Genomic DNA, 139,585 nt, shown 5'->3' on the forward strand with positions numbered 1-139,585 from the left:
ATTGTCAGAGCCTCAAAGTTTGCCCCACTGGTGACAGGGCTCTGTTCCACCCCACCCCAAGGCTTGGCCCAGAACAGGTGCTTAGACAGGCAGTTTGGGAGTTCTCCATGTGATCACGTGTTCCCAGGCAGACAACGTCCTCAAATGTTTAAGTGGAGTGGAGTCTTTTTTTTTTTTTTTTTGTCTTTTTAGTGCCACACCCTTGGCATATGTAAGTTCCCAAGCTAAGGGTCAAATCAAAGCTGTAGCTGCCGGCACACACCACAGCCACAGCAAAGTGGGATCCGGGCTGTGTCTTCGGCGTATACACAGCTCACAGCAATGCCAAATCGTTAACCCACTGAGCGAGGCCAGGGATCGAACCTACATCCCCATGGATCCTAGTTGAGTTCATTACTGCTGAGTCACGACGGGAACTCTTAAGTGGAGTCTTTTTAAGCGTACCAGGCAGCTTTTGCTCGAAGAGCTGGTAAACCCCTGGGGGATCTGAACAATGGAATTTACTCTTTTAAAGTGCACTTAAATTGAGGGATGCCTTCCTTCTTTTCATGCTAGGAGTCCAAAATGGAGATATTTGAGAAAATGTGATGCTTTGAAGATAATCCAGGTCCTTCCCTTCAATCCATGTGGGGAGTGTAGCCCTGACGACCTATTAAGTCTATTTTTCTTGTTTCTTTTCCAGGTGGTCACTTCTTTCATCGGAACTCTCTGTCCCCTCGGAGCCTGGTGTATGAAAGTGAATTCTCCACAATTGAACCTTCTTTGGACATGTATGATGAGAACAAAACCTGATTTTTTTTAAAGTGGGCTGTTGGGGGTCACCTCTTTTGTGATTTGATTTATGATCACCTTTCTTGTTTTGTATTCTTCTGTCAGCATCCATTTTGGAAGAATGGCAGTGCTTTCCAAGCACAGGTTGGGGCTCAGGGTTAAATTGCAAAGTTCCCCCAAGGTGAGGCTTTGAGGACAGCATTATTGCCCAGGTGGCACTGAAAACTACCCACAGCTGGCCACTGTGCCCCAACCAGCCTGGCTGTTTCCAGAGAAGAGGCAGGGCCCAGGGGTTAATGTTGCATCACAAACGTGTCTTTGAATAATCACGTGCTATTCCGTGTCAGGGTGACGTTGGAGTTTTTAAAATACCTTTTGTGCTCCCCACTTATAATGCATACTAAAGCCTGCCGGCACCGCTTCTTACTGTTGTGGGGCCCCTGTTGCTGCTCCAAGGCCTGCTCTATATCTTCCTGTCTCTTATTCTACTTCCTGTTAAATGGCTTCTTTCTAAAGATCCCTAAGAGAAAGCCTTGCCTGTTGTCCCTCCTCGGAGACTGACCCAAGAGCATGGCAACGGAGCTGTGGGCTGTGCAGGACGGGCAGTTGTCTGCATTGTCGTTCCCAGCCTCTCCCCCATAGAGCATGACATAGGTGACGAGTGCTTCATGACCGCTGAAACGCAGACGGCCCTGTCCCTGAGGCCGGTGGCTTTGTCTTCCTGGCCACTGCTGGGATGTGGGGGGGGGGGTGCCAGCAAGGCCAGTCTTCCCCAGGGCACAGTGATCCAGGGTGACAGCCAGAGGGTGTCAAAATCATAATGTTTGAGGGCTTTCTTGAGAAAATCAAGCCACCTCCTTATTGTTAGACACCAGATAAGCACCCCATCCAACCCAGGCCCCCCCTCCAGCCTGGGCATCAGCATGAAGCAGGTGTGGGAGCTTACAGAGAGACTTGGTGGCCAGTGTGGTGGACATCAGGGACACACACGCTCTTCCCACATGCCTGGGATGACATCAGTTAACATCACAAGAAATGTGGTCCAACACAGGACCACGACGAGCAAGTATACGGAACAAGTTACACATCCTTTTTGCTCAAGGACACACCGTCGCTCAGCGTGTTTCTCCCATTCGTGGGAGCTACGTAGATATGGAAATGTCAATCCTCAGACCCTTGTATGAGAGTGGAAACTTCAGTTCCATGTGCCTGAAGTTAGATCCAGCAGCAAACCACGCAGACCTGCCCTGCTGTTCTTATTGACTCTGTAGGACAGACGTGTGAGGTGAACACCTGCCAGTGGTCATGTGTGGCTGGCTTCTAACAGTGTCTCCTCTCGTCATGTGTGCTGAGATGCCTCAGACGCAGTTGTGCCTGGAACAAAACCCCTCAGAGAACCAGAGTGTGATGTCACCTCGGAGTGACCTGCAGAATTTTATTGATAATCGTTTGAGGCTGGAACAGTGAAGATTTTTAAGGTCTTAGCAGCTTTTCCTTTTTTACTTTTAACCAAGGGCTTTTGTTGGTTGGCTTATTTTCCTTTATATAGTCTTTGTACTATAAAAATATTTTTGATAAACAGTTCCTAAAGAGCACTGTTCAGAAAGACAGGTTTGCACCGCGAGCTTTACAGGGAGAGAATGTCTCCGGGAGATGAGAACTTGGTCTGCCTGAGGGTCCAGACACCCACCTGCCTCTGTGCTTGGTTTGGCTCATCCGACAGAGAAGATGGCTCAGTTCCGACCTTGTTGTTGCTACCACGACCTCGTTTTCCCAAACCAGCACTCAGATCCCAGTGGAGGGTTTTCTTCTGATTTATACCGTCTCACAAAAGCATATACATTAAACTGCACTCCAGATAGTCCTTTATGGAAAAGTAATGAAATTACTTAAAAATGAAAAATTCAGGCACCATTAATATAATATTTGAACTTCTGGTAAATCTAGGGCACACATTCACTGTCAAATAACCAAGGAGGCTCTTTCTTACAGGGGAATTCTCTCAGAATAGTGCTTCAGATCCCAGCCGGACACCTTTCTCCTAAAAATCCAGGCCACCTTCCTGCTCCACTCCAGAATGTCCTGCCTTTGTGAAGGTCCTATACTCCAGGAAGAGTGGGTAGCAGTATTTATCCCAAACAACAAAGCTGCCTCTCTGCTGGCAGCTGTACCCGGGGGAAATCCTCTGCCAAGCCACCCTGGGGCCTTGGCAGGCCTAGTGGGGGAACAGCAGGGCTGCTTGCCCTGTGAGGTTTGCAAGAACACACTTCTCACCTTGGGCAGCCCTGCCTGTGAGAAGCTGGAGGCTCAGGAGGCAGGGTTTATGGGCCATGCAGCATGGATGCGGTGCGGAGAGGTGCCTCTGCCCCATACAGGTAGAAGTACCTCAGCTGTTGCAATTCCTACAGCTGCAGTGTATTAGGCAGGAAATGTAGGCTAACCTCAGATTGCTTTTGGTGGGGTTTTATTTCTCCAGGGAGAATGGGGAGTACTGTTGGAAGAGTGGAAGAGGCACAGGAGCAAGCTACGTGTACCACAGACCCTTGGTCCCTCCAGTAGACTCCTCTGAGCTGGGCCTGGCTCCAGCCTCTTCTTCCTGGGACGGCCTTTACCCTGTGCCCAGGCTGAGCTGTGTGCAGAACCAGCATGCACCCAGGATGCGTGTGCAGTGGGGTCTGGAGCAGCCAGGACCATCAGCTGATCAGCGCGGAATTGGGCTATGACAGTTAAAATGCAAACACTTATAATTTGGCGGGTTTTTTTTACTTCCAAAAGAGAAGAACTGCCCTTAGCCCTCCTTTCCTGTTGTTTCAGGAAGAGAGGGGAGGCGGCTGGCCAGAAACAGCCAAGCTGTCCACCGTAGGCGGGCTGGGCTTGGCGGTGTGAGTGGACAGCCTCTCTGTCCAGAGCTGCCTGCCTCTCCCCCTCAGGGGAAGGCAGGCTCCACCACCAGGTAGTTAAAACCACTAGCAAAAGTCTGGAGAGTCCTGCTTTTGAAGATAGGTCCCACCTCAGGCCTGGCTCTGAGGATCATCACGAGGCACTTTCCTGAACAGCAGTTCGAGCGGATGCACACAGCAGCCCAGCTTCCCAAGGACATGGTCGCAGAGGGTTTAAGCAAAATTAAGATTACTCAATCTAGCTACCTTGCTATTTCCTGTGGGCTTTATAAGCTCTTCTCCTGTTTTCATTACCCCTCACATCCAGTTCTTTCCTCATCTACATGTAAAATGAAATTGGTTTCAGTTGAAGAAAAATCAAAATGTCATCTTGCTTGCTGTGCCCCTTTATTATCCAGATAGCAACTCTGCTGTGGGAAAACAAGGAGGTGGTGTTAACGTCAGGTCACCTTGACAAGTAGCCGCTGCTCATAAATGTCATGAAACAAAAACACTTATTTCCCGGAAGTAGCATTTAGCAGGGGAAACATAAATTTATGAGGTTGATTTGGTCAACAGACCCTTGGTAGGTTCTCACTGTGTGCCAAACACGTATGCAGGGAGTTCGGGTGAATCCTGTGATCATTAGGATTTGGGCTGTTATGGAAAACTGGTACATTAACAACCATCGGGGGTGTGAGCCCAAATGAAATGATGATGAACAGCAAAGAGGCAGTTTCCCGGGGTGCCGATGGGCAGGACCTGTTGCTGAGGATGTGACACACCTCTGGTGAAGACAGGTTGGGAGGAGCTGAGTCCAGCAGTGCCCACCCCCGCCGCTGGGCAGGGAGGGCTTTGCAGTGGGGAAGGCCCAACTCTCTGCTTGAAAAAGAGGGAGTTGGGGTGGGATGGGCTGGTTGGGCCCTGCAATGTCTCAGAGCAGAGCAGACTTCAGTCACCCCAAGCCCAGGATCAGGCTGCCAGTGGGAAGGGAGGAGCCACAGGATTGAGGCAGAAGCCTGGCTCTGGTCTCAGGACCTAGTGAGTGTTGGGGAGACACAGAGAGAGAGTCCTTGAAGGGACACTTCAGATTTTAGGGCTGGCAGGGGGGCGTAGAGACACAGCTCTGGATCTCAGGCTTGGTGAGGCAAGGACGGTCAGTGTGGGGCCCCTCTGTGCATCAGAATCCTGGCAAGCTGTGTTTTCAATGTACGTGTCACCCAGAATTCCTGGGAAGCTGTGTTTTCAATGTACGTGTCAAAGTAGCCCCCATGTAACTATAGTCCCTCAGTGCCCTAGGCTCTCCCTCTCCCCACTCCCACACACACTCGCTGGAGTTAGAATCTCCCAGAGGGGGTATCCAGCCAGATCTGAGGTTCCTAAGCTGAATTCAGATGATGATGGTGGAAGCCAGAATGGGGCTAAAATTGTCCAGTGATTTGCGAACCGGGCTTGGAATCACTGACACTTAAGGTATGGACAGAAGGAGCTACAGACAGCAACTGATTTAGAAAAATCACTGAGCATAACTTCCCTGTTCAAGAAGAGTGGTGCTTAGCTCACGGCCAGGCCAGAGCAGGCTCGCTCACACCGAGACAGGGGTGGGAGGAATTCAGCTCAGCATTCGCTCCCAGCTCACACGGTAAAGTTTGGTTTTCACGGGGTGACCATTATGACACCCACAACTTAAAATAAGTATCTTCCCTGTTGAAGGCAGTTGTTACAAGTGAGATGCATCTAGTTTTGCCTTTTGGCTTTGTTGGTAAATCATTCCAGAGCTCATTGGGAAAAGGATGAAATGAATGTTGAGTATACATGTTCGCTTTAAAACCGCGGATGTGGTTAAGATCCTTTCAGCAGGACTGGGAAACATCTTTAAATTGTTTAAGTTTCATAACATTAGGGAAAATACAGAGAAGGATACAGAGGTAAAGTGCCTGGGTTTCCTTCATGGAATTGTGCTTTCCTTACTGTCCTCATAACAGCAGGAAAAGCAAAGCATGCTGGATCCCACAACTAGGGGGAAGGATTTCTTCCCAGAGGCCGTGTCCCCGACTAGCCAGAGCCTGTCCCTCCTCTGGAGTCTCGGTTGAGTCAGGAGGTTTGCCCTCTTTCTTAGGGGAGTGCCCTGAAAGATCCCCACAAACCAAGCCTTGAAGACAAGAGTGCAGTGGGTCCCCAGCAGACACGGGGTGAGACAGTCACCTGTGTTCTCCAGAGCTGCGTCCCACCAGCCTTCAGTGACTGAAGAGGGGACATGATGCTGTCTGTCTCGACTGCTCAAAGAACTGCATGTCCGCCCAAGACTTGCTCTCATTGTCCCACAAGGCCCTGGCGGACCCTCCGTCCATGACCTGGGACCTGTCTGGGGTTTTGCCTCTTGCAGTTCACCATAACTCAAGCCATTTTTTTCTTCACTCTGACTTGAGGAAGAGGGAAGATACTTTATGACAAACAAAAAACAAAGAAACTTTGAACTTCATGCAAACTTGAGTATTAAATTCAGAAGGAGTCAGTGCTGTTGGAGTCTCTCAATCCTCTATCCCAGGCTTTCCTACATCTTCCCGCTGAATCATCCCCATGCATATGCACAGAAGGCAGAGGTTTGGCAGCCTGAAAGGAGTGACTTTTTCAGAAACAGCAGACTTGGGGAAGTTTTGCTGGTGGCCCAGAGGCAGTTGCCAGAGTGTGCGTGCTCAAGCCAAGGGTGGCGTCCAGCTCATCAGTAAGCGCCTTTACAAACCACACACATTCTTCTCTGGAAAAGCCGAGAGCTGGAGGATGTCATTAGCACCCTTCTCAGCTGCAGTGGAGCCTTGATCCCCTGGAATACAGCTTCCAGGATCCCCCACTCCTTTAATGCTAGGCTGACACAGCTCATTTCTCACCTGTCCACTCTGGTCCACTGGGGCAGGCGGCTGGGCAGGGAAGGGGCGTCAGTCATCTGCAAGCCTGATGGGCCTTCATCAGCTCCTTACCCCTCCGCTGATTTTCACCCTCTCTCCAGCGCTCTTTAAAACTACGGGCAGCTGTTGAGAGAGGTGAATGTTCTGAGCAACTTTTTACAAATTTAACCCAACACACAGCGAACTCTCATTTGCTTTCAGAATTATCCTTCACCCATCATTAAGTCCAAGTATATTTATACTATGTCTTATTGAAGGACTTTTCTAGTGTCTGGGTGGTCCTGAGCCAAGATGTTTGTGAAAACAGAAGGGGGAAAGGGCTTGGTAGAATATCACATCCCAAGCCATCCCTCTCCCTTCAGGTGAGTAAGGTGTTCCTAAGCAGAAAGGCTAACTGCCTACTGCCGGCCAGAATGCTGTGTGGACCAGGTCACTAGGGGTGGCCAGTGCCAGGGTCCCAGCCCCTTTGCTGAGTGCCCAGCTCGGGGTAACACATGCCATCCTGGAGAGAAATGGAGAAGGCACTATGTCCACTCATCCCCTGGCAGCCCAGGCCTGTCTTGTTGCCCCAAGTGAAGGAGGGGTGCCTTTGACCCGTGCTTGGGGCCAGAATCTGGGATCTTAAGCTGAGAATGGAAGGCAGGGTCTACTCCTGAGTGGCAGTGGCTCTGGTGAAGGAAACTTGACCAGTGTGACTATAGAAACAGGAAAAGACTCCAAGCTAGAAATGCTGTTGGGACTACGGGGAATACTATCACTTAATGGAACAGCCCTGCTCCTGTACAAGGGGAGTTGGTCCAAGTCCTAGGCCACATATGTCACAATTGTTTTTGACCCTCAGTAGCTTTTATACTCATGTAAAATATTAAAGTTACCCCTTTCATATTTGGGTCCTTCAGAGCGCTCCACTTACTCTGGGCTCCTGCTAACTATGCACAACATCTCAGAAGATGGCATACAAAACTATTTTTCTAACTGTAGCACAGGTAATTTGGGGTGGGAGGCTTGGGATGTACCTAAATGTGGCAAATGATGTACTGTCCACCTTGAGGGATGAAAGGGAAACTGTGCACTTGAGTTTAATTCACCATTGGATAGCTTGTGCCAGACAGAACACACATCAAATATCCAAGAAGCAAAATTGATCATTAGCTTAATTTGGGGGCTTACTCTAGAGGGGTTACCTTGTCTAGAACACAGGCACCTGCAAGTAGAATGTGAGCTGATTTCTTGGCAGTCAGATCTTAGCCCTTTGAACTGTTCTGGGCAGCACAACTCCTAGGTCCACATGGTTGATGTAAGTATCATTAAGTAGTGAAATTGTCTGGTATATATCCTATATGCCAATAGTGTATACCTGTATGTGTGGGATTTGCTAATATAACCATTTCAATAAAAACCTATTGAAAAAGATGCTTTGGCCACATGGAGTACTCTTGGTAGTAACCTGTATCAGTGAGGACTCTTTTGGTTGCACATGACGGAAAGCTGAACCCAAACTGGCTCAAGCCAAAGGTAAACGTAGTGGCTCCCCAAAGGCTAAGATGCCATGGGTACGCTCACATCAGTTATAGCCTGGTTTGGCCCTCAAACACTGAGGCCAGGACACCTTTGCTAGCTTTGCTTCTTCCAGGTAAACTCCATTCTAAGGCTCAGGGAGGTAGTAGCCCCATCAGGACTACTTCCCCAGGAGGTAACCCAGACCAGAATGGCATCTCCTTGACCCCTGTTGGCTTGACTGGAGGCATGGGGCCATCGCTGAACCAGCCACTGTGGACACAGAGGTAGAATGTGCCATTAGCCAAGGCCAGCATGGGCTCCACTTCTGCAGCTCAGGAGTGCATTCAGCTTCATCTGACAGACAGGAGCTGGGAGTTGTAAGCTGTGGTTGCCACAGCAAAATCATGATGCTGTATGGGGAGAAATGGACGTTGCGGCAAAAGCACAGAGGTTCAATACATGTAGAAAAGAACTGGAACCAAAAAGGTCTGGATGTTACTACTACTTCTGCCACAATTAGCATGAAACTGGCAAATCATTTCACCTGTCTGGATTTCAGTTTTATCTCTTTAATGCGAATCTTAAAATACCTACCTCAGGAGTTCCCGTTGTGGCACAGTGGTTAACGAATCCAACTAGGAACTATGAGGTTGCAGGTTCAATCCCTGGCCTTGCTCAGTGGTGGATTAAGGATCCAGCGTTGCCGTGAGCTGTGGTGTAGGTTGCAGACGCGGCTCGGATCCTGTGTTGCTGTGGCTGTGGCGTAGGCCAGCGGCTACAGCTCCAATTCAACCCCTGGCCTGGGAACCTCTATATGCCGTAGGAAGCGGCCCTAGAAAAGGCAAAAAGACAAAAACAAACAAATAAACACACAAACAAAAAAAAAACCTACCTCATAGGGTAAACATATGGAGATTAGATTTAAAATAATGAAAGAAGTAGGTTTATAGTTCCCTGGTGGCCTAGTGTTTAAGGATTTTTCACTGCTATGGCTCAGGTTCAATCACTGGCCGGGGAACTCCCCAGGTGCCATGGGCAGGGCCAAAAAAAAAGTTGACTTAATATCACATATCCAATAACAGTCTAGTATCTGGATTATATAAATAGCTCTTACAACTCGACAATTAAAGAAAAAAAAAAAAAAAACAGGTTCAGCAAGTTAAGAATCTAACTAGTATCCATAAAGATTCGGGTTTGATCCCTGGCCTCACTCAGTGGGTTAAGGATCTGGTGTTGCCGCAAGCCGCAGGATAGGTCACAGAGCAGCTCAGATCTGGTGTTGCTGTGGCTATGGTAGAGGCCGGCAGCTGCAGCTCCAATTCAACCCCTAGCCTGGGGAACTTCCATATGCTGCAGGTGCAGCCCTAAAAAGAAAAAAAAAAAAATTTTTTTTTGACTTACACCATAGCCTCGGCAGCACCGGATCTACTGAGCAAGGCCAGGGATCAAACTTGGATCCTCACAGAGATAATGTTGGGTCCTTAACACACTGAGCTGCAATGGGAATTCCCAAGATAACCCAATTTTTAAATGGGCAAAAGATATGAATAAACATTTCTCCAAAGAAGATGTACAAATGACCATCAAATGAACATCAGGTATGTGAAAAGATGCTCAACATCATAAGTCATTAGGGAAATGCAAATCCAAACCACATGAGATACCACGTCATACTTACTAGGGTGGCTGTAATAAAAAAGATAGTAACAGGAGTTCCCGTCTTGGCGCAGTGGTTAACGAATCCGACTAGGAACCATGAGGTTGCGGGTTCAGTCCCTGCCCTTGCTCAGTGGGTTAAGGATCCGGCGTTGCCGTGAGCTGTGGTGTAGGTTGCAGACACGGCTCGGATCCCGCGTTGCTGTGGGTCTGGCGTAGGCCGGTGGCTACAGCTCCGATTCAACCCCTAGCCTGGGAACCTCCATATGCCGTGGGAGCGGCCCAAGAAATAGCAACAACAACAACAACAACAAAAAAGACACACACACACACAAAAAAGATAGTAACAAGTGTTGACTAGATACAGAGAAACTATAAGCCTCATACATTGCTGGTGGGAAAGTGAAATGGTCAGCTGCTTTAGAGAATAGTTTGCAGTTCCTCAAAAAGTTAAACATAGCTTTACCATAGGCCCAACAATTACACTCTTCGGAATCTACCCAAGAGAACTGAAAACATGTTCACACAAAAACCTGTACCCAGATGTTCATAGCAGTGTTATTTATAATAGCCCAAAAGGGGAAATGACCAAATGACTCTCACCTGATGGATGGATAAATAAAATGTGATACATCCATGGTGTTGGAAAACTGGATAGTTACATGCAAAAGATTGAAGTTAGTCACCATTTTAGGCTGCTCACAAAAATTAACTGAACATGGATTAAAGACTTAAATGTAGGACTTGAAGCCATAATGTTCCTAGAGGAAAATATAGGGAAAAGGCTCCTTGACATTGGTCTTGGCAAGAAAAAATAAATAAATAAATAAATAAATAGGGCTACATCAAACCAAAAAATTCTACACAGCAACAGAATCAACCTATGGAATGGGAAAAATATTTGCAAACCATATGTCAGATGAAGGTTAGTATTAAAAATATATAAGGAAGGGAGTTCCCATTGTGGTGCAGCAGAAAAGAATCCAACTAGTATCCATGAGGATTCGGGTTTGATCCCTGGCCTTGGTTAGTGGGTTGGGGATTCAGCGTTGCCGCGAACTGTGGTGTAGGTCACAGATGAGGCTCGGATCCTGCGTTGTTGTGGCTGTGGCTGTGGCCAGCAGCTGTAGCTCTGAACTCTAGCCTGGGAACCTCCCTATGCTGAAGGAGCAGCCTTAAAATATATATGTGTGTGTGTGTGTGTGTGTGTGTGTGTGTGTGTTCTATACATATGGAACACATAAAACTCAATAGCAAAATAATAATCTGATGTGAAAAATGTGCCCATTTGAACCTGATAAGACATTTTTCCAAAGAAGACATATAGATGGACAATAGGTACGTAAATGTGCTCAACATCACTAATCAGAGAAATGCAAATTAGAGCCACCGTGAGACATCACCTCATACCTGTCAGAATGGCTATTATCAAAAAGAGAAAGGGAATCACCTGGTGGTGCAGCAGGTTAAGGATCTAGCATTGTCACTACTGTGGCTTGAGTTGCTGCTGTGGGACAGGTTCAATCCCTGGCTTCTGCATGCCACATGTCACAGACGTGGCCAAAAAGAAAAAAAATAAAGCAAAAAGAGATAAAAGGATATGGAGAAAAGAGAACCTTTGTGCATTGCTGGTAGGAATGTAAATTGCTACAAACCTTATGGAAAACAGCATAAAATTTCCTCAAAAACAAAAACAAAACAAAACAGAGCTACCTTACAATCCATCAATCCCACTTCTGGGTATATAGCTTAAGGAAATAAAATCACTGTCTTGGGAGTTCCCACTGTGGCTCAATGGAAACATGTCTGACTAGCATCCACGAGGATGCAGTTTCCATCCCTCGCCTCGCTCAGTGGGCTAAGGATCTGGCGTTGCCATGAGCTGTGGCATAGGCCACCAGCTACAGCTCCAATTCGACCCCTAGCCTGGGAACCTCCATATGCCACGGGTGCAGCCCTAAAAAGACAAAATAAAATATAAAATCACTATCTTGAAAATATTTTAAAAATAGATAAATAATAAAATGCAGTCTATCCATATAATGGAACATTATCCAGCCATAAAAATGAATGAAGTACTGACACATGCTACAACATGGTGAACTTTGAACACATTAAGCTCTGTGAAAGAAGCCAGACACAACAAGCCACATGCTGTATGATTTCATTTATGTGAAAGGTCCAGAATGGGCAAACCAATAGGGATAGAGATAGAATTGGTGGTTGCCGGTGGTGGAGAGGGAGATGGGAATGGGGAGTGACTGCTAAAAGCTAAGAGGTTTATTTTTGAAGTAATGAAAATATTCTGGAATTCCACTGCTACCTCTCAGCCTAGAGTGCTGTGTTCTCTCAGCCTGGTCCCATCAGGGCTTTGCCTTCCTCCAGAAGCCAGACTCCCTCCTTCACAGATTGTATAATGGTTTCACAACCTTACCAATCACTGAACGGTGCATTTTAAAAGAGTGAATTTTATGGAATGTGAATTCTATCTTAGAAAATAAAGGGGGGTGAAGTAAGCTTAGCACATCCTAAGTGTTCTTTTCTTCTGATAAAGAATCATTCTCAGGAGTTCCCATCGTGGCGCAGAGGAAACGAATCCAATTAGTAACCATGAGATTGCAGGTTCAATCCTTGGCCTTGCTCAGTGGATTAAGGATCCAGCATTTCCGTGAGCTGTGGTGTAGGTCAAAGAGGAGGCTCGGATGCCTCATTGCTGTTGCTGTGGCTGTGGTGTAGGTCTGAAGCTGTAGCTCTGATTCAACCCCTAGCCTGGGAACCTTCATATGCCATGGGTGCAGCCCTAAAAAAGACAAAAGACAAAAAAAAAAATAGTTCTCAAAAGGTGGTCTCCAGGTTCATGGCATCAGTATTACCTAGGAACTCGTTAGACATGCAAATACTCTGAGGTAGGGCCCAGCAATCTATCTTTTAACAAGCCCTGCCGCTTATTGAAGTTTGAGAGCCAGTGGAATCCAGGAACAAAATAGCCCTTTACCTCACCTCAGGGTGTTAACAAGCACAGTTGACCTGTGAACAACTTGGGTTAGAGGCACCTATTCTCTTCCAAGTCAAAAATTGAGTATAACTTAGTTGTCTTTCCCAATCCAAGTTACCTCTATATGTGCAGTTCTGCATCTGAGGATTCAACCAACAACTGATCACACAGTACTGTAGTATTTACTACTGAAAAAAGTGGGAATATAAATGGTCCAGAGCAATTCAAACCCAGATTATTCAAGGGTAAACTGTACTTTCAAATTCTTGAGGGTAGATTACTCCCTAGAGACCCCAGTGCCACATTATCAGTTTAAACTTCTAAGGTCTTAAAACCAGCCTCTGCATCTTGGAAGTTGATTCAAAGTCTCAAGCAATATCTCAAAAGACTTTTAAATCATTCTGGCTGTCAATCATGAAACCACTTATTTATACCTACATCTATCATATTAGATTCCTGAATGCCAGTGACAGAAACCCAATTCAAAAACCAGATTAAGCCTCTGGGATGATTCTAAAGAGCCCCCTTTCGGATTCTGGAGGCCTCAGGCCAGCAGGGTGATCCTGCATCCAAATTCTGGACTTTGTGGATTCACGCCTATTGCCCCAGAAGGAGTTAACAGCGTGCACTCAAAAGGGTCAAGGTTTGGCCTGGGAGGGGTCGACCCCTACAGGCCAGCACTGGGAGAGCAGGAATCCACATCTCCGGCCAGCTCTGTGGTCTCACTACATGCCAGTGCAGAAACCTCCGCCGGTTCCAGGCCAGGCCAGTCCCTGCCTCCTACTCCAGCCTCATTGACCCCATCCAACAAGTGAGGGGACTGCACTGGTTTCTGAGGACCCTTTCAGCCTCAGGGCTTCCCCAGGTTCAATTCGTTGCAGGCCCAAGTGTCAACATTCTGAGTTACCACAGTCAACTAACCCTTTTCCAGCCGTTTTTTCCAATGTTAACACACACTGGGTTGCCCTGCACAATCACCCAAAAATGTATTTCTAAATGTTATTTCCTTACATTTTCCTCTTAAACACTGTATGGGTTTTTACAGAACGCCGGGAGCCCTGCTGTCTGCGCACTGTGAACTCAGACAATCTGACCAAAGTCCCAAGGCCCGGGGAGTGAACTGCTCCTCCTAAAAGAGGTTGCAGCACCGGGGCCTGTGGGGAGAAAGAGTGGTAGGCGGACACGGCGGGTTAAGTAACCCTGTGGCCGGAGGCCGGGGCGAGTGGGCGGGACCGGCCGGAAAGGGAGAGCTGAGCGCCCAGAGAGCGCGGAGGTCCTGTTGGTTCCCGCGGCCGCCAGGGGGCGCCGCCCGCTCGCCCCGCCCCGCCCCGCCCCGCCCGGCCCGCAAAGCTCTGCGCGGCGTTGGTGGCGGCTCTTCCGCCTGGCCGGCCTCGGCCCTGTGCGAGCGGCCGCACGATGTGGCTGGGCCCGGAGGAGGTGCTGGTGGCCAACGCGCTGTGGGTGACGGAGCGGGCCAACCCCTTCTTTGTGCTGCAGCGGCGCCGGGGCCACGGCAAGGGCGGCGGGCTCACGGGTGAGAGGCGCGCCGCGGCCGGGCCTGTGGGCGCCGCCGCGATCCGGGCGAGGAGGGCGCGCCGGGCGGCGGGGAACGGGGCAACACCCCCGGGACAGGCCGGGCCTCGGCGCGTCGCTGCGGACGCGCAGGTCAGCGCGCGCGGCGGGGCCTGGGGACGCGAGGCCCGGCCCCAGTGGGGGCGGGAGGTGGGAATGCGCACCGGGGGTGGGACGCAGGGACCGGGCGCGGTGGCGCGAGGTGAGGACCGGGTCGGAGGTTCAGCGAGACAGATGCACTTGATTTAGGAGGCTAGTGGGGAGACCTCCGTCAGCCAGGGCTGCCGGGAGAAGGCTGGCGGCGGCCTCTGCCCATCGGCTGCCTGTGAGCTTCCCGGAGCTTAGCGGAGGCGTGTGCAGCTTCCTGGAATGGGATTTCCCAGCTGGAAGTCCGCGAGATCTTCCTGTCCTCTGCCTCAGTTTCCCTAAGTGCCTCGGAGGAGGCAAGTGACACAAGCATTCGCTTTCTTTGGCCTCCTTCATTCCCAGTTCGTCAAAGAATTACCTTTTTAGCAAAATCAGAGTTCCTCCGAGCTGCTCCTGGCTTTGGGCCCCCATCCCTCCAGCTTCTCACCCACCTTTCCTGCTTCTTGGTGTGATGGGGCTGCAGACCGAGGCTTAGCCACATTACCAGTCTTTGTGTTCTGGAGAACTAGCCAAGGTGCCTCTGCCCGTCTGGACACCACCCAGGACTGGACCAGACAGGCACCTCCTGGAGTGTGTGGCAGAGGATGTCCACGTGTGGGTTCCCTCTACAGGTGTTGTCCCAAGTCCCTCACGCTCCAGGACCTGCCCCGACGCACTGCTCGGGCAGAACTGGGTCAGTCTTAGGGCCAGACCAGTGCCTGCAGTCCTCCAGTGGCCTACTGTTGCCATTCAGGACCTCAGGCCCAGTGTTGCAAGGTCTTCCAATTATCAAGAGAATTTTCTTTGAAATGTCCTAATTTTAAACGTTAACAACTAATACAGTCCTGCCACATGCAGACAGAGGCCTCCCACGGGAGACCTCTTCCCCTGCCTCCCCAGTCACATCTCCTGATGTGGAAGAGACTGTACCATTCTCAAGAAAACTGTTCCCTTCAGTGTTTTGAGCTCCCTGCCCACAGCCTCTAGAATCACAGGAGCTGATGCTGGATCTGCCTCCTAGACTATGCTGTTCAGAGGAGGTTAGACAGCAGCGCCTCTAGAAAGACTGACCAATGGTCAACCTCAAGCTATTCCAAGCCCATGCAGGAAAGCAAGGCTTGGGTGGCTAGCAGCTTTGGTTGCATCAGCGTACTGGTGTGTCAGATTCCAGTGCCTGCTCTGAGTTTTCACAGGTCATCTCAGCAGGTGGGTGGGTCCCTCTGTGCTCTCCCTTCCTGTGCAAGGAAGGCCCTTTCCACTACACTCACCTCTCCTTGGCCCCAAGGCAGAGCTCCCCAGGTCTCCCCAGGGAACTGTTCCTTGAACTCTCTGTTCAGCTAGGTTTGGTGAGTCCTGCTGTGGCCTCTGCCATGGCCTTCCCTGTGCCTTTAGAGACATCATGGCTTCCTGAACGCTGTGTGCTTGGGGGAGGAACAGTTAGTCATGTGGTTTTATTCAAGCTGTCTTTTAAAAACATTGGAGAGTCTGAATGTGACAAGCTTAAGAAGTTTTAAGTGCAATATGGATATGCCAGCAATATAGGAATTAAAATTTCTTGAACTAGAAGAGAAACCTCAACAGGAAGAGTAAAAATTAAAAAGAAAAAAAATTGTGTGTGTGTGTTTTTAGGGCCATGCCCGCAGCATATGGAGGTTCCCAGGCTAGAGATCGAATTGGAGCTGTTGCCACCGGCCTATGCCAGAGCCACAGCAATGCAGGCTCCGAGCCGTGTCTGCAACCTACACTACAGCTCACAGTGAGGCCAGGGATCGAATCCATGTCCTCATGGATACCAGTCAGTAGTTGCCATGAGCTGTGATGTAGGTTGCAGACGCGGCTTGGATCTGGCGTTACTGTGGCTCTGGCATAGGCCAGTGACTACAGCTCCGATTAGACCCCTAGCCTGGGAACTTCCATATGCTGTGGGTGCGGCCCTAAAAAGACAAAAAAAAAAAAAAGTTTTAAAAAACTTTTCTCCAGACACTAATGCTTGAATATGCCACTTTAACTGCAATTTAGAGAGACATTTTATAACCTTGCAGTTAGGAGTTCCCATGTGGCGCATCAGAAATTAATCCAACTAGGAACCAGGAGGTTGCAGTTTTGATCCCTGGCCTTGGTCAGTGGGTTAAGGATCCAGCATTGCCGTGAGCTATGGTGTGGGTCACAGACGCAACTCGGATCCTGCGTTGCTGTGGCTGCGGCGTAGGCCAGCGGCTGCAGCTCCGATTCAGCCCCTAGCTTGGGAACCTCCTTATGTGAGAGAACAGCCCTAAAAAGAAAAAAGACAGAAAAAAAATGGAATATGAACAGGAGTGTTCAAGTTAAGCAATAAAATCAATAGAAACTATTCTGATATCAACAGGAAAATGGTAACAAAATATTTTCAGATCATACCAAAAGTAGCATTTCATTAAAAGGAAAAAATAAGTTTCAACTAGGAACAATGAACAGGCTTTTCTGTAGCCTGATAATTCAGTTAATGAAGAGGAGTGAATCAAACAGTGGTAAAGGTAGATATTTCCTCTAATTCGTTGGGGAAATAGGGACATTGTCAAAGGGTGTGCCTGATGAGAAGGAAGACTTGAAATACTCTAAAACGCTTCAGTTCAGAGATGGGGGGAAAAAATGGATCAATGTTTTCCTAAATTGGACAGTTCTTAAAATTTACATATTCAGTCGTGAGTTTTGAGGCTCCATTATCTTACTGTTGTTGATGCGGAAAATGATGTTACAAAATCATTGTCTTATGAAAAAGACATAAGGATACAAGGCCAAAAATGTGAGAGAAAACATCTTAAGAGATGTGTCTGGCAGTTAATAAGACACATTGTATTATTTTTCTGGATTTGGTGATGTTTGTGGTTTGGTTTGGTTTTTCATTGTAACTGTTGTGCTTTCTTAAGAAATACTTGTTTTCCAGGAGTTCCCAATGTGGCCCAGTGGAAACAAACCCAGCTAGGATCCATGAGGACGTGGGTTTGATCCCTGGCCTCACTCGGTGGGTTAAGGATCCGGTGTTTCCATGAGCTGTGGTGTGGATCGCAGATTCAGCTGGATCCCGTGTAGCTGTGGCTGTGGTGTAGGCCGGTGGCAACAGCTCCAATTCAACCCCTAGCCTGGGAACCTCCATGTGCTGAGGGTGCGGCCCTAAAAAAAGAAAAGAAATACTTGTTTTCCAAACCTTGTTTGCATTTTACTTGAAGAAGACTCCCCCCAGAGTGTATAAGCTTTGGGCCCATAAAACCTGCATCTGCCCCTGCCTGCAAGTGTTAGGAGGATAAGCAGAAGCTTCCAGGAAGAAGTAGGAGGGAGTTTTTTTGATAAGTATCAGATACCAGCTGAAGGCCTTTGAGGAAAAAGAAGTAATTGAACAGACCAGGGTGATACAAGGTGGTCCCCCCTCTGAGATGGGACTTCAGGAGCCATGCTGCTGACCTGGCTGCTTGCACCAGGCTCGGCTCTCAGCAACAGTCCTCCCTCAACCTCCTCTCTCTCTCTGCCCTGTTGCCAGGTCTTCTCGTGGGCACCTTGGACGTGGTGCTGGACTCTAGCGCCCGAGTGGCCCCTTACCGTATCCTGCACCAGACCCAGGACTCTCAGGTCTACTGGACAGTGGCATGCGGTAGGTGCCCTGAATCACAAGGGGTGCTGGGCTGGACCTGCCCCAGAGAGGGAGGGGACACAGCCTACATTCCTGGGTTGGACATGACCTACTGAGAATCCAATGCTGTCCCCTCATTGCCACAGCACAGCCCAGGCCAGCACCCAGCTTAGGAAGACCACTCCGCTGTGCTCGGATGGGCCCCACAAAGCCCTGTGCCTCTCCGAGAGCTCAGCCTTGGGCAGTGTCTCCATTCTGCTAACCTTTTCTCAAGGTGGAGACAGTCATTATTCGTGGACTACATATTTTTGAATCTGCCTACTCCCTAAATGTTATCTGAGGAGTTCCCTGGTGGTCTAGTGGTTAGGACTCAGTACTTTCACCACTGCGACTGGGGTTCGGTACCTGGTCTGGGAACTCAGATCCCACATCGAACCATTTCAGGGGGTCATTTGTGGAAATTTGTGGGAATGTCCATGTACAGAGCCGTGAAAAATTTGAGTCACCAGACAGGTTCCCAGCTGAGGTAGAACAAGGCTTCCTTCTGCCTTCTTTTTTTTTTGTCTTTTTAGGGCCACATCCGCAGCATATGGAGGTTCTCAGGCTAGGAGTCGAATCGGAGCTGTAGCTGGTGGCCACGGCAACAGCCACAGCAGTGCTTGATCCAAGCCGCATCTGTGGCCTACACTGCAGCTCAGGACAACGCCAGATCTTTAACACTGAGCAAGGCCAGGGATCGAACCTGTGTCCTCATGGATACTCGTCAGATTTGTTTCTGCTGAGCCACGACAGGAACTCCTCTTCTGCCTTTTTGTTTCAGCTCCCAAACCATAAACAACTCTCCTTTCAGAAGTCTAAGTTCCATACTTTTTGCATTTTTGTGGTTTTTATTGGTGACTTTGCTGTTTACAATGGTCCAAAACAGGCGTTCCCATTGTGGCTTAGCAGGTTAAGAACCCTACATGGTGTGCATGAGGATGCAGGTTCAGTCCCTGGCTTTGCTCAGTGGGTTAAGGATCCGACATTGTCATAAGCTGTGGCACAGGTCACAGTTGCAGCTTGTATCCTGCATGCCTGTGGCTGTGGTGTAGGCCAGCAGCTGCAGCTCCAATTCACCTCCTAGCCTGGGAACTTCCATATGCTGCAGGTGCCACCCTGAAAAAAAAAGAAAAAAAATTTTTTTTAATTAAAAAAAATAAATTAAATGGCCCCAAACAGTGCTGAGGTGCTGTGTGATGTTTTTAAGTGTGAAAAACCGTGACGGGCCTTAAGGAGAAAATGCAAGTCAGATGGACTTCCTTCAGGCATGAGTTACAGCGCTGCTGGCGGTGAGTTCAATGCTAGGGTATTAAAAACATATATTAAAGAGACTTCCCTTGTAGTGCAGCAGGTTAAGGATTTGACATTGTCACAGCAACAGCTCAGGTCGTTGCTGTGACACAGGTTCATTCCCCAGCCTGGGAACTTCCACATGTCATGGGTGTAGCAAAATATATATATATATATATATATATAATAGGGTGCCTTTAAACAGAAAGACATATAAGACAAAGTAGCGTATTGATCGGTTGATGGAAATGCTGGGGCCAGAGGCTCACAGGAACTTAGCCCTGCCCTAGGAACAGCATTGGCAAATCCAGCCTGTAGAACATAACCTGTGAGGAAGGAGAACCAGCCATAGTTGTCCTCTGAAGAGGACACGTCCTGCCTCCCGGGAGTCCAGGAGGAAGTCCCCTTCCAGCGGGCACCACACACAGACAGCGCTTCCTGCATGCCCCGCACAGAAAGCTCCCAGCATTTCTGGAAGGTAGAACTTTGGTTTTCCCTCTTTTGAAGATGAGGTAACTATGGCCCAGAGGTGTGAGTGACCTGCCCAGGGTCACACAGAACTGCAGATCAGACCAGAGCACCTGTTCCTTTCTATTGTGCTGAGTACCTCTCTGTGCTAGAAGCCAGTGTCACTGTCCCCCGGGATAATGATTTTCCTCAGAGACCTGAGAAGAAGTGACGAGAATGTTCACAGCTGGACCCCAGCCCAGGGCAGTGCGGGTCAGGCCTGAAGACACCAGGCCAGGCACAGCCTCTGCTTACAGATGGGCACTGGGCTAGGAGGCCGTCGTCTTCCTCACCGAGCCCCAGACACAGGTTTCTTCCATCTTTGTGTGAATGAATAAATAAAGGCTTAGAAAGCTGAGTTTGCACAAAGCCGAGCGGAAAACTTTATAGGATCCCTGCTCTCCCGGTTGTAGAGTCTGAGTGGGGTGCCTGCAGGAGCGAGAGGCTTTCCTGTGGTGTGTGCCTGGGCTTTGCCCTAAAATGGACCCTTGAGGGAGTTTCCATAGTGGCACAGAGGAAAGGAATCCAACTAGGAACCATGAGGTTGCAAGTTCGATCCCTGGCCTTGCTCAGTGGGTTAAGGATCTGGTGTTGCCATGAGCTGTGGTGTAAGTCGAAGATGAGGCTCGGATCCGGTGTTGCTGTGGCTGTGGTGTAGGCTGGCAGCTGTAGCGCCAATTCAACCCCTAGCCTGGGAACCTCTGTATGCTGCTGGTGCAGCCCTAAAAAGCAAAAAAATAAAAAATTAATAAGTAAAATGGTCCCTGGGGATATTCATCTTTGTCTCAGGGTGTTCCTTCTCGGGGAGCAGTGGGGTGGCGGCAGTGGCAGTGAGAGCAGCCTCTCTGTGGGGAGAGGGGGGGGCCAGCTGGGAACCCCACTGGTGGCATCAGGGCCTGGGGAGGGACCCTGGTGAAAGGTGGAGCCCCTGCCCTGGTCAGGCCCTGGGCTCACCTGTGCTGGCCTCTGCCCGAGCCTCCCTCCTTTGCCCACCCCATCTCTTCAGCTCTCCAAGCCGGATACCATCCCACTGACACCTGCCAGGGAACCCTGACTCCTTAGCTGGCCGTTGAAGGGCTTTCAGGGTCTGCCTGCCCCCGTTTCTGTCCTCCTCCCCCCACCCCCAGCTCACACCTGGCCTTCAGCCAGACAGGGCACTAGCGGGGCCTAAGTTCTTAACTGCTCCTGTCCTGGCTGGTGGACCTGCAGCGTCCCCCCCACATCCACATCACCTCCTCCTGCTCTGTTGAGTCCCTGCCCAGATGTCCCATCCTAGGGAAAACCTTCCCAGGTGCCCCAGCCCCACATACCCGCCCGCTTACCCCCTGGACTTTCCTTGTCTCCACCGATACTTTGGCACTGAAGACGCGCCGGCTCACCCACTGGACCAGCGACTCCCTGAGGGTGTGGGCCGGCTCTGCACCAGGCAGCCTGGATTAGCATTAGGGTTTAGTCTCTTCCCAGCTAGGTGACCCGGGCAACTTACTCAACCTCTCTGTGCCTCAGCTTCATCCTATAAAATGAAAATAATGAAGTACCTGTCTCTGAGGTACTCTAAGAATCAAGAGAATCCACGAAGAGTTCTGGAAGGCAGAAATAGCACTTAAGAATTTAATCAGCTATGATATTTTTTATTCCCAGTGCCTGACTTAGAGATGGCATGATTTGTACTTACTTAGTACTAAATGAAGATCGAATTGCTTTTAACTAATAATTCTTTTAAGTGAGTATGTATGAATGTTTATAATTAAAGTGCAGACAGAGGCACACAGGCTTCATCGGAGACAAGATTCCTCTGTTGTGGGCTGCGTGTGAGAGGGAGTAACACAGTAGAGTTGTATCACAGGCAAATTCAACTTCCAAATTCAAATAGAGGTTCTTGGCAAAAAGAGCGAGCGAGAGTGAGATCCCTTTCCCTAACAGCTAGACCTTGGCCTCTGTGTCCCTGGGAAAAGATGCCTTAATAGATATGCAGAGAAAAGTGAAAGAAATTATGGATGGTTTAGGAACTTCCAGGAGGAATTTCTGTTTATGATTAATTGTTGTCATGATTATCGCTCTTAGTTGTATGAGTCCGGGTTTAATCATCTCTACAGGCTCCCACAGGCTCATGGGGGAGGGTCTTTCTGAGGAATTGCTTGTTAGGATAGTGAGCTGCTGGTAAATGTAAAGAAGCAAACAAGTCAACCTTAACCATACAGGCTGGACTCATGTGCGACAGAGCAGTGAGCAGGTGCATGGGCTGGAGGAGACGACAGGGACTAGCTTGGCCTGGCCAGGTTGGGGTCAAGGCTGAGTCTTCTGCTGGTGGGAGAGCTGTAGCCAAGAAGGAAAGAATGGGGTGACCCAGGTCAGGTGCCCAGCAAAACATGTCTGTGGTCCACAGCCCTGCTGGGCTCGTGTCTTCACTAAGTCTCCCTCTGTGCTGAGCGTATGGGCCTTTCCATGGTCTGGGAATCAGCTGGGCCTTCTGGGTGCTTGCAGCCTACAGACTGCCCCACCCCAGGGCGCTAAGAAGGAAGCAGAACCTTCACTCCTTTTCTTATTCTTGCGTTAATTCATTCAAGAAGGAGTTCTTGGAGTTCTCTGGTAGCCTAGTGGTTAAGGACCCATAGCTTGGGTCAGTGCTGTGGCCAGGAACTTCCACATGCTGCAGGCACAGCCAAAAAAAAGAAAGAAAGAAAGAGTTAAATGCAAACCTCATGCCAGGCACATGAAAAGCCCCCAAAAATGGGGCGTCAGGGCGGGGAGAAGATAGGCCAGGCAGGGACTTTGCTCATCCCCTCACTCCTCCTCCTGGAGCCCCTTTTCCCAATTCCTTGACAAAGGCAGAGAAAACTGCTGCCTCACTCTTTGGGAGTGGCATTGGGCTGCCTCTCTGGGGTTTCCATTTCCATGGGTTTTCAGTGCCCTCGGGGGCCCCTCCCCAAGGAGGACTGGGACCCCCTTCTAGCTGGGGGGGACACTGGGGGCCAGCCTGAATCCAAAAAGGCCAGACAGGGGATCCTGGAGGAGACAGGATCCCGGCTGGGATGTGTACTGGGTTGAGGAGGAGGAGCATTGCAGGCAAAGGCCCGGTGGGGCACTTGGCTTGAGAGAGAGGGACGGGAGTCTCTGGTCTGCCCAGTAGAGACCAGCCAGCCAGCTGCCTAGAGCTGCAGGAAGCTCCAGCTGCTCTCCCTGGATGCGTGGCTTCTCAGGGGAGCTGCAGTCCCTTATGCCGAGTCTGACGGTGTTTGGCTAATCGCCTTTATGTGGAAGACTTTATCAAGTTCTTTTATCGAAGAAAAATAAGTAAGCAAACCTGCAGGTGTGTAGACTTCTATCTGGGAGGACCCAGAGGAAACTAGTGGTCACTCTCACTCTTGGTATTAGAGGAAAGTTGAGGCTATTTTCCTCGTGACTTTGTAAGTCTATCTGAATTTTTGTTGTTTTCGTTTTTATTGGGACCATTTATGACTTTTGCTATAAAATTTAAGAAGGAAAGAGTAAGCAGCTCTAAGACTGTAGTCCCTTGGGTATATAGCAAATTAGGTCATACATTTTAATCTCTCCTTGAGTTTTTTGTTTTGTTTTGTTTTTTGTTTTCTTCTTAGGGCCACACCCATGGTATATGGAAGTTCCCAGGCTAGAGGTTGTATTGGAGCTGCAGCTTCCGGCCTACACCACAGCCACAGCAACCCAAGATTCGAGCTGTATCTGCGACCTACACCACAGCTCACAGCCATGCTGTATCCTTAGCTCACTGAGCGAGGCCAGGGATCGAACCTGTGTCCTCATGGATACTAGTCAGGTTCATTACTGCTGAGCCACAATGGGAACTCCCTGAGTTTATGTTTAAGGCCTGATAATTTTATGATTTTCCTTTTCTTCCCCCTTTTCTTCTCCCCTAGGTTCTTCCCGCAAAGAAATCACAAAACACTGGGAATGGCTGGAAAACAACTTACTTCAGACTCTGTCCATCTTTGACAATGAGGAGGATATTACCACGTTCGTCAAGGGCAAGATACATGTAAGATTCACTTTCCACTCCTGGTTCTTACTCTCTTCTCTGGGCTAGCAGTGTTCTCCTAGGTTATCTTCCATGACATTCAGGCAGCATGGTGTAGGTCTTTTAAACAGAGATGGAAACGAAGTGGATCCAGTTCCCTTGATGTTGAAAGGGGTACTTGAACTTGTGTGCAGGCCCCATGTTCTGGCCAGCCCCTGGTGTCTGACTAAGCTTAGCTGGGGGTTTCCATTCCCTGCAAAGGGCCTTAGAGCAAATATGCAGATACACAACTCTGATGGCCAGTTCCTTGGCCAAACGAGGAAGAAGTTGGAAATGATAGGATAGTTTGAAGTGTGTTTTTGTTATAAAACTCACATTACTTCAAAATGCACAGACACTTTGACCCAGCAAGTCCATTTTTGGAATTTACCCTACAGTGTATTCATATATGCAGAATGACGTGTGTCTCAGGATGTTCTCTGCAACACTGTCAGCAAAAAAAAAAAAAAAAAACTGGAAACATTTCCTCCCAGTCCCATGGTAAGAGGGGAAGTAGCTGTTCTTGCCTCTGCAAAATGAGAGTGCTAATACTGCTAGCATAGCATTCGTCGAGTACTTTCTATGTGAACACTGCGCTGAGCATTCTCTATTCTGAGGCCTTAGTCAGTCATGTGTGGTATTCTTAGTGGAAAATTTTACAGCTTTCAAAATAATTTTGAAGATTTTAGCAATATGTAAAAGTTTTTATCACGATGATATTTAGGTTGCTTCCTCCTTAGGGAATAGTTAACATTATAATCTGAGTGTACGTGTGTCTTTTTCTTTCTGTTAGATTATAGCCTTAGGGTAGATTCTTCAGAGGACTCTTACTGAGCCAAAGGTTGATGATGCAGACTTACTTTGGGCAACATCCCCTGTGACTCTATTACACCAGAACCTCCTAGCCCTGGGCGGGTGGCCTAAGAGTTCCTCAGCAGTTCTCCATGCACTTGGGGTTCAGGGAGGGCCGATTTCTAGCTCCAGGAAAACAGGCAAAGGGAGCAGAGGGAAGCTTTCACTCTCCTAATGAGCTAGCTGGGCAGTAGTAATAATAACAGCAACTTATTAAATGTTTCTCTTATGGTAGGCCCCAACAAACTAATCAACAAATCAGAACGAAGTTCTAGATGGGGCAAAGCAAAAATGGAAATTATAAGTACTGGAGGAGCTCCCGTCATGGCTCAGCGGTTAGTGCACCTGACTAGGATCCATGAGGATGTGGGTTTGATCCCTGGCCTCCCTCAGTGGGTTAAGGATCCAGCATTGCCATGAGCTGTGGTGTAGGTCGCAGACGTGGCTTGGATCCCACGTTCCTGTGGCTGTGGCATAGGCCAGCCACTAGAGTTCCAATTGGACCCTTAGCCTGGGAACCTCCATATGTCACGGGTGTAGCCCTAAAAAGACAAAAAGCCCCCAAAAAAGGAAGATACTAAGAACTGAACAATTCTGGAAATACTACTGTACATCAGAATTTGTGTGATGCGGCAAAAGCAGCACACAGAAGGAAATTTAAAGCCTTAAATCTTATTTTTATAATATGACAAAAAGAAGAAAGGGTGAGAATTAATGAGTCAGATGTCCAACTCAGTAAGTTAGAAGAACACCAGAGAAGCTGGGGAATTAGAAAGAAGGAATGCAGTTATCACAGAAAGATAACTACTCACTGAAGGTGCAGATGATAGTAGGTATTTCTTAGCAATAAAGTATTTTTTAATTAAGATGGGTACCTTATTTTTTTAAGATGTAATGCTGTGACATATTTAATAAGCCACAGGATAGTGTAAACATAACTTTTGTATGCCCTGGGGAACCAAAAAATTCATGTGACTCGCTTTAATTTGATACTCACTTTATTGCCGTGGTTCAGAACTGAACCCACAGTATCTCCAGGGTATGCCTGTAACAAAAGGCAGAAGTTAATTCCATAGAAAATGAAGGAATGACAAGGAGGAGCAACAGATCCAAAAGCAGCACTCAAATGTAAATAAACCTGTGGCAAAAGTGATCCAGGACAAAAGAGAGAAACCTCAAATGAGCAATGCTGGGAATGAAACATGAGAGTGCTTTTAACAAAGCAGGGTTAAAAAAGAGAGAGAATGCCATAAGCAGCTTTAAACCCATAAATTTAAGACTTGAGACAAGATAGCCACTTTTTTAAAATAATGTTTTAATCAGAGCTTCCTTGCCTGCCCACTTGCATCTCTCACAAGCGTCCTATCTTAATAAATCTATTTCTTGCCTAAAAACAAATAAAATAATGTGATTTAGTGTCCAGTTTCTACTATAACAGATTGCCATAAACTTAGTGGCTTAAAACAACACAGACTCCTTATCTGAGTTCTGGAGGTTAGAAGTCAGAAATGGGTCTCATAGGCTAAAATCAAGGTGTTGGCAGGGCAGTGTTCCCTCTGTAGGCTCTGAGGGGAGAATCCATTTCCTTGACTTTTCCAGCTTTTAGGAACCTTGTATTCCATGGTTCTTGGCCCCTTCCTCTTTTTTTAAATTAAAGCAAATTAATGGCCACACCCTCAGCATATGGAAGTTCCCAGGCCAGGGATTGAATTGGAGCCACAGCTGCCACCCATACTGTAGCTGCAGCAACACCGGATCCTTTAACCCACTGCGCCAGGCTAGGAATTAAACCCACACATCAGCAGTGACCCGAGCCGCTCCAGTCAGTTTCTTAAACCACTGTCCACAGTGGGAACTCCTCCTTCCTTCCTCTTTAATACCAGCAGCATGGCATCTTCAGTCAGTCAATTAGTCTCCTCCCTTCTGGGGATTATGATTTCAGCATCTTTGGGAGACTATTATTTGGTCTACTACATAACTTGAATTGAGACTGAGGAAGAAATAGGAAACCTGAACAGGCCTGAAACTATTGTAAAAATTGAATCAGTAATTTCAGATCTGTCCTTTGATATTTTTTTTTTTTTTTGTCTTTTTGCTATTTCTTTGGGCCGCTCCCGCAGCATATGGAGGTTCCCAGGCTAGGGGTCAAATCGGAGCTGTAGCCACCGGCCTACGCCAGAGCCACAGCAACGCGGGATCCGAGCCGCGTCTGTGACCTACACCACAGCTCACGGCAACACCAGATCGTTAACCCACTGAGCAAGGGCAGGGACTGAACCCGCAACCTCATGGTTCCTAGTCAGATTCGTTAACCACTGCGCCACGACGGGAACTCCTGCCCTTTGATTTTTATAGTTCACTTCTATCAGCCAACAAACAAAATCCCAATCCTGTGAGGCAGACCGTTCATTTCCATTGGTGGGGACCATTACTCCTGAGTAGAGTCCAATGGAGAAAGCAGAGGGACATTCAAAGCAGAGGTCAGGGGTCTCCCAGGTGTAGCCGAGGGGAGTGAGGTGCTGCCAGCTGAGACCCAGGAAGGTGGCCTGAAGGGACAGGGCACCAGTGATGGTCCACAGGCTCTCTGGGGCCCCCCTTGTGCTTTCCACTGGTGGGTCCAGTTGAGGACAGCAGAAGACAGAGGCAGGGCCTTAATAATGAGGAGAGTGCTTTGTCAGAACATCGTTCCCAGGCATAGAGCTAATTCCTGCAGTGGTTTCCTGGGGAGACACCACAGGCAGCTTGAGAGAGAGGAGATGTCAGAGTTGCAACATAGTCGTGCTGGCTGTACTGAGATGGGGGGACACCTCACCTCTGGATCCTCGCCTCAAATCCTGGCTCTTCTGCCTGCCCATGGATGGAGGAGCTCGAGGCTGCCAGGAGGCTCAACAGAAACAGCCGCCAGGGCCACACCCCTTGCCTTGAGTTCCCTTAGTTTATCAAGTGATCATCCTCCTGGAAAACGTGCATGTACATATAGAGCTGAGTGCGCTGAGAACTTGTTTTACCCCAGGAGGTCTGGGGCTGGCTCTTGGCCCAGGTGCATGTCTCTGGGTACCCTGAGCCCAGTGAAGATGCTAGCAGGACCCAGCATAGAGACGCTCTGAGCCGGCTGGGTCCTGAAGCTGCTCTGTGAGCTCCAGCAAGAGGCAGGAGCCCCTGGTGGTATGGGGGGTGGGGCAGGGTCAAATACAGATTGTCCCCCAGGACCGTGAAGCAATGCACTTCACAGAACAGTGCCACAGCGAGGCTGCATTCGGGTAAAGAAAGAGCAGACAGTGTGTATTTGCCTAGAGGTGCACCAGTGCCTACATGTCTGGGAGGAAGGCAGCTAAGTGGCTACAACAGGGGGGAAATGAATGGAGCCTCCTTTCTCACTGAACATGCTTGTCTACTATTTGTGTGTGTGTGTTTACCATATTGATATATTTTTCAGATATTTACATTAAAATAACTAAAATGTTAATTTAAAAATCCTTGCTCTGAGTGATAATAGCTCAGAGAGGTAGGGGAACTTGCCCAGCATGTGTCTGACCCTGTGTGTGCCTTGACCATGGACCTCAACCATGGGCCTTGACCGCGTGCCTCGATCGTGTACCACCCAGAGTAGCTGACAGGGCCTACCTGCCTGTGGCCCTTGGGCCAACATCCAAGAGTCCTGGGTCCCACCGCCTGAGTTCCCTGGGGCCGTGGGAACCCGTGGGCCTGCCAGGAACCAGTCCCCCTGTCCTGTAGGGCATCATCGCGGAAGAGAACAAGAACCTGCAGCCCCAGGGAGACGAGGACCCTGGGAAGTTTAAGGAGGCCGAGCTGAAGATGCGGAAGCAGTTCGGGATGCCCGAGGGGGAGAAGTTGGTCAACTACTACTCCTGCAGCTACTGGAAGGGCCATGTGCCCCGGCAGGGCTGGCTCTACCTGACTGTCAACCACCTGTGCTTCTACTCCTTCCTGCTGGGCAAGGAGGGTGAGTGCGGGTGACAGGAGCATCCCCTGCACTCCCCCAGCTGGTTCCATCATCCTCAGCTCCTCTGCTGTCACCTCCCTCCTGACCTGACCTCACCTCCAGAAGCTGCCCCACCTCCCCAGACCACCAGAGTTCCCGAGGCTCCCGGCCCCTGGATAATCTGTCCCCCTCCCTGTCTGGAGGGCCTCCCCACAACCCAGTGGCCTATGACCAGATCGCCCAGACTTGAACCAGGCATCACGTGGCTCTTGGGGGCTCCTGTCCCTTTTGCATCAGCCAGCACGGTTCTTCACAGAGTGACTCCGCCCAGAGCAGCCCCTCTTTCAAGTCAGGTATGCGAGGGCGCACGTCATCGCTGCAGGTTACACGGTGCCTTGGATGTGGAGGGCACAGGCCTCCCCACTGGAAGCCCTGGCCTCAGGATGCCAGGCAGATGCCCAGCCAGCCCCCTCTGCTGCTGTGTCACCCCAGAAAGAGCCCCCAGGGTGTCAGCTATTCATGGATCCCAGTCAGGTTCGTTTCCACTGCGCCCCAACGGGAACTCCTTTGGTGTTGCCTTTTGTGGGCCCAGCGAGGCTGCCTTTCTCCCACCCTTGTGTCTCCTGGGCAGTGGCCAGTGTCCTCTCTGTGCGGGTCACACCATGTAGTGACTTGTTCCCACATCAGTGCACCCCTGCCAGGTGGGGCTTCTCATGTCCAGAGTCTCAGCTAGCTCACCTCTTCTCGCTCATGATGTCATCCTTCAGCCATTCAGCGGGCAAACCTTCATAGACGAGATTCTTTTTTTTTTTTTTTTTTGCATTTTAGGTCTACATCTGTGGCGTAAGGAAGTTCCCAGGCTAGGGGTCAAATCGGAACTGCAGCTGCTGACCTATACCACAGCCACTGCAATGCAAGATCCGAGCTATGTCTGCAACCCACACCACAGCTCACTGCAACCCCGGATCCCCAACCCACTGAGCGAGGCCAGAGATCGAACCCGTATCCTCATGGATACTAGTCAGATTCATTTCCATTGCGCCACGACAGGAATGCCAACCAAGGAGATTCTTGGGACTGACCATTGGGTTGGCCCAAGATGGCCAGGTCTCTCCTGGCAAAGCTCATGTCCCAGCATAATCAGGCTCAGGCACCGTTGGTGGGGCTGGGCAGGTAAATGCTGCCCGGCTTCTCCAGGTGGGTTCTGGGCACAGGTGGGAATCAGGAGCCTGTCTACACAGCCCTCCAGCTGGTGTGACTGGTGGTCTGTCTGTCCCCTCTGGCATCCAGTGAGCCTGGTGGTGCGGTGGGTGGACGTCACACGGCTGGAGAAGAACGCCACACTGCTGTTCCCTGAGAGCATCCGGGTGGACACCCGGGACCAGGAGCTCTTCTTCTCCATGTTCCTCAACATCACTGAGACCTTCAAGCTCATGGAGCAGCTGGCTAACCTGGCCATGCGGCAGCTGCTGGACAGCGAGGGCTTCCTGGAGGACAAGGCGCTGCCCAGACCCCCCCAGCCGCACAAGAAAATTTCGGCTCTGAAACGGTACGTGGTGCCTGCCCCCCTGCAGTAGGAACCTACCCTCCTCACCCTACCCAAGCTTCCTGTGTGGGAAGGGGGCTGGGTAAAGGGGTGGTTTCCACAGTTGGGGTGGGGGGGCATCAGGAGATTCACAGAGGTGTTGGTCTAAAAAACCTACTGCCGATATGGAGGGGGTTCTGCATGCATCGCCTCTCCCAGCCCCGTGATGGGGAGGTGCTCGCAGGCTCCTAGGTGTGAGACAGGGAGCTGGGACACAGAGAGGTAGAGTGACTTGCCCCAGGCTCCAGTCCCTTAGCCACAGGCGGGTGGCTGGTGAGCCCTAGGACAGTCACCCCAACGCCTAGAGCCAGGGGCCGCATCCAGAAGTCTTGAGGGAATCCCAGCTCAGGGGGCACTGCCTGAGCTCTCTTCAGGACCCAATGGCCCCAGCCCCAGAGCCCAGGAGACGGCCTTGTGCAGGTCTGTGGTCTATGCCACCCTGCCTGCGGGAATCAGCAGACGGACGAACAAATCACTGCAGCCGGCCCCTCCGAGGACTTCTGTTCTCACTCCTCCATTATGGTAGCTTCCTGGGAAGCCTGTAGGGAGGCCAGGAGCTCAGAGATGCCCTGAGCCCCAGGGTCCCATAGCCAGATTCACACCCATGTGCTCGGAGACTGTGACCTAGGCCCAGACTCTTGGGTGCGCCTTCAGGACCAGAACGCTGTCCAAGGATGTCACTCTCCTGATGTGAGTGTCAGGGTGGCTTTCAGAACCTTCCAGAAGGAAAATGACCAGGGCCGGACTGGATAGTGTCTGGTACTGTTCAGCAAGCCGTGGCTGCCAGGCCCATCTCGGGCTGCCAGCAGACCCCCTGGAGCTGAGGGAGAGAGATGTTTACAAGGACAGGGCCACCTCAGGGGTGGGAACAGGTTACCAGGCCCCTGCCTCACAGCAACCAGACTGGCAAGTGTGCGTTTCTGTTAAGCAACAGACTCTGTGTTTAAGTCCTAACGCCACACCTGTCAGGAGGCCCTTGTCTGGGTTTCTAGGTGGGGCTGGCTCTTCCTAGTGAGAAGCAACAGGGCAGGTGCAGGGACCCTCTGGGCACCGCCCACCCCCAGTGCCATGTGAGCAACACGTCACACCCCGTCAACCTCCCGAAGCCATCAAATCTCAAGAGCATGCTGGTCACACGGATGTCCACATTTTACTACTTGACCATTCAGGGTGCGTGTTTCGGTGAACTCTGAGATCCCTGGGCACGACTTGTCCCAGGAGGTACCCCACAAGCCCAAGTCCCAGGGTGTGAGGCCCCCTCATGGGTGTGCTAACCCCACCTCTTGTACCCTTTCCTCCCACCCCACCTCGGTTTCCCCAGAGACCTGGATGCTCGAGCCAAGAACGAGTGCTACCAGGCCACGTTCCGGCTGCCCAGGGATGAGCGCCTGGATGGCCATACGGGCTGCACCCTATGGACCCCATTCAACAAGGTGCACATCCCCGGCCAGATGTTTATCTCCAGCAACTACATCTGCTTCGCCAGCAAGGAGGAGGATGCTTGCCACCTTATCATACCCCTGCGGGAGGTGAGCCCTAGGTCCGCACCAGTTCTGCCCTGACCTGCCAGGGCACCTGGCTGGGTCTCCAGCCCGGGCAGCCCCTCAGGATTCGGTGATGGGCATAGGGAGGGTACATGGTGGTTCAGTGCTTCCCCAAGCATCTGTCCTGCGCCAGTCCCCGTCAGGAGCATGCTGCACAGATGCCCCCTCATGGGTCACCTTGCCCAGTTGGGAGACAGGGTGGGCGTTGGTCTGGCAGCAGAGCTCACAGTGGGACATAAGGAAGCTTCAGGGAGGAGCCACACCTCCCTGATCAGAGCCCAGTGGGTGTCCTTAGTCCTGCCTTCCTGGGCCCTACAGTTGGACTTTGGCAGAGCCCTGTCCTGACTGGACCTGGAGGACTCTGACCCCACGCCAGCCCCACCACGTCCCTCTCAGAGGCCACCTCATTGTTCCTCTCGCAGCACCTGCCTTGGCTGTGGCTCAGGCTCTAGCAGAGTCATCAGAACTCAGCCCTTACTTTTCAAGAGTGGGGTCAGTTCTCACCTACACAGGTTGGAGTCAACTCTCACCTGTCAACTCTCACCTGTGAAGGGTGGGGTCAGCTTTCTCCTGTCAGATGGGAGGGACAGTTCTCACCTGTCAGAGGTGTTTTTTTCTCAGGTTTCTTGGGCTTCCATGGTGACTCTGGTAGAAACAAGGCCATTTGTCCTGTGCTACAGTGAAGGGTATGGACAGTGACGGATGTGGCCCTCCCCTCCTCCCCAGACATAAGACACTGATGGCGTCAAGGCAGATCCCAAGGCCTTCTTTTCTTCATGGCCCAGCCAGGCAAACTGGCTGTTTAATTGTTGAAGCAGGAGTTCCTGGTGTGGCACAATGGGATAGGCGGCGTCTTGGGAGCCCTGGGACGCAGGTTCGATCCCCAGCCCCTCACAGTGGGTTAAGTATCCAGCATTGCCAGCTTGGCTCTGATTCCTGGCCTGGGAGCTCCATATGCCTTGGGGCAGCCATAGAAGGAAAAAAAAAATTATTGAAGCACAGTGAGGTTCTTAAGTTATAACAAATCACAGTATTTTGATTCTATTTAAAATCTAGAGCATTGAGATATCCCTGACATTTATACAAAGCCCTCAAGTTGTAGATGTAGCTACAAATAGGTGTGGGGCAGGGTGCTGCCTCCGTTTTCCCAAGGGAAGTCAGAAGCAAGGGACTTAAAGGAGCCACAGCTCAGGCTGAGGGCTCAGAGGGCCCTGACCCCATGCTCCCTCCTGCCAGTAGGTGTGTGGGTTTGTCCTGGGTGCTGTGCTGGCCTGGTCAGCTCAAGCCCAGCTCCATTTCTCCTGCTGAATCCTGACATTCCTGATGGCAGAGAGCTCTGGCTGAGCTGGGAAGCAGGACCATCTTGTGCCTTTGGGTCAGGGTCCTGCAGCTGGTCACGATGGAGGTCCAGTGTCCCAGCCTGGGGGCTTCACAAGGGCTCCTCACTCAGAGCCAGCCTCACCCTCAGGTGTCCAGTGGGCTCTTGAGTTTGTGCTCCCAAATGTTCTCTTCTCATTCTCGCCTCTGAAAGTGGCACCCCTTCCACCTGTCCACTCAGGTCAAAAGCGGGAGCCGCCCTTGATTCTGACCTGGCCTCATTCCCGCACCTTGACGATAGATGTCTTGCCAGTTCGCTCTGTGGAACGTGTCCCTTCCTCTCCACAGCCACCACCTAGAGCACCACGGTCTGCTTGGGCCACCTCGGGAGCACCCAGTCTGCACCCAAGGCTGTGGTCCCTGCAGAGGGACCCCTGAAAGACCATCTTGTGCCCCGCACACCTGTGCCGCTGCATTTACACACTTGCGGCCAGAGCCAGGCCCAGGACACGTGTCAGCAAGTGTTGAGGGACCAAGTGCTCGGGAGGGCAAGCAGGCCAGGCACTCACCATGATTTAGGGCAGGGACATGACTGACCATCCTGCAGGGCCAACGTGCTCACACCCGTCAGCAGCTGAGAAAACAAGGCCCAGGCATGCGTGCAGCTCACGCAGCAGCAAGCGGCAGAGTCAGAATATGAATCAGCCAGGCCCAGGAAGCACCTCCTCCGCTCCCTGCACCAGGCCTGGGAGAGAATGGCCTGAGCCCACCGCGCTCCCACCTTCGCAGGACTGTCAGGCTTTACTCCCCAAAATGCAGACCCCTAAACAGTGTTTCTGTCTTCTCAGGTGACCATTGTCGAAAAAGCTGACAGCTCTGGTGTCCTGCCCAGCCCTCTGTCCATTAGCACCAAGAGCAAAATGACCTTCCTGTTCGCCAACCTGAAAGACCGAGATTTCTTGGTTCAGAGGATCTCCGACTTCCTCCAGAAAATGCCGTCCAAGCAGCCGGGCAGCAGCAGAGCAGTGAGGAAAACCAGCATTGCAGACCCAGCCCCAGAGGTGAGAGGGCCCCTCGGAGCAGTGGGCTGGGGGTCCGGGCCAGAAGAAGAGCTCAGGCGGCCCCAAGGTGCCTGCCTTAGTCCTGGGATGGGGTGGGTCCCCGCTAGGTGCAGCGTAGGAAACGCACAATGCCCAGGGTCCCAGGCCTCCATGCACCCTGTGACACCCCCAGTCCTCCTGAGTGTCACCCACCTGCCTCAGGTCCCATTCCACATAAGCCCCCCTCGTCTCTGTCCCTTGTGAACTTCTGCTGTGCTGAGAGCCGCACTGTTTAGGCTTGTCCAGCTTGGGTTTATTTACCTGGCATTCCTCTCCTCAATCTTTCTTAAGGGAAAGACTCTCTTTTAAAAATTTACCTGCAGTCTCTTTGCTGCACCAACAACATTAACAATAACTTTTTAACATCCAGTACTTGTATTTACATTCCCCAGATGTGCTTTTTGCAGTTTAATCATTTGAACTGAGGTACACAAAGGTCATAAATACATTATAATTGGTTAATATAATCCCTTTTTATCTGTAGGTTTCTGCTCCCATTTTGCTCTCTTTCTCTGTTTTTCCTTGCAGTATTTTGTTGAAAGAATTGAGTCATTTATGGTATAGAGTTTCTCATAGCCTGGTGTTTGTTGATTGCATCCCCTGGAGGCATTAACACGTTTTTTGGTCCCCTCTTGTAAGTCGGTGGTTGAGTAGTGAGATTCAGATCAGATGCGGGTTCAGTTGCTTGTGTTTAGTGGCGAGAGGTCCACTCGCAGGCAGGATTGAGGTGCTGTGTACTTTCACCAAGACATACCCAACACCTGGTCATCTCGCCGCCGCCGTGCACTGGCACCAGTCACTGACAGGTATCACTTAGATAATTCGGTGACTCATTAGGGATTGCACATGGGATCACTTTCATTTTATCATTCCTCCTGTTTATTAGCTGGAATACTTCCATATAGAGAAACGTACCCTCATCAAGTATTGCTTACCCTGAGGCCCAGATCCTATAGAAAAGACAGAATAAATTTTTCATTCTTTCTTTTTAGTCACCACTTGTTATGATGACGAGTTGGTTTTCTAGTATCCTCCCAATGTGACTAGTTCAGTTTTTGTTTACTTTTTTTTTGTCTTTTGTTGTTGCTATTGTTGTTGTTGTTGTTGTTGCTATTTCTTGGACCGATCCCGAGGCATATGGAGGTTCCCAGGCTAGGGGTTGAATCGGAGCTGTAGCCACCGGCCTACGCCAGAGCCACAGCAACGCGGGATCCGAGCCGCGTCTGCGACCTACACCACAGCTCACGGCAACGCCGGATCGTTAACCCACTGAGCAAGGGCAGGGACCGAACCCGCAACCTCATGGTTCCTAGTCGGATTAGTTAACCACTGCGCCACGACAGGAACTCCAGTTTTTGTTTACTTTTTAGTGCAATTATGAATGTACAGATTTAAGCAACTCGATGTGTTTCAGTCTATGACAGTTATCATCCTCCTGCCATCTGTGACCAGAGGGAATTCGGGTTGGCATCTGAGACCTTTTGACATGACCCCAGCCGTGTTTGATCACTTCCTTGCTTTCCTGGTGTGACAAGATGTGCATACTGTTATCATTCTGGATTTGTGAAAACACTTTATGATTAGAAGCGTCCATATAAAAATTCACATATGGAGAGTTCCTTTTGTGGAGCAGCAGAAATGAATCCAACTAGTATGCATGAGAATATGGGTTCAGTCCCTAGCCTCGCAGATTTTTCACCTGAACCCATGATAGTCAGAAGTGGGTGATATAATATTTTTCAAGGGCTGAAATAAAAGAATAGTCAATTTCAAAATCCAGTGAAAAGATCCTTCAGGAATACAGGAGAAATAAAGATAGTTCCAGATGAAGAAAAACTAAGAGAATCTGTTGTTACCAAACCTATCCTATCTTTAAAGAATGGCTAAAGTGGGAGTTCCTGTCGTGATGCAGCAGAAACAAATCTGACTTGTATTTGTGAAAAGGCAGGTTCAATCCCTGGCCTTGCTCAGTGGGTTAAGGATCCATCGTTGCCGTGAGCTTTCGTGTAGGTCACAGACGCAGCTCAGATCCTACATTGCTATGGCTGTGATGCAGGCTGACAGCTGTAGCTCCAATTTGACCCCTAGCTTGGGAACTTCCACATGCCATGGGTGTGGCTCTAAAAAGGAAAAAAAAAAAAATCACATATCAGAGTTCCCACTGTAGGTTTACGACCCATCTTGTCTCTGTGGCATTCCCAATTAGAGCACCAGCCCAGTGCAGTGGGTTAAGGATCCAGCATTGCTGCAGCTGTGGCATAGGTCTTGGGTGCGGCTTGGATTCAGTCCCTGGCCCGGAAACTTATATAAGTGTGACAAAAAAAGAAAAAAAGTAAAAAACCCCACATATCTGTCTGCTCTAGAAAAATCAGGAGCCCTGGCATTACAGGGCCCACATTCCCACTGGGTAGCATTGGAGCCAAGCGGTGGCACATATCCATCAGCTCCCCAGAACCCCACCTGGTCTGGCCCAGAAAAGCCTTTAAATTTCCACCCCTGTAATTGATGCTCAGTAACTATTAAGTAGATAAGGAATGGATGGAAAGGGAGCGGGCAGAATCAGTGTGCACTGGAGACATTAAGAAGAGTTCCTAGAGCTCCTGTATGGCTCAGCAAGTTAAGAACCTGCCATAGTGTCCATGAGGATGTGAGTTCGATCCCTGGCCTCATTCAGTGGGTTAAGGATCCGGTGTTGCCACAAGCTGCAGCATAGGTTGAAGATGCGGCTCGAATTCAGTGTTGCTGTGGCTGTGATGTGGGCTGGCAGTTGCAGCTCCAGTTCGACCCCTAGCCCAGGAATTTCCATATGCTGCGGGTGCAGCTGTAAAAATAAAAATAAAAAAAAAGAAAAGTTCCTTAGAGGAGGTTGAGCTTGATCTGGGATTTCAAGAAAGTGTGCAGTTGGATTTGGTGGAAAGGATGTGAGCAGGAGTGTTGAGCTGCCTTCTTGAGGTCCAGCGCCACAGATGACAGGGCCTGACCAGCCAGAGCAAGCACAGCCCCATGGCCCCTTCAGAGCACCTGCCATTAGTTCACCCGGCACATTTTACTGCATTCCTGATAGGTGCCAAGTGCTCTTCTAGGCACTAGGAATAGAGCGACTAGACAAAATTCCAGCCCTCTTAGAGCTTTATTCTAGTGAGAGAGGCAGACAGTAAGCAAGTAAACATCCAGAATGTCAGGGGGCCATAAGGGCCTTGAATAAAAATAAAGCAGGATAAAAGGATCAGGATTGCCAGGGGAAGGGGGGCTCTGATCAAGTGGTATTTGATCAGGAACTTGAGTGTTTGTTTTTGTCTTTTTAGGGCCGCACCCACAGCATATGGAGTTTCCCAGCTACGGTTCTAATCAGAGCTGTTGCTGCCAGCCTATACCACAGCCACAGCAATGCCAGATCCGAGCCGCGTCTGCAACCTACACCACAATTCATGGCGACTCTGGATCCTTAACTCACTGAGCGAGGCCAGGAATCAAACCCACAACCTCATGGTTCCTAGTTGGATTTGTTTCCACTGCAGCACAACAGGAACTCCTGATCAGGAACTTAAAAGAAGGGACAAAGCCAACCTGTATGTGGGGACAGGTTGTTCAAGGCAGAGGGACTAACAGGTGCTAAGGCCTGGAGGCAGGATCACAGGCTGCTGAGATGAGTGGAGACAGGCCCCAGGGGGCTGAGATTAGAAAGGAAGCAGGAGGCCAGATCATGTACAGCCCATAGGTACTTATAAGCACTTTAGCTTTGACTCTGAGTGAGATGGGAGCCTGTGGAGAGTTTTGACTAGAGGTGGGACGTGATCTGTTTATGTTTGGTAGAATTACTCCAGCAGCCATGATGAGAGTGAAATAGGGTGCAGCTGTCCAAAACAGGAGCCACACATGGCTGTGGAGCCCTTGAAAGGCAGCCAGTCTAGACTGAGATGTGCTATAAACATAAACTACACACCAGAGGTGGAAGATTCGGCATGAAAAGAGAATGTAAAATATCTCAATAATGTTTTATATGGAGTCCATGTTGAAATGATATTTTTTACTGTGTTAGATTAAATAGAATATATTATTAAAATTAATCTCAGTTTCTTTTGTGCTTTTTAATGTGGGGTACCAAAAAAATGTAAAATTACGTATGTGGCTCTCATTACGTTTCTCTAGAACAGAGCTGGACTAGAGAGTGACAAGAATAGTGGAGACAAGTTAGAAGAAATTGGGACACAAGCCTTGGTCAAGGGTGGTAGCAGTGGCATTGGTGAGAAGTGGTCAAATTTGGGATACAAATATGTATATATTTTTTGAAGAAATATACATATAACATAAAGTTTACCTTATTAACCATTTTTAGGTGGACAGTTCGGTGATATCAAGTATATTCACACTGTTGTGCAGCTATAAGCACCATCTATCTCCAGAGTTTTTTCATCTTGGAAAACCGAAACTCTGTTTTCATTACATGCTGACTCCTTATTCCCCACCCCTAGCCTCTGGTAGCCACCATCCCATGCTCTGTCTCAATGAACTTGACTACTCGAGGTACCTCATATAAGAGGAGTCACACAGTATTTGTCCTTTTGTGATTGGCTTATTTCACTCAGCATAGGGTTCTCAGGGGTCATCTTCATTGTAGAATGTGTCAGAATTTCCTTCCTCAGTGAGTGTGCGTGTGTGTGTGTGTGTGTGTGTGTGTGTGTGTGTGTACACGTTTTGTTTATCCATTGATCTTCGTATGGCACTTTGGTTACTATCACTTTTTGGCTGTTGTGAATAATTCTGCTATCAACTTGGGTGTACAAATAGCTTTTCAAGACCCTACTATCAGTTATGTGGGGGATGTACACAGAAGTGGAATTTCTGGGTTAAACGGTAAATCAGGATGCAATATTTTGAGAAATTGCCATACCGTCTTCCATAGTGGATAGACCATTGTACATTTCTACCAGCAATACAAAAGTTTCACTTTCTCCTCATCTGTACCAACACTTTTTATTCTCTGTTATTTTTTTTTTACAATAACTATTCTAATGGTTATGAAGTGGTATCTCATTGTGGGGTTTTTTTGTTGCTGGTTTGTTTTGTTTTATTTTGCTTGTCTTTTTAGGTCCCATACCCATGGCAGATGGAAGTTCCTGGGCCAGGGGTCAAATCAGAGCTATAGCTGCCAGCCTACACCACAGCCACAGCCACAGCCACAGCAACATGGGATCTGACCTGTGTCTATAACTTACATCATAGCTCATGGCAACGCCAAATCCTTAACCCACTGAGCGAGGCCAGGAACCAAACCTAAATCCTCATTGATCCTAGTCAGGTTTGTTACCACTGAGCCATGATGGGAACTCCTTGTTATAGTTTTGATTTGCATTTTCCCAGTGATTAGTGACATTGGGCAGCATTTCATGTCTTATTGGCCATTTGCATATCTTTTTCAAAGAAATGACTATTCAGATCCTTTGTCTATTTTTTAATTGGATTGTTTTTATTTTCGAATTATAGATGTTCTAGATATTAACCCTTTGTCAGATACATGATTTGTAAATATTTTCTCCCATTCCGTGGACTGCCTTCTCTTTCAGATGTTTGTATCCTTTGATGTACATAAGCTTTTAATTTTTATATAGTTCAATTTATTTTTCTTCTGTTGTGCTTTTGATGTCATATTCAAGGAATCATTGCCAATACAATGTCATAAGCTTTTTCTCAGTGTTTTATACTAAGGGTTTTGTAGTTTTAGCTCTTACATTTAGGTCTTTTGCTCCATTTTGAGTTAATTTTGTATGTGATATGAGATAGGTATCCAACCTCCTCATTTTACATGTGGGTATCCAGTTTTTCCAACACCATTTGTTGTAAAAACTATCTATTCCCCATTGAATGGTCTTGGCACCCTTGTCAGAAGTCAGTTGAGGAGTTCCCGTTGTGGCTCAGTGGTTAACGAATCCTACTAGGAACCATGAGGTTGAGGGCCTTGCTCAGTGGATTAAGGATCTGGCGCTGCCATGAGCTGTGGTGTAGGTCACAGACACGGCTCAGATCCCATGTTGCTGTGGCTCTGGCGTAGGCCGGCGGCTACAGCTCCGATTTGACCTCCATATGCCGCAGGAGCGGCCCAAGAAAAGGCAAAAAGACCAAAAAAAAAAAAGTCACTTGCACATATATATATTGCAAGGGTTCAATTCTGGGCTTTTAATTCTATTCTATTGGTCTGTATCATTTTGCCAGGACTCCACTGTTTTAAATACTGTAGCTTTATAGTAAATATTTATATTGGGAAATTTGAGACCTCCGACTTTGTTCTTTTTCCAAGCTTATTTTGGCTATTTGGGTTCCCTTGAGACTCCATATGAATTTTAGTATAGGGTTTTGTTTTGTTTTTTTTCACTGCAAAAAAGTCATTGGCATTTTGATAGCAATTGCACCAAATCTGTAGATCACTCTGGATAATGTTGACATCTTAACAATATTAAGTTTTCCAATCCATGAACACAAATTGTCTTTCCACTTATTTCATCTTTAATTTCTTTCATCATTTTCTAGTTTCCAGCATATAAGTCTTTAGCTTATTACTTGGTTAAGTTTATCCCTAAGTATTTTATTCTTTTTAATACTATTGTAAATAAAATCATTTAAAAGAAAAAATTTTTATTATAATTGATTTACAATGTTCCTTCAATTCCTGCATCATTTTTTTTTTTAAGGCCACACCCATGGTATATGGAGGTTCCCAGGCTAGGGGTCTAATGGGAGCTACAGCTGCCAGCCTACACCACAGCCACAGCAACGCCGGATCCTTAACCCACTGAGCAAGGCCAGGGATTGAACCCACAACCTCATGGTTCCTAGTTGGAGTCGTTTCCACTGCACCACAACGAGAACTCCATTTCTGCATCATTTTCTAAATTCCTTTTTTAGATTCTTCAGTGTTAGCATTCAGGATATAATGTGAAGGTAGATCTGATGAATTAGGTAGGGGTATGGGAAAGGAGAAGATGACCCTATAATTTTGGGGCCTGAGTAGCTTAGAGAATAGAATCACTGTATAATGACATGAGGAAGAGCAAGTTTAGAAGGAGAAATCAAGAGTTCAGCTTGAATTCGAGGTCAAGTATTGTCAGAACCAAGAATTGACTAGTGGAGGGGGCAAGGAGAGGTCATGGTGGCCTTGACAAGAGATGTTTAGTGAAAGAACAGGAGGAAAAGCCTGATGGAGTGGCCTTCAGCTGGGACAAGGTGGTGGTTATTGGGGGAGCTTTTTACATTTTATTTTATTTTATATTTTGCCATGCCTGTGGCATGTGGAAGATCCTGGGCCAGGGATTGAATCTCCACCACAGCAGCACCCAGGTCATTGAAGTGACAGTATCAGATCCTTAACCTGCTGAGCCACAAGGGAACTCCTGGGGTAGCTTTTTAAATCTTATCACATTTTCCATAAAAACACACAGAGAAACTTTAAGAGTAAAAATAACAACCCACAGACAACATCTTTAACAAAGCCAGGTGGAAGGGTACCTCACAAACCCCAGACTACAAGTAGGTGGGGCCAAACCACCAGCTGCAGCATTATTCTACAGATATAGAATCAGCAGCTGTGTTGAAGTAGTAAGGGGAAGAGAAAAAGGTTCTGACAGTCCCAAGAGCCAAGGAATTCAGAAATCACCAAAAACACCCCCCTCCTACAGATGCCGTCCTCAAAAGAGATGACTCACTGAACAGAAACCTCAGCAAGTGACTGCAAGGACCCACTAGTAATACTAGAGGCACATTTCTCAGGCTCAATTTTATAGATGAGTTAACAAATAGCACAAAATACAGGGGAATCCAGGGAGTTCCCGTCGTGGCTCAGTGGTTAACGAATCCGACTAGGAACCATGAGGTTGAGGGTTCGATCCCTGGCCTCACTCAGTGGGTTAAGGATCCAGCGTTGCCACGAGCTGTGGGAGAGGTTGCAGACGAGGCTCGGATCCCATGTTGCTGTGGCTGTAGTGTAGGCCGGTGGCTACAGCTCCAATTCAACCCCTAGCCTGGGAACCTCCATATGCCGCAGGAGCGGCCCAAGAAATGGCAAAAAGACCAAAAACAAAACAAAACAAAAAAAAACCAGGGGAATCCACAAAGGGGAATCCACAAGCAGAGGGAAGATCAGAGAATGCTAGGATGGATCTGAAACACCCAACAAAAACTGCCTTTCCAAAGGAGAGAGCCTCCCCTGGGGAAAAAAAGAGCTGGGACTGAGCAGGGCAGGAACAGTGGTCGGAGGGGCAGGTAAAGAGAGAGAAGCTTCCGACACTAGAGGAGGCAGATCAGGAAGTCCTGGAGGGGAGCGCAATAGAGAGACCGTAGCAGAGGACAGCCCCAGCTGTGTGGTGCAAACAGCTACCTCATACATATAGAAAAGGTACAGAAAAACCAAGCCATTCAAATGTGAGCAATAGAAGATTATGACCATACCCTCTGCAGAGAAGGAAACAACCAAAAAAACCCTCCACAAAGCAAGCACACCAGAACAACATCCCCCAAAGCAGATGAAATATTTCAAAATGACCTAATATTTTTAAATGATCTCAAAAAGAATTACAAAAGTGTTAGAAACTACTAAAGAATATAAATTTAAAAATTTTAGAAAGCTTAGAGACAAAGTGACAAATCAACAGAAAAATGTGAAAAGACAGTTGACAGGAGTCAGGAAAGTATTAGAAAAAAAATATGAGTTCCCATAGTGGCTCAGTGGTTAACGAATCTGACTAGGAACTATGAGGTTGCGGGTTCAATCCCTGGCCTCTCTCAGTGGTTAAGGATCCGGCATTGCCATGAGCTGGGGATAAGAGGAGAGAGAGAAGTAGTCAAGAGGAATGATAAAGAAGTTAGACAAAGAACTTTCGTGTAATGTAACGCCCCCCCCCCAAAAAAAGAAAAAAACATAGAATAACAACTGATAGAATTGATAATTCAAGACAGGTTTTCTCAGGAGTTCCCATTGTGCCTCAGTGAGTTAAGAACCCAACATTGTGTCCATTAGGATGCAGGTTTGATCCCTGGCCTCACTCAGTGGGTTAAGGATCCAGCATTGCCGTGAGCTGTGGTATAGGCCAGTGGCCTACAGCTCCAATTGGACCCCTAGCCTGGAAACCTCCATATGCCATGGGTGCAACCCTAAAAAGACAAAAAAAAAAAAGAAGACTTAAACCTACCTGGCTATATGTCTGGAAAATCAACACAGAATAGTATATAGTATATATATATATATATATATATATATATATATATATATATAATCTAGTAAAACTTTTGAACTTTAAAGATTAAAAAAATTATTTTGGGCAACCAGTCGAGAAAGACCATGTCATTTATGAAGGAATGAAAATCAGAGAGGCAGTCTTTTTTTTTTTTCTTTTTTTCTTTTGTGGCTGCACCCATGGCATATGGAAGTTCCCGGGCCAGGGATCAAATCCAAGCCAGAGCTGCCTGCCAGCTGTAGCAATGCCGGATCCTTAACCCACTATGCCAGGCTGGGGATTGAGCCAGTGCCTCCACAGAGACAAGCCAGATCATTAACCCACTGCCCCACCACACCACAGCAGGGATTGCACATCAGACTTTCTGATAGCAGTGTTTCATACAAGTAGAGTAACATTTTTTTAAATATACAGTAAAAAGCCCATGACCTCAGGATTTTCTGTGCAGCAAACTGACAGGTTGAGGTACAAAGACCACAGGCCATTGGGAACATACAGGAATTCAGAGAAGCTTTTGAGGAATCTAATAGTGAACAACCTCAGACAACAAAGAAGTGACGGGAGAGGGTTTGCCAGAAGGTCTGGTGGGAGCATTGAATGTATTTAAATGTTGGAATAAGACTAGATAACAAGGATGAAGATGACAACCTGTATGTAATTTTATATGCTCTGACTCGGGAGATAAATGAAAACACAAGATGAGGCATGGGAAGTAGAATAAGCTGACTGCCTTATTAACTAAGAGTAAAAGGGTATCACTTTAAATTACATGTTGGCCAGGAAAGCGCAGAGGGGGCCAAAGAGCTACTCGCTAATTTCACTCTTGCCCATAGGAGGGAATCTGGTGTCTAGAAAGAGGACCCAGGGTCCTAGATAAAGACAGTAGCATAAAGGTAACTGTTGGAACATAAACATATACTTTCTGACACTTTCTCAAGGAAAAACCTGAGAGAGGGGGAATGGATACAGTGGGTTTAGGCAACTCTTTCAAGAAACCTTATAAATGGAGTTCCCACTGGGATGCAATAGGATCAGCTGTGTCTTGGGAGCAAGATGCAGTTTCAACCCCCTGCCCAGCACAGTGGGTTAAGGATCCCATGTTCCTGAAGCTGTGGCTTGGGTCGAGACCAGCTCAGATCTGATCCCTGGCCTAGGAACTCTGTATGCTGCAGGGAGGCCAAAAAAGAAAGAAAATAAAAAAAACTGTAAAAATGTCAGCTGAGACTCACAGGGGTCCCTTTGGAGGTGACTCTGTAATCAGAGTGTGATGTGTGTACTCTAAAGTGTGTGGATCCCAAGTGGACACACTGTGCGAGCACCCTCCATTGAAAAACGGAAGGGCATGTAGGGATTCTGTGCTAATGGTAACAAGGCCAGTGGAGAGGAGGCAGCTGCCAGAAGATCCTCAGGGTGAGAGGGGTGGGCTCTTGCACGAGAGTGGAGGGAAGGTTGGGCCCAGCGGGGCCTGACAGGGCATGCAGCAGGCGGGCCGGCCCTCAGAGCGCTCCTGCCTGCTTGCTCAGTTAAATAATTGGCAGTAGGAAGTGAGGAAGGCAGGTGGTTGGGAAGGGTTGTGCTGGAAGGTTGTGTGAGAGGGTTACCTAGGGGAAGAGGCGAGGGACTGAACTAGAAAACGAAGGATTCCCGGCAGGCCTGGACCCCCTGAGCTCACCATCACTCTGGGAGCACCTGTCACCCAAGGCAGTTCCTACTGAGATCACATCCTTGAGTCAGTTTCCTTTCCAGCACTCAGATTTTTTTTTTTTGTCTTTTTGTCTTTTTGTCCTTTTAGGGCCACACCCGCGGCATATGGAGGTACCCAGGCTAGGGGTCTAATCAGAGCTGTAGCTGCCAGCCCATGCCAGAGCCACAGCAACTCCAGATCCGAGCCACGTTTGCAACCTACACCACAGCTCACGGCAACGCTGGATCCTTAACCCACTGAGTGGGGCCAGAGATCAAACCTGCAACCTCATAGTTCCTATCAGATTCATTCACCACTGAGCCACGATGGGAACTCCATCCAGCACTCAGATTTTTGATTCTCTGCAATGCTCTGTGGCCTGCAAGTCCATCTGTGCCCTGGTCCCTGTGCAGAACCTCGGGCCAGAAGCACAATCTCTGCATCAGGGTGCTGTCGGTGTGGATTGGGGTCACGGCCCCGGATTCCGGCAGTCTGTCATAAGAATGTGGTTTAGTTGATCTAAAATCTATTTCAGAAACCAGCCAGGGGCAGAGGGGCAGACTATGGATGTGAACCTAGCAGAGTTCTTTTTTTTTCCCTTTTTTATTAAAAACAGTTCTACCAAGATAAAATTAACATATAATATGCTGTACTACATTGAAAGAGTAGTTTGATGAATTTAGCTTGTATACCCTGTGAAGCTGTGGTGCAGGTTCTTATGTAAGGAACACAGGGTGAAGTGCTGGGGGGTGGCATCCAGCACCCCTGCCCTTACCAGACAGGACCACAGCTAGCAGGATCAGAACTCCCAGCCCAGACTGGAGCACTCAGGGGGATAGTTCACTGGCCCATGAAGCCATGAAGTCCACGCAGTCAGCCGCCAGTCATCAGAGCTGGGCCCTCTCCACTGGATCTGGCTTTCAGCCAGGACAGTGTCTTCCCCAGGGTGTGCATGGCACCAGGATGGTGGCAGCAGCCCCCACATCCTCATTGGCTCATCCCAAAGTTCCCTGCAGAGTGGCCAACACAGTACCCCCGAGCCCAGGGATCGGAAATACTAATTAGCTTGTGGCCACGACTCCAGGCCTCAGCAGCATGGGGCCGAGAGTGGAGAGGGCTGTGGTGTTCCCTCAGATGAAAATGGAGAGCTGCAGCAGAAGGAGAAGTGACTCCCAGGGACCCAAGAGCAGGGTTGGTCCTGCCTAGGCACTTGGAGAGGGAGCTGGCTCTGTTTCACTTGACCCCTGGGCCAGGGAACAAGCTCCTTGCAGAGGCCAGTGCCCCTGGCAGTGAGCTCACCTGGAAGTCAGGCATCTGCAGGCAGAACACAGTCCATAAACAGGGACCAGATGTCTGGTGTAATGTAACTTATACCTGAAGGTTACAGATGCCTGACTAGGACCTGACTTGGTCGCCCTGCTGGGTGAGGGCCGGGGGCAGGGGTTCCAAAAAGCCAGGGGAAGAAGCTTGAATGTGAGGGCTTCCTTGTGGACCTTTGTCCCCGATGTCCCCGTTTTCTTCTGCCAGCCCCTTGATATATTCCCAGAACCACCCAGGGTCTATCTCTCTTGCCTTCTGGCCGTCCATGCAATGGGAAAGCAGATTCCAGGTTCCTACACTGGGGAGAGGCTTAGATCCCTATGGGGCCCTCCTCTAACCAGGGCCCTATTTGTGGTTAGGCCCCATAGGGAAGGGAGCCCACGGCATAGGTGGCCCACAGGCAGGGACCCCTCTCCACATACTAAGTTCTATTTTTTATGTTTTTGTTTTTTACTTTTTTTTTTAATTAAAGTGTAGTTGATTTACAGCCCACATAGTAAGTTCTAGGTCTGCATCTTCATCTTTGCCTCCCAAAGCCCTGACAGCCTTGTGGACTATTGAGCAGAACCCGGTGTTGAGCTGCAGTGAGTCCAGAGCAAAGAGGTGGTGTGGCTGCTGTAGGCCACACCACACACCAGGAATGTGGACCAGAGAGAGGAAGGCAGGAACTCGGGGAGACCCTTCTTCTTTGAGGGGGCCTTGAGGGCTCAGCAGATAAGTAGCCTGAGAGAGAGAGGACCCCTTTCCCCCTCTCAGCAGGCGTGGAGGGCACCTGCAGGATGGATGGCCTCAGCTGGGACTCTGGGTCTGAAAAGGACAGTGCAGCCCTGATGTCACCTGCCTCTGTGCCACCTTCTCCACATGGCTCCGTGCTGGGGCTCCAGAGGGTTCCCCAGTGCTCTTCCCCAGCAGTCCCAGCCTGAGCCCATCACGGTGGCCAGGGGCCCCATGGAGGCAGCGCTGCAATGGCTTGGGGCCCAGGGACCATTAGGGAATACCCACCAGCAGCTGTCCCTCCAGGGGTCGGCAGGGGCTGTACCCAGAGGCTGGAGCAGGGCACGTGCCCCAGGGAGCACCGCCTGGGCCACCAATCAAGCCCTTGTAGGGCACACAGAGTTCAGGAGGGGTCGTCCCCACAGGGCTTCTTCTCTCCTGGCCCTGACCTTCCAGAGAGAGGGCCTGACAGGATGGGCCCTGGAACCTGTCCCTGTGAGAGGCCAGCCAAAGAGGAGGTAGGGCTGGGCTGCGATCCAGTGCAGAGACCCAGGAGCGCAACAGACGCCCTCGCTCTGAGCATCTCACAGTGCTTTCCCTCCCATGTCGTGTTTTCCAGTCTTCCCCAGCAACTCAGCCCAGCAGCCCCACCTCACCCCTCGGTGACCACCAGGGCGCCTGTGCACAGGAGGCGCCCACCGCTTCCCAGGGCCTGCTCAAGCTCTTCCAGAGAAGCACGCCCATGGAGGACCTGGGAGCCAAGGGGGTAAGCCCTTGCAGGCCAGGCCCGGGGGGAGGTTGGGGCCAGTCTACAGCCTTGAGCTGGTGAAGGGCAGCGCCCAGGGACACCCCGCCTGACCTGCTCAGCCCAGCTGGGGCCCTTGCGGGAGAGGCGCAGAGCCCCAGCACCCCGGGACTTACCCACGGGTGCCTGTGTGCTGTTCCCCCAGGCCAAGGAGAAGATGAAGGAGGAGTCGTGGAACATCCACTTCTTTGAGTTCGGGCGCGGCATGTGCATGTACCGCACGGCCAGAACGCGGGAGCTGGTGCTGAAGGGCATCCCCGAGAGCCTGCGGGGGGAGCTGTGGCTCCTCTTCTCTGGTGAGCTGCCCCGGCCTCCATGTGGGAGCTCAGCTGACCCCAGTTGGGCCTCTTGAGTCGCCAGGCAGGCCCTGGCAGCCTGTACAGGGCAGAGATGGGGCTCTCAGCTGCGAAGGGGCTAGTGTGGGCCCATGCCAGCAGGGGCGTTGCAGGGAACAGATGCCAAGGGATGGTGCTCTCCCCCCGCAGTGGGAGGCAGACAGGCCCCCAGAGGCCTCTTTTCCTTGGGACAGACTCCAACAACATTCCTACCCTTGGCCACTCGGATGGTTTGAGGAGAAGGGCAAGCCAGCCATTCAGACTTGGGTGGGGTGTCTCCTCCCAGGACAGTGATAGGGGAAGCTTTGCCTGGCACCTTGTAACTGGCCCCAAAGTGCCACTTCCCTTCTCCGTTGCCATGACAATGTCTCCACCCTGCCCTGTCGTTGTCCTCAAAGTCCTGGAAGGGGATGGGGAGGGTGGCAGCTTCCAGCTGTGTCTGCACAGGGGCCTGGAATGAGATGGTAACTCATCCCGGCTACTACGCTGAGCTGGTGGAGAAGTCCACTGGGAAGTACAGCCTGGCCACAGAGGAGATCGAGCGAGACCTCCACCGCTCCATGCCTGAGCACCCCGCCTTCCAGAACGAGCTGGGGATCGCTGCGCTCCGCCGGGTGCTGACCGCCTACGCTTTCCGAAACCCCACCATCGGCTACTGCCAGGTACAGGGGCTCGGCAGGGGCCAGAGGCAGCCCCTCCCACCAGAGGCTCACAAGAGCAGCTTGCCACGGCCCTGGGCCTGAGTGATGACCTCACACACCTTTGGTTGTGCCCTCTTCCCCAAGGACAGTCCTGACCACAGAAAAAGATGAAAAGCAGTGTTCATTGCTCACCTCACCCCCATGCCATATATCAAGTTGTCTTCTATGTGCTTCTGGTCTGGGCCCCGAAGGCATCTGCTTGTTTTATGTGTGTGTTAAAATACACATAACAGGGAGTTCCCATCGTGGCTCAGTGGTTAACGAATCCAACTAGAAACCACGAGGTTGCGGGTTCGATCCCTGGCCTGGCTCAGTGGGTTAAGGATCCGGCGTTGCCGTGAACTGTGGTGTAGGTCACAGACGTGGCTCGTATCTGGCCTTGCTGTGGCTGTGACATAGGCCGGCAGCTACAGCTCCAATTAGACCCCTAGCCTAGGAACCTCCATATGCCGCAGGAGCGGCCCTAGGAAAGGCAAAAAGACAAAAAGAAAAAAGAAAAATACACGTAGCAAAACTTACCATCTTAATCCTTTTATGTGTATAGATCAGCAGCATTAAGTAGACCATTGTACAACCATCACCACCATCCATCTCTAGAACTCAGCTTGCAGAACAGAAATTGTACCCATGAACCAGCTCCCGTAGTTCCCCCTGGCAACCACCATTATCTTTTCTGCCTCTGTGATTTTGACTTCTCCCAGTACCTCATATTAGCATCATACAGCATTTGTCTTTTTGTGACTGGCTTATTTCATTGGCAAAATGACCTCAAGGTTCATCCATGGTGTAGCATGTGTCCGAATGTCCTTCCTTCTTAAGGATTCCATTGTATGTATACTCCATGTTTTGTGTATCAGTTCATCATCAGTGGCCGCTTGGGTTGCTTCCGCCTTTTGGCTCTTGTGAGTAATGCTGCTATGAGCATGCATGTGCAGCATCTGCTCCACGCCCTGCTTTCAGGTCTTTGGGGCCTATACCCAGAAGTAGAATTGCTGGATCATATAGTGATGGGATATTTAATTCTTTGAGGAATGGTCATAGCATTTTCCACAGGAGCTGCACCGTTTTACATTCCCACCCAGAGTGCACACGGCGGTTCTAGTTTCTCCCCACCCTCGCCCACATCAATTGTTTTCTCTCTTTTTTTTTTTCTTTTTTCTTTTTGTCTTTTTAGGGCTGCACCCATGGCACATGGAGGTTCCCAGGCTAGGGGTCCAATTGGAGCTGTAGCTCTTCACCTATACCAGAGCCACAGCAACACCAGATCCCAGCCACGTCTGTAACCTACACCACAGCTCACAGCAACACTGGATCCTTAACCCAATGAGCGAGGCCAGGGATCGAACCCGCAACCTCATGGTTCCTAGTCGGTTCGTTAACCACTGAGCCACGACGGTAACTCCTATTTTCTCATTTTTTTGATAATAGCCATCATAGTGGTGTGAGGTGATATTGCAGTCTCGATTTGTGTTTCTGGAGGCATTTGATTTTAAGTCTAGTGGGCATTTTCTTGGCCAGGTCATATGGCTTTCTCTTTCCCTTTGACTGCTTCAGACTGGATTTCAGAGAAACCACCTTCCGTAGGACATAGTACCAGAGCATGGAAAACCAGTGTACTGGCTCTAAATCATTTTTAGGATAATTTGCCACCATGGAAGCTTTTTCCTGCAAGCTCTGCTTTGCCATGGCCACCCTAAAGCCGTGTGGCTGGCACACACAGCTCACTCACAGCCTCTTGGCCCTGTTCTGTACCCGCGACCCCAGACACCCTGAAGAAGGGCCTTGCCTTCTTGAGTGTCCAGATGCCCTCTGGTCCAGTTTGAGGAACTTGGCTGACTGTTTTTGCCAAATCAAATTTCCTGCAAATTGCTTTTTAGCAGATTGCCTGGAGTGGGGCGGGCCGATTTGTTGTTGCCAGGCTTGCTTGTAGAGCGAGGCCGAGCAGGCCTCTTGGGAGAGGACGGCTCGGGGAGCACCCCTCACCGTCTCTGCGCCCACAGGCCATGAACATCGTCACCTCAGTGCTCCTGCTCTATGGCAGCGAGGAGGAGGCCTTCTGGCTGCTGGTGGCCCTCTGTGAGCGCATGCTGCCCGACTACTACAACACCAGGGTGGTGGGTGAGTGCCCGGGGCTGGCGGCTTGCTGGGGTGGCGGGCCTCCCTGGGCCAGGCCTGTGCTCAGCATGTCCCACGGGTGAGCCCTTGGAGGCCCCAGGCTGCAGGCAGTCACAGCTCCCTCTCCGAGCTTAGGAAGCTGTGAAACCTGCGCACAACTAGAGCAGGCGTCTCTCCCAGACTTAATGCGGATTCTCTAGGAGTTGCTGACAGAGAAGCTAGCTTAGGGCCTGACCTCACATTGACCCAACTCTTCTTAAATGTTTTTATTTCCAACATCACAGCTAAAGAGTACATCCCCCCATCAACTGTTGTGAACTCACAGCTAGTAGAATCCATGTTATTAAGTGGAAATGCGCTTGCAAATATGTTTAATTACATTTATAATTAAGTAAATTATTCTAAAATGTCCTTCCCCTACTCTTTGTCTTGGGGGTTTCCACTTTGGGGGTCCTATAGAATTGCATCTGCTCACAAGCTTCAGGTCAGGACACACACAAGCTATTGGGGCCACTGTTTACCTCCGATGCGCTAAACAGAAACTAGTATTTCCCAGAAAGAAAACCCAAGCATGGTGGAAGAAATCATTCTTTGCACACAATGGTTTGGAAGCTGTAGAAAGGAAACTTAGAGGATTTCTTCCCCTTTCTAGTTTTCTCCACCCCACCTGCCCCCTCCAGCCCTCAGTCGTAAGCAGAGCTGCCAAGGACCAGGCAGGCTTCCTGCACCTCAGACCCCGGGGTCCCAGTGCCACACAGGGCCTGCCTGAGCCAGGGGTGTGAGCTCAGCATTCACACTCCTTCGTCCCCTCTCTAGGAGCCCTGGTGGACCAAGGCATCTTCGAAGAGCTCACGAGAGACTTCCTGCCGCAGCTCTCTGAGAAGATGCAGGACCTGGGCGTGATTTCCAGCATCTCACTCTCCTGGTTCCTGACCCTCTTCCTCAGCGTCATGCCCTTTGAGAGCGCTGTGGTCATTGTTGACTGCTTCTTCTATGAGGGCATCAAGGTGATCCTGCAGGTGGCCTTGGCCATTCTGGATGCCAACATGGAGCAGCTGCTAGGCTGCAGTGACGAGGGCGAGGCCATGACCGTCCTGGGCAGGTGACCGAGCCGGCCTCCCTTCTCCTGCTGGGGAGCTGGCCAGCACTCCCGTGGGTGGCAGGGCCTGAGCCCCTCCCCAGCCCTGTGTTCTCCTCAGTCAGCATCCTGGGACTGAGTGCCCACCAAGTGCCCAGGCAGGGCCAGACCAAGGGCCGTCCATGAAGCAGAGGCTAGCCTCCTTCCTAGGAGACAGGATGGCACTGAAGTAGTAACAGGTGCTGGGAGAAGATGACACAGGTAGTGAGTGACAGCACAGTGGGCTGGAGGGCCCGGTGGGCTGGAGGCACTGGAAGAGCAGGGCCTCCTGCTCGGTAGCATCACTGCTTCCCCATCACCTAGAGGGGCAGTAATGGCTGACTGAGCTGACACCCCGTCCAGCACGCCTAAGGCCCCGGGTCATCCTAGCCGCCGCCTCCTCCCTCAGTCCCCACATCCCATTCTCATAGACTCTCTCTGGGATCCAGCCCCTTCCCTCAACCCCCCACGGCCTCAGAGCAGGCCCATGACACCCCCACCCAGGGCCCTGTGCCTGCTTCATCACGGTTTTCCCTGCTCCACTCTCACCCACAGGGCTCTTTCTGATCAGCATCTGGCCCTGCTCCTCCCTTGAGACCTGGAGAGTCCCTGTGCCACTGATGGTTCCCTGGACAAAGGTCCTGAGTCCCCCAGCCTGGCCTTCAAGCTCCTTACATCCACGGCCCTCACTCTGGCCCAGGCCCTGAGCTCTGCACACTCCTACAATCCATGTGCATGTATTTGCCCCACCTGAAAGGCTCCCAGGACAGCCGCTGACGCTGCCCCCAGCCTGCCAAGCCAGCCCAGGTGCTGACGGGGAGCCTGCAGGAGTCCCAGGCTGGCAGAGTTGTTGCTGCCCTGCCATGGGCCTTGCCAGCTCTTTGTCCTCAGTGATGACAAGACATTTGGCCCAAGGCCAGAGTCTGTGAATGGTTTTTATCCCCCCTCCCAAACCAGACAGATGGGACTGCTCCTCAGGAGATGGGGCTGGGGCCAGTGGATATAGGGGCCCAACCACTGTCCTCCATCTGAGTGTCGGGCCCTGTCCCGAGGCTACATTCCCTTGGACACCCCCTCAGCAGGACTTTTCCTTTGCCTTCCTCCTGGAACACTCCTCTGGTCCTGATTCTTCCCAGCCAGGGCAGGGAGTCCTCATGTCCCCAGTGACCTGCCAGTTGGAGGAAGCATGTCATCCCTCCAGCTGGGACAAGCCTTCTTCCTGGGGTGGTAGGGGCTGGGCCTAGAAAGGGTGCCCACCCACAGGTGACCAGAGGGCAGGCTTTCTCAGAGTGAGTGCTCAGACCTCTGAGGGGTACGGCCCTCTCTCCACTGCCTCCAGGGGGCATCCCTGATTTGCCAGGGTATGCATCTCCCTTCTTTGCCCTGCAGTCTCAGTGGCTCATGGCCCACCCTCCTGAGGACACACAGCCCTCAGGACGCTTGTTAGTTGGGAGTCTGGGCAAATGAGGTCCCTCCACATCCTTGAGCTGCAGGTAAGATGTGCCTGTTGCCTGCGGGCAATCTAGATGTCTGTCCTATAATCCTTGCAGATACCTGGATAATGTGGTCAATAAGCAGAGCGTCTCTCCTCCCATCCCCCACCTCCACGCCCTGCTGACCAGCGGGGACAAGCCTCCTGAAGAGGTGGACATCTTCGACCTCCTAAAGGTGTCGTATGAGGTCAGTGCACTCTGGTGCTGTTTGGCCAGATGGCTCCATGGGGCCACGTGGGTGTGGGTGGCCGAGGTGGATGGCTATCTCTCCTTTATGGTTCTACTTTATCTCACTGAGTCACTCTGGCTGGTAGAAATTCAGCAGCCTGAGGGCCGAGGACATTGAACAGATGCGGTTTAAACAGCGGCTGAAAGTCATCCAGTCCTTGGAGGATACGGCCAAGAGGAGTGTGGTATGAATGGGCCTGGGCTCCCATGGCCCCAGAGTGTGGGCTGGGGCCGGGGTGGGGGCGGCGACCCAAGTGGGCTGCTCCTGCCGCGCAGCTTTCCAGTTTCCCCACGGGGTGGGGTGCAGAGCCCCCTGGCATAGTCGCATGGGAGTGAAGATGCAAGTTTGGGGCACTGGGGAGAGGCCTAGGCACTATTTTCTGCTCGTGGATTGATCACCAGGAAGCTTCTCTGATGCCCCAGCGCCTAAAGGCCAAGCCGAACCTGCTCTGGGTTCAGCTTTCTGGCCTGGCTTCGCCTCCGCCCCTGGGTAGCAACACTCAGCCAGCCAGCCCTCCATCCGCTCAGCCTGCTGACCTCTGCTGCGAGGTTTTGTCCTCCCATCTCTGTAGGGAGAAGTTACTGGGAAGTTCTAGGCCACTTTCCACAGAGCCGGTGCCAGGGCCTTTCCAGGGATCCCAAGTGCATTCTCTAGGTCACTGCCCCTCACCCCATGTCCCTGACTGAGTACCCAGAACACAAAGCCCCAGCACTGGGTCCCCCAGGAAGGAGCTCAGGGAGTGTGAATTGAGTGGCAGGATGGGTGACGAGGAGTAAGCATGTAGACCACATCTTCTCTCCTGAATGGGTCACCCTGCCACCAGCTAGTGACACCAAGAGGGTGGTTCGTGTCTTGCCCTCGTCCACACGGGGGTTCTCTCAGAGCAGGAACTTGAGATTCCACTAGTTCATCCTCTTTCTCTTTCCTTCTAGGTCCGAGCTATACCTGGGGACATCGGTTTCTCAATTGAAGAGCTGGAGGACCTTTACATGGTGTTTAAGGTGACAGCCAAGAGCAAAGGCAGGACCAGTACCCTGACCTGGTCCCCTAAGTGCATCCGCAGTGCAGCATTCTCCTGTCAGGAGAGAAATAGACTTGAAGGCATTCTCAGATGCAGTCACCACAGGCCTCACATGGTAGAATTTAATCCTTTTTGAAGTTTAGGCAGAATACCTTTAAGTGGCAGAAAATCCACTCCGGTCAACTTATATAAGACAGACTGCATTGGCCCGTGTAACTGAAAAGTTAAGGCTGGATCCAGGTGTGCCAGCATCCTGTCAGGCTACCCCATCTCAGATATCACCTAGACTGCTCTTCCTACAAAGTGACAGGACTGTCATCAGCAGCTCTGGGATCATCCTGTCCTCTCAGTAACCCCAGTGATAAGAGAATTTTTCTTTCCAAGTGGTTTTAGCAAAAAACCTAGGGTTGATTGTTGGACTGACTCAAGTTTGGTGCAATGGTGGTAGGAGGGTATTTGCTCCTGGACCCGAAACTGGGCCACGTGCCTACCCCATGGCCATGGCTTGAGGGGCTCTCCACGAAAAGTTCAGGTGCTGTTAACAGAAGAAGGGGAAAGGGTGTGGAGAGCAGGCAGGAACAATCACGTTTACGTTGCTTTTCTGTTCTCGTGGTTGGGTCCCATGCACCCCTGCAGCAGCCTCTGTTTTGGCCCCCAAGGTCACCACCTTGCTGTGGCCTTAGGGTCAGAGCAGCCCAGCCAGTGCTGCCTCTCACCCACTGTGGCTGGCAGTCCTGGGGCTCTGTCTTGACTCTCACATCTGTAAACAAGGGGCTGATAGGACCAGAGCGGGAGGTTCTGTGAGACTCTGTGTCTGGCCCAGTGCTCACTATCTGGGATGCTGCAGACCTGGACAGAGGAGGAACAGGAGCACCCCGACCAGCCTGGGGATCCTGAACACCCAGGGGCCAGGCCATCTCACCAGGCTGTGCCCCCTGCAGGCCAAGCACCTGGCGAGTCAATACTGGGGGAGCAGCCGCCCTGCAGCTGTGCGTCGGGACCCCAGCCTGCCCTACCTGGAGCAGTACCGCATCGACGCGAACCAGTTCCAGGAACTCTTTGCCAGTCTGACGCCCTGGGCTTGTGGCTCCCACACACCCGTGCTAGCGGGACGCATGTTTCGGCTCCTGGATGAAAATAAGGACTCGCTGATCAACTTCAAGGAGTTCGTGACAGGGATGAGTGAGTGGCTCCAGGGCCTGCAGGGCCTGTCCATGCCCACTCCTTTGCTGAGAAAGCCTCCAGATGCCAGCCCTGGCCAGTCTTCCCACTGCAGCGAGCCCAGGGTAGCCTAGAGCCCTTGACCCTTGAGAAAGGGAGGACAGTTTTCCCACTGGAGACACACGGAGGTCCAGTGGCCGCCCTTCCTCTCATCCCCTCCCTTAGTCTGGGCTGCTTAAGGCCAGGTATGCGGGTGCCAGAGGCAAAGGGGAAAGTGGGAGGCCTGGTGCTGGTCCCCAGGGGCCTTTCCAGGAGGGAGTCAGGTGGTGTGGAAGGCAGGTCCCACTGGAACCCACTGGAAGGGCACATATTTGAATGTGGCCTGGCCGTGGGACTCCTGTCCCCTCTGGCCAGCATGCCTCCCTGCTGGCCTTCCTCCACAGGTGGGATGTACCACGGAGACCTGACAGAGAAGCTCAAGGTGCTCTACAAGCTGCACTTGCCTCCAGGTGAGGGCCTCCCCGCCGCCCCCAGCAAGGGCTTCTTACGCGTCCAGAGCTGGGGCTGGAGGGTCCCAAGGCACAGGCCTCTGTGGGGTGCCGGGCTTCCTAGAAGCTGGGGTCCCAGTATAGCCCTGATGGAGGGCAAGGGGCAGGAGCTGGAGTGCCGGGGCTGAGGTCCAGCTCCACTGTGGTCTGAGAGCAGGGCCATGACCTACGTGACCTGGGAGGTGATGTGCGGGGATCTCGGGGGTGGTGGGGGGGACTCCACCCAAGGACCCAGACGGAGCACTAGAAATCCAGGAGGAGGGTCGCAGGAGTGGAGATTCAGGTTTGAAGCTAAGATCCCTTTTGTTGGTTAGCTTGTCCTTAAGTCTCTCAAGGGTTCATGTTTATTACCAGGGGGGCCTAGAGGCACTGCCAAGGCCCGAGGGGTGGCCGGGGAGCCCTGCTGGGACACTGACAGGTCAGCAGCAGCTGGCCCCAAAGCAGACCAGGTCTCGTGCCTGGGCCGAGCTCGCCTTGGTCAGCAGGGGCAGGGGCTCAGAGTTCTCCGTGCTGGGAGCAGGGCCTCATTTTCACTAGAGGGAGTTGACTGAGGCAGGTGAAAGTTTGGGCCCCAGGGGTTCTACTCTCAGGTAGAGCTACCCTAGGGCCCTGCTGTTGTGTGTGACATGCCGCCAGGGAGTCTGCGGCTGCCTCAGAGTTGGCCTCAGTGATTTTTCCTCCCAGGGGCTCTCACTTGATTGGCCTGGGGCAGGGCCCAGAGTGTAGTTTTAAAGCTCCCCACCGGACTGTTCTCTGCATCCAGAGCTGAAGAGCCCTGCTTCTGACACAGGTGTTGTCACTTGTGGCCACTTTTGCCTTATAACATGATGAGGAACAGTGGCCTCAAGGACACTTCCAAAAGAAAATTGGTACCAGCCACCTCTGATCCTGTTGAGAGAGAGGCCTGGGCTGGGCAGATCCCACTGGGCTGAGAGCCTGTGGACGAGGGCACATGGGGCCAGCTCTGCCACTCCCCAGCCACCTCTGCTGCCCTGCTTCAACTAGGGCTCCAGTGGCGGCCCCAGCCTGGCCACCTCCTCACCTCACCCACTTCTTCCTCCTCCATACACCGGGGAGAATAAGCTCCCTGCACAGACGCATATGGATCCGAGACCCCAAAGACTACTTCATCACACAAAATGAGGCAGGCAGTATGTATAGAAACACCCAAAATGTATAAAGTGAGAACACCCTGCGCCTGGCCGGTCCCTGCTCATGTGCCTGTGGGAATATAAAACATCCCGAAAGGGTCCTCTGGCCACGTCATCATCGGGGCGGGAGAAAGGATGGCTGTTCAACCCCCTTCCAGCTGCCCTGACTGGATTTTATTTGGAATATGGATTATGTTTTCACTTGATCTTAGCCAAAAGGCCGAGAAGTGACTGTATTACGTTTTCAAACACAATGTACAAGTCAACCACAATCAGTCGTTGCTGTTACCACTGTGACCCACGCCACATCAGCCAGGCTGGAGCGGCGGGGCACGTGGTGGGGGGTCACGGAGAGACCTTTGTCCAGGACGCTTGAGGTTGGCTTTGGTGAGTCACATTCCCTCCTGCCCTCCCTCCCCTTTCTCTCTGAGCACAGCCCTGAGCCCAGAGGAGGCCGAGTCAGCCCTGGAAGCGACCCATTATTTCACCGAGGACAGCTCCTCAGAAGGTGAGCACCTTGTGTGCCATTGGTCTCAGGCCCTGTGCCGAGCAGCCCCTCTGTGGGACCCATGCAGGTCGCCTGCGGCCCTCCCCTCCATGGGCTCGGGGAGTGTGCTGCGCCGGGGAGCTGCAGAGCGGGGGCAGCTGCCTCCCTCAGGCCAGGCCCCCTGAGGGTCTTCTCACTCCTGTTTCTCTTGTCTCTGCCTTCCTGGACCCTGGCTTCTCCCTCCCTCTGCCTCCGCTGTCCCTTCCAGCATCTCCTCTGACCTCCGATCTGGATCTTTTCCTGCCCTGGGAGGCTCAAGGTCAGTGCCTCGGAGGCAGGGGCGCCCCCTTTGCCCTTGGCTTCCCCAGGGCCTTGGGCTGCATCCCCCAAACACTCAGGAAGCCTGGTGCCAGAGATGCCTCCTAGGTGGCTAAGTCCTGAGGAGGACCAGAGCCAGCCACGGACCAGGGAGGAGAGGGGTGGCTGCTGTGCTTGTCGTGGGGCAGTAAATGAGGACACAGCACAGTGGCTGTTGCACAGGTACCAGGGTGTCACCTCCCCAGCCACATGCAAAAAATACTGTCATCATGATCATAGGAAAAACAAAATATTATCATCACCATGCTGTCATGTAGAGGAGAGAGTGGTGGCTGCTTTCCTTGGAAACATTTTCATGTTCCACTCAACTTTTTCATTGACTGCCTATTAGAAGTCATCCCTGTGCTACATATAAAGCCGGTTGGGAGGACTGGGTCCCGAGCAATGGGACGTCCTGGGCCTGGGATTTGGCAGTCAGGCTGGTGGTGTGCAATGCACCTAGAAAACTGTCCAAAACTCCACCCTGTAATTTTTCATGGGGGATGGATAATAACACACCAGAGATAACACACACCCAAAAGGGAAATTAAAAGCAGTGTGTATCAAGATGCCCAAAACAATCCTGTTGACAGTGTCAGAGGCTTACTTGACTATGAAGCTTGAGGACCTTGGTTTCAACTATGCAAACTAAAGAGGCAGGTGTATCTTCTGTTAAACCTGGTACCTGGGAGTTCCCATCGTGGCGCAGTGGTTAACGAATCCGGCTAGGAACCATGAGGTTGCGGGTTCGGTCCCTGCCCTTGCTCAGTGGGTTAACAATCCGGCGTTGCCGTGACCTGTGGTGTAGGTTGCAGATGCGGCTCGGATCCCACGTTGCTGTGGCTCTGGCGTAGGCCAGCGGCTACAGCTCCGATTCGACCCCTAGCCTGGGAACCTCCATATGCCAAGGGAGCGGCCCAAAGAAATAGCAAAAAAAAGACAAAAAAAAAACCTGGTACTTGGGCAGGTCAGGGATGCTTTAGGCTTGTCCCAGCTGCTTCCAGGAGAGCCCTGTCCCCAGACCTCACATAGCCTCCAGGCAGCAGTCTGTTCCCTGGGAGAAGCCTGAGCCCAGGGCACTGCGCCCTCCCCAACAGCACATAGCCAGGGAGGACCGTTTAGAGCTGGGACACTGCCATCCCATCCCAGGACACTGCCTGCCTGAGATTTCCCTGCCAGCCGCACTCCCTTAGAGAGCAGGTCTGGGAGAGCTGAGCAGCCTGCTCCCTTCAAGTTCATGGTCACCGTAGGGAGCACAGTAAAGTGCAGACTCCAGCAAATATGTCACTTTAAGAAATAGTACTGGTGTTCCCTGGTGGCCTAGAAGCTAAGGAAGGATGTGGTGTCACTGCTGTGGCATGAGTTCAGTCCCTGGCCTGGGAACTTCCGCATGCCACAGGCATAGCCCCCCAAAAAGAGAGAAATATGAAAAAAAGAAGAAATACAATTCAGAGCGCATGATTCACGTACATGAAAATTTGCATTGGCTGTGGCAGTTGCAGGCTGAATGGGTAATTAGGACTCCCCTGAGTTTGACCTTTATCTGCAGAAACTAGAAATCATTGGGCTTGGACTTTTTGCCATGACCTGCTTCATTGCTTACTTAAGAACTGTGTGGTATGAGTTGTATTCTTTTGAAAGAGAGGATGTGAGGTTCGGTGGCTCTCCGCTGCGGGGCCGAGAAGAAGCAGAGCGCGGGACCCACTGGCGCAGGGTGGGGTCCACTCCCGCAGGAGAGCACTGACTAGACCGCTGCTCACAAACCTCCGTGGTCTGGGGTCGGAAAGAATATTCTTGTTCTTTTTATTTATCCCATTGTTCAGAAGCACTACAGCAGGACGAGCGAGAGGGAGCTAGAAATGAGGACGTCCAAGAAAAAAGAGGTATGTTGAGGCCACTCTCTGCCCATGCTGGTGGAGGCCCAGGGTGGGTGGCGTCTAGTCGCCCTGTCCCTGTGGAAGAGCCCCATTCCCCAGGGAGTTGGCAAGCTCACGCCTGAACCACGGCTCTCCCTGAGGTGAATGCCAGGCCCGTCAGCCGCCCAGCTCTCATTGGCCCCAGGCCTGAATCTCTGGCAGCTGCAAACACCCCCAGCCATCACCCCCTCCCTGTGGGCACCTGCTTCCTGCCAGGACTCCTCTAGGTGCCCAGCCAGCCTCTCCTCATGCCACCCTGTCTCCAGCCTCCACCTGGTTCTGTCACCATCTTGAGGAAGACAGATCAGACCATCCGCACCAGCTTAGCTCAAACCTGCTTCAGCAGAACTTGGGAGACCTGTGAATGTCCTGAGCTGTTTTCCTGTCACCACCTTGCAAATGCCAGGGTGTCTTGTTATAGGGCCCAGCTAACTCCATGCCAGACAATACTTAAAGCCACCTGTCCCCGCTACCAGCCCCCAGCCCTCTTTCTCTCATTTGACAGACAGAGATTAATCTTTTTCTCTCAACTCACAGAGGAGAAGGGGACCAGCCCTCCCGACTATCGACACTACCTTCGAATTTGGGCCAAGGAGAAAGAGGTCCAGAAGGAGACGATTAAGGATCTTCCCAAGATGAACCAGGTAGGCCCAACAAGAACATGTTTCTGGAACATTCTCACCAACGCTGGGCCCTCCCACCCAGCGCCCTCTGGCACATAGGAATTCCCCTGCCTATCTCTAGAACCACTAGTCACATGGCAGTCAGGGACTGTTCTGGAACGGCAGGGGGGTTGCTTCACTCCTCCGGTGATAACTTGCTTCGATTTAATCAGTATTCATGAACCAGAGAAGCACAGGGGAAAGTTAGCCTCCATCTCGGAGACTCATGCTACCATTTATGAGGCAGCGTCCAGCACCTGCTCCCTCCCAGGCCCAGCTCAGAGCTGTGCACACACAGGCCCACTCAGCCCACCACCCACCCTTCATTTGCTGGTCTGCGGGTCGGGAGTGTGGCATCTTGCTGAGAGTCTTACAGCCGGGACCACAGACATCTAGCCAGAGGCAGGTGTTGCGCTGCAGCCTGACCGCGGCTTGCTCTGCCCAGAGAGGGGCCTGCAGGCTGGGTGCTCTCTCACCCTCAGGCCTGAAAAACGGGGTGCCCTGTGGAGGGAGGTTCCAGCCCATTCTCAGGCCAGGAGATGGGCAGTTTCAGAACCTGACCTCAACCAACACAGGCTCCTCACCTTGTCATCAGTCTCTAAAGAGCTTCCTAAATGGCAGAGTTGAAGATATAAAAAACTCACAGTGATTCTAAACCAGTCAAGACGTCCTTGTCGTCACTGGGCTTGGGAAGTTACGATAGAAGTAGGTCTTTTTTCTGCTAACAGAATGGACCTAGACACAGAGAGACTCAAAATCTTTCTGTACTGAAAGGCAGCTGGAAAAGAAAGCCCTTTTCCTCTCTGCGCCGCAGTGTCCTGATCTGTGAAATGGGCCTGTGAAGACACAGGTGTGTGGGGACAGCTAGCAAGATGACACCCGCACCCCAGCCAGAATGGCCAGTGTTGTGAGTCTGGCTGTCTTGGGGCAGCCGGACCCCATCTTTTACTACCTCCCTGCCCTTTTTCTGTTTTTCCCCTAAAAAAGGAGCAGTTCATTGAGCTGTGCAAGACACTTTACAACATGTTCAGTGAAGACCCCATGGAGCAGGACTTGTACCACGCCATCGCCACGGTGGCCAGCCTGCTGCTCCGCATCGGGGAGGTGGGGAAGAGGTTTTCCGCACGGCCAGGCAGGAAGCCCAGGGACATCGCCCCTGAGGAGGACGAGCCGCCAGCCCCAGACCTCCCTCAGAACCCGGCCCGGGAGCTTCAGCCGCCTGCTGCAGGGGACCCCCAGGCCAAAGCGGGTGGAGACACCCACCCTGGGAAAGCCCCGCAGGAGAGCCAGGTGGTGGGCGAAGGGGGCGGCGGTGAGGGCCAGGGCTCCCCCTCCCAGCCTCTGTCGGACGATGAAACCAAAGATGACCTGTCCATGTCCTCCTACTCGGTGGTCAGCACGGGCTCCCTGCAGTGTGAGGACCTGGCTGACGACACAGTGCTGGTAGGCGGGGAGGCCCGCAGCCCCGTGACCACCCCCCACTGTGGGGGCACCGTGGACACAGACTGGAGCATCTCCTTCGAGCAGATCCTGGCCTCCATCCTGACGGAGTCCGTGCTGGTGAACTTCCTTGAGAAGAAGGTAGACATTGGACTCAAGATCAAGGACCAAAAGAAAGTGGAGAGACAGTTTAGCACCTCCAGTGACCATGAGCAGTCTGCAGCTTTGGGCTGAGGGCTCCAGGGCCTGGGGGCGGGCCTCTCCGCCTCCCTTTCCATTTGCTCCTTAAGGACACATCCCTCCAGCTCTCCCCAGAAGCCGTGAGTTGTAAATGGAAAAAAGGCTGAACAACCGCACTCGGGGTCCGGGCAGAGACTCCCCAGCCCCTCGTCCTGCCTTGGGCCTGCTGGACCCTGTGTAGTGTCAGGGGCTGTCTGATCTGCCCTCGCTTGCCCTGCGCTGTGGCCAGGCCACACCCTGTCCTCCACCTCTTTTCCTGCAGCTGTGTGCTCTGGAGGCCCTCCTGCCACTTGGCACCAGGTGGGTGGGGAGGTGGGTGAACACATGTCCATTGGGCACCAAAGTGGTGGGCACTTGGAGATGCCCTCCTGGAGCCCCTGAGCCGGAGCTCCTGGCTGGGAGACACAGGCAGAAAGCATCTGCTGCACCAGGGTGGGTGCCTCCTGCGCAGGCATTAGTCTAAATTCTCTTTCAGCTCATCATCCTCACCGTTAACCTTAAAAGCATATCCCTCAGGTCCTGATGTATTTCCTTGTATTCATTTGAGTCACTAAAAATCACACCGTGCTTAATGCCTTAATAAATCCCTGAAAAAACTAAAAACCACATCGTGTAGAGAGAATTAATGTGGCCCTTGACCACTGCCTCCTGGCTTTTCCCCAGGCTGGTATGGGGTCCAGGCCATGTTCCAGACGTTCCAGACACTTAGTCCCCACAGGGAGTTTAAGACCCCCAGGGAAGATGGGCACGTGGAAGCCGCTGATGCAGGCTGGGCAGAGTCTGCACAGACCTCTGCCAGCAGAGGAGGCCCCGAGCTCTGCAGGTGTGAACAGCCTGAGTCCACCCGAAAGAGGTGTGTGCTCGGGCCCTTGGGTTCAGGAAGCAGACTGCGGGGACACGGGCACCACCTGAGCCCCCAGCTTTGCAGCAGGAGCTGATCATCTGTATCCAGTATTTGCCCCCAACACAGTGTTGTTCTTATTTCTCCTGAAAGATATAGCTCTGTGGCTATTGTTTGCTTTTTTTAAATTTAATGGCTTTATTGAGACAAAACTTACATTGCATTACCATAAAATTTGCTTGTTTTAGGTTACAGTTCAATGATTTTTAGTAAACCTACAGAGTTGTGCAACCATCACCGCAGTTCAACTTTAGAATATTTCCATACCCCAGAAAGACCCCTCCTGCCCATTTGCTGCCAATCTGTGTACCCTCCCCCAGCTCCAGGCAACCACTAATCTATTTTCTCTTTAGTTTTTATGGATGGTTCTTAAAATAACAATCTCCATGGAGTTTTCTGTGGCACAGCAGGTTAAGGATGTGGCGTTGTCACTGCAGAAGCTCGGGTCACTGCTGTGGTGCGGGTTCAATCCCTAGCCTGGGAAGTTACACATGCTGCAGGTGCAGCCAAAAAAAATAAAAAAATAAAAATAAAAATCTCCATGATTTTACCTGGTTCACAGCTGCTGAGTCATTTCTCAGTAAATGAAGCAAAACAATGTCAGGGAAACCGAACAACTGTTTTCTTAACAACAGAAAGTCAGTCATGTAATTTCCTCTCTAATGTTTACACAAACTGACTACATGCTTTGTCATAAATTAATTTCAAAGGATTTATTGCCAGAAAGACTATGTTCTCGGCCATAATGAAATTAAGTAAAGATATATAAGAATTCCACACATTTGGCAATTCAAAGTCAAATCGATTGTAGTCAATTAGAAAGATTTAAATAACTTGGAATTTGGATGTTTTACATACCCTGTCAAAGTATAAATTTGAGAATACGCCAAAGAAATTAAATAGAACATGAAAAAGGACCCTGGCCTTTTTATGTGATAAAAAGAATGTACAGATGTGTACAGTAGTACTTTTATCTGTTAATCCTCTAACCTGGCATGTAGTCTAAATGTTTAACAAGAACAGTAATGCTACATAATATATGGATAGCATAAAGGTTTTTTTTGTTTTTGTTTTGTTTTTTGTCTTTTCTAGGGTCGCTCCCTCGGCATATGGAGGTTCCCAGTCTAGGGGTCTCATCAGAGCTGTAGCTGCCAGCCTACACCAGAGCCACAGCAACACCAGATCCGAGCTGCATCTTACACCACAGCTCACAGCAACACCAGATCCTGAACCCACTGAGCGAGTCCAGAGATCGAACCCTCAACCTCATGGTTCCTAGCCAGATTCGTTAACCACTGAGCCATGATGGGCACTCCAAATTTTTTTTTTATATATGTTTTATTCTGTAAGCAAACATAATTGTTTATTTTAGAACTACCTACCAAGCACTATCTTGTACCAAACCATTCATCAAGACATTCTTGTAATTTCCAAGGAAAAAATATGTATATGAATTTTTAAAGGATTACATGTTTATGGCAGAAAGGAAGAAAAACAGAAAAGTAGAAAAACTTTTCCTAGCATTTAAGGCAACTACTAATTATTTTGGTGTCTTTCCCCTCTATTTATCTTTTTCAAAATTAAACTCATACTGTATATGAAATTTCTATTCTGCTCTTTTCATTAACCACAGAACATTCTTTGTAGCTTCTGCTTTCAGCCACAATGACTCGGGTCATGTTGAAATAAACCAAGAGCACCCAGATGAGAACCGGGCCCCCTTATTCAGAGCTTGCTATAGCAAAGGAGTCAGGAGTTCCCATCGTGGCTCAGCAGTTAATGAACCCAACTAGTATCCATGAGGATGCAGGTTCGATCTTGGGCCTTGCTCAGTGGGTTAAGGATCCGGTGTTGCAGTGAGCTGTGGTGTAGGTCCCAGACACGGCTCAGATCTGGCGTGTCTGTGGCTGTGGTGCAGGACAACAGCTACAGCTCCAATTCAACCACTAGCCTGGGAACCTCCATATGCCGCGAGGGTGGCCCTACAAAGACCAAAAAGCAAAAAAATGGAGTCAGCCACTGTTACTTGCATTTGGCAGTGACTCAAAGGCAGGCTGAGGATGGGAAGGCCATGTAAGGGGAAAATGAGGGAAGGCTTCGGGTGTGCCCTGGTTAGAGGCTGCAGTGGGGGAAACGGGCTGGCTGACTAGAAGCAGGACATCTCCCATGATTGGCTTGGGAAGCACAATTGGCTTTTTCCAGTTGGTCCTGAGATGAAGTGGGAATGTGCGAAAAAGAGGGCAACTGGCCACGACTGACCAAGTCCCGACCCTGCAGAAGTTGAGGTTGGGTCTGGGGGTTGAGGGAGTTTGGTTATTGCAGAGGTTGTCCTAGGTGGACTGGTCACTATCTGTATAGTCAGTCTCAACCATAATTTTTAAAATTAATTTTTTTCTAATATATATCATTGTGCAACAATGGGAAAATATTAAAAATTTTAAATCACCTATAACCCTTGCCTCCCACACCCGGAAATAAATAATGCCTGGTTTTACGTAATTGAAATTATGCATATTTTGTTGCTGCCTTGCTTCCCAACAGAACACATACTAGCATTTTCACTCCAAACTCAAACTTTTCGTAATGGATCTGCATTACGGTCTATTAGCATTCTTATTTCCATTCTTATTTCCATTTTTTTCCTGTTATACTTCATGTATCACTAGTGCATAAACAGTAAGTCTGGGTGATTCAGATTATTCAGATAGAGGTAATAGCCAGATTGTTTTTCCCTTTTACCATTCTTCCAGCATCCTTTAAGAAATGTTCCTCTTTTACCACATCCTTGTCAAGATTGGGCTTTTTTTTTTGTCTTTTGTCTTTTATAGGGTCACACCCACGGCATATGAAGGTTCCCAGGCTAGTGGTCGAATCGGAGCTACAGCTGCTGGCCTACGCCAGAGCCACAGCAACGCCAGATCCAAGCCGTGTCTGCGACTTACACCATAGCTCACAGCAACGCTGGATCCTGAACCCACTGAGCAAGGCCAGGGATCAAACCCGCAAGCTCATGGTTCCTAATCAGATTTGTTTCCGCTGCACCAGGACGGGAACTCCAGAATTGGGCATTTTTAATTTTAACAAGATGAGTTATGTTGTCAGGCATGTGTGAATGTCTAGGCAGGCTGGCATTGGGGTCCCATTGAAGTTGGGACATGAGGGGTGAGCTGTTCCTCCCTGCCCAAAGCAGGACTTGGCCTCCACCTTTCAGAGCAGAGCTTTCTCAGGGCTGCAGGAAGTGAGACAGCCTGGGACCTGGGCCTCTTTGGGGTAGTACTTGCACCTGGACAAACCTCTCCTCCAGCAACAAAATACAAAGAAACTCTAAGGGACTGAAAATAGCTGTGTGCATTCACAGTTGGGGCAAATTATGAACAAGACACAAGAAAAAGACCAAAAACTCAGCTTTCACTCCTGAGGGGTGGGGAGCAAAAGCAGAGTATTGTACATAATCCCTGCCCACTGCACCACTAGGGGGGTGGACAGACCACCCAAGCCACCCTGCCAGCTTGACCCCTGGACCTGTCCTTACCCTCACCTCACTTAGGCAATCAGATCCCACGCTGAGCACCAATACTCCAGAAGTAAGCAAAGGAATCCGTTATTGTTTTCACTCCCCCTTGCCGCAGCATGAGTCCCAATAAAGCCTTGTCTGAATTTCTTATCTGGCCTCTTTATCAATTTCTACTGAGTAAGGAATCCAAGAACCCTGGACGGTAACGGGGGACTGATTTCATTTTCAACCGCCAGGTGTCAGAAGACTGATTTCATTTTCAACCGACAGGCGTCTCCGGTTCCCTCTCTGAGAAGCATAGGTCTGGTGAACTGTTTATTTTCCCAGGATTCTTGGTGCTGCAGCTCAAAGTTTAACTGGACCACCTCTGACCAGCGGTCCTGCATATCCCAACTTTGGCCCCAAGAAGTGAGCTGGAGTAGGGCGGCACCCTCCAGCTCCCTCTCTCAGGCTAAGAGAAGCAGAAGAAACGGTGCCAACAAAGGGCCGACCTGGAGCAGCAGCTGGAGACCCCAACGTTGCAACTTTTTTTTTCCCGTTTTCTTAGGGGACATATGAAAGTTCCCAGGCTAGGGGTCTAATCTGAGCTACACCTACTGGAGTACTAGCGAGCTGCTGTACCCGAACTGCTGGCCTACACCACAGCCACAGCAATGCCGGATGCCCAACCTCCTGGACGAGGCCAGGGATCGAACCCCAACCTACGAACTAGTCGGATTCGTTTCCGCTGCGTCTCAACAGGAACTCCCCCAACCTTGCAACTTTAAAACGCTCCTTTAAATAAAGCTGGGAACTGGCTCACGAGAACCGGTGGACCTGACTGACGCAAACTCCAAACAACGCCTGACTGGGTAGCAGAGAGAAGACCCCAATATCCTGAAGTCGACTGCGGACCAACCCGACCGTGGAGAAACACCTGGGGCTAGAGAAGCCCAAGGCCGCAGAACCGGGCAGAGCACTGTGGGCGGGAAATGCAGGGCACGAGCGCATGAAGGGGCGGAGCCTGAGGCTGGAGGGGCCCGGGCGCAAGAAGTGGGTGGAGCCAGGGCGGACAGAGCGCGCGCGCCGGCCGGCAGTCGCCATGGCGCCTCCCCAGCAGGCTCGGGTTTTGCGATGCTGCCACTGCCTGCTTTTCCAGGCGCACCAGGTAGGATGGGCTCCAGCCTCCCGCTCCTCCGAGGTCGGGGACAGCGGGCAGTATGAGGTGGGGCCGCGGGAGGCTGGACGTCTTCCCCGCGCCCTGCCCCCAGGCATGGGCATCGTCTCGGGCGCTTGCGGGTTGTGCCTGGGGTCTTGACCTGCGACGATGTCTGTCCTGAGAACTAGATTTTAGGGATGTCCCTTCTCCATAATGTTCTGGGGTTTTTTTCGGATTTTGCTGGCTTGTAAAAACTGGCAGAAACCAGTCGTAAAGTTTTCTGCGGAGGCAGCCTCATGAGCTTTAGCAGGGCAAACCTGGTTGCAGGTAGAAGCTAGCCTCCTTTATGCAGAGCCTAGCACCCAAAGTGGCCCTTTCCTAATTTAAATAAAGGGGAATTTTATTGTATTTACCCCTGCTGGCACTCTTTCCCTTTGCCCTCGTCTCTATGTGGTGAGGGATAATCGAAGTTTGTAAAACGCATTGCTTCCCTGATTGAAAACCTAAGATAGGGGATGTCACTGGTTCTTTCTTGGATCGTGTTCTGTCTGTCTCTCCCTGCTTGATGCTGTCACGCTTGTCAGTGTATCGGCTGTGGTAGTCCCCTTCTCCTCCTAGTTATCTGCTGCTCTGTGCCCTGAAAAAGGATAGCATCAGACTACGTACAAAATATTTGTTTAAAAGTCAGTAATGCGTGGGGGTTCCCCGTCGTGGCTCAGTGGTAACCCAACTAGTATCCACGAGGACGTGGGTTCGATCCCAGGCCTCCATCAGTGGGTTAAGGATCCAACATTTCGATCAGCTGCGGTGTAGTTCGCAGACACAGCTGGGATCTGGCATTGCTGTGGCCAGTGGCATAGGCTGGAAGCTGATACTCCCATTCGACCCCTAGCCTGGGAACCTCCATATACCACAGGTTCGGCCCTAAAAAGACCAAGAAATAAATAAATAAAGTCAGTAAAGCGCTGAGTATGTACCTATTAAGTTTGCTGTGACTTTGTAAGGGCCATTTTAGGGACTCAGAGACTTTTTACTTATTTCATTTTTCAGTTCTAGAAGTTGAGAATAAATGGGAATCATTTTCACTTTTAAATTATTACACATATATAATACAGTGTGTGTTCTCATGGTGATTTTCAACTCTGAAGTGATTTGAAACCAAGTGGGAAAAGGGGGGGTCGACAGTTTAATTACAAGTTGGCTGTGTACCAGGCAGTTTCACACATCTGATTTAATTTCAACACCTTTTTTTAATTTATTATTTTTTATCTGCTTCGCACCTCGATTCTTTTCCCACCGTTTTTCTTTTTTCTTTTTCTCTTTTTACAGGCACACCTGCAGCATATGGAAGTTCGCAGGCTAGGGTCCATCAGATCTGCAGACACAGGGCTGTGCCACAGCAACGCCGGACTCAAGATGAATCTGTGACCTTCCGCCACAGCTTGTGGCAATGCTGGATCTTTAACCCACTGAACGAGGCCAGGGGTCTTACCCACTTCCTCATGGATACTAGTTGGGTTTTTAACCTGCTGAGCCACAGCAGGAACTCCCTCAACAGCTTCTGAATTCTGTATCCTCATTGTACAGAGGTGAGAATATTGAAATCCAGATAAAATCAAGTGTTCTCTTCATCTAATAAATGGCAGAGCCAGCCCTGTCCAATTGCAAAAGTCCTGTTATTACCATATTCTCTCCTCCTAGACCCCCAGAGCTAGCTGATTACTGTGTGTCCTTCCAGACCTTTTATTATTTTTAATGCATTTATTCCTTGCATATTTACTTGTAGAAGATACATGGTATTTTTATGGCGTTTGAAAGGAGATGCTGAGAAGTAGAATCTTAGGATATGCCCACTTAAATTTGTAATAGATGCTGTTGTCCTCCTTAGAATCCTTTTGAGTACTTCTCCAAAAGCCCTAATGGTTTTTGTCTTAGGATCATATTAATCTTATTAATTTTTATGAATCAACCTAGACATCTTTGTGATGTTGAGCATGTTATTTCATTCCATCTCTTAAAGCAACTTGGGTGCCCCTTAATAACATTTTCTTTGTTGCCATTATAAATGGACTCTTTTTTTTTTAAATCTCCTGGGATTATTTATTTATTTTTTGTCTTTTTGCCATTTCTTGGGCCACTCCCGCGGCATATGGAGGTTCCCAGGCTAGGGGTCGAATTGAAGCTGTAGCCGATGGTGTACGCCAGAGCCACAGCAACGCAGGATCCGAGCCGTGTCTACAACCTACACCACAGCTCATGGCAACGCTGGATCTTTAACCCACTGAGCAAGGCCAGGGATCAAACCCACAACCTCATCGTTCCTAGTTGGATTCGTTAACCACTGAGCCACTATAGGAACTCCATAAATGGGCTCTTTTTTTTCATTATCTCTTCTAACTAGGTGTTTGTTTATATAAACTATATTTTTGAAGATATATTAATTTTCTACCCAGCCCCTAAGTTAGATTGTCTTACTGGTTTTAGCAGTTTTTCATTTGATTATCCTGGGTTTTAAAAAATCAGGGCATTCCCTTGTGGCACAATGGGTTAAGCATCCGGTGTAGTCACTGCTGTGGCTCAGGTTGCTGCTGTGGCACATGTTTGATTCCTAGCCTGGAAACTTCTACATGCCAAGTGTAGGGAGAAAAGGAGGCAGCCAGAAAGAAAGAAATCATCTATAAATAAGGACAGATTTTTTTCTTTCCATTTTCATACCTCTCATTACTTTCCCTTTTTCAATTTCATTGGCTAGTACATCTGAAAAAAATGGTAAATAATAATGGGGGTCCTTGGCTTGATCTTGACTTTCATGGGCATGCTACTGATGATTCTGCAGCTTTGGGGCTGAATGTGAGGCATTTAATATATTAAGAGAGGAGTTCCCGTAGTGGCTCAGTAGTTAACGAATCCGACTGGGAACCATGAGGTTGCGGGTTCGATCCCTGGCCTTGCTCAGTGGGCTAAGGATCTGGCGTTGCCGTGAGCTGTGGTGTAGGTCACAGACGAGGCTGGGATCCCGAGTTGCTGTGGCTGTGGCGTAGGCTGGCAGCTGTAGCTCTGATTAGACCCCTAGCTTGGGAACCTCCATATGCCTCGGGTACGGCCCTAGAAAAAGGCAAAAAGACAAAAAATATATAGATATTAAGAGAGATCCATCTAGTCAGATTTATCAAGAACTGAAATGTTTGAGGACCACAAGTAGTAGAGATCTAATTTGATTTTGTTTCATATGGATAGCCAGTTTCCCAGAACCACTTATTAAATAGACTCTTCTTTCATCACAGTTATAATATACTAAATTTGCATACATATATGGGTTTGTTTCTAGACTTTTATTCTTTTCCATTGATCTTTTAAAATTATTTCTGATCCTGGAGTTCCTGTCATGGCGCAGCAGAAACGAATCTGACTAGGAACCATAAGGTTGCTGGTTCGATTCCTGGCCTCGATCAGTGAGTTAAGGATCCGGCGTTGCTGTGAGCTATGGTATAGGTCGCAAATGCCTCTCACATCTGGCATTGCTGTGGCTGTGGTGTAGGCCGGCAGCTGCAGCTCTGATTCAACCCTTAGCCTGGGAACTTCCATATGTGGGTGCAGCCCTTAAAAGCAAAGAAGAAAAAAATAATAATAATAAAATTATTTCTGATCCAGAAGTACTATTTCTGATCCACCTCTTTAAAATATTTATCTTAGCTACATTTCTCAAATTTCATTGCAGGTAAAAAAGAGTCTCAAATGGACATGCAAAGCATGTGGAGAGAAGCAGTCATTTTTCCGGGTGAGTCCTGAGAAACAGGGCATCTAATACGCTTACCAGAAAGCAGGTGGGACCCAGCCCTGCAGAAGCATGTTTCTCTTGGAACACAGCCTTCCACTATTGGCTCAAGTTCATTAGATACAGAGCTCCTGCTCCCTAAAATCATCTTCCTTCCGGAAGTGAAATGGATCCAGGGGTTCCTGGGCAGTCATCGTCCTCTGTTCCGTCAGCAAATATTTACTGAGGATCCTCTGTGGGCAGGCCTGGGAACAATGGAAGGTAACACTGTGTCATTATTGCCTTCACAGATCTGCTCCTGTGGAAGGGGAAGAGAAACTAAAACACACACACATCCATAATTTAAAACTGGAGGGAGCACGGCCAGATGAAAGTACTGTGGTCTGTGAGCAGATAACCCGGGACTCAGACCTAAGCAGGGGTGGGCAGACAGCTCTTGGTAGATGCAGGGCTATGAGAGAAGCTGGCAGGGTGTTAGTCAAGAGATGAAAGAGCATGTGAACTGAAGAGAGCATGTTGTAAATGCTCTTACTAGCCTCCTTTTTCACCCAGCATCACAGTTCTTGCCAAGTCCATCCCCACAGGCCCCCTGGATCTCTTTAGTACCACAGACTCCTCACTGAGCCCCTTGTGCACCTGCTCCAGCCCTTGATGCCGCCTCTCCCACCTCATGTCACCATTCTCCTCCTTCAGCCATAGGGGCTTTTCCTTCTGACTTTGAAACAATCCAGATCTGCACCCCTCTTAGGGCCTTTGTGCTCATTGTTAGAACTTCCTGTAGCTCATCTCCTTATCCTGATCAGAAATGTACTCCAGTGTGTTTATGTGAGTATCGTTCATCTCAGAGTGTAAGGTGCGTGAGAAAAAAAAGAACAAAAAAAAAAGGAGCTCCCGTCATGGCTCAGCAGAAATGAATCTGACTAGTAAACATGAGGATGCAGGTTCAGTGCCTGGCCTTGCTCAGTGGGTTAAGGATCCAGTGTTGCCGTGAGCTGTAGTGTAGGTGGTAGACGCCGCTCAGATCCTGCATTGCTGTGGCCGGGACATAGGCCAGCGGCTGCAGCTCTGATTCAACCCCTAGCCTGGGAACCTCCATATGCCATGGGTGTGGCCCTAAAAAGCAAAAAAAAAAGGAAGGAAAGAAAGTAAGTTCCACGAAGAGTGGCAGCTTTGCCTGTTTTACTTAAATACAATTTTTTAAAAATTGAAGTGTAGCTGATTTACAATATTATGTTAGCTTCCGGGGTATAGCAAAGTGATTCAGTGACACATTTGTTCCAATTCTTTTCCATTATAGGTTATTACAAGAAATTGAATATAGTTTCCTGTGCTATACAGGAAATCCTTGTTTCTCTATTTTATATATAGAGATGTATATCTGTTAATCCCATACTCCTAATTTACCCTCCCCTACTCTTTGCTCTCTGGTAACCATAAGTTTGTTTTCCATGTCTGTGAGTCTGTTTTGTAAATAAGTTCGTTTCTGTTATTTTTTAGATTCCACATAAAAGTATCATGTAATATTTGTCTCTAACTTCACTCAATATGTTACTCTCTAGGTCCATCCATGTTGCTGCAAATGGCATTATTTCATTCTTTTTGTAGCTAAATTATATTCCATTTTAATATATATATGTCATCTTCTTTATCCATTCATCTGTTGATGGACACATATGCTCTTTTTTTATGTTTTACTAATATTCTCTTGGCACCTTGCACAGTGCCTGTCATGTAGTAGGTGCTTACTCAGTTAATATCTGTTAAATGAATAAATGACCAATCCCACATTGGTGGGCATTTAGGTTAATCTTAGTTCTCTTTGTTTTGTTTTCTTTTCTTTTTCTAGGGCCGCACCCGCGGCATATGGAGGTTCCCAGGCTAGGGGTCTAATCAGAGCTGAAGCCGCCGGCCTACGCCAGAGCCACAGTAACGCCAGATACGAGCCATGTCTGTGACCTACACCACAGCTCATAGCAACACCAGATCCTTAACCCACTGAGCAAGGCCAGAGATGGAACCTGCATCCTCATGTTTACTAGTCGGATTCATTTCTGCTGAGCCACGACAAGAACTCCTAGTTCTCATTGTTATGAACAACTCTGCAGTGAAGCTTCCTACAAATAGCTCTTTCTTCTCTTGACCAATTATTTCTTCAGTTCAGGTTCCTAGAAATTAAATCAGAAGAGTTATTTCAACCAAGTTTCTTTCAGTTGCAAATAATAGGGGGAAAAACACTTCAGAATGGCTTCAGCAAAATTTTAAAATGTACTGGCAAGGGAGTGGAGTATCTCGGGGACTCCAAGACAAGAATTTTGTCCTTGACCCCTTGAAAAACCAACCCCAAGAACTGAAAAGCCGCCAACAACACAGGCATCATCTCGTTCTCCCCTTCTCCTCCCTTCACCCAATTTCTTCCTAGGCCCTCCTCCTCCTCTCCTTCCTTCCTTCTCTCTTCCCAGTTCACAGTAACATACTTCTCTCATGAACCACCGAAGCTCATTGAAAGGAGTTATCAGGAGTGCCCGTCGTGGTGCAGTGGTTAACGAATCCGACTAGGAACCATGAGGTTTCGGGTTGGGGATCCCTGGCCTTGTTCAGTGGGTTAAGGATCTGGGGTTGCCGTGAGCTGTGGTGTAGGTTGCAGATGTGGCTCGGATCCTGAGTTGCTGTGGCTCTGGCATAGGCCGGTGACTACAGCTCCGATTGGACCCCAGCCTGGGAAGCTCCATATGCCACGGGAGCGGCCCTAGAAATAAAAGACCAAAAGAAAAAGAAAAAGAAATAAGGTTATCAGTCTTAACTCAGCCCCAGTTATAAACTCCTGGGAGAAGCAGTCTGACTGGCTTAGTCGACTCAGAGGTCCACCTCTGGTCCAGTTAGTTGGGATGGGTGGGAGTGTGGAGAGTTGGATCATCTGTCAGTCAGTACTGCTGCTGAAGCCCACCCTGAGATTGGTCTCCGAGAGCAGGGACCCGGCTCAAGAGCTGGTGCCTGCTGCTTGGTTTAGATGTCAGCATGTATTTCTGAATTCTTGAGGAAGATTTGCCCTCCTCTCAGCATGTGCTTGTGCAATGGGCTATGGCTAATGATTGATGAAGCCACAGTAACAAAGAGCACCAAAATTGTGGTGGCTTAACACAATAGAAGTTGTTTTCCTTGCTGTTGTAACAGTCCTGGGAGATTGAGATCAGCAGGGCAGCTGTCCTGGGTATGGTCATCCGGGAACCCAGTGCCTGTTGTCCTGAGGTTCTTTTATTCCCTGGGGCTTGGCTCCTGCTGCCTCTGGCCCCTGAAAAGGGCAAGATCACGGAGGAGCTACCCAGAAGAGATCTGGAAGTACCTTACGTTCGGCTGGAAATAGATGTCTCATGGCCACACCTGACCACAAGGAAGCCTAGAAAACATAGTCTAGTCTGTACCCAGAGGAGAAGAGAATGCATTTTAGCATCAGGCGACATCCCTGCCGTGCAGGAGAGCATACACCCTGCTGGTCATGCCGGACATAGGTTATCAGTCTTTTTTAAACTTTGCCGTCCCCTCTGCAGTTCCTCTCCTCCCATTCTCACTTTCTCTTGCCCCAAACAGGATTTCACTCCCCACCAGTCCACTCAAATTTCTTGTGTCAAAGTCAGCATTGGTCTCTACGTGGCTAAAAATAATGGCTGGTTCTCAGTCCTCAAGTGACCTGACTTATTGGTGGCATTTGTCAGAGCTTGTCACTTCCTCCTCCTTGAAGCATCATCTTCACTTGGACATGCAGTCGTCCTGCTCCTAGTTTTCCTCCTGTCTTCCTGGCTGTGTCTCAGTCCTCTCTACTAGTTTGTTTGGTTTTTTTCCACCTCCTCATCTTCTGAGCATTGAGAATACTCTGGAACTCCATTTTTTTTTTGCCCTCTTCTCTAACTGCACTTATTCCCTTAGTGGTCTGAGACGAGACAGCCAAAGGAGCCGTGGCATATGGAAGTTCCCGGGGCCAGGGATTGAATCCGAGCCACAGCTGCAGCAACGCCAGATCCTTTAACCCACTGCATGGGGCTAGGGATCAAATCCACACCTCTGCAGCGACCCAAAGCACTGTAGTCGGATTCTTAACCCACTCCACCACAGTGGGAACACTGAAAAACTTACATTTTAAATCATGCAACACTGGTTTTAAATGCAAAAGCATTTAGTACATATGCAGACAATATACAAGAGCATTTGGTATATTTGGTATATACAGAATATTTGCTAAATCATCAAAATTGAAGGGGTTTTGTTTTTGTTTTTGTTTTTTTCTTTTTTGCCTGCACCCATGGCACATGGAAGTTTCCAGGCCAGGGATCGAATCCAAGCCAAAGCTGCAGCCTTTACCACAGCTGCAGCAATGGTAGATCCTTAACCCACTGCTCTGGGCCAGGGATCAAACCCACACCACCTCAGAGACAGCGCTGGATCCTTAACCTGCTGCAGCACAGAGAGAACTCTCCACAGTTTGGATTTTGCAGCTCCTTCATGCCTGCATATTTTATGCTTACCAGAACAATGGAAATGTTGCACAGAATTAAGTGTTTTTACTTCACTACTTGACATACGTACATTGTACCCACACTTTCAGCCTTCAACTCACCAATGAATAAGGAAGGACTAAGAGAAAAAAGAAACTATGGATTGCCCTATCTTTCCCTTTTTTCTTTTCTTTTTCTTTTTTTCTTTCTTTCTTTTTTTTTTTTTTTTTTTTGTCTTTTTAGGGCCACACTCGTGGCATATGGAAGTTCCCAGGCTAGGGGTTGAACTGGAGCAACAGCTGCCGGCCTACACCAAGCCACAGCAATGCAGGATCCTTAACCCACTGAGCCAGGCCAGGGATCGAACCTGCATCCTCATGGATACTAGTCAGATTCGTTTCTACTGCGCCATGATGGGAATTCCCCTTTTTACCTTTTATTATCTTCAGCATAAGCAATTAGCTGTTGCAGGGTGGTAACAGGAATAAGAAAGGATATGACATGTTTCCTTGATTGTTGATGTTTTTTTGACCCCTTGCCTTTTTTGCAGCTGAAGCAAGTTTTGGTTCCCACAGAAAGCACCCCTCAGGCTGTGGGTGCCTCCCAGGTATTTAGGCATAGGTGACACACACCATCTCAACTGGGAGTCTCCCTGAACTCCCACATCTTATGAGTTCACTGGAATTCTGTGCTCCTTGGGCATCAAGCCTACTGTATGCAGATGGAGTAGCAAGGAAGTGTGGACACGTTTATTGTTCACGACCCAGACATGCTTCATTATCACAACAGACTTCACGTGTACAAGTTGAAAGATGAAATTATTAAGAATTTCAAGATGAAGACAGCAGAGCAGGTCTCTGCTGGAGACTGACTCTGCTGGAGTTCCCGTTATGGCTCAGCAGAAATGAATCCGACTAGCATCCATGAGGACACAGGTTCGATCCCTGGCCTCACTCAGTGGGTTAAGAGTCCAGCGTTGCTGTGAGCTGTGGTGTTGGTCACAGATGTGGCTCAGATTTGGCTTTGCTGTGGCTGTGGTGTGTGCCGGCAGCTGTAGCTCAATTGGACCCCTAGCCTGGGCACCACCATATGCCTCGGGTGGGGCCCTAAAAAGACACACACAAAAAAGTTTTTTAAAAAAAGAAAAAGACTGACTCTTCTTAGACTAGGGCTTATACTCTCAAACTTTATCTCCTACCATCTTCCCCTGAGACCACTCAGCTCTAGCCATTTGGCCTCCTCCCTGTTCCTCTAAAATGCCAGGCTCCAGGTCTTTGCACTCCTTTCTGTTTCATTGCTGCTCCTTTTTTTTTTTGTCTTTTTGCCTTTTTCTAGGGCTGCTCCCACGGCATATGAAGGTTCCCAGGCTAGGGTTCAAATCAGAGTTGTAGCTGCTGGCCTGCATCACAGCCACAGCAACACGGGATCCGAGCCGCATTTGCAACCTACACCACAGCTCACGGCAACACTGGATCCTTAACCCACTGAGCAAGGCCAGGGATTGAACTGGCAACCTCATGGTTCCTAGTTGGATTCGTTAACCACTGAGCCACGATGGGAACTCCTTTCATTGCTTTTGCTGAGTGTTCATCCCCCAGGTATCTACATGGCTTGCTTCCACTTGTCGTCCTCCTTGACCACTGCTTGACCCCTTGAGCACCCCTCCTTGCCCCCACTTTGCCCCACCCCCATTCATTGCCTGACTTATCTCACTAGCACTTCCCCCGCTCCGCTGGCCGTAGAGGTGACGTCTGTGCTTGTTGTCTGTCTGCTCTCAGCACAGTGGGAGCGCCTTAATGACAGTGAGGTTTGTCCACTTCTATGTTGTCTTGTCCTTACCTAGTTCAGGGCCTGGCATATTAATAGGTGCTTGACAAATATTTATTGAACAAAGGAGTGACTGCTAAGTGAAAAAAATATCTATTTTGTATTATTTTGATGATGAGTGAGGAGTATCATTTCCTATGTTTATTAGCAATTTGCGTTACTTCCCTTCTGAATGTCTTATGTTCATTAACCAGTGTGTGGGGGCTTTGGGGTTGAGTCTAGCATTGATGTGTAGAGTTCAGTATGACAGGGGGCAGCCAAATAGGCTGAAACTATGGGTCCCTGAGACTGTTTATAAATCACTGCAGAAGCTGCAGTTATTCGTTAGGGTTCCTTCGGGGTGCTTTGGGCCTTGCAAAGTACAGTTTTACCCTAACTGCATTGTGTTTCTAATGCATCTGCTTCTCAGCATTCTGTCAACATTTTTTTTTTAGGGCCCCACCCATGGCATATGGAGGTTCCCAGGCTAGGGGTGCAATCAGAGCTGTAGACACCAGCCTACGCCACAACCACAGCAACGCAGTATCCAAGCCACGTCTGCAACCCACACCACAGCTCACAGCAAGGCTGGATTCCCAACCCACTGAGCGAGGCCAGGGATCGAACCCACGTCCTCACGGATGCTAGTCGGGTTCGTTAACCACCAAGCCACGACAGGACCTCCTGTCAACACTTTTTAAACTTAATATTTTTGTTTATTTCTCAGGCTTACGGTGAGGGCTCTGGTACTGACTGTAGACGCCACGTCCAAAAATTAAATCTGCTGCAGGGGCAGATTTCAGAGCTGTCACTCAGGTATAGTATTTTAAGAGAGGCACTGTTACCTGGCCCTGTTTTCATCTTGAGTGGGTGGTAGAAGTCTGTGATGGAGAAATTCCTTAGATTTCCATGTCTTACAATATGGCAATCAGATCTTGAATAATCTTCCCCACTGAAAATATTTAAAAATGCCAGCCACAATATTTTAAATGTACTGATGAGATAACAAGAAAGTCATGAAGTCATAAATGAAGCAAAAGCCAAAATCCAGAGAGTGAGAAGCCAGGCTGCTATGGCATTGAAGCCTGGTGCCCTACAGCTTCCATTTAGACGGGAGGCAGGAGACAAAGCCAAAGCCTAAGGCCTGTTCAGTATGGGGAGGTCAGTTGGAGACTGCCACATAAAGCCAGGTCCCCAAAGGACTACACCCTCTGTGTGCAAATGAAGTAGAAATGCACCCCCGCCACAGCAGGGAGCCAGGTTGGGTTGACTTTGGCACTGGCTGAAGAGGGAAAATATCACTCCAGAATTTTATAAGCAAATAAAAACCAAGCTGTCAGATTTCCCGTTGTGGCTCATGGGTTAAGAACCCAGCATCATGTCTATGAGGATGTAGGTTCAATCCCTGGCCTCACTCAGTGGGTTAAAGATCCAACATTGCCACAAGCTGCAGTGTGGGTCACAGATGCAGCTCTGATCCTGCATTGCTATGGGTGTGGTATAGGCTGGCTGCTGCAGCTCCAATTTGATTTGACCCCTAACCCAGGAACTTCCATATGCGTCTGATGTGGCCCCAAAAACAGAAAAAAAACTTAAGAAAATATCTCGGAGTTCCCTGGTAGCTCAGCAGGTTAAGCTGAGCCAGCATTGTCACTCCTGTGGCTACAGTTACTGCTCTGGCTTGGGTTCAATACCTGACCTGGGAACCTACACATGCCAGGGACACAACCAAAAAAAAAAAAAAAAACTGCCCTTAGACACAAAAACATAATGAAATTGCAGAACATGGACGACAAAGGGAAGACCTTGAAAAGTAGCTGGAGAGGAGAGAGATCCCTGATACAGGAGCAGTAGACACCCAGCTTTTCAGGCATAACACGAGAAGCGAGAAGACAGCCCAGTATCTTCCGAGTGCTGAGAGATGTCCTGTAGCAGAGGGAGCTGAGTTCAGGCCAGTGTCTGGTAGGACACTGCTCAACCCAGCGTTGGAGTATTGACCGTGTGGCCAGGTAGGTTCTTAACAGGCTTGATCTCATGTCTTGCTCATCACCCTGGGAACTTCACTGACTCACAGATGAAGGCACTGAAATTAGAGGTGCCCACATTTCAGAGTTGGGGTTCTCATCCTGGTTCCCTGGAGAGAGCTCCAATTTGATTGTGTGCAAGCCTGTCTGACATTATGGATGTGGCTTCAGTCCCTACACAGTGATTGTTTTCACTGGCCATCCAGCCCCACACTCTGCTGTATGTGGTGAAAGAGCCCTGGCACCCCCGGAGGCTGGATGAAAGTCACTGTGACACATCAGGCTCAGTAAAATGCCTCCTCTCTTGTCATGGTTGAGATTTAACAAACTGTAGACAGTCATAGGACCCTTTGTGAAGGGGACGCCTCCACTGCTGATGGCAGGGACTCTGGCTACCAGAATTCAGCTGACAGTCGTCTCTGTCCTCAGCTCTGAGCAGGGCACATGCACATGGATTGGCTCACTTGTCTTCGCAGTTACCCTTTGGTGGAGAAGGAAACTGGGATACAGTGATGTACGCAGAGTCACCCTGTCAGTGACTGCCAGTCATTGGCAAAGCCAGGATACACATCTGATCTCTCTGGGTCAAGAGTCTGCCTCTTCTGCCCTGTGTCACTTTTCCTGTTGACCCAAGGAACAAATGGCCCCTCTGCCCTCTGAACTGCTGGTAGATTTACCAAACCACATCAGAACAGTGGAGATAAGTTCCAAGTTCTCCGAAACAGCCTTCGATATCCATTGTCAAGTCCTTGTATCACGCTGTTCCCGTCTTCCTTGTCCTTCATCTTCCTGGTCTGTTTTGTTTTTTTTTCTTTTTCAGCCACACACGCAGCATATGGAAGTTCAGGGATCCAATCTGAGCAGGACCTTCAACCTCCACCACAGCTGCAGCAACCCCTGATCCTTAACCCACTGCACCCAGCTGGGGATCAAACCTACACCTCCGCAGAGACAAACCAGATCATTAACCCACTGCGCCACAGCAGGAACTCTTCCTGATCATTTTATAAAGGACACATGTACAATCTTTCCCTAAGGTCTCTGGAGGAGTCCGTAAATGCCGAGGAGGAGGAAAATGCTGACCCTCTGCAGGCTGTGCATGCAAGTCTGCAGGTAAGCCAGCACCACCATCTCAGCCCAGCTACCTGAGGCAGCTCTGTCACTGAGGGGATTCCTTTTATTCATTTGTTCATCACTTGTTCAGCAAACACTGGTTGATGTCACTGAATGATGAGCACTTGGCTTAGAGCTGCAGGGAATTCAACACATGAGTCAACCTGTCCCTTTTATAAGTGTGGAGACAGCCATGTAAGCAAAGAATTATAGCGATCTGTGAAACGGGCTTTTTCTTCTGGCTACTTGGTGAATCTTTCTGAGCTAGCTTGCACTTGACCTCATTGTGCTTCCCCCCAGTCCCCCAGTGCTCTGGGCACACCTCTGGTAGGGAAAGGATGCTGTTGTAAAGTGCCCAGGTTTCCAGGTTCCCTTTCTCCAGACTGAGCCCCACAGCAGGGCTCACATCCCGTCATTTTGTCCCAGGGCCTGGTAGAGTAGCTGCTCCAGCAGTAAGAGCTTGAGCAACTGAGTAGGTCCATCCAAGATGTCGTAGGGACATGGAACACCATGTCCTGCCAGGGACGGGAATGAGAACAACTGACAGGCTCCCTGCCCACCTGAGGGCAGCACCCCGCTTCTGCTCACAAAATCACACCGGCAGTGTCTATGCCGCAGGTGCTCTTCACGTTTTTATTATAAATAGAGGAGATGCTTTCGAGGGCACCACTTTGGTTTTTTTTTATGTTAATGGTTTTATTTTATTTTTAATTTTTATTTCTTCTTGTTACCTTGTACTTTCATTTTTTATTTTTATTTTTTTAAGATTTTAGGAGTTCCTGTCGTGGCTCAGTGGTTAACGAATCTGACTAGGAACCATGAGGTTGTGGGTTCGGTCCCTGGCCTTGCTCAGTGGGTCAAGGATCTGGCATTGCCATGAGCTGTGGTGTAGGTCGCAGACGTGGCTTGGATCCCGCGTTGCTGTGGCTGTGGTGTAGGTCAGTGGCTACAGCTCCCGATTAGACCCCTAGCCTGGGAGCCTCCATATGCCGTGGGAGCAGCCCAAGAAAATGACAAAAAAGACAAAAAAAAAGATTTTTAGTTTTTCTATTGTAGTCGATTTACAATGTCCTATCAATTTCTGTTCTATAGCATAGTGACCCAGTCATACATATACATGTACATTCTTTCTCTCCCGTTATCTCCCATCATGTTCCATCATAAGTGACTAGATACAGCTCCCTGTGCTATACAGCAGGGTCTCATTGCTTATCCACTCCAAATGCAATAGTTTGCATCTACTTACCCCAAACTCCCAGTCCACCCCACCCCCTCCTTGGCAACCACAAGTCTGGTCTCCATGTCCATGAGTTTGTTTCTTTTCTATAGATAGGTTCATTTGTGCCATATATTAGATTCCATATATAAGTGATAACTTATGGTATTTGTCTTTCTCTTTCGGACTTTCTTCACTTAACTTAGTATGGGAGTCTCTAGTCCCATTCATGTTACTGCACATAGCATTATTTTGTTCCTTTTTATGGCTGAGTAGTATTCCATTGTGTATATGTACCACATCTTCTTAATCCATTCATCTATTGATGGACATGTACGTTGTTTCCATGTCTTGGCGATTGTGAATAGTGCTGCAGTGAACATAGGGGCACATGTATCTTTTTCAATGAAAGTTTTGTTGGGATATATGCCCAGAAGTGGGATTGCTAGGTCATATGGTAGTTCTGTATTTAGTTTTCTGAGGTGCCGCCATACTGTTTTCCATAGTGCTTGAACCAGTTTACATTCCCACCAACACTAAAGGAGGGTACCCTTTTCTCCACACCCTCTCCAACATTTCTTATTTGTTGACTTGTTAATGATGGCCATTCTGACTGGTGTGAGGTGGTACCTCATTATAGTTTTGATTTGCATTTCTCTAGTAATTAGTGATGTTGAGCATTTTTTCATGTGCCTGTTGGCCATCTGTATATCTTTCTTGGAGAAATGTCTGTTCAGGTCTTTTACCCATTTTTCCATTGGGTTATTGGCTTTTTTGCTTTTGAGTTGTATAAGCTGTTTGTACATTTTAGAGATTAAGCCCTTGTCGGTTGCATGGTTTGAAACTATTTTCTCCTATTCCATAGGCTGTCTTTTTAGTTTTTTGTTTTGTTTTTTTTAATGGTTTCTTTTGCCATGCAAAAGATTGTATGTTTGGGAGTTCCCGTCGTGGCTCAGCGGTTAACGAACCCGACTAGTATCCATGAGGACATGGATTCGATCCTTGGCCTTACTGAGTGTGTTAAGGATCCAGTGTTGCCATGAGCTGTGGTATAGGTTGCAGACATGGCTTGGATCCTAAGTTGCTGTGGCTGTGGCGTAGGCTGGCAGCTACAGCTCAGATTCAACCCCTAGTCTGGGAACCTCCATATGTCACGGATGAGGCCCTAAAAAGACAAAAAAAAAAGATTGTAAGTGATTAGGTCCCATTGGTTTATTTTTTATTTTTATTTCTGTTGCCTTGGGAGACCGACCTAAGGAAACATTTGTACGATTGATGTCAGAGAATGTTTTGCCTATCTTTTCTTCTAGGAATTTTATAGTATCTTGTCTTATGTTTACATCTTTAAGCCATTTTGAGTTTATTTTTGTGCATGGTGTGAGGGTGTATTCTAGTTTCATTGACTTACATGCAGCTGTCCAGTTTTCCTAGCACCATTTACTGAAGAGACTGTCTTTTTCCCATTTTATATTCTTGCCTCCTTTGTTGAAGATTAATTGACCATAGTTGTCTGGGTTTATTTCTGGGTTCTCTATTCTGTTCTATTGGTATGTATGTCTGTTTTGGTACCAGTACCACACTGTGGTACTTGATTATTGTAGCTTTATAATAGTCTGAAGTCTGGGAGAGTTGTGCCTCCTGCTCATTTTTTCCCCTCTCGGGATTGTTTTGGCAATTCTGGGTCTTTAATGGTTCCATATACATTTTTGGATTGGAGTTCCCATCACGGTTCAGCAGAAACGAATCCGACTAGGAACCATGAGGCTGCAGGTTCGATCCCTGGCCTTGCTCAGCGGGTCAAGGATCCGGCATTACCATGAGCTGTGGTGTGTAGTTCGCAGATGCAGCTCTGATCTGGTATTGCAGTGGCTGTGATGTAGGCCAGCGGCTATATCTCTGATTAGACCCCTAGCCTGGAACCTCCATATGCCATGGGTGTGGCCCTACAAAAACAAAAAGACTAAATAAATAAACTTTTGGATTGTTTGTGCTAGTTCTATGAAAAATATCATGGGTAATTTGATAGGGATTGCCTTGAATCTGTAGATTGCTTTGGGTAGTGTGGCCATTTTAACAATATTAATTCTTCCAGTCCAGGAGCATGGAATATCTTTCCATTTCTTTGACTCCTCTTTAATTTCTCTGACTAATGTTTTATAGTTCTCAGCATATAAGTCTTTCACCTCCTTAGTCAGGTTTACTTCTAGGTATTTAATTTTGGGGGGTGTGATTTTAAAAGGTATTTTTATATTCCTTTTCTAATGTTTCATTGTTAGTGTGCAGAAATGCAACCAATTTCTGAATGTTAATCTTATATTCTGCTACTTTGCTGAATTCATTGATCAGTTCAAGTAGTTTTTGTGTGGAGTCCTTAGGGTTTTCGATATTTAATATCATGTCATCTGCATGGAGTGACAGTTTTACCTCTTCTCTTCCAGTTTGGATATTTTTGTTTGTTTTGTTTGTCTGATTCTGTGGCTAGCACCTCCAATTCTATGTTGAATAAAGGTGCTGAGAGTGGGCATCCTTGTCTTATTCCAGATTTTAGTGGGAAGGCTTTCAGCTTTTCTCCGTTGAGTGTTATATTGGCTGTGGGTTTGTCATCAGTGGCTTTGATTATGTTAAAGTATGTTCCCTCTATACCCACCTTGGTAAGTTTTTATCATGAATGGATGTTAGACTTTGTCAAAAAAAACAAAAAAAGACTTTGTCAAATGCTTTTTTTGCTCTATTGAGATGATCACGTGGTTTTTGACTTCTTTTTTTTTGTTAACGTGGTGTGTGGTGTATGACGTTGATTGATTTGTATATGTTGAACCATCCTTTATGAACCTGGGATGAATCCCACTTGGTCGTGGTGTATGATCTTTTTTATAGGTTGTTGGATTCAGTTGGCTATAATTTTGTTGAGCATTTTGCACACCACTTTAACATGTCAGCTCTTGAATCTTTGGGTCTGCACTTCCTGTTTCTTTACTCACAGACTTAATTTTTCATCATCCCTTCTGTAGGATATACTTGTTTGCAAATTTCACATATCATTCTTCTATGTTGCTATAAAGTTTTTCAGTGATTGTCATTTTTAAAAGTACCTACAGAATATAGTGGATATACCAATATTTATTCCCTTCTTACCAGGCATTTAGGTTGTTCCCAAACTTCTGCTGCTATAAATATTTGCTATTATTTGTGACATTTTAATGAGCATCTTGTACCTTTGTTGTTATTTGGAACTATTGGACCAGGGAGTGTGGACATTTGCAAAGTTCTCGCTAAGCTGTGCCCTGCAGCTTTCCCCCAGCGTGCCAGTGTGCTCTGTTCTGGACATCTGTGTCCCATTACCTTCCAGCCGAATTCCTTTCCTGGTAACGGTGTAGATGTGAGTCCTGAGGGGCCTCAGAGTTGCACTGGGGATTTTCAGTATGGTGCCTACTTTCTAACTCTGAGAATAAACTTACTTCCCAATCCTATAGGAAAAACCCCAGCCCTCAGAGAGCCGCTGGCTGAAGTATCTGGAAAGTGACTCCAAAGACCTGGGGCTGGAAGAAGGAGGCACGCCCTCAGCTACCACCACAGAGACGCCAGACCCTCCCTTCAGTACAGGCCTGCCTAGAAAAAGGTGCCAAGCTAGTGACTAATCCAGCCCTAACCCATACCCGCCTTGTTGACCCACTGTTGGGGGGACTGGCGGGTAGCTTCTGAAAGTTGTCAGGAAGTCCTAGTGACATGAGCCGCTGGCACCGTCACTCTTAAGTCCCCTGGCCTGGCCGGGTACCAGGTGCTGCCAGTACAGAGGTGAGGGCTGGGCAGGATGCCCTCGGGGGGCCTTTTGTGATGCTCACTTAACTCTGAACATCTAAACAGCACTGACCTCAGGGAAGAATTTAAGGGCAGGGATGACAAAGCAAAGTGTAGCCAGAGGGACTGACAGGCCTAGGGGCTTTTAGCCGAAAATCAGAAGAAGAAAGACCTGACTTTCATGGGTCTCTGCTTTAGTCTTACTCAGCATTTCAGTGAGTTTTCTGAGAGACTGCCTCATCCAGATCTAGGATGCCCTGCCGGGGAAGATGCTACTGGGAGGTAGATTCTAGTTCAAAATAAGAAGCTACTGGGAGGTAGATTCTAGTTCAAAATAAGAACTTTCCAGCAACTACAAGCTATAGAGCAGAGAAATGGATTCTGTGGATGTCACCAGGCAGCCTGTGGTTGGCGGTGGGGCAGAAGCTAAGCAGCCACCTGGGCAGGTATGAGGGATGACAAGGTCTTTACCTGTGCCGGGTGTCACACCAGGTCACCACTAAGTCAAGAGCAAGGGGACTGTTCACTGGTCAGACAGTGTTTTTTGTTTTTTGTTTTTGGTCTTTTTAGGGCCACCCTGCTGCACATGGAGGTTCCCCGGGCCAGGAATCGAATTGGAGCTACAGCCGTCGGCCTACACCACAGCCACAGAAATGCAGGATCTGAGCCGTGTCTTCGACCTACACTACAGTTTATGGCAATGCTGATCCCCAACCCACTGAGCAAGGCAGGGATCTTTCCTCCTCGTGTTTCCTAGTCAGATTCATTTCCCCTAAGCCACGACAGGAACTCCCCAGGCTGGGTTTGTTTTTTTGTTTGTTTGTTTGTTTTTAACTGTCTTTTTAGGGCCGTACCCTCGGCATATGGGGCAACCTGGTGAGTGAGGCTAGGGATCTAACCCCCATCCTCATGGATGCTAGTCAGGTTCATTAGCCACTGAGCCACAACAGGAACTCCCCCAGACTGGGTTCTTTTTTTTTTTGTCTTTTGTCTTTTTGTTGTTGTTGCTATTTCTTGGGCCGGTCCCGCGGCATATGGAGGTTCCCAGGCTAGGAGTTGAATCGGAGCTGTAGCCACCGGCCTACGCCAGAGCCACAGCAACGTGGGATCCGAGCCGCGTCTGCAACCTACACCACAGCTCACGGCAACGCCGGATCGTTAACCCACTGAGCAAGGGCAGGGACCGAACCCGCAACCTCATGGTTCCCAGTCAGATTCGTTAACCACTGCGCCACGACGGGAACTCCCCAGACTGGGTTCTTAACCGCACTTTCCATCTGCCAGGAGATGGGGCCAGAGCACAGTTCAGCCTCCAAGCTGCCCTGATGTCCAGGACTTTAGAAACTATAAGGTCACCTCGGAGCCTCTGAAGGTCAGTGATTGAGGACAGTGTTTCTCTTCTGGTCCCAGTGGCCATTGAGCACATGTAGGATTTTTAAATTGTTTTGTGAACAGTTAAAGTATGAGACTTAGACCCCCTAAAACCCAACTTCCTACCTGGGTGTCTTGTTTGCTTGGTCTTAAGCCAGCTCCTTTCTCTGGCCTGCACTGTTTCCTTGCCATGCTCCTCCTGGCACTAGTGTTAACTCTCCGTCAAAAGGGCAGCTTGATGCCCTTGGAGGCAACCAGGGTTGACAGTAGGGCTTTTTTACGTCAGGCCTGTTCTCTTCATTTCATGTGGAGGAGAGGGGAAGGCCTTTGTTGGACTGTTCAGCATGGGGCCTGCCCTGGATTTCATTCATTCAGTCACTTATTTTTGTCTTTTTAGGGTTGCACCTGTGGCATATGGAAGTTCCCGGACTAGGGTCTACACCACAGCCCACCACAACATGGGATTCTTAACTCACTGAGCGAGGCCGGAGATTGGACCCACGTCCTCAGTCCTGCTAGTCAGGTTTGTTACTGCTGAGCCACAACAGGAACTCCTGAAACCCAGTTTTCAATGCATCCTTGTTTCCTGAAGTAGGAGAGGCCAGGCCCCAGTACTACTGTCACATCTCCTGGGGGGACTCTGAAGCCTCTTCCACAGCTTAAAAACCATCGACATGGTTCTAGAGAGACCTTCCCACTTGCTTGGCAATGACCACATGGCCCTTGCTACTTGCACCCATCTCAGGCACTCCCTCACCTGATGCTAAGGTCCCCGTGAGATTCCCTGATCACGAGAACATCTCCCCTTTTGGGAAAGCCTGGTCATGGAATCTGGCAAAGCATCTGGAGTGAGGTAGAGGGCATATATTTGCTGGCCTTTGCTAAACTTCAAAATCAAAGCATGGCCCTAGCCTGCCAGCCTACAGTCAAGTAGCGCAGAGCAGAAAGCGTCAGCGCCCAGAGGAAGAGGTGAGGACCAGTGCAAGTATGGGAAACTCCTCCTCGCCCTGTGCCTCACCTGCTGGACACTCCTCTGCTCAGAGAACGTGGCCTTCACCTCGTGTTTCCATGCAGGACCATGCTGGCCTGGCAGCAAAGGTCAAAGGAAGCAGTCCTGCAGACTGGGACTCCAGGGAGCTCATCATTCCTCGAGAACCAGCACGTCCTGCCCAGCAGGTCAAGGCCACGTCTTCTAAGTGGGAACAGTTTCTTCCACCACTTGGAAACAGCTCAAGTGTGGACACGGAGCCCCCGACACCCCTGCAGCAAGGCCACAGGCCAGCGCTGGCAGCACAGGCTGAGCAGGGGACTCCCAGACCTCAGGCCCCAAGGGAAGGAGGCCTCCGCTGGACTCCTGGTGCACTCCAGCCTCCTCAGGACGCACACTCTACCATGCCTGAGCCCAAGAGTCTCTGTGGGAAGACCCCCAGGCAGTCACGGGGCACGGGCCCGTGGGCAGAGGGTGGGCTCTTGGTCAGAGGGGCGCAGGAGCCTTCACCCATGCGACTGTGTGACCTCTTTAAAACCGGCGAGGACTTTGATGATGATCTGTGAATTGAAACTAGTATGGTGTTAATGTGGACCTATTTTTTTAATGTAGACACAGCTGTCACATGAGCCCTTCTCCACTTGACCTCTGTGCCCCTAGAAACAGCTCCACAAAATGCTTTTCAACAGTAGGACTGAAATGATTCCTGGCGACTACCAAGAACCGAGAAGAAACGTGACTAGCACACAGATCATCTCTGTTGTGACATTTTTTGATTAAAGTGCTTATACCATTTAATTACAGATTGTTTACAAATGTGGTAACAGAATGGCTACAAAGTGATTTTCTTACTTTAAAAGGAGCTGACAGCACTGGGAAATGAGAGAACTACAGTGGTTATGAAACAGGCAGTACTCAGTGAACACCAAGGTCAGTTCCCCTGCCAGCCCTTCTCTAGTCCCAGATGTGCAGCCAAAGTCCCAAAGTCCCAGAGCTGTCCTGCCCTCTGGTACTCACCACAGGACAGCCGCCTCCGCCCCGACACAATGCTGGCTATACTCTAGCTCCATTCAGAGTACATCTGTTTCTAGCAGAAAATCAACTACATATTAGTGTACTATTAGTCATTTTAAAAAGAAAAAAAAAAAGGAAAAGAAACAGCAGAAGGCCATTAGGCAAGATCTGTTCTGGACTGCTGGTGTAACCCTGTGGGGGACAGCGGGAACATTGACACGGTGTGGCCTCCACATCCTCCCCAGTCTCGGCTCTGCTGGGGGTGCTGGCTGCAAGGGGCCAGGCGCCCAAACGTTTCTCAGCTATCAGCTCCCACACATGTAGAACTCCACCCTCGTGTCACTTGCTCTACTGCCCCGATGGCTTTGTGCGTCCCCACCCCCCAGATTCTGGAAGAAGAATGCAGAGAAATGGGCCCTTACAGAGGCACGGGGGTTCTACACTAGTTCAACACAACTATGAGACAGGAAAGGGGACACAGAAGGGGTGAGCAAACACTGTCACAAGGGCGGTGGGTGTTTCGAATACTGGATGGTGTCCAGGGCAGCCCCGATGTCGTAATTCTTGGTCTGTAGGAGCCTGGTCAGCCAGCCACCTTCATCAGAGAACCCCATGGACAGCATCTGGGAGAGGGACTCGATCAGCCGGGGGTCAGCTTCTGCCAGAGAGAGTAACAACAGCCATGAGGGAGAGCCACTGTGCCCCAAACACAACCTCATGTGGCAGCAAGTACCCAGGGCCTACAGGGCCTGGCCCTTTCACAAGGTCTGAACCCTCACAGGGACCCTCCCAGGCAGGGACTGGCAAGCTTTTCCTGTAAAAGGTCCGAGAAGTATATTTTAAGCTTCTCTGCAAGCTATCTGGCCTCTGTCACTATTCAACCCTGCCGTGGCAGCATAAAAGCAGCATTTTTATGTAAACAGATGAGCATGGCTGTGTTCCAGTAAAACTTATATTTATGAACACTAATTTGAATTTCATCTAATTTTCCCAGGTTGACTTTTTTCCAACCATTATAAAAATGAAAAAATCATTCTTGGTTCATAGGTCATAGTTTGCCACTCTGCGCCCAAAGGCAGAGAAGGTAGCTCCTAGTAGCCCAAGGGCTAAATTTTGGCCCAGATGGGTTTCCCCTGGAATACTGTTTTAAACATTACTGTCATGTGACAGTAATGAGCCACGACAGGATGTCTGTCACCTCTTCAGTGTGTGTTCTCCAGGCTGCCATACTCCGTAGCCAGCCCCGCTGCCTTCCACATCACCCACTTCTCACAGTGGCTTCCTGCCTGGCTCCTGGCAGAACCTTGGCTGTGACCCCTGCTCTCAGGGTGGCACTTTCTGTGGGGAAATGATGACGATGGACTCTAAGTCCACCTTCAGTAGTGTGTGGCAGTGGCAGTACCAGAGCCAGTGCCACCTCTGTAGCACATCTGCCTTCATAATTCCAGGCCTGGGCGTTAAGTTTAAGGAATTACTAAAATGAGCTGAGCTCACTAGGGCTCAGTGTAGACACAGGGAAGAAAACCACCCCCTACTTTTCTCATGTCAACAGACAGGCCCCACAGTAGAGAACATGACATCTTTCTGTGTTGCTAAAAGCAGAATATTGTCAACAGAAAAGGCAGAAATACAAAACTGCTTGAGATCACTTGCCTGGTGGCAGATGTGGGTACAATGCCGCTTCCTTCAGCCCTGTGGGTCCTTCCTGGGAAGGGTTCAGAGAGCTTGGCCCTTCAGATTCAGGCATCTGTAGAGACTGGAGTTCACCTGTAGATGGGTCCACCTCTTTGGAAGATAAATGGGTCCAGTCATCGTCTCCTCCTGAACAGTTGTCAGACTCCATCTGTTCCTGGAACAAACCCTGCCTTGTGAACACACAAGAACAAGAGGCCCACCTGACTACAGCCTCGATTCCTGGGACAGGTGGGGCATGGAGGACCAGCAAGAGGCTATAGGAATATGTTTTCTTTAGAGTTCTTGTGGAGGGTTCACAGAATGACTTGGATAACACCAACTTAACTCTGCAACAGAAATGGAGCCCACTAGCCGTGAGTGCTGGGGAGGGGCTGTGCTTAGGGTGCTGGGAGACACTGGCAGCCTCAGGGGATGGGGCGGGAGGATGCTTGCCTCAGGCTGCACCCCCGACTCCAGGGCGATCTTATTCATTTGCTCCACCAGACACTGGGCCGTGCCCTCCACCTCCCCGTCCGGCTTGCTAGGGTCGGAAGAGCAGCTGCTCGGCTGAGAGCTGCACTTGTCCTCTGTGCTGGAGCTGCCTGGGGAGGTGGGTGTCAGGCGGCTTCTCTTCCCTCCATGTTCCACGTCAATATCGACTTCGATGCCTAGGAGCCAGGGAGAAAACAAAAACTTGATTGATCCCAGCTAACATCCTGGGTCAGCTTCAGAGCCAGAAAGTCCATAAAGGGCCTTTGTCTTGCCCCTCACTGTGCAGGACAGCAGCTGCACGGCAGGCAGGGCCCGGCCCAAGGAACAGGGTGAGAGCCAAATACCACGTGTGGCCAGAACCACCCCCGCTATGGCGCCGAGGACACAGAAAGCACCACACTTGTGTGCAGGGAAAAGCACGCAGAGTGAACGCTCAAATTCTGCTTATGAGGCAGACAGACAGGCCGTGCGAGCTCTGTGAGGCCCACGAGGCTGCAAGCACAGGGCACCTGGCCACCTCCAGGCTCTCCCGCTCTGGGGTAGTGCTCACTGAGGAGCAGGGAGAGCACAATCACCGGAGCTATGTTTGTAATTAAGCAATTTTAATTTGTCACAGGACTACATGCCCACAGCTTAGAATCAAGTAATTCCAAAAGGCTATAGAAGATTCCCAACCCCCTGCCACACAGCCCGGCCTGCTCTCCAGAGACAGCTTGCAACCAACCTTCAGCGCTCCTTCCTTCTTTCTTGACAGTTTACAGTTCATTTCTTGCCCTGGAAGAGCAACACTTACCTCCCCTTCTTTCAAAAACTCCAGTTTTGGTGCAGACAACCTTCAGTGTTTCCATTAGCACTGCGATATAAACATCATCTTGGCTAGGCCAAGTAGTGGACTTATTTCCTTGCAGAGTGTCTCTGTTTCTGCAGCATGACTGCTGCCCTGTTTCATGTGCTAACTTTCCCCATTTTCTCCCATAGCTTCTCGATCGTGTTCTCTGCATGGGTTCAGTGTGTTGGATGCTCCACAGGTGGTTTTCTTTCCTGGAGATCAGCCCTCTCGGGCACAGAGCCTGCAGCTCCAGCCTGGAATGGGCAGAGGCACAGCTCCTACGCCTTTCCTTCCATTCCTGACTTTTTCTGCTCTCATACTTGGATCATGTCAGATGAGACTACTGCCTTCTGGCTCCCAGGGCTGTGCTCTTGAATCCCCAAGCTTTTCCAGCAACCCGGAGTGTTTCAGGAGGCTCTCTTTCTCTCAAGGGTTCTGACATGTGATGACAACAAGCTCTGATGTGGGGTCTTTTCAGTCATTGTTCAAGGCACTTGGGGTCCCTTTCAATCCAGAGATTATAGTTTCCTTCGTGCCAAGAGACCGTCTTGTACTCTGTTAATTTCCTCCATTCTGTTTACTCTGTTTTCGTTCTGGAATCCCTTCACCCTACACTGGGCCTCCAGGATTAACCCTCAAATTACCCCATCTTTTCTCTCCTTCTGCCTCTGTTTTGCTTCTAGAATATTTCCTTGAAATGATCTTAAAACCTAAGATTTCTTTTGAAGTTGTCTTCTTTTTTTTTTCCTAATTCCAAGAACATTCTTCTTCGGCTCCCTTTTGTTAGCATTGGCAGGGTATCCTAGTTGTCATGGATGCAGCTACTTTTCTGTACCTGAGGATGCTAACATTCTCTTCTCTATTGCATCCGTTCTCGAGTTCCTTTTTTCCCATGCGTGGAGGTTTTCCCAAATGGTTGATGATCCATGGCTGTCTGATCCTAACAAGGCACTAGGAAGCCGCACTCTGGGGAGCCAGGGCCGTCATGAGCTTCCATCTTCAGAGTGCCGGGGAGCAGGGCCAGGCACTCGGGTCCTGGGTCGCAGAGAGAGTCCCTGATGCATTTAGCGTCTCCTGAGCAGGGACTCCCTGGCTCCTGCCAGACTCCCTCTCATTCATGATGCCTAACCGCAGGCTGGTGCCTCACCCTGTCCTGCATCCCCAGGGGCCCCACCCCCGAAGCTTCCCTTTGTCAAGTGCGCCAGCAATTAAACACCAGGTCTCCCTGGAGCATGGGCAAGGGCCAGCACCTGGCGGAGTGGGACCCTGAGGTCTCCGTCCCCTTGTTCCCTGGCCTTCCCTGGTCCCTGCACAGCCAGTCTTGCTCCTCACTGGCATCCCTCAGTTGCTCACTACCCTCCGTCCATTTCCCAACTTCCAGGAGTTTTGTGACATTGTTTTATCTTACTCTCCATTACTTTTTTCCCTTTTTCTCTATCCATGTTGCTTTGTACTTGTTTTGTTTAATCCCCCTATTATTTTTGTAGAGCTTGAGGAGCAAGCAGAGATAAAAGTAGGCTTAGGTACCAGTACCCCTGTCTGCAATATTCAAATTTATTATTTTTTCTTCCATTTTCCCCCTCAGCTTTGCATTATGAAAGGTGCAAGCAAACAGATAAGCAGGAAGAACAATACAAGCACCCATAATAGTCTCACTTTTTTAAATGGGCGAACGATGTGATTGTTCTGTAAGTGGATTATTGAGAGATGACTCAACTTGGGTTCCTCCAACTTGATGATAAGCTGAGACTTCAGGGCTTCAAGACTGCACTTCAAGCAAGCCTGTGCCCTGCTGCCCCCAAAGCCTCTGTGTGGGGAGCGTTTATGCAAGGACCCATGACAAGGAGGGGTCCTCCTGGATTATGTCCTAGGTGGCAGTGACTGTGACCTCCAGCCAGGTACAGCCCTGGGCCTTGTGGCATGGCTCATCCGGCTCTCACAGCACCTACCAAAAAAAAGCCCTTGGGTTTTTCAAGTCACTGACTCACTGCACAGACCGCCCTCCGGGAGGTATCAGTGGCTACATCCCCTCTGGGCCCCTGCTCTGGGAACAGTCCCTTCGAGGCAGTTAGCAGAATGAGTCATCCTATTAGTTCCTCATAAGAAAGCAAAATACCCATGACTCCAACAAGAGTTTGATCCATTCCTCAAGTGACAGTTACTTTAAGGCATGTTTACTGAAAGGTTCCTTGTTGTATAGGGTCCAAGCTCCTCCCTAGTTAGTAGACAACAATTTTTCATCCACTCTGAGAGATCTGAGGAGGCCTTAATTCTCCTCCCCAAAGGCTTCTGAACACTTGCAAAATTATTTCCATGCATCCTGAGTGGGGAATCCAGGTCAAGTTGTGAAACAACTTCACAAGCTCAGATGGGTCTCCGGATGGATAGCAAGCATGATGCAGAGTCTCCTGGGAGGACTTTAGAACAGAAGGACCCCAGACCCTACCCAAGACCCCCCTACGGAAACAGGGGGCCTGGGACTCCACGCTGCCTTCAAGTCCCCTGCCTGAAACTAGACTTGGTTTTATGACTTCCCAGGTTGTCTCATTTGTTCTTTTAGGGAAGGACTTTGTTCTTTGGAATAATTCATTTTAATAGAGTTTCCATATACCAAAATATACACCAAAACTCCTGTGTTGGTGATTCTGATGCCCGGCAGACTTGAGAACCCCTGGCCAGTTGCTGTCTTCCAAAGAGAAACTTCCTAGGGCCCCTAAGTAACAGCCCATTAGTTGGAAATTCTGAAAATTCTACGTCTTTCACTATTTCTTGAGTAAGTGGCAGGGTTTCGGGAGAGCCGCTCTCCCAGGATTAAATTCTCATCACTGCTCCACTGTGACCACCCTGGGAAAGCATTAGATCTAGCAATTGAATGCAGGGTGGGTGGTGGGTGGGTGGCAGGTAGGTTGGGCGCCCTCCCACAGCATTCTTTCAGACATCGGACACCGCCTGCCCCCACAGTCACAAAGGATAGCTCTCTTCTAGCCTGAGACCATGGATCCACGTCAGTCAACTGCAGTAGCTGATGCGCGCTGCCCCAACACAGCAGGCGCTTTCTACAGTCTCAAAGCTCTGGCCTCCGGCCAGGTCACACAATGGAGGTGCATGGCTCGCCCACCCAGACGCCTACCCTGAGCCTGTGCAGCCCTGGCCGCACACAGAGAACCTTCTTCCCCCTCCACTCCCTTCTCCACAGCACCCGCACAAGCCAGCACTCAGCAAGCACCAGGAAAGACTGGGGGTTGTGCAAAAGGGAGGAAAAGCAAAACAGCATCTCCGCAAACGGCTCACTCAAGTCCTTGAGGAAGCCCCAGGGCTCGCGTTAGGGGAAAGGACAGACAGGCCAAAGGACAGACAGGCCACAGATGACAGGCCAGCCCTGCAACTGAGCCTGCTCACCCTCCCCAGTGGGATTACCCCAACCAAACGCTGGCTCATTCCACTTTGCTCCACGTGGAAAGCTCAAGAATTTGGCAGGGAATTCAACCTCTAATGGCCTGTGGCACAGCACTTGGCCAAGGTTGATCTGGGGCAACAATCCTTACCGGTCTCAAGGACACATCAGCTGTCACTCCTCTGCAGAATCCCAGAAAAAGCCACAAAACAGCCACCTACACAGGGGTTACCAAAATGCTCCGCTGACGTCAGAGGATGGACAAGGTGGCCACTTACCCAGAGGGCTGAGGGCAGCTGCCACACTCTCCCCTACGTTCTTGAGGAAATTCACATTGGGATCCTCTGATGGACCAGAAGCTTTGAGGTTAGAAAAGAAAAAGGTATGTTTAACTCAAAGCACATCTCTCAATGACCAACAGCTGTCACAGTCCTGTCACCTTCATCCCAGGAGCCTTCCACCGGGGGCCTTGTCCCAGTGGCCTCCACTCGAGGGCTTCCCTCTCTCCCTCCCTCTCCAGGCCACCACCTGCGCCCCTTTCTTTGTCCTCCCCCTTCATCTGTGTGCCTGGTGCTCAGGAACCCCACACAGGGCTCAGGACACAGCATGACAAATAGCACTCACTGAAAATCAAACAAATATCCCTATCTTTGTCCCTAAAGATGAGGCAAATCAAAAGACACAGTGAGATTAATAAAACCAGGATAAAACCGGAATCCAAAAGTTCAGAATGTAAGTCATGTGTAATTTTTTAACTTGGAGACTGTATTTTAAAAGATGTGAGCGGATTTGGCTCTGACTTTCCTGACGGCTAACGTGAAAGAGAAGAGAACTTGTTGCAGAGATGCAGGTGCCAGTAGGGCCTCCCTGTTTGCAGGGGAGGGCCGCCTCAGGGGGCAGCATGGCCAGGCGGGCAGGGTCAGGGGCACCAGTGGCCTTGGCCCTGGGGCCCCTCAGTTCTCCCACTTACGGAACGGAGATAAGGCCCCACACTCCGCGGGTGTGATGAGGATTAAACGCCATGAATGGCCATGAAGTGTGCAGCCCACCTGCAGGCACGCAGCAATGCAGGACGCAGGGAAGGCCCTCACCCCTCGCCCCTCACAGGCCAGCCACCACAAGCCTCACCTGATTCCTCAGCAGGGCCAGGGCGAGCATCCCCCGCTCGAGGAGGACGTGGGCTCCAGTTCCCCGGCGGGCCCATCTCCCAGCCGGGCCACCCGAAGTGCCCATGTCTCAGCTTCCGAAGCCAGCGGCTGTGAGAGAAGCCCTGGAGAGAGAGGGGCAGGGGGCCAGCTTAGGGGGGGCTCCTGTCACCCCCACCCATCCTGGGCCCACAGGAAGGACGCACTCACCTCAGAAAGGTGCCCGAAGGGGCTGGGGAAGGCGAGCTTGCTGTGCTCCTTGTGAATGCCCTTCCCCTCGCAGGCGGCGCACAGGTCATAGTCCGGGCAGACGCTGCACTTGTAGCGGGTCCCCACCACCGGCCCGTTGCAACCATCACAGATCACATTGGGGTGCACCATGTTGCGGGGCACCTCCTGCGCACACGGGGGGCGGTGGTCCCGCCGGCACTCCTTCTTCTCTGTAGGGAGGGCAGAGAGTCGGGAGACTCGTGAGCCACAGAGACCTCCCCCCACTCCGCCCGCCCCGTCACTACCGTGGGGCCATCACGGTCAGCAGGCCTCAGCACCATTCTTCAGACACCAAATCCACAGGAATTCAGTGGTTCAAGTGACCGTAACCCAGTAACATGAGACCCTCTGGAAAGTTCCCTGTCTCTGCACCTGGGACCTGGGCATGTGCGGCCTGGCCGGCGTGAGGCAGCAGGGAGTTGCGTCTGCACCATTTTAGACTTGTCGGGCACTAAAATCAACCCCAAAGCTGGCCCGCGGGCACAATAAAGAGGGAACCCAAAGACCCTCTGACCTCCCCACCGTGGTGGACACGGACCCTTCCTCAGAGACGATCCCGGCCCTGCCTTAAACGGCCCATAGTCTCCTCACCCCTTCTTTGGGGCAACTTCTGCATGACCTCAAGCTGGTTTTACTCAGCACAGAGCAGCCCCTTACCTTTAATGTAAATACGGAAGATGTCATCCTTCACATATGACATCGCCATCGTCAGTTCCTCATCACTGGAAAAGGCAACCAAGTCCCCGTCCTCATCTAGAATGTTTAAAGGACAGCGCATCAACACCCAGTTGGACACAAGCTGCTGAAAGGGCTGAGGCCAGTGCCAAAGGGGCCTGTGCAGGGCTATAAACTGACGCCCACCTGGGTGAGCCAGGGGCAAGCAGGGCTGGGGCCAAACTGCCCATTCATCCTGCCACTGCCTGGAAGGTGAGCACTCCAAGCTGGGCCCAGGCACACTTGGGAGGTGGAGTGCCTGTGTGCAGTGGGCAGCAGTGGTAGCACCCAGCCACCTGCCACTCTGCCTCTGGGCCAGCTGCTCTGTCAGAAAGGTGCTGTCTCCATCTACATCCAACCAGACCCTGTCAACTGTGGGAGGTCCCCATCTGCAACTGGCTCCTTGGCGTTCCAGCCCCTCCAAAGTTCTTGGACCTCTTGTGGCTTAGGAAAGTAGAATATATCTGCCTGCTTCCTCCCCAACGAAGCTAAAATTACATCTTTGTATGAAGCCTCCAATTTTTAGATGTCAGCTGAAATGATTTAAATACCACCACACAGAACCAACCACACAATACATGTGCAAGCCAGGTCAGGTCTATGGACCACCAAACACAACATCTACCATAAAATCAGGGACTGTGTCAAAAAGCAGAAATAGGGAGTTCGCATTGTAGCTCAGCAGAAATAAACCCGACTAGTATCCATGAGGATGTGGGTTCAATCCCTGGCCTCGCTCAGTGGGTTAAGGATCTGGTGTTGCCATGAGCTGTGGTGTAAGTGGCAGACACAGCTCAGATCTGGTGTTGCTGTGGCGTAGGCCGGCAGCTGCAGCTTTGATTCAACCCCCAGCCTGGGAACTTCCATATGCCTCTGGTGTGACCCTAAAAAGACAAAAAAAAAAAAAGGCAGAAACAACCTAAACACCCATCAGCTAATGAATGGCTAAACAAGATGTGGCGTGACCATAAGACAATATTATTCAGCCACGAAAAGGAATTAAATACTGATACATACTACAACATAGGTAAACCTTGAAAATAGTATGTAAATAAGAGATGCCAGTTACAAGACTACATATTTTTACATGAAATGTCCAGAATAGGGGAATCCATAGAGATTAGTGGTTGCTTGGGGATTGGAGGATAGGATGATGGGGATGGGAGGAAGCTAAAAGAGTTGGTGTATAAAGTGATGAAAATGTTCCCAGATGATTGTGATAATGGCTGCGCAAATCTGTGAATATACTAAAAACTCGACACTTTAAACTACAGTATGTGAACAGGAACTCAAAGTTATTTTTTTGAAAAAGCTAGGGGCTGGCGAGCTGGCAGCAGTCCTGAGGGAGGTCCCGGCACGGCCCCACCCACCGGCGGGCCTGGTCCGCCCGCCTCCCTCCCAGTCACAACAACCTCCCCCAACTCCACCCCCGGCAGCCACCGGTCACGCCAGCTCAGCTAGAAACTAGGCAGGCTAGTGAGCTCTGTCCCTACACCAACACTTCTCGAGAACGTTTTCACCTTGTCCCTCTGTCCGCTGCCAACGGGATAACGTCTGGATCCCTCCTGGCCTTGGGCAGCCTGTGGTCTCTCCTCCCCACCGCCGACCCGAGACTCGCCAGCCAGGCTGTGCAGCCCTGAGGGCTCCCCACTGCTTATTTACCCTCGTCACTCTTCTGCGTAGCCAGCCCTTCCCCCTCATCTGCCCGCCCAGGCTCTTCCGGGTTACTATCCGAACCCCCCCATCTGGGGCTAGCGGGCCCCAGCTGGACAGTAGCCAAGTGGCAGTGTAACCCGAGTGCCCCCTAACCACCCCGTGCCCGCCGTGAGGACGCCCCCGCGCGCCCTCCCCAAGATCTGCACCATCATGGTGGGGGGAGGGGAGGCCTCTTACGTCGCCGGGCCCGATCCGCTAGGGGACTGGCAGCGCCTGACCCCACAGGGCTGGCTGTGGTCACCACTCCTGGCTACCAGAATGGCACCCAAGGCCGAAATGGGAACCCACGCGGGCCACCGCCCACCCAACGAGCGATCAAACTCCCGCAGGCGGCCCCAAGCCCCACGAGAAGGAAGGGAGCAGCGACCCTGCCCGGCAGGGCAGCACTGCGTCACGGCCCCGCACCGCTCCCCGAGAGCGCCCGGCCCGCTCACCGCGGTAGTGCGCCTGGAAGCCGCCGGGCCGTAGCACCGGGAACAGGGCGGCCACCCGGCTCAACAGCCGCTCGCAAGGTCCGGGGCCAGCCGCAGCCTCGGCTTCCGCCTCGGGCTCCGGGCTGAAACAGAAGCTGAAGCGGCGAATCTCGCGGGCGGCGTCCTCCTTGCCCAGAAGGTAGGCCTTCACGGTGAGCGACGCCATGACCACCAGTTGGGGAGCAGAAGAAGAGCCCGGCTGCGGCGGCGGCGAGAGGGGACGCGCGGCCTTTGTAGGGAACGCGGGTGAAGCCCCGCCCCTCCTCGCTTCCTGGGGGCGGGGCCTGAGTGCCAGCGGTCTGGCTCCAGCCACCCCGGCCGTCGCGCGAGAGCCGCCCTACAGGAGCCCCAGCCTCGCTACCTCTCCCCGCCGTTGAGCCCCCTCATTGCCGACCCCTCTCCTCACCGTCCCAAGTGCACCAGGGACACCAAGAGGCCGGCCCCGCACTCCAACATCTAAGTCTGGCGCCTACCTCTATACCTGGGGCAAGGGACCGGCCAGGGTCCCGCCCTAGACCCCTCCCAGGCCTGACCAGGCCGTGACTCAGCAAAACAGAACCCAGGCCACCGGGGATGCACAGCTCAGGAGGGAGGTGGGCAACAGAGGCTGGAAGCCAGGAAGCTTCTAGGCGCTCAGCAGACACTGCTAGCTACAACAAATTGGCTCCCGAGGCGCTGTCTTGACCTTGCCACTCTTGGCAAGGGCCCGCTCTTGCCACCAGTTTCTCAGGTGGCAGCCCACTACACCGCCCCCAGCATCCCCCCTAATGGCCCTTTACTGGGTTAAGGGACAGACGCTCAACTCAAACCTGAGCACCAGAAGAGCTTCCAGTTTAATAGGGGGTAGGGTTGAGAGATGCCAGAAGAGCACAGGATCTTCCCATCCCCACCTGGCTGGGGGGTCTGCTAAGGTTTCCTGGAGCCTCAGTGGCCACCAAATGTTCACTGAAGCCCTAAGGACTCCCCATCGGTACTCCCCATCCATCCCCACTTGTCAGCTCAAGGTTCAGCTCAGCAAATGGTGCCCAATGGCCTGAAAGGTCTCAGGTCTATTGGCCTCATGGGCAGCCCAGGGATCACATCAACAGCCCCCACCCTACCCCACCCCAGGAACCGAGAAACCTCTTTTATGTAACCGAAGTGACCTGTTCAAACTGCCTAGGGGAAGGGGGTTGTTGGGGGAGGAGGTGCTTTAGAAGAAGGTAAGCAGGCGGGTATGTCACCCTATGAATCCTCCCAAGTAGAGCTCTGTAGGTAGAAAGTCAGACCTGCTGAGTCACACTCACTTTTTTCATGGTGGGGTTTGTGGAAGTCAGTAAAACTTAAAGGGATGGGAGTTCCCATCGTGGCTCAGCGGAAAAAAATCTGACTAGCATCATGAGGACGCAGGTTTGATCCCTGGCCTTGCTCAGTGGGTTAACAATCTGGTGTCGCCCTGAGCTATGGTGTAAATTGCAGACTAGCCTCAGATCCTGGGTTGCTGTGGCTGTGGTGGAGGCCAGCGGCTACGGCTCTGATTCGACCCCTAGCTTGGGAATCTCCATATGCCTCAGGTGCAGTCCTAAAAAGACAAAAACAAACAAACAAACAAAAAACCTTAAGGGGATGGGAAACCCAGAGACCATGGGTAAGGTAGATTGGGTTTGGCTAGTTTGCTGACTTGCTTGTGGAATCACAGCAGGAACCTAGCCACAGATGTGGCTTGTTCCTCCCAGAGAGTTTCAGAGTAGATAAGGCTTTGAACCCCTGCCCAAAGCAGGGCTGTGGAGAGGACAGTCACCCTCTCATGATTCTCCCTTCATTCTTGCTGTGAGCCTGGGAAATTTACCCTCCCTGTCCACTGCCCTACAGACAGGGTTAAGGAACACAGAGCAGGCAGTGCTGGGCAGAGGCTGCAACAGCCCACAGGTGCCCCCATATGACTCAGCAACCTGGGAGCCAATCAGCCCTAGGCAGGCCAGGCAGGCCAAGAGCCCGGCATCCTGCATCCTAGAGCTTGATTGTCCCCATCTGCGAGCATGGGGGTGAGCTAGGAAAGCCCCGTGGCTCTGGGGAGCCTCCAGTTTCAGGGAGGTCTCCAGGCACAGTCTCTGTCTAAATAAGTAACTGAGACAGATGCTGCCACCAGCAACACCTTTGCTCTCTTGCCTTTTAGCTGTTTTGGGACAGTGGTGGGTTTGCAGGGAGCGATGGAAAGCTCAGGGAGAAAGGAGGTGGAAGAAAATGGGACTCTGGGAAGCAGGGAGACCCCTGCTCCTTGGGAGCCAAAAGTTCTAGCCTTCCCAGCATACCCCGCTGCTGAGCCCTGCCCTCCCTCTAGGCCTGATAGAGGTAAACAAGACGGCAGCTGGGGAACCCCCTGGCAGGGCCCTCTCCGCCTGCGCTTGTGGTCAGGTGGCCTGGCCAGCAGTGAGTCAGCATCCCATGACCTGCTGTCATAACAAGGGGATCCCCGGGCCCCTTGCTGCTACCCATATTGATAACATCTCATCAGGCAGCCAGGCAGCCGAGGTGGGGAGGTGTTGCACGGGTCTCTTCAGGACTCAGGAGCCAAAAGAGCGAGTAGAGGCCAGGGTGGCAGGGAGTTGGCGATCAGACGGTGTCCCCATGATCCAAGGCCTCCTTCCAACATCTGCTTCATTCCCCTCCCAGGGTTGCAGGGAGCTCTCTGAACCTCCCTGGTGCCCACTGACCCCCTCCCCACCCTCTAGGGCATAGCATGCACACTCTGCCAGTGGGAAAGCTTCATGCCTGAGTCTGGCCAAATGACCAGCCTCTCACTTTCCTCACCTTTGAAATGGCGCTGGAGTGGGACAACAGAGTCACCCCTCCCAGATGATGCTCTGTAGGTAGATGCATTAGTTATTGCTCGGATGCCTTTGAGGATGTCAGCTGGGAGAAGGGTACCAGGCAGGAGGCTACAGCCAGGGTTGAGGTGACAGAGTGAGGAGCGCAGAAGAGACCTTGAGTTAGGGAAGGTTCTGGGAGATGAGATGAGCAGCAGTGGCTGGAAGGTCTTCTGATTTTATTGTTGTCTGGTGTGTTGTAGCCACCCCCTCAATCCTCCCTTTCCTCCCTTCTAAAAATAATCCCATCCCTTTGAGGCAGAATGGTAACTCAGGTAGTCAGTATGGGAGCATGGGCTTCAATAAGTTCTTGGGTTTTTTTTGTTTGTTTGTTTTTTGTCTTTTTGTCTTTTCCGGAGCTGCTCCCACGGCATATGGAGGTTCCCAGGCTAGGGGTCGAATCAGAGCTGTAGCTGCCAGCCTACGCCAGAGCCACAGCAATGTGGGATCCGAGCCACGTCTGCAACCTACACCACAGCTCACGGCAATGCCGGATCCTCAACCCACTGAGCAAGGCCAGGGATCAAACCCTCAACCTCATGGTTCCTAGTCGGATTTGTTAACCACTGCTCCACACCGGGAACTCCTCAATATGTTCTTTGATATGTCCATTGATTAACATTTGTGGCTTAAGGGCTCCAGGGAGTAACATCTCCATAGGCCTTGTTTTATTATAAGAAATGTGCATTCCCCACAGACTTTGTTTACCACAGAAAATGCAAATCTCTAGCCCACTCCTCAACTGATTAAAAAAGGAATGAGAGGATGGAGTTCCCGTCGTGGCGCAGTAGTTAATGAATCCGACAAGGAACCGTGAGGTTGCAGGTTCAATCCCCCGGCCTCACTCAGTGGGTTAAGGATCCAGCGTTGCCATGAGCTGTGGTGTAGGTTGAAGACGTGGCTTGGATCTGGCGTTGTGGCTGTGGCCAGCAGCTACAGCTCCGATTAGACCCCTAGCCTGGGAACCTCCATGTGCCACAGGAGCGGCTCGAGAAAAGGCAAAAAGACAAAAAATAAAATAAAATAAGGAATGAGAGGAATGTGACTTAATCTAAGGAAAGAAAAAGACAAAAAAAAAACCAAAATTTTTGGGACATTTCCAACCCCAAAAGCTCTATTGGACAAGGACTGATATAGGTAATTGAACAAGGCCAGTGGGAGAAAACCACATCTTTCTGGACCCCACGTTGGTATCCCCCATCTTTAAGGAATAAAAACCCCTATAGGACAATAGAGAAAAGGGGTGCTTCTCCCCCCTCCCAGCAGCCCTGGGAGCTATTTGGTTTCCTTTAATAAAGACTTTGCTTGCTTGCTGCCTGTGTGTTCCCGGAGTTCATTCTTTGACTGCCGTGAACAAGAACCCGGATTCTGGTATCATCTTTCCAGTATCACCTTGACAATGTTTTCCTGAAGTTCCCTTATTCTCTTTAGGGTATAAAGCCAAGCCTAGAGTTGGGTGGTGGGGCAGCCGGAGACAAGGCCGCTGCAGGACTCGTGCTGAGCTGCTCTCGACCACTGTTTAGATCGAAGATCACAGGGGATCAAGCTTCTCATCACCCTAACATTAAGCCCAAGGGATGAATCTGTTTCTCTATGGGGAAACAGGGCCATAGGTAGCATGCCACAGTGCCCTGGGATCTGATCATGCACTTCCTCTCCCTAACACGAAAGGGACACACCCCCTCCTTGGTGCCAAGTCATTCCACCTGCTGACTTTTTCCCCCCTTGCCTGAAATGCTTTCCCCTCGGCAACCCCCACCCTGAATGTCATCTTCTCAGTGGGGCCTTCCCTGCCCCCCCCCCCGAAAATCCCCAGGTGCTGGATATCACCTTGTTTTAGCCTTTCCTGCGAAAGCCCATAGCCCAGCCCAGAGGGCACCATGGGAGCTGGAAGGGGGCTTCCGAAAGAAAAGCTCAAGTCAGCGTGTTGCAGGAAGGGGGATCCCTTCTAGGGCCCGAGAATGGGTTGTCTACCACTCAGGAATGAATCGTCCAAGGAGACACACATGCTGACAAAACAAGAGACTTTGTTGGGAAGGGGTGCCCGGGTGAAAAGCAGCAGGGTGAGGGAACCCAGGAGAACTGCTCTGCCAAGGGGCTCGCCATCTCAGATTTTATGCGAATGGGGTTAGCTTCCAGTTGTCTCTGGACATTTGTCTTGCTCGGTCTGTATCTCGTCTGGCTCAGGGTCCTTTTCGGTGGTGCCCGTCTCTCAGCCAAGATGGATTCCAGTGCTAAGGATCCTGGGCAGTTGGTGGTCTCCTCCCTCCTGCTGGCCCCTCCCAAATCCTCCCAGTTAGTCTTCAGGGCAGCACCACGGTCCTTATCAGAGCCTCCTTCTATGAGACAACTCATGCAAGCTGCTACTGTCCTGCTTGGCCAAGGAGGGCAGTTTCAGTCAATGGTCCCATGACAACTGGTCATCACGGAAATGAAATAAAGCCACGGAGGAGACACAGTTGGAGAGTCAGGTAATGCCAAGTTGTGGGGCTTGGAAGCCCCAGGGCCCTCCTTCTGGGCTGAGCTGTGAGCAGTAGACCCAGGGGCAGGCAAAACATCTGGCTGGGGTGGGGGTTGGAAGGCACTGAGGGGGCGTACACGGAGCTGGACAGCAGCAGAGACAGCGCTCATCTACGTAGAACCCGGAAAAGGAAGGTTGAGGGAGCCCCAGTGCGGGGCCCTGTCTGTAAATAACTCTCTGAAAGCTTGGCGTCCAAGATCAGTATATGCATTAAGCCGGGCAGGGACCGCTAGGGCTGAGATCCCGACCGTGGGCGCCGTCCCGGAAGGAACGTGCAGCAATGAGGCTGGGGCGGAAGCGGCCTGGGCTCCGGCCAAGGAAAGGCGGGGGCGGGGAGGGAGGTTGGAGCGGGACCGCGGGCCGCCTGGGGTCGGGGAAGAGGCTGGACCCGACACCGAGCGGCCTCAGCCAGCAGCCCCTTCCCCTCTAGCATGTGTCCTTGGGCTCCCTGCTCCAGGTAGGGGCTAAGAAGCCGGCAGGGGCTTCGGTTTCCCCGCAGCGACAGGGAGCGTACACCTCGATCTTTGCGTCAGGTCCGCTGCTCAGAAGTGGTATGGCCGGGCCTCAGGTGCTGCGTTAGGTGGAACCTGCCCCTACCAGGCTCCGACTAGGGTCACGACTGGGATCGGATGGCCCCGCCCCTCGCCCTCCGCTTTAGTCCTCAGTGGAGACCAGCATCCCCGCACTCCCCAGCGGGCGGACAGGGCTGGAGGCCCCCAAAGCAGAGGGCCGGACTGAATGAGAAAAGTCCTGTAAAGATCAAAGGAGGAGCCACTATATGTGGGGAAGAGGGGCTGTGAGGACACTGCACCTCGACCCCTGACTGGTCCAGACGCATTCCTGGCCAGAGGCCGGCGGAGGCGCTTGGACCTGAGGGGCCGGCACGAGCAGCACTAGGCAGGGAGAGGAGAAGGTGTGGGAGTCCCAGTTCGGCTTGAGGCGGCAGAGGTCAGCGTGGCAGCCTCTGCCGAGCTCCAGTCCCAAGCAGAACACGGAGAGGGTGCCCGGGAGCGGGGCTTGCTTTCCCTCACGGGTTGGGAGTTTGCTGTCACGTGGAACGGGCGGCGGCTGCTGGTCAAGCTCAGAGCCCTGCCCCTTCACTCCCCTGCTGCAATCGAAAACCTCCGGGAAAAGCTATCGGGTGTTTTCTCACGCTCCGAAGTCCCAATGCGCTGCCCCCGCTGTCGCCTCTCGGTGAGGGGTACCTATGGAAACTCCTGCCCTTGGCTCCGCACGTCTAGAGTCCGTGCTCTTCTCTCGCGAGTCGGTGCTAGGACACAGGCTGGCTCCCCCACGGCCCTGCGCGCCCTCTGCTGCCGCCGCGGTCTGAACACAGCCTTTGTTCAGCCTGGGTCCGCGCGCATAGCACTTGGGGGAGCTCAAGTAGCGTTTTGCGGGGTGCTTGGGGGTCGTGCAAGTGTTGGACTTAACTTGTGGCCCTTTTCCTGAAACTCTGACGGCGCCAGGTCCTTGGGTAAGCGCACATTGCTTTAAGACCGCGTCCCAGAGAACTTTGCTTGTGGCGCAGCTGGTTAAGGACCTGGCGTTGTTAACTGCAGCGGCTTGGGTCTCTGCGGTGGCGCGGGTTTGATCCCTGGCCCAGGAACTTCCACAAGCTGCCGGAGCTGCCAACAAGAAAAAAAGAAAAAAGAAAAGAAAATGTGTCCGGGTCTCGCCCATCCCTTGCCCGTCCTCGGCACTGCCCAATCCACCCTCGAAGGAAAGGGGCTGCAAGCACCTGCTGCTATGTAGGGCTGCCATGTTCCAGCCGCCTGATCGCAAGGGCAGAGTGTGTGCCCAGGCTTCGCGCAAAGGACAAGGCAAGGCCAGGCATGTCGAGGCCCTGGTGCTAGGCTAGGTCCCCAGCACCCCTCTCTGTCTGGCAGGCCCTGAGCTGAGGAAAGAGAGAACCAGGAGGCCCACAGAACCTGAGCTTCCCCCTAGGCCATGCTAAAGGTGGCAGGATGGCAGCCTCTGCGATCTGGTTAAAAGCATGTCAGGTGGGGGTAATTCCGCAGGGCATGGGTCACAACTACCCCTAAGGACATAGCCACCTCCCTACTCCTTCCCCCTTCCAGGCCTTAGGGACCTATAGTCTACCACCGGCAGTTCTGGAAGAGGAGCTCAGGTTCCCTCAGACAAAAGTTCTAGTGAGAGAAGGGGGCTAAAGCTCTTTCCCAACCCTGAACTTTATATGCATTCCCCAGACCCCTTGTTAATGACTTGGGTTTTCAATTCTTTATTTGTATATATTTACTTATTTATTTGCTACATGTGGTTCAGGAATCCAACCTCCACCACAGCAGTGACAATGCCAGATCCTTAACCTGATGGACCACCAGGGAACTCCTTGGACTTTTTTTTTTTTTGTCTCTTCTCTTTTTGCCTTTTCTAGGGCCTCTCCTGAGGCATATGGAGGTTCCCAGGCTAGGAGTCTAATCAGAACTGTTGCTGCCGGCCTACGCCAGAGCCACAGCAACACAGGATCCCAGCTGCATCTGCAACCTGCACCACAGCTCACAGCATCGCTGGATCCTTAACCCATTGAGCAAGGCCAGGGATTGAACCCGCAACCTCATGGTTCCTAGTCGGATTCGTTAACCACTGCACCACGATGGGAACTCCTCCTTGGACTCTTTAATCAATAGAAATTGGTAAAAGGCCAGATGAAAAATTTAGGCAAGGCTTTATTGGGACTCCTGCTGCAGCAGGAGAGAACTGAAAACAAGTAACAGTCTCCCTTGCTCCATGGGGGTTGGGGCTGGGGGGTGGTGTTGAACTGAACTCCTTAAATGGGGTGATTGGTGAGTCATGCTGGAGAGGGGTGGCGTAGGTGGTCTGCCCACTCCCTTGGTGATGCTCTATGCAAGGATCATGTATGGTACATTGCTTTTGCCCCTGGTACCTCAGAAGTGGTGTAGGGTTTTGGCCTTTTTGTATATTCTTGTTCAAAATTTGCCCCAACTGTGCATGCACACAGTTATTTTTAATCCCTAATAGTTTCTTTGTAATCTGTTTCCGGAGGAGATGTTTGTCCAGGTGCAAGCATTGCAGCTCCAGCCCAGATCCCAGCCTGCTCAATTTCCATCCCTTTTCCAGATGGATATTTCTTTTGGAGATCCACTTCTCCTCTACCATTGTAGGCAGGGAGGGGTTTGCACATGATCCAAGCTTGGCCAAACAGAGCATTTGTAGCCCTTGGGTCAGAGATGGGCATGGAAATGCCCTCTAGTGCCACCTGAGAGCAGAAGCCTGCCTGCAAGCCTGGGTTCCTGCAGGCCTGCTCCTGGGTCACAAGATGGCTTAAATCAGTTGATTTTGGTCTTAGTTAGTTGTAACCAAGAGTCCTGAACCACTACCTCCCCACACCCCATTCCTGTCACAAGGTTCCCAAGGGCAGTGATGGTTACCACAATGCAGATCAGAAATATGGGAGTCAGCTGTGGCCATGCCATCCCCTCAAATCACCAGTAGTTCCTGTCCAGAGTGCTTCCCAAGAATAAAGGTAATAACACTTTTTTTTTTTTCTTTTTCTTTTTAGGTCTGTACCTTTAGCATATGGAAGTTCCCAGGTTAGGGGCGAAATTTGAGCTGTAGCTGCCGGCTTACACCACAGCTAGAGCAACTCGGGATCTGAGCTGCATGTGCGACCAACACCACAGCTCACAGCAACGCCGGATCCTTAACCCACTGAGTGAGGCCAAGGATCGAACCTGTATCCTCATGGATACAATCGTGTTCGTTACTGCTGAGTCACGATGGGAACTCCAAGGTGATAACACTCTTGTAGTGCTTCTCTTATTCAGGGAAACATTCTGACTATATTATATGTATTAACTCATCTGCTCCCCTGAGGTGAGACCTTGTGATTAGCTCTGGCCAAGGACCTGAGATGGAAGAGCCATGTCTCACGTACAGACCAGAGCATTTATTTATTGGCCAACGCCAGAGCTAAAGCTCTCTCCCTTTTCCAGGGAAGCCTGCAATGTTCAAGTACTTATTCCTGGAGCCTGAGCAGGAACTACCCTGAACAAGACCCTCAGGCTTTGAGAAATATACCTTTATGAAATCATAGAGACTTGGGGTTATTACAGCAGCATTATCAAGCCTATCCTATTATCCCTGTTTACATGCCAATTACATGGGCACAGAAAGGATAAAGTCACTTGCCTGTGGTCACATATCTTGGGCCATACCATAGTGGAGCCAGAATTATGAACCAAGGCATAATGTCACTAGTCCATGCTCTTGCCCTCAAAAATATACTGTCTGACTCCTAAAGACTGTCCGGAATCCACTTAGTTTTCATGTCCAACCCCTGTCCCCCATTCCAGACTATCTCTCTCCTAGCTGCCTCTATCAGGGCAGAAAAACTTTTCCTCTACCCTCTTAGATTCAGTACTTGGGGCCTGTGAATTAAACTGACAAAAGACAGATTAGCACTAAGATATTTGTACTCATATGCTACGCAGTTAGAATTTGGGGCTTATATACCAATTTAATGGGGGCAGCTGAGAGGAAAGATGGGGAGAAAGGTACTTACATGGAAAACACATGGCTCTTAGGAAAGATAAATGGGTCCTTAGGAGAATATTTGGGAGTTTTGTGATAATGTCCATTTGGGTTATCAGGTGAAAAGAGCGATTCTCTCACCGAATACAAGTCTGTGTATCTGACACACAGAGAAGCCAAACAAACCAAAACATCAGAGGTTGGAGCAGAGAAAGGTTTATTGCAGGACCATGCAAGGAGAATGGGTGGCTCTTGCCCCCAAAACTCTGAACTCCCTGAAGGTTTCCAGCAAAGCAAAGCATTTTTATTTTTATTATTTTATTTATTTATTATTATTTTTAAAATCTTTATTTTATTTCCTTTCTGATCTTTACTATTTTCTTCCTTCCTTCTGCTGGCTTGAGGTTTGCTTATTCTTCTTTTTCTAATTCTTTTAGGTAGTAGGTTGGGTTGTTTATTTGAGATTTTTCTTTTTTGTCTTTTTGCCATTTCTTGGGCCACTCCCAGGCTAGGGGTCAAATTGGAGCTGTAGCCACCGGCCTACGCCAGAGCCACAGCTACGTGGGATCCAAGCCGCGTCTGCGACCTACACCACAGCTCACGGCAATGCCGGATCCTTAACCCACTGAGCAAGGCCAGGGATCAAACCCGCCACCTCGTGGTTCCTATTCGGATTTGTTAACCACTGTGCCACGACGGGAACTCCAGCAAAGCATTTATTTATTTATTTATTTTTGTCTTTTGTCTTTTTTGTTGTTGTTGTTGTTGTTGTTATTTCTTGGGCTGCTCCCACGGCATATGGAGGTTCCCAGGCTAGGGGCTGAATCGGAGCTGTAGCCACCGGCCTACGCCAGAGCCACAGCAACGTGGGATCCCAGCCGCGTCTGCAACCTACACCACAGCTCACGGCAACGCCGGATCGTTAACCCACTGAGCAAGGGCAGGGACCGAACCCGCAACCTCATGGTTCCTAGTCAGATTCGTTAACCACTGCGCCACGACGGGAACTCCCAGCAAAGCATTTTTAAAGGCAAGGTGAGGGAAGGACATGGTTGGTGTTTGGTAAATTTCTTGTATCAGAATCCTTTGTTCTTCCAGCTGTTCGGTACATCAGGTCATGTTCCTGTAAACCTCCAACAAGACAAATGTTATCCTGTTCTTCAACTTTTTATCTCTATATGAATGGAAAAGTGTTATGCTCTTAAAGGTCAGAGCCTTGAGAATGGGCTATCCTGTATATTTCAGGCTATAGGCTATACATATATATAATTTTTTTAAATTTTCTTTCTTTTTTTTAATGGCTGCACCCATGACATATGGAAGTTCCTGGGCCAGGGACTGCATGTGAACTGCAGGTGCAAACTACACTGCAGCTGCAGCAATGCCAGATCGTTTAACCCACTGCACTTGGCTGGGGATTGAACCCACACCTCCATAGCTACCTGAGCTGCCACAGTTAGATTCTCAACCCACTGTGCCACAGTGGTAATTCATACAGGCAATATTCTTAACTGAAACAAAAGCAATAGAATACAAACGGTTAGAGTAAAAGGGACAGATCTAATATGGAGTCAGATTTGTTCTTCGCTATTACAAATCTTTCTGTAGCTGCTCCCAGGGAAGGGATTTAGGACACTCTGGAATTCTTATGGGAGGCTCTGTTTTTAGGCAGATAAAGGATTTCGGGGTGGGGGGGGTAGAGCTATTCTCAAATGCCTTCAGCTCAAAATAATTTTTATGGTCACAGTGGCACATTCTGGACTCCTTCCCCTCCAGCAGCCCCTGCTTGTCTTCCTGCTTCTTCTCTTGCTCTCTCCAGCTCCTTCACCATGCCTGCCCAAGGGATCATTTCAAATGCAAATATGACTGTCACTCCCAACACAGCCCCCACTCTTCTCCTTGCTTTGGACTGATCCCATAGCTCCAAGGTGAAATCCCTGACAAAGCGTGCTAGGTCCCAGGCCTCCTCTCTCACTGACCCTTACCAAGGCTGGCATTGATCGCTTATCAGTCCTTTGCTGAGGCGACTCCTCCTCTCCCCTGGGTCGTACAGCTAACCCCATTTCCCAGGGAGGCCCTCTGTCCTTCTGTTGGTTCCCCATATTAGAAGCTTTCTGAGCCCCACGGACCTTCCATTCCCAGCAGTGGGCACGGGGGCTGCGGATGGGAGTCTGGCAGGACAGGGACCAGGTTGATGTCAGTGTACTATGTCATCAGTGACTCAAGTGTGATGGACACAGGGTAGGCGCTCAAAATATTTGTTATGACTGCATAAGGAAATGAAGTATCTAAGGCAAGGTCCAGTGGAGGGATGAGGTGAGACTTCAGGGCAGGACTGCCAGATTCTCACTGTGCCAGAGATACCCTTAAGCACAAGGACTCTTGTTTAAAACCATATTTTTGAAAAAAATGCATAAGATAAAGTATATCACATTACAAAAAGGCCACTAATGTTGAAATGCAAATATCAAAATATAAAACCAGGAGTTCCCATTGTGGCGCAGTGGTTAACGAATCCGACTAGGAACCATGAGGTTGTGGGTTTGATCCCTGGCCTCGCTCAGTGGGTTAAGGATCCAGCATTGCTGTGAGCTGTGGTGTAGGTCACAGTCTCGGCTAGGATCCCACGTTGCTGTGGCTCTGGCGTCGGCCGGCAGCTGTAGCTCCAATTAGACCCCTAGCCTGGGAACTTTCATATGCCGAAGGTGTGGCCCTAAAAAGCCAAAAAAATAAAATAAAACCACATACGCATTTGTGATATAGGAACACTTGTGATTCTTTTATAACTCATTAAATTATAAGACGGAGGCAGGATTAATAAATACCAGAAACATGAAGTTTCACAGTCACCGCTGTTTTCAAGGGTCTGCAAACACTGGTAGTAAGTGTGAAAATCCCTGTGATTTCTGTGTGACAGTCACAAGTACTGCTAATTCTGCTAGACTTTGCTGCCTCCATTCATAATTGAAGGAAATTGCAAGTTTAAGTGAGCGGTTAGTGAAAATGAAAGATTTTTTTTTCTCATCTCAACTCTTGGACCGTCTAAATCCTGGATCCCTGGACCCTCCCTGACCCCATGAAGAAAGATAGAAGGACCAGCTACCTCCAAGGGCTGTCCCAGAAAATCTCTAGGCAAAATGAGCTGAGGGCTAGCATGTAATCCTAACACAAAAGGAAATTTTCTCTCTGGGGGAGATAAGAACAGAGGCAGAAGGTCCCACAGACCAGGGACAGGAGAGGAAGCTGAATTGGGTTCCATCCTCCTTTCTAGGTGGGGGCCAGAGTCGCTGTCCCAGGCACAAGAAGCTGTACCCTCAGCAGAGTGACGGGCAGAACATACCTCACCCGCCCAGAAGTGCCCAGAGGCAGTTTGTGTTACAGGCTGGCGGTGAGGAATTCATAACTGCAGGGGCACAGAGAACAGTGGAAAACTGGCCCAGAGCCAGGCAACCACCCAAGGGAAAAGTCGTGGCTCAGTGGTTAACGAACCGGACTAGTATCCACAAGGACACAGGTTTGATCCCTGGTCTCGCTCAGTGGGTTAAAGATCTGGCATTGCCGTGAGCTGTGGTGTAGGTTGCAGATGTGGCTCGGATCCCGTGTTGCTGTGGCTGTGGCGTAGGCCAACGGCTATAGCTCCAATTCAATCCCTAGCCTAGGAACCTCCATGTATGGTGGGTGCAGCCGTAAAAAAGACAAGAGACGGAAAAAAAAAAAAAAAAAAGGAAAAATTGGGAGTCCAGAGACCATATGAGGGATAAGCTAAAGGCCTGCCAGTGCCAGGAGAGCAGAGCCTAGGCACCCCTTTCCACCCCAGCAGGGGGCAGAATGAATGAGTACACGCACGCACACACGCACGCACGCACGCACGCAGGAACTAATGAATCAAGGAACAGTGGGGCCTTTCCTCACTGTGATGTCACTTTCACTGGCCTGGGGTGATGTCACCCCCTTAGGCTTCTGCTCTCTTTCCATGATGGCCCCACCTCTAGCCCCCTTCTGGTGGTAGCATCGGCTTTCCTTTGGAATGTCCCTTCTCTCCCGCAGCCAACAATCCTGGCAAGACAGTCAGGCATGGTGCTGTAGGTATGTGTCTCTGAGAAGATGGGTGGCACAGAAGACCCTCTCCTGGGATTCTGAAGGGGCAATGGAGAGAAGGTACAGAAAGTCAGCCTGGCTGGAAATCTGGAAAGATGACTCTTGGTCTCTACTTCCTGCAGCCCCCATAGCTGCCCAACCCTAGCCATCAGTTTGGTGGCCCCCAGCAGCTTACTTACCCTGGCCCCTCTCCCACGCTTTATCACTCCAGACCCCACCCTTCCCCAAACCAGTCATCACCCTTCACCCTCACCCCGGCCCTGGCCAGGCCCATTTCTGACAGAGGCCCTGTATTCACCAGATGGCAGAGCAGAATTCTGTCCCTTTCCTGGGCGTCCCCATTCCTGTTCTTTCCAAAGCCAGCGTGTGGAGGGGAAGGGGACTCAGATGACCCTCCCAAACTTTCAGTCACTGACAGACCATCTCTTTCATCCTTACTGCTTTAATAATTTTCCTTAAATCAACTCACCTTTAAACTTGAATATATATTTAGGAAGAAATGTATACCCTTTGTATCTTAGTCCAAATGAAAAACCATTATCCTGGCCACAACTAAAAAAATGCCTGTGGAAACACAGGAACACCAGTTTATTCCAGAAAGCTCAGACAAGTCGAGTCTCAGTTAACAAAGTTCATTAGCAACTAGAGAGCAGTACCGCTGTGTCAGTGCTGGCATCTGGTCTGCAAGAAGATTGAGGCCAGTCATTTAATCAAGCCCCAGGATCAAGCCTAGTATCAGCCACTGGCTCTGCCTCGCTTGCTCCTGGCATAAACACCTCTGCGGAGGGCGATGCCTGGAACCTCCCGCACTCCCAGGCTCCCATCCTGTGGGCCTGGGCTGCAAGAGGAGGACAAATGCCCAACATCTCTCCGTCTGAACTCACCCCCATAAGAGGCCTCTCCCACCAGGGCCCCCCAGAGTCCTTGCAGCCAGTGCTGGGCACCAGGGCTCAGGAATGGCACCCAAGCCCAAGCGGGGAGATGGCAAGGGCACTCTCCCAGTGGCCTGCCCAGAGCATGAGTAGGCCAAATCCCTTTCTTATCTGTACCCATCCTGGCTCCCCAGAGGACTGGGAAAAGCCTGTAGTTAGTACAAGTATAAAGGTGTAAGCGCGCTGTGGTCAAGGGAGAGGAGGTGCTGGTCTGTTGGGGGTCTGGCTCCCATCACTTCATCGTTCCACCTGCCTCCTGGCACCTGGGAGGCCAGCCCCCAACGGTGAGCCCAATAGGCACATACATTGGCCATGTTACTCCTGAAAATAGCCCACTTGCCCTATTTCACGGAATAGGAGTGGCTCCCTGCCGCCAGCACACCTTTATCCAGCAGCCTGGAGAAAGTAACCCAGAGGGGAGGGGGAGTGAAATGCCTGTGGGCGTCAGTGCAGGCAGCTGCCACTCTGCCTTCTGCCAGCTGGTGCCTCCACGTTGCCACGCCAGCTCCAGCCATACTTCTTCCCCTGTTACCCATCGCAAGTCCATGTGCCTGAGGCACAGCGAAGCAAAACGTTGGGAGTTGGAGCAGAGAAGGGTTTATTGCAGGGCTATGCAAGGAAATGGGTGATTCATGCCCCAAAAAAACCCTGAACTCCCTGAAGGCTTTCAGCAAAGCCCTTTTATTTTATTTATTTATTTATTTTTAGAGCCACACCCTCGGTGTATGGAGGTTCCCAGGCTAGGGGTCCAATTGGAGCTGTAGCTGCCGGCCTATGCAACAGCCACAGCCACACGGGATCCAAGCCACATCTTCGACCTGTGCCACAGCTCACGCAATGCCGGATCCTTAACCCACTAAGCAAGGCCAGGGATTGAACCCGAGTCCTTGGGTTTTGCTAACCACTGAGCCATGACAGGAACTCCCAAAGCCCTTTTAAAGGCAAGGCGAGGCAGGAGTTCCCATCATGGCACAGCAGAAAAGAATCCGACTAGGAACGAGTTCGATCCCTGGCTCTGTTCAGTGGGTTAAGGATCTGGCGTTGCGTGAGCTGTGGTATAGGTCGCAGGCTCAGCTCAATTCCAGTGTTGCTATAGTGGCTGTGGCACAGGTCAACAGCTGTAGCTCTGATTAGACCCCTAGCCTGGGAACCTCCATATGCTGTGGATGTGGCCCGAAAAAAAGCAACGAATAAATAAATAAAGGCAAGTTGAGGCAGATGTTTCGATCCCAGGGCTCTTGGCCTTCTTAATCAATGGAAATTGATAAGAGGCCAGACAGGAGAGTTCAGGCAAGGCTGCAGCAGGGGGCAATGAAAACAAGCTACAAGTTCCCCTGGCTTGGGGTGGGGTCTTGGGGTGGGGTGGGGTGGCAAGCTGGTTCCTTTTATGGGGTGAGGGTAAGGGTGGGTCCAGGGATCTGGCCAGAGGGGTGGCTTTGGAGGTCTGCCCACCCCTTTGGTGGTGGTGTGTGCAGGATCATGCATATGCCCCCTTTAGCTTCTCTGTAAAGGGAAGCCAGTGTTCAGTACTTAATGTCTCAGTATCTTACCCTGCCTGGGAATGACCTAGCTGTTCAATAAACCCCCATCATCCAAACCAACTAGCACAACTCTAAAATTTCAAGTTACCAAGTATCTGGAGAAACCACCCTTAAATAGACATTCCTAAAACACAACCATTTGTAAAGAGGTCACCCCAAAGCTCTGATCCCATTCACATCTAATTTATTCATAAGAATTTCATCATATGAAGCTAAATTTTTTTTTTTGTCTTTTGTCTTTTTGTTGTTGTTGCTATTTCTTTGGCCGCTCCCGCAGCATATGGAGGTTCCCAGGCCAGGGGTCTAATCGGAGCTGTAGCCACCGGCCTACGCCAGAGCCACAGCAACGCGGAATCCGAGCCGCATCTGCAACCTACACCACAGCTCACGGCAACGCCGGATCGTTAACCCACTGAGCAAGGGCAGGGACCGAACCCGCAACCTCATGGTTCCTAGTCGGATTCGTTAACCACTGCGCCACGACGGGAACTCCTGAAGCTAAATTTTTTTTTAACCAACTCTGCAAAAGAAACAAAATAAACCCATTGACACTCAGTAAACCCAGGCAATAATAAAAGACATATCTGAACTGACCACACCAACAATTCCCTTCATACTTCCTTGCCAAGATAACCCCAATACTGTTCAGTCTTAGACCCATGATTTTTTTTTTTCCTTTTTTTTGGCCGCACCATAGCATAAGGAGTTCCCGGGCCAGGGATGAGATCTGAGCTGCAGTTATGACCTATGACAAAGGTGCAGCAATGCTGGATCCTTTAACCCACTGCGCTAGGCTGGAAATCAAACCTGCATGCTGGTGCTGCAGAGATAACATTGATGCCGTTGCACCACAGCAGGAACTCTCCCATGATTTTTTTTTTTTTGTCTTTTGCCTTTGTTGTTGTTGTTGTTGCTATTTCTTGGGCCGCTCCCGCGGCATATGGAGGTTCCTAGGCTAGGGGGTCCAATCGGAGCTGTAGCCACCGGCCTACGCCAGAGCCACAGCAACTCGGGATCCAAGCCGAGTCTGCAACCTACACCACAGCTCACGGCAACGCCAGATCGTTAACCCACTGAGCAAGGGCAGGGACCGAACCCGCAACCTCATGGTTCCTAGTCGGATTCATCAACCACTGCGCCACGACGGGAACTCCTCCCCCGTGATTTTTATTGGTTCCTCCTCAGCCCCAGTGAGTGATTAGGTTAAAGCAATCCTGGTATAATTCCTTTTCTTCTTGGCAATGTTTTAATATAGCTACAACCTTGCTTAAGAATTTTGAAGGGAAGTTCTCGTCATAGCGCAGCAGAAACGAATCCGACTAGGAACCATGAGGTTGCGGGTTCAATCCCTGGCCTTGTTCAGTGGGTTAAGGATCCAGCGTTGCCATGAGCTGTGGTATAGGTCGAAGACACAGCTCGGATCCGGCGTTGCTATAGCTTCAGCATAGGCTGGCAGCAACAGCTCCTATTTGACCCCTAGCCTGAGAACCTCCATATGCTGCAGGTACAGCACTAAAAGGACAAAAGACAACAAAAAAAAAAAAAGAAAAAAGAAAGAAAAAAGAAGAAGAAAGAAAAAAGAAATGTGAAGGCAGGAGTTCTCATCATGGCTCGGTGGTAATGAACCCGACTAATATCCATGAGGACATGGGTTGGATCCCTGGCCTCACTCAGTGGGTTAAGGATCTGCTGTTGCCATCAGCTGTGGTGTAGGTCACTGTAGTTGGTGTAGGCTGGTAGCTATAGCTCCAATTTGATTCCTAGCCTAGGAACTCCCATATGCTGCAGGTGCAGCCCTGAAAAAAAAAAGCAAAAAGAAAAGAAAAGAAAAGTGAAGGAAAATAAGGGAACTTTTGGGTTTCCTTTGCTCTTGGAAAGGACAAATTGTTCATACTTTCCTGAATCTGGTCACTGCTGGATAAGGACTGGTGTCATGGAATCTCTCTTGAGGTCATGAGGGAACAAATCTGAGGACAAAATTGACATGCTAAGAATGGCAGAGGAAAATATGGCAAGAACCTGAATTCTTAATGTCACCAAGACACCAACTGAATCCATGCTGGAACCATTAGGAATTAGTCCTTATTGTTTACGATACTTTTAGTTGTACTTTCTATTACAAGCAATGGTTTCCCAAGCTAGAGGTTGAATCAGAGCTGTAGCTGCTGGCCTACAACGCAGCCACCGCAATGAGGCATCTGAGCCGTGTCTGCAACCTACACCACAGCTCATGGCAACGCCGGATCTTTAACCCGCTGAACAAGGTCAGGGATCAAACCTGGGTCCTCGTGGATGATAGTCAGATTTGTTAACCACTGAGCCATGATGGGAACTCCTATTACAAGCATTTAAAAACATCCTAAATAATTAATGTTAAAAGCATCTCTCAAAATTTGTACTTATTTTTCAGAAAAGGTTATTTAATTTTCTAAAAGACATGTCCGAGAGTTCCCTTCATGGCTCAGCGGTTAACGAACCCAACTAGGATCCATGAGGATGTGGGTTCAATTCCTGGCCTTGCTCAGTGGGTTAAGAATCTGGCATTGCAGTGAGCTGTGGTGTTTGTTGCAGACGCAGATCAGATCCCATGTTGCTGTGGCTGTGGTGTAGGCCGGCAGCTGCAGCTCCAATTCAACCCCTAGCCTGGGAACTTCCATGTGCCGTGGGTGCCGCCCTGAAAAAGCAAAAAAAAAAAAAAGTGAAAGACATGTCTATATTAAACCAACAAGCCTAAGCTAGCTTCAATACCAGATATCAACTCAGTACTGAATATTCTCAGATCACTGGGACCTGAAATTCATTTTGCCTAATTTTCTAAATATTAGGAATTATTTGAAATTTTTTTGTCTTTTTAGGCCCACATCCGCAGCATATGGAAGTTCCCAGGGGACTATAACATGGAACAGAGCTCTGATTATCCATAGTTAATTATTCACTGCCAGTGTTATCAAATATCAAGCAAACAAATGCAATGCAAAACAGCCTCTCAGGATCACAGTTCCCTAGCACCAAAAAGGGAGGTTCTCGTCCATTGCAAAGGGAAAATCCCAACCAGTACTCTGCCATAAGCAAAACCCAGCACAATAGGCAAGGATACCTGTTGTCAAAAATGTCTCTATGGACCAATGCATACTGATACACATACAAACAACAAACTTACAGTCCCACAAACAAAGGCACAAACTGGAGTGGCTCACCCCAAAACAACACACACACACAATTACAAATAAAATATAAGACAGAAAATCAGAGACAGGGTAGTCTAAAATTCCACTTCCATTCCCAGACAGAAGACACGTCCAAACAGATTGGCCCAGATCTCAAAAGAGAATGGACCCAAAGTGACTCACTTCCCACAAGGGAAGCAGCCCAAATGGAATGGAGAGAGTTCCCAGCCTCAGCAAGCTGGAGTGACTTACCCCCAATCAACACTGAATGTGGAACACAGCTCTAGACATTTCTTAGCTTTAAACAGCATCCTGCCCTGGGGTGGCTGGTGCCTGCAGGGCGAGAGACACACACACACACCTCTTCCCCAGAGCAAAATGAGCTCTGGGCAGCTGCTGGGAACTCAGGTAAGGGGGTGCCCCAGCAGGTGTCAATCTGCCGGGCACAGTGTCCCACCTGGGCTGCCATAATTGTTACCAAGTCCGTGTGCTCAGTGCACACCAAAGCCAAACAGCACCGAAAGTCAGGATTTGGAGCACAGAAAGGTTTACTGCAGTGCCATGCAAGGAAATGGGTGGCTTGTGCTTTAAAAAAGCCACCAACTCCCTGCAGGCTTTCAGCAAAGCCCTTGTAAAGGCAAGGTGAGGGAGGGACGTGGTTGTTGCAAATTTCTCTGTGCCTGATAATTTGTTTTTATAGCTGTCCACATAGATATAGGTATAGACAAGCTTGTTTTTAAAACAAAAAAGGTGCAGAGCATGACTAAGCACAGGCAACAGAGCACAAAGGTTAAAATAACAAGAACAGATCTAATATGGAGTCAGATTTATTCTTCCCTATTACTCCCCTCCCACTGCCTAGACCCCCTTAGACCTAGGGGAGGGGCCTGAAGTTCCCAGAGTTAACCTGAGTGGGCTCCGGACCTGGGTGGGGGTTGTTCATAATGGAAATGTTACTGAAAAGGGGTCAGGGGTCCACGCACGACGCCTTCACCCAAAGCGACCTGCCTGAAGGCCACGGCCTCAACCTACCTGAGGCCTGAGCCCAGGGCAGCCCCAAGTCTGGGACCGCGTGAGTCCACGCAGCAGCCACTGTCCCGAGCCTGGCGGAGGGCGGAATCCCGGTGTTGGTCCCACCCCGCCCCCTCGCGGTGCTGGTGGTGGCAGCCTGTGATGCGGCCCCTTTAAATCCCGGCCGCCCCGCCCTTCGCAGCCACTCGGCGGCGGCCCCGGATCCAGGCCGGGCCGCGGCTCTTGCCGCGCAGCTTAGCCATCCCGGCCCAGGCGCCAAGCCGAGGCCGTCTGCTCCCCGCACCCGGGAGTAGCGGTTACTTCCGCGACCGGTCAGGTGTCCACCCCGGCAGGCCCGCCTGCATCCCCGCCCGGCCCCGGGCTCCCAGCCCGTCCCCGCCCCGGGGCCGGGGCCCCCGCAGCCTCCTGGTCCCCGGCCCCGGTTCCCCGGGCCATGCGGCCTCGGCCCCGCCGGCGCCCACCGCGCACCCGTGGAGATGAGGCTCCGCAATGGCACCTTCCTGACGCTGCTGCTCTTCTGCCTGTGCGCCTTCCTCTCCCTCTCCTGGTACGCGGCGCTCAGCGGCCAGAAAGGTGAGCCCCTCTTCCGCCGCCGCCCGCCCGGTGCCCCATCCACACCTGGGAGCCGGCGTCCGGAGCAGGGTGCGGGCATCCGCCCGCGAAGCGGCCGGAAGCGGACGCAGGCGCCCCTTCCTCGCCCGAGCGGCGGGGGAGGACGCCCCTCCCATCCTCGCCCCCACTTGTTTGCTGCTGGAATAAAGAAATTCTCCTGCGGCCTGGGCTGGGCCGCGCGGGTGAGCAGATAGTGGGCGCCCAGGGCACGCTCCGAACCGGCCTCCGTGAGTACAGTTCTGCCATGCTGGGGACTTCAGAGTTCTCACAGAGGGACAGAGACACAAGGTCACAGAGGTGGCTGTGCTGTGCCAGAGGGTTCCCAGGGTACCAGCTCCAGGCACCTGGGTACACTGTTCCTGATGATACCAAACCCAAGTCCGCTCTGCCTTCCCAACGACAAGCCAGTACATTCCAGAGATGAGTTGTTGGGGCAAGGAGTAGTGACTTTAATCTGAAAGCTAGCAGACCAAGAAGATGGCAGACTAGTGTTTTAGAAAACCATCTTGCCTCAGTCCCAATTCAGGCTCCTTTTATACCGAGAAAGGGGAGGGGAGGAGCCAAGGGTCGCTCACTAGCTGTCACTTGCATGGGGGAAGGGCCCCCTACAATGCTGGCCACTGGCTGAGCAGGACCACTAAAGGTCACTCACGAACGACTGCTTACAACTCCTCAGTGTCAATGTCCATGGGAAAGGGGGCAGCGATCTTTTTGGCTACTTTCTGCTGTACCTGGGCACTGAAGGTGTGACCATGGAATGGAATTGATCAGTCTTATTCTGGGAATATTAAGTAATACAATTCTCTTTATCTACAACTATTTAAACTTGGTAACATTCCTGCTATGATGAAACTTTAATCTCAATACTTATCCTTTTTCAAGAGCAACCTTAAGTCTTCTAAGGGTTCACAAACCCATTGCTCTCTAGGCCGCTCAGGAGTTGGGTTATTTACTGATGTCAGTGGGGCTCCTTTAACCCGAGTGTGATGAATCGATGGCTTTACTCCAGCTAACCTGACAGATGAGTGTGTGGTAAGTAATACCACGTGTGGTCCTGTCCACCTTGCAGTCAGCTGGTGCTTAGGCCTTTGTTCTCTCCAGGCTTTAAGGAGGACTGTGTCTCCAGGTTGGAAAGGGTGTGAGGCTACCTCAGTTGGATAGGCAGACCTGTTGGAGGCACACTCATGAACAGAGGTTAGTATGGTGCCCAGGATTTTAACATAATTGGCAACTGCTAGGTCTTTGAGAGCATTTAATTTACAAAGGAGATCTTGGCCCAAAAGAGGGATTGGACATGCTGGCATGTATATAAGAAACTGTGTTTTAGGGTGAGGTCCTCTAATTGGCATTCTAGAAAGCATGACTTTGTATTTCTCCAGAAACTCCTGTAACCGGCATGAATTGGGATGTTTTCTCTGCCACCTTAGTATTGACCACAGACCATGTAGCACCCATATTTTTCAGAAAGTCACTCAGGTTGTCCCCCACTGTCAAAGTTGCCTGGGGCTCCTGTGGAGAAACTGGAATTGGGCGCCTCAAGTCCAAGGGGGTCCCTGGGCCTCTTGATGACTCATCAGAGTGTTCCTCTCTTTCTGCCGTGTAAGAGGCTCCCATCTTCTTTTATTGATTTTCGTCTTATTCTTTAGCGGCGGACACTCTTTTTCCCATCCCCTTCTTACAGTAAGTGCACTGTTCCCTCCCCAGTGGTGGCTCACTTCTCTTCAGGTTCCTTGCCTCCCTGGGAACCAGTGCTGCTGCCGGAAAGGGGGCATATTTCGTCTTGCATCCTCTTCTGTCGTTGTTCCCTGTTGTCGAGCGCTTTAAAAGCACCATCTACCAATTGAGAAGGGTTCATTCCAAATGCACCATCTAACTTTTGTAATTTCCTTCTGACATCTGGGGAACTTTGCCCATTAAAAGTCATGTTGGGGGTTCCCTTCGTGGCGCAGTGGTTAATGAATCCAACTAGGAACCATGAGGTTGAGGGTTCGGTCCCTGCCCTTGCTCAGTGGGTTGATGATCTGGCGTTGCCGTGAGCTGTGGTGTAGGTTGCAGACCCGGCTTGGGTCCCTAGTTGCTGTGGCTCTGGCGTAGGCCGGTGGCTACAGCTCCGATTGGACCCCTAGCCTGGGAACCTCCATATGCCGTGGGAGCGGCCCAAGAAATGGCAAAAAAAAAAAAAAAAAAAGTCATGTTGACCATTCTCATATTTTCGGGGGCATCAGTATAGCGCCTATAAGCTAGATAAATTCTAGAAACTCTAGATGGATCCTCACTGGGTTTTTGGTGTATCTCCTGAATTTTGTTTAAGCTCCTTTGCCTAGGTACCCCCTTTCAAAGACCCACTAAAATACACTTCCTCTAGTGCTGTAGGTGTAGCATATCTCCATTATTAGGATCCCAGGCAAGCTCAGCAGTGGGAACTGCCAGATTGGCTTCTGAGGTTCCATCGGCATCTGCTATATGAAGCCGGGGTGCTTCCTCTCTAGCCTTGACAGTGACCATCCTCCTTTCGTCCCCAGTAAGCGTCGTACTCACAGGAGAGTGAGTATCCGCCCAGGAGGGATGATGAGTGACAAAGATAGAAGTGCAAAGGTCAGACATACGGAGGGGTCCTCTGGGTAAGCAGGGCTATGGTTTTTTTCCAATTAAACAAGTCTGAAGTTGAGAACGGCCTGCGCATCAATCGAAACCCAGCTGGTTGGCCATCTGCATTAAGGCCTCCTACAGGATGTCAGTGCAAGGGAAACTGTCCTGCCCGGAAGTGACTCCCGGTCCAAATTGAATGCCCTGTTGGGTCTTAAATGGTGACACCAGTCCAGGCCCCTGTGCTCTGGGGGTTAACATAGAACCTTCTAATTGATCTCCATAAGGAGGGGAAACAAGAGACGGTAAATATGCTGGTGCCATGGGGACGGTGGGAACAACAGCTCAGCTAGTGCGGAGCCCGGTTGGCCAGAGGGGGCTTTAAGGTTTGAAAGAGCTTGTCCTCACTCTCATTTCCCCCCTCCCTCCCGTAGAACAGGTTTTCCCTTGGTTTTCCTTTCAGACCTCTGTGTCCTAAGGCCTCAGCTGTCTGACTGCTTTTCCTCCTGATGCAGTAGCAAAAAGGCTTCTACATGTGGAATCGCATCTTTTTTACCTGCATTTCCACAAAACACTTCTGATTGCCAGATCGTATAATAATTAAGTGAGCCATTCAAGGGCCATTTCTCTCCTGATCCTAATACATTTTGGGACCACACACGATTGCAATAGAGGACTATCTCTTTCTTAATCATATCCCCAGAGCTATGTTTTGCCCGGTTATTTCAGATACGCCCCAAAGGGTTTTCCACAGGGACAGATGGAATATTTCCCGTATTTATAGGTTCAAGAACAACAAAACACAAAAAGCACAAGCAGATTCCAATACCAAAAGCACAAACAGATTCCATCATGGATATGGATGCAAAACAGACGCAAAGGCACCGGTTCACAAATCATATCCGGTAGAGTCCAAGAACAGTTCTCCTCTCCAACAGGGGACCCCAGTCTAATGCAAAACAAATTGGCTTTTCCCTTAAGGAAAAGCCCAACTTGAGAGGGGAGAATGTTCCCGTTGTACACACTGGAGGGACTCCCCCTGCTGTGTGGATCCCCCAGATGTCTATTCCTTGGTTCTTGTTCCAACTGCTAAGCCCCGGGGCAGCCAGGGCAGCTTCCAGGAAGTTGCAGTTTCCTCAGGCCAAATGGTCCCTGAAGCTTCTAGGACCTTATCTGAAAATTCCCCAATCGCAGCCAGCCACAAGCAGCAGAGCCCCTGGCTTGGCTCACTAGCAGTTGATACGGAACCCAAGTTGGCTCTCCTTACTGCACAACAGGCCAGTAAATTTAGGGACAAGTTGTTGGGGCAAGGAACAGCAACTTTAATCAGAAAGCTAGCAGACCGAGAAGACGGCAGGCCTCTCCCACCACCTCTCCACCCCAGCCCACCATGGGTGTGGCTCCCCAGCATCCCCACAGTCCTCTTCCACAGGGATGTGGATGCTGGGGCAGCCCTCCTGTGGCTACTGCCAGGGGTGGGGCCCAGCCCTAGCTGCCCAGTTCACGTACTTGGTGTGGTCTCAGCTGAAGTTCGGTTAGGCTGGCCAGTCTACCACCACGGCCTTCTGGATCTGACCAGTGCACTTAGGGGGGAGGGGCAGAACTCAGCACTGGCCAGAGCTGCTTGGTGTTGCTTGGGATACCTGGGGCTGAATGGGGCCTGGGCTGAGGGCTGAAGGCTGAGCCCAGGAGGCAGCAGGAAGAACTGCTTCCTTCCTGCTTGCTGGCCTTCCTGCAGGAGGCCTAGGCAGGCTCAGGCTGGGCCAGCTGACCCTGTCTGCCTCCTACCTCCTGCTCCCCTGTTCCCCAGGACTGCATTACACTAGGCTGCGGGTGGAGCTGGAGCCTTTGACCAAGTCCCAATGGCCTGCACCTGACTCTTGCAGGCCCAGCCCAGACTACTGCTGTTCTTCTGTTTGGGTAGATGCTTGGGCTGCCCTTGAAGCTCCAGAGGGCCTGGGGAGGGTGGAGGGGACCCCCTAGGACTTGGTACAGGGAGGGCATGGCTGGAGCAGAGTTCTCCGCCTCTCCATAGGTAGGGTATGTCACCTGGAGGAGGGCATTTTGGGCCCCCTGGGAGAGTGGCCAGGCCACGTAAACAGACTGGCATGGAGGCCAAGGCGGGGCCGGATCTCCGGGCACCTTTGTTCAGGCACGGGTGGAGTCATGAGTCCTTGCACCTTGTCCTGGGCCAGGTTGCAATCCCTGTGTGCCTCCTGCAGCAGCCACATGCCCCCCAGCCAGATGTCAGCACCTGCAACACCAACCCCCCCACCCCCACTCCCTGCCCAGGACACCTTCTCTGTGAGCCTGCATGGCTACAGGGCGCCACTACCTGGGAGCATCAGGGTCAGGGGGGTGGATACCTGTGGCTCCATTTAGGGCCTACTCTCCCCAGGGGGGATCCAAGAGGTTGGCACTCCAAGGGCCTGGGGAACAGGAGAGCACCCCAGTCAAAGAAGTGTAGCTTGGGGGCTCAGTTATAGGGGTTCCTTGTCCCTAAGGCATAGAAGCTCCAGCTCCGCCTGCAGCCCAGTTTAGTGTGGTGGTGGGGAACAGGGGAGCAGGAGGTAGGAGGGAGACAGAGGGTCAGCAAGGCCTTCCCTGTCACGTACCACAAGCTTCTGCGCTTCTATGCCTCAGGGACATACTAGGCCTACTGGGCCTTCCCTGTCAAGGGCTATTACTGTTTCTAGGGGCCTAGGAAGGTCAGGTCTTTGGAGGCCTAAAGAGAAGCCTGAATCTGGGCTCTTGTGTGAACCTTTCTCATTCTTGCATGCAGACAACTGTATTAAACCCATGCGGAAACCAGATTAAGTCTAAGGCCAGGCTAGACCCTGGCTTCCAGTTTGCAGTGAGAAGGGGCTCAGGATAGAGCTGGGCGAGGCACTGATGCTTAGAGCAAGGGCAGAGGAACCCAGATCTGCAGGGAAGGCGGGAAGTGGGCAGGGAGCCAGAGAGAAAGGGAAAGCAGGAACAGGTGGCATCCTGGAAGCCCAGGGGCGGGAAGAACACCTAGGACTTGGCAAGATGGATCATGGATACAGGTTTCAGGCCCACTTTCACATCCAGCCATGACCAGATTTGTGCAACAGATCCACTAGTGCTCCAACTATGGCTCTCCAGCACACGCTGAAGGCCCCCAGGGGAGACGGCAGACCCTCCACTGGGCTGGCCTCAGCCACATAGCCCTCCTTAACATCTAGGCTGTCCCCTTTCCCAGGCTTGGGCCAGGGTCACCCCTCCAGCAGCCTGGACTTCAGGGCTGATGGATGATGCCCTTGACATTTGGGAGGGTGGGTGCAAGTCCTGGAGAGATGAACACCTGCCCCTCTCCGTGCCTGTCTTTGCTGGGCCTGGCACCTGCCTGTGTCCTCTGAGCCTGTCTCCTCTTCCCTAAGTACAGGGCACAATGTCTGTGCCCCAGTTTGGTTCTTGAACTGAAAGGAAACCAAAGAGAAGATTGTGGTCTGTGGGCCTCAGATTACTCAGCCTTCCAGTGGAGAGAGGCGTAGGCCAGTAGTACGGACACAGCTACCCCCAGGCATGGGCAGAGGAAGGTTCCCAGGACAGGAGGCCAGAGGAGGGGGCCTCCGTGGTCTGGGTGATTCAGGTCAGCAGGGCCCACTGCTGCCCACCTGCCCTGTCCACAGGGACAGGCTAAGCTTGGAGAGAGCTCACCCTACTTAAAAGTCACACAGGAAACTTCCCTTGGGGCGCAGCTGGTTAAGGATCCTGCGTTGCCACAACTGCAGCTTGGGTTCTATCCCTGGCCCCAGAACTTCCATATGCCGGATGAGCAGCCAAAGGAAAAAAGAGATCACACAGAAGGACTGCGTTGTGTGGGGCCTACTGCCCTGGGCCCAGGCCCTCCACCCTACCTCCCTGGGACAGGAAGGCGTGGATGAAAGGAAAGGTCAAAGTCCCTTCAGCCCTAGCTGTCAGGAATACCCGCCCTACCCCGCGCCCCACTCCAGAGGCCACAGGCCTTTGCCACTCGCATCACTTCCGTTTGCCGCCTCCACACCCACTCACCACTTCAGTCCAGCCACCTGCCCACAAAGGTTGCTGGAAGCCAGCATGGCCTGGCAGAACCCTGGCGAAAGGCTCAACCCATGCGCAGGCAGCCACAGAGCTTGAGTTTCTGGCTTTGACAGGCAAAGAGGGAGTGGACCCAAGACCTTGAGGGCAGCAGGCTGGGCAGGGACTAGACTGGAGGGACAGGGCCCACCATGTTCAATTAAATGACAGAAGGGTCAGGGAGTTCCCATCATGGCTCAGTGGTTAATGAATCTGACTAGGAACCATGAGGTTGTGGGTTCAATCCCTGGCCTTGCTCAGTGGGTTAAGGATCCGGCGTTGCTGTGAGCTATGGTGTAGGCTGCAGACGCGGCTCGGATCCCGCGTTGCTGTGGCTCTGGTCTAGGCTGGCGGCTGCAGCTCTGATTAGACCCCTAGCCTGGGAACCTCCATATGCCACAGGAGCCAGGCCCGGGAACCCCCAGGGCCTGTCGCCTCCTGAGGAGAGAAAACTCAGGACTTGGGCAGAGGAAGGCCCCTGGGAAGGGAGCCCAGGATAAGGAGCAGGCTGTGCCCAGGCCTCCATGGTCAGGGTGATTCAGGTCAGCAGGGCCCACTGCTGCCCACCTGGCCTGTCCACGGGGGCAGGCTGAGGTTGGACAGAGCTCAGCCCTGGGGACTCACGGCTCCATGGTGCTAGAGCCTCATTGGGTTGGGCACCAGGAACAAGAGACCGGTGGCTGGGGACTAGGCAGAAGGGAGGCCACCTGCCAGTTTAGATAGCTCTGAGCTCCATCCCGCTGGGCCTCAGCGCCTCCAGTCCCCCTCCCTGTTAGCAGCTGGGCAGGTGAGCATTGCGGGGTGGCCAGCTCCCTGTTCTGGGGGTCAGTTTCCAGGGTAACCTGGCCTCCCAGCCCAGCGCAGAGCCTCTGAGATCCTGTAACCTGACTCCTGACTCCCTCCCCCAGCGGGCTGTCTCTGAGCGCAGAAGCTTGGAGTGGCCTTGGCCTTTGGCCCCGGGCCCCAGGCAGCAGGGTGTGGGGAGGGAGACAGGCGAACTGCTGAGTCTGTAGTGTCTCTTAGAAGATCCACTGGACTCCCCCCAGCCCCTCCGTCCTGCCAGGGGGCTGCCTCCTCCTTCCTTTCCCCTGGGTCTGAGCTTGGACCTCTGCCCCCGGCTGCAGAAGGGAGGGTGGGGTTTCCTGAGGTGACCGAACTTTGCCTTGGTCATGACCTTTGAAGCACCCAGTTGTGGGGAGGTGACACTGGGCTGAGCCCACGATGGATCAAGGAACAGAAGAGCTGCCTGGAGCTGAGAGGGGAGGCCTGGAAGGCTTCCTGGACTTGGAGACTTTGCAAGTCAGCCTTGATGGCTACATCTACATGGGTTTTCATGAGGCCCAGAAAAGAAAAGGGACCCCAGGCAGAAAAGAGAGCCTGTGTGAAAGCACAGATGTCAAACAAGGGAAAGGGGATGTACATGGTGGCAAAGAAAGGGGGCAAAAGTCAGATTAGAACAGGCCTTGGTGGCAGAGGCAGGGGCGGGGTAGGGGGGAAGTGGGGGAATTCCCTGGTGGCTCAGCGGGTTTAGGACCTGCCGTGTCACTGCTGTGGTACGGTTTCCTCTCTGGCCTGGGAACGTCCACATTCCATGGCCTTGAGTGCACAGCCTGGCAGGACCTGGCTGCCTCAGTTGCAGGCAGCGCTGTAGTTGGTCTCATTCTTGCTTATGGGTCTTGCTAGCCCTGCTGGACCACTGGAGCCAGTCGCTTGGCACCCTGGAGATCCCTCTCCACCATCAGGCAGCCCTACCCCTGTGCTGTTTCTGGCCTGTGCGTGCATACCCTTAATGCCTGCAGCTGGGACCCAGCTGGAGGTTGTGACACAGGTCCCCCTGGGGTGGCATCATCCAGGTCTTGCACAGGTCTCCAGAGAAGCAGGCCTCAGGGTGTTCAGAGCTCATGTCCCCTGTGTGCCACTGATGTGCTAAGGGGCCCTGGGCTGGTTTCTCAACTTCACCTGCTCCTCTGAGCACAGGGGGATGTAACCGCCACAGTTCCTCCCACCCTACAGACCCTGAAGAACTGTGTGAGACTGAGAATCCAGAGCTGGGCCTAGTGTGGATTGACAACCATGAGGACAGTGACCATGGGGTGCCTGGGGCTCAGTTCTACTTGGAGGATGGGGGGTGGGCGGAGTCCAGGGAGGTTTTCTTTCCCCAAAGGGCCTTGGGGATGGGGCCGCCTGTGACCTCTGTGAAGAGGGGTGGGGCGCAAAGTGCAGAGGCTGAGAAGAGGGGACAGGGGAAGGCTGGAGGGCTAAGAGCCCCTAAGGATAGGACCATGGGTGTCCTACCTCCTGGAAGGTGCAGATGCTGCAAGAAGCAAGAGGGGGCTTTAGGAACCACTGGGCAGGGAGCATTCAGTCTGGGGCTGTTCCAGGCTCCACTTGGGTTTGTCCCGCCAGGAGCCGGAAGTGACCCTGCAGTCCTCTCACCTGAGATGTCTCCTCAATGGAGAAAAAACAAAGGTGGAAGGAGAGCCCCAGAGAGGGCTAATCCCCCTTGGTGGTGGCTTTTCTTCCCCAAGTGGGAGTGTCAGTGTAACTTCAGAGTGACCCTTGTGTAACTAGCCCCCTGTGGTTCTCATGTGGCAGGCGTGAGAGCACGTGGGCACGCAAATGTGTGTGCTGCGGCACCCTCAAGGGGCAGTAGGTCAGCTCTAGGCTGTCTTCTGGTGACAGCGTGTGTATGTACCGCCCACAGGCGATGTGGTGGACGTGTACCAGCGGGAGTTCCTGGCGCTGCGGGACCGGTTGCGTGCAGCTGAGCAGGAGAGCCTCAAACGCTCCAAAGAGCTCAACCTGGTGCTGGACGAGATCAAGAGGGCCGTGTCGGAGAGGCAGGCACTGCGAGACGGAGACGGCAATCGCACCTGGGGCCGCCTAACAGGTGAGTGCCACGGCGGGAAGCGGCGGGAGCCCGCGGGGCTGATGGCGGACCGCATTGTGCGACCTGTCCCTTCCCGACCCACCCAGAGGATCCACGCCTGAAGCCGTGGAACGCCTCGCAGAAGCACGTGCTGCACCTCCCCACTGTCTTTCACCACCTGCCGCACCTGCTGGCCAAGGAAAGTAGCCTGCAGCCGGCCGTGCGCGTGGGCCAGGGCCGCACCGGAGGTAGGGGCGGGGCCCAGGAGGCGGGGGGAGGCGGGGGCCCGGGCCCGGCGCCCTGCCCGGAACCTCCACTCCGCATCCCTGCAGTGTCGGTGGTGATGGGCATCCCCAGTGTGCGGCGCGAGGTGCATTCGTACCTGACAGACACGTTGCACTCGCTCATCTCGGAGCTGAGCCCGCAGGAGAAGGAGGACTCGGTCATCGTGGTGCTGATCGCCGAGGCGAGTGGGCTGGGGCGCCAGGCGGGGGGACATTCAGGGGAGGACAAAATAACAAGAAGGAAGAAATGAAGACAGCAGCACCTCAGAGGAAAAAGCTACCAGAATCTAAGTCCTCAGTTTCATTCACAAACTTACCGAGATAAAATTAAAAGGAAAAAAAGTTACAGGGACGGAAACATTTTAGCGCCCCCTGGTGGAGATGCCTGTACATAGTCCGCCCCACCCCTTGGCCTGGGGGACCTAAGAGCTTTTTCTGAGGAGCCTGTGGCCCCAAGGTCCAGCCCCATTTAGCCTTCAGGATGGTGAGCTCACCCCTTCTGTGTGTGGGAGGGAAGCCCGTGCGCTTCCCCCAGCCCTATTCTCCAGGCTATTTGGGGTGGCCGCATTGGCTTAGGAGGGCACTTGGTCTCTCCACAGACTGACCCACAGTATACCTCACTGGTGACGGAGAATATCAAGGCCTTGTGAGTATTGGCAGCCTGACAACGCTGCTGGAGGGAGGGCCTTTCGTGGGGTGTCAGGCAAGACGGGTGCTGGCCTCCCCTACAAGATGTGCCTTCCTTCTGTAGCAAAGGGTGCTTCTCCTCTTGGCTGAAAAGGAGTGGTTATATCCGGGTAGCCCAGCCCCCTCTGGAGCCTTGGTGACACCTTAGGATGGACGTGGTGTTGGGGGATGTCTGCCTGATGGGATTTGAGAGAGGGATGGGGTCTAGTCAGCTCAGCTCTGCCTCTGCTCCCTCCCTGGAGGCTCCACACCCATGAGGACTTCCTGTCCCCCAGGTTCCCTACAGAGATCCATTCTGGGCTCCTGGAGGTCATCTCCCCTTCTCCCCACTTCTACCCTGACTTCTCCCGCCTCCGAGAGTCCTTTGGGGACCCCAAGGAGAGAGTCAGGTACTATTACTACCCCTCTCCCTGTGTCCCCAGCAACCTGCCCACCTGTGCTAGGAAGAACCCAGTCTGCTGGTGTCTGAGTCCCAGGCACTTCCCTATAGTGCCTCCATGGTTCCATTGGAGGATCCTGCATGGCGGGAAGGGGGGTGTCTCCTACCCACTCAGTGGCAGCCACATTGGAGGTGGAGGAGGTTCTGAGCTCCTGAGGCCCCTGCCCCGGCCCACAGGTGGAGGACCAAACAGAACCTTGATTACTGCTTCCTCATGATGTATGCACAGTCCAAAGGCATCTACTACGTGCAGGTGAGCACCAAGACCCTGCTCTGCCTCCCTGCCCCCCCACAACCCTGCCTGGGCCTGGGTGGTGAGCCCTGCCCTGTGCCCATGCCCATCCTGAGTCTGGGCGCCCTTCTACCCGCCACTCTGCAGCTGGAGGATGACATCGTAGCCAAGCCCAACTACCTGAGCACCATGAAGAACTTCGCCCTCCAACAGCCGTCAGAGGATTGGATGATCCTGGAGTTCTCCCAGCTGGGTTTCATTGGTGGGCTACCCCCCACCCCGCCACAGAACCTCTCCACCCAGCCCACCTCTGCCTCTGTCATCATCTCTCCGGCTCCTGCCCTGTTCCAAGCCCCAGTACCATGCGGTGTCATGCTTCGAGCCTTCGCCTGGAGTGCCCGCTGCAGCCCGACCTGGCCTGTTCCCACCCACCCTCTGCATGGGATATTTGGGCTCACCATCCTGTCTGCCCTGTGTACCTGCACCTGCCTGCAGGCAGCCACAGGGCTGGCTGTGGGACCCTCCCCAGTGTCCCCCACAGGGATTAGGAGGAAGTAAGGCAGGGGCTCTGCCTGCTCAGCAGCCTTTCCCCCACTCCCCCCTCCACCCCAGGGAAGATGTTCAAGTCCCTAGACCTAAGCCTCATTGTGGAGTTCATCCTCATGTTCTACCGGGACAAGCCCATCGACTGGCTCCTAGACCATATTCTATGGGTGAAAGTCTGCAACCCTGAGAAGGATGCGGTGAGCGGGGCCTGCACAGAGGTGGGCGGGGGCAGTGGGGCACTTGGCCTCCAGCACGACTGCGCTGGGTACCGTGCTCCTGACACAGAAGACTGCACTGCTGGCTGTGGGGATGGGGTGGGGGGCGGAGTTGAGCTAAGCCCTCTTATGTCACCCTCCCTTCATAGAAGCACTGTGACCGGCAGAAGGCCAACCTGCGGATCCGCTTCAAGCCATCCCTCTTCCAGCATGTGGGCACTCACTCCTCGCTGGCAGGCAAGATCCAGAAACTGAAGGTGGGCAGTGCCGCACTGGAGCCTGGTCAAGCCGGGCAGAGCCTGGGCTTAGGCTGGGCAAGGGGGTGGCAGTGCAAGTCCAGGGCTCACTCTGGCTCTACTGTTCCTCCTTGGTTGCAGGACAAGGACTTTGGGAAGCATGCACTATGGAAGGAGCACGTGAACCCACCCGCTGAAGTGAGCACGAGCCTCAAGACATACCAGCACTTCACCCTGGAGAAGGCCTACCTACGCGAGGATTTCTTCTGGGCCTTCACGCCAGCTGCAGGGGACTTCATCCGCTTCCGCTTCTTCCAACCACTGCGACTGGAGCGGTCAGTACCAGCACCCACAGGTCCACCTTGGGGCAGGGGCAGGGCAGCCACCAGGGTATAGGCCACACTACAAATTTGTGAACCTACAGACGCCCCTCGGGAACTGCAGCAAATAATTTCACCTTGTTAAGTTTTCTTATCTGAAAAGTGGGGCTCATAACAGTAGCTACCTTGTAAAGACTAAGCTGGGGAGTTCCCATTGTGGTGCAGCAGAAACAAATCCTACTAGGAACCATGAGATTGCAAGTTCGATCCCTGGCCTCGCTTAGTGGGTTAAGGATCTGGCATTGCCGTGAGCTGTAGTGTAGGTTACAGATGCTACTCGGATCTGGCATTGCTGTGGCCGTTGGCACAGCCGGCAGCTGTAGCTCCAATTACACCCTTAGCCTGGGAACCTCCATATGCCGTGGGTGTGGCCCTAAAAAAGCAAAAAAAAAAAAAAAAAGACTAAGCTGGGCAGTGCCCACAGGAGCTCAGTGACGCTGCCCATCACCATTGTCCTTAAAAGTAAGGCCCTGTTTTCCTTGCATAGTCCATTGGCTGCCCCTGGTGGTGCCCAGCCTCACCCAGTGCCCCAGAACCCACCTGGTATACTCCTGGCCCAGGCCTGGTCTTTTCTCTGCTGAGTAGTGTGCCTGGGCCGTGCCCCACCTCAGTAGCAGCTCACAGGCCTGTCTGGCCACAGGTTCTTCTTCCGCAGTGGGAACATTGAGCACCCAGAGGACAAGCTCTTCAACACGTCTGTGGAGGTGCTGCCTTTTGATGTGAGTGTGGTGGGGGTAGGTGTGCACGGAGGCCTGCCCCTCCCACAGCCACTGGCTCCAGCCTCTTGATTTTGCTCCCAGAACCCGCAGTCAGACAAGGAGGCCCTGCAAGAGGGCCGCTCAGCCACTCTCCGGTACCCTCGGAGCCCTGATGGCTACCTCCAGATCGGTGAGTGAGGGCAGTCAAGTGGAGCTGGGGGGAGAGGCTGGACTGAGCAGGAATCTTGGGATGGATAACCTCTCCTTGCCACCCTCCCCAGGCACCTTCTACAAAGGTGTGGCACAGGGAGAAGTGGATCCTGCCTTTGGCCCACTGGAAGCACTGCGCCTCTCCATCCAGACAGACTCGCCCGTGTGGGTCATTCTAAGTGAGGTGAGGTGGGGCAGGGCTGGGCGCAGGGTACCCAGCAGCTAGACCAGGGCTGGGCTCTGAGGCCCTCAGCTGACCCTGAGCCCAACCCCTCCAGATCTTCCTGAAAAAGGCCGACTAAGCCGAGGGCTTCTGAGGGTGGACTTCCGCTGGCCCTGGAGCCCGTGAGACCTAGGATGTCGTCGCTGCAGCCCCTGGAGGGCCAGGCGCCGCCACCCCAGCCTGAGGGGCTCTGCCTGGCGCCCCACTCTGCCAGCCTGGGGTGGCCGCTGGCCCGGAGGCCCCAGGAGCTGGTGCTGCCCTGCCCGCCAGGCCGCGGGAAGAGGCAGGCGGCCCCCACACTGTGCCTGAGGCCGGCCCGCGCCGCCCAGAACCCTCGCTCCCTGGCCGGCTTGAGCCAGGCCGTTTTAGAAGAGCTTTTTCCTGGGCGCCCGCTGTCTCCGGCGCGAACACTGGAATGCATACTACTACTTTATGTGCTGTGTTTTTTATTCTTGGATACATTTGATTTTTTCACCTTAAGTCCACATATACTTCTATAAGAGCGTTACTTGTAATAAAGGGTTAATGAAGTGTGTGCCTCACAAGTGCTGGCTCTGAACTCAGGCTGGTGGGGAGAAGCCAGCCCCCTCCCCCTCGCCACCTCTAGACCTAAGACAAGCAAGCGGGACTGCCCTCCCGGCAGCTCCGCACAACCTCGCCCCCAATTCCTGGTAAGGTCCCCGCTGCCCGGTAATTCGCTGGTGTTACTGGCGTAGAATATGCGTCCACACCACCCCTCCTCCAGGTAGACCCTCCTCCTCCGAGCCCGCCCGTCTGGCCCCAACTGCCTGCAGCCGCCTGTCACCAAGAGCATTTACCCCCCTCCTTCTCAACCCTTTCCTTCGTGGGTCTCAGCCCCACCCTGGTTCCCCGTCCCCAAGGACGAGTTCCTGTCCCAGATCTCCGGCTCATTTTAGAGTGTCCCATGCACCTCAGGGCCTTTGCACACACGCTGTTGCCCTGCTTGGAAAGCGCCTCTCCTCTTCCGGCTCATCTAAACGACTCTCTAGGGGTTTTCTGCCTGACCGGCGGGCCTTCCCCAAATCTGGTCTCCCAAGGCACTCGGACGTTTTCTGGAGAGCGCCGATCACAACTACACTGACTGCATTCACCTTCGTTCCCAAGGCTCCTCTCGCCGAGGCAAGTTACCCTGAACCTGTTCTAGATACACTGAAACTGTTCTAGATACCGGTAGCCGAGTACCGACCAAAAAAAGAAAAAAGGCTCTCGTGTTGGCTGTGAAGGCCAGGGTATGCGGGACAGGGAGACTGAAGTTCAGTAGAGGGGCAGACGACTCAGGAAGGGGACCAGAGCGGAGAGCGCTGACTGCAGGGAGCGGGGAGCCGTGGGGTGAGCCTCGGCGGGAAAGGGTGTGTGGCTTCAGCGTCTGAGAGCAGCCCACCTGATGTTCTGGCCCGGAGCTTAAGCTCCTCCAGGCTCCACAGCTCGCAGTGCGCGACGCCCCTCCAACCCAGAGAATGCAGTCGGGGTTCGGTTAGGAGCACTTTAATGAGACTAGGATCAGGGCGAGCACCCTCCTCCGTCTTCCAGGAGACTCCAGCTCTACTTCATTTCCGCCCGCCCGGCGTCCCCTCTCTCAGGCCCTTGGCAGTAGTTTCTGGAACTCCGTGCGCAGCGCAGCAGGAAGGAAGTGGGCAAGCAGGCCGAGAGCAGCCAGCGCCAAGAGAAGCCAGAGGGCGCACGCGCTTGCGTACATCGGGGCCAGCCTGCGGGTGGTGCTCACCAGGGATGGGGCGGGGGCGGGGACGGGAGTTCCGCCCCAAACCCTAAGACCCGCCTCCACCAGGACCCGCCCACCTGCCCTCAAAAGGGACCCACCTCCCGCGGGACGCCAGGTGCCGCCCGCCATCCACTCTCAGCTTCGGTCAAGACCCCGCCCACAAGCCAACTACAAGCCTCCCGCCGGACTTCCCGGGAGCCTCGCCCCGGTTCTCACCTTTGCTGCGCAGAGCGGGCGTAGCCCTGAAAGTAGCGGAGGCGTGCGTACAAGTAGATGAGGCCACACAGTGCCGCTGCACCTGAGAGAGGGGCGGGCGGGGTGGAGTGAGCCCAATGACAGGGGCCCCCGGGGTTCCTGGGCGTGCACCCTTGTTCTGTGCCCAGACCTTCGTGAAAGTAGATGCCGGCGACCCAGAGCGTGGCGAGGAGCAGAGGGAAGTACTCGCTGCAGTTTACTCTGCGGTGGGGGCAGGGCGGCATGAGGACGCCTACCTGGGGCCTCCGGGCAGCATCGCTCCCCACCCCGCGCCCTCCCACCGCGCCTCACTGGGCTCGGTAGACACGCTCGAATTCCGGCGGGCCGGTGGTGAGCGGCGGCGACACGCGGAAAGCCCTGCGCGCCGAGATCACCTGCAGGGAGAAGTAGGCTGGGGGCGGAGATATTGCAGGAGTCAGAAATGGCACCGCGACGCCCGCAGCCTCCCTCGGCCCCCGCGTCCAATCTGGCCACGCATATTTTCTTCATCATTCTCCTTGCTCTTCTATAAAGCCTGACGAAGGGGACTTCCGGCCCCTGTGACACTCAGTGGGGAGGGGAGGGTGCGGGCCTGGGGCTCTGAGAGGTCCTGTCCCACCCAGTGAGTGTAGGGGCAGGAGGATGACATGTCATGGGACACCTGCCCACAGGAGGACTTTGCTCCTGAATCATTTGACTTGCAAAACACAGGCAAATGCCCAACTCCCACTCTCTAGGCCCAGGTCCCTGGATGGGGTATCCCCTGAGGTAGAGCCGGCCGCATCCTTGCACGTGCAGGGGAGCACACACCCTGTGGCCAACTGTCCTTGCCCCTCCACCCACAGAGTCCACAGACCTCCCCAGCAAGCCTGGGTTGCTCTTGGTCCAATAGAGGTTCCCACCTCAGCTGCTCTGCTCAGGCTCTCTGGATCCTGCCTAAATCTGACAGACATCCTCTCCTCTGCTCCCACGTGGCTGCAGCTGGGACTTTTCTAGTCCAACCCCAGGCCACCAGGGCTCTGCCCCTCTCCATCCCAACACAGGTGGGTACAGAGGGTGGGCTTGTCCTGGGAGGTCTGCGTGTATAGGAGCCCTTCCCTTAGCCTCAGGCCAGGAGTCCACCACACACACAGCCCCAGGGGTGTGTGACTCCAGTGTCTTCCTGCAAGTCCTGTGGTCCTGGTACCCTTGGTGGCAGGCCCCCTGCAGACATATCCCATGCTGAGTGCACTTGGGTACCAAGGGCGGCTGTGCCAGCACAGTGTAGGATCTGGAGGGCGACCTGGTGTCTAAATGAGGAGGGGCTGAGGGCCAAAGTCACTGGTATGGCTGGAGAGCAAGTCAGGCTGTCTGTTCAGTCCCCCCAGGACCTCTGCCCCAGGCTGTGCCTTGTCTTCGCTGTTACAGTGTGAGGCAGTGATGTCCCAAGAAGCTGGAATATCCATCCCGGGAATGGCTTGGCTAGAGCCAATCTGAGAAGGGCACCAAGCAGGCATTTTTGGGGGCTGAAGAGCAGATTTCAACCTTATCCAGCATAGAAAGGGTGCCTTCTTGAAGGCAGGGCCGGGGGATGGGGCCCTCCCACTGGGACACCCAGAGAGGGGACAGCAGTCCCAGCATAGAAAGGGTGCCTTCTTGAAGGCAGCGCCGGGGAATGGGGCCCTCCCACTGGGACACCCAGAGAGGGGACAGCAGAAGAGGGCAGAGATCAGCTGGAGTAGGGCTGCACAGGCACATGACTGACCCACTTCCATACCCACCATGAGAACATGCATTCATCCTGGCACCCTGCCCTCCTGCTCAGGCCCTACTGTGCAGCACAGCTAGATGCCCCATCTGCTCCCTGAAAGCCACTGCCCTCCTCTGAGGTCCTTGT

General features: G+C 51.3%; 5 protein-coding genes across 8 annotated transcripts in view; 3 read left to right on the forward strand and 2 right to left on the reverse strand.

Annotated features, from left to right (window-relative positions):
• Nucleotides 1-14,046: 14,046 nt before the first annotated feature.
• Nucleotides 14,047-63,542, forward strand: TBC1D9B (TBC1 domain family member 9B). 4 transcript variants are annotated; one of them, XM_047777868.1, is made up of 22 exons: nucleotides 14,047-14,241; nucleotides 17,920-18,030; nucleotides 23,739-23,857; nucleotides 28,463-28,691; nucleotides 29,961-30,219; nucleotides 31,577-31,784; nucleotides 33,965-34,177; nucleotides 47,778-47,924; nucleotides 48,109-48,259; nucleotides 48,746-48,960; nucleotides 51,000-51,117; nucleotides 51,931-52,216; nucleotides 53,782-53,911; nucleotides 54,039-54,137; nucleotides 54,886-54,954; nucleotides 55,916-56,156; nucleotides 56,579-56,644; nucleotides 58,271-58,342; nucleotides 58,590-58,640; nucleotides 60,502-60,561; nucleotides 61,132-61,238; nucleotides 62,244-63,542. In XM_047777868.1, the coding sequence occupies exons 1-22, from the start codon at nucleotides 14,124-14,126 to the stop codon at nucleotides 62,928-62,930; spliced, it is 3,756 nt and encodes a 1,251-aa protein (XP_047633824.1). In that variant the 5' UTR covers nucleotides 14,047-14,123; the 3' UTR covers nucleotides 62,931-63,542. The 4 variants fall into 4 exon arrangements, with proteins under 4 accessions (XP_047633824.1, XP_047633825.1, XP_047633826.1 ...); XM_047777869.1 differs by lacking the exon at nucleotides 58,590-58,640; XM_047777870.1 differs by lacking the exons at nucleotides 58,271-58,342; nucleotides 58,590-58,640.
• Nucleotides 63,543-67,679: 4,137 nt separating this feature from the next.
• MRNIP (MRN complex interacting protein) lies at nucleotides 67,680-89,865 on the forward strand. The gene is made up of 7 exons (XM_047777873.1): nucleotides 67,680-68,498; nucleotides 72,208-72,267; nucleotides 79,285-79,373; nucleotides 81,619-81,694; nucleotides 86,384-86,529; nucleotides 87,993-88,080; nucleotides 89,154-89,865. The coding sequence occupies exons 1-7, from the start codon at nucleotides 68,340-68,342 to the stop codon at nucleotides 89,631-89,633; spliced, it is 1,098 nt and encodes a 365-aa protein (XP_047633829.1). The 5' UTR covers nucleotides 67,680-68,339; the 3' UTR covers nucleotides 89,634-89,865.
• SQSTM1 (sequestosome 1) lies at nucleotides 89,824-101,022 on the reverse strand. The gene is made up of 8 exons (XM_047777872.1): nucleotides 100,750-101,022; nucleotides 98,543-98,638; nucleotides 97,826-98,055; nucleotides 97,599-97,740; nucleotides 96,749-96,829; nucleotides 92,209-92,423; nucleotides 91,735-91,930; nucleotides 89,824-90,739 (listed from the first exon to the last, which is right to left on the reverse strand). Exons 1-8 carry the CDS (start codon nucleotides 100,952-100,954, stop codon nucleotides 90,582-90,584), a joined length of 1,323 nt encoding a protein of 440 aa, XP_047633828.1. The 5' UTR covers nucleotides 100,955-101,022; the 3' UTR covers nucleotides 89,824-90,581.
• A 20,583-nt stretch (nucleotides 101,023-121,605) lies between these two features.
• Nucleotides 121,606-136,265, forward strand: MGAT4B (alpha-1,3-mannosyl-glycoprotein 4-beta-N-acetylglucosaminyltransferase B). The gene is made up of 15 exons (XM_047777874.1): nucleotides 121,606-122,010; nucleotides 131,420-131,605; nucleotides 131,692-131,832; nucleotides 131,917-132,050; nucleotides 132,468-132,514; nucleotides 132,831-132,944; nucleotides 133,172-133,247; nucleotides 133,374-133,488; nucleotides 133,839-133,969; nucleotides 134,137-134,244; nucleotides 134,365-134,558; nucleotides 135,244-135,322; nucleotides 135,404-135,491; nucleotides 135,583-135,695; nucleotides 135,790-136,265. Exons 1-15 carry the CDS (start codon nucleotides 121,914-121,916, stop codon nucleotides 135,811-135,813), a joined length of 1,647 nt encoding a protein of 548 aa, XP_047633830.1. The 5' UTR covers nucleotides 121,606-121,913; the 3' UTR covers nucleotides 135,814-136,265.
• Nucleotides 136,266-137,224: 959 nt separating this feature from the next.
• Nucleotides 137,225-139,585, reverse strand: part of LTC4S (leukotriene C4 synthase) — a 2,910-nt gene continuing 549 nt past the window's right edge. Inside the window, exons 2-5 of the mRNA XM_047777876.1 lie at nucleotides 138,022-138,121; nucleotides 137,861-137,931; nucleotides 137,692-137,773; nucleotides 137,225-137,461 (exon numbers count right to left, since the gene is read on the reverse strand). Of these exons, the coding sequence (XP_047633832.1) occupies nucleotides 137,332-137,461; nucleotides 137,692-137,773; nucleotides 137,861-137,931; nucleotides 138,022-138,121 (383 nt within the window). The 3' untranslated portion in view covers nucleotides 137,225-137,331. The remainder of the gene's footprint in view (nucleotides 137,462-137,691; nucleotides 137,774-137,860; nucleotides 137,932-138,021; nucleotides 138,122-139,585) is intronic.

The sequence above is a fragment of the Phacochoerus africanus genome, chromosome 4, assembly GCF_016906955.1.
Source record: "Phacochoerus africanus isolate WHEZ1 chromosome 4, ROS_Pafr_v1, whole genome shotgun sequence".
In the NCBI taxonomy this organism is placed as follows: Eukaryota; Metazoa; Chordata; class Mammalia; order Artiodactyla; family Suidae; genus Phacochoerus; species Phacochoerus africanus.

Bases quoted from the DNA above. Each gene is read 5' to 3' on its own strand.
- TBC1D9B (XM_047777868.1), top strand. From the start codon at position 14,124: ATGTGGCTGGGCCCGGAGGAGGTGCTGGTGGCCAACGCGCTGTGGGTG. The intron at 54,138-54,885 runs GTATGAATGGGC...CTTTCCTTCTAG, and splicing joins ATACGGCCAAGAGGAGTGTG to GTCCGAGCTATACCTGGGGA. The intron at 58,641-60,501 runs GTCAGTGCCTCG...CCCATTGTTCAG, and splicing joins CCTGCCCTGGGAGGCTCAAG to AAGCACTACAGCAGGACGAG.
- MRNIP (XM_047777873.1), top strand. From the start codon at position 68,340: ATGAAGGGGCGGAGCCTGAGGCTGGAGGGGCCCGGGCGCAAGAAGTGG. The intron at 79,374-81,618 runs GTATAGTATTTT...TCTTTCCCTAAG, and splicing joins ATTTCAGAGCTGTCACTCAG to GTCTCTGGAGGAGTCCGTAA. The intron at 86,530-87,992 runs GTGCCAAGCTAG...TCCATCTGCCAG, and splicing joins ACAGGCCTGCCTAGAAAAAG to GAGATGGGGCCAGAGCACAG.
- SQSTM1 (XM_047777872.1), bottom strand. From the start codon at position 100,954: ATGGCGTCGCTCACCGTGAAGGCCTACCTTCTGGGCAAGGAGGACGCC. The intron at 92,424-96,748 runs GTAAGTGGCCAC...CCTGGCTCCTAG, and splicing joins AGCTGCCCTCAGCCCTCTGG to GCATCGAAGTCGATATTGAC. The intron at 91,931-92,208 runs GCAAGCATCCTC...GGTTTGTTCCAG, and splicing joins AGTCGGGGGTGCAGCCTGAG to GAACAGATGGAGTCTGACAA.
- MGAT4B (XM_047777874.1), top strand. From the start codon at position 121,914: ATGAGGCTCCGCAATGGCACCTTCCTGACGCTGCTGCTCTTCTGCCTG. The intron at 122,011-131,419 runs GTGAGCCCCTCT...TACCGCCCACAG, and splicing joins GGCGCTCAGCGGCCAGAAAG to GCGATGTGGTGGACGTGTAC. The intron at 135,696-135,789 runs GTGAGGTGGGGC...CAACCCCTCCAG, and splicing joins TGTGGGTCATTCTAAGTGAG to ATCTTCCTGAAAAAGGCCGA.